General features: G+C 38.1%; 2 protein-coding genes and 2 pseudogenes across 2 annotated transcripts; all 4 read left to right on the forward strand.

The window, feature by feature from the left end:
• The first annotated feature begins 19,477 nt into the window (after positions 1–19,477).
• lqfR (clathrin interactor lqfR) lies at positions 19,478–73,625 on the forward strand. The gene is made up of 10 exons (XM_067108200.1): positions 19,478–19,686; positions 26,705–26,784; positions 36,959–37,223; positions 40,603–40,739; positions 40,862–40,952; positions 52,313–52,333; positions 62,748–62,857; positions 63,874–64,159; positions 66,131–66,374; positions 69,547–73,625. Exons 1-10 carry the CDS (start codon positions 19,646–19,648, stop codon positions 72,214–72,216), a joined length of 3,945 nt encoding a protein of 1,314 aa, XP_066964301.1. The 5' UTR covers positions 19,478–19,645; the 3' UTR covers positions 72,217–73,625.
• LOC136841335 (U6 spliceosomal RNA) lies at positions 47,565–47,665 on the forward strand (annotated as a pseudogene).
• LOC136841323 (5S ribosomal RNA) lies at positions 49,116–49,233 on the forward strand (annotated as a pseudogene).
• Positions 73,626–75,887: 2,262 nt separating the features above from the next.
• On the forward strand, positions 75,888–94,448 carry LOC136840890 (clathrin interactor 1-like). Its single transcript, XM_067107849.1, has 3 exons — positions 75,888–76,033; positions 84,770–84,908; positions 90,403–94,448. The coding sequence occupies exons 1-3, from the start codon at positions 75,965–75,967 to the stop codon at positions 90,642–90,644; spliced, it is 450 nt and encodes a 149-aa protein (XP_066963950.1). The 5' UTR covers positions 75,888–75,964; the 3' UTR covers positions 90,645–94,448.
• Positions 94,449–144,179: the final 49,731 nt, after the last annotated feature.

A 144,179-nucleotide genomic window follows, 5' to 3' on the forward strand; every position in this document is an offset into this window, starting at 1 on the left:
GCACCGAAGGGAGGAAGAAAAATTACTGGTGTGCAATAATTCCTCAGGCAAATCGTAAAAAATGAAAAAGGGGCCATCAGTGAGATTCAAGGAAGTTCCTCTCTCTCTCTCTCTTCTTCGCGTCACGCCAGAGCCTAGTGCGGAAATATTCCACGCCTAGTTGCACAAGAGGAAGGGAAAGATAAAAGCCAAACAGTCCATGGGTGTGCCACGGTTTGCGGGTGGGGGTGGGGGATAGGGGCCATTGGTTGGGAGCTGCCTCCTAATTTGCTATAAATAACTATAATTTTTTCTTGGGATGATCATGAATTGTTTAATTTTGTATGAATGCTGCATAGGATAACGAATATTTAAGTGCATGTTATTCTCGTTTTAAGAGGACTTCCTCTCATCGAACATAGGTTCATTTCTATCGTGCACTGAAGGCTAATTCAATAGGAATTACTCGTATGAGCAATTTTTTTTTTATCTAAGTGATTCAGTTATGGTTTGACTAGCAGGAGGTAAATATTTTGCTTGTTCAGAATTGTATATTACAGCAATTCCTTACCATCAACCTATGTGCACAGTAATGTCTGTTTCTCTCTTTATTTATTCGTTACTAGGCCATTTGCCTGACTGAGTAGTTGTACAAGTTTCCATTCAAGACTTGACTCAGTCAGAAAGAACAGCATTCTAAACTAATAGGGTAGAGATTCAGCTTTTCCTTTCACGCATTACTCTCCATACACACAAATACTTTCAGACTGAGTCCTAAAAGGGGACCGCTTGCTAGATATTTCCGGTCGCTTTATCAGAACTGTTTCCCCTCCTCTGTCGAATAATTATGTATCAAGTTCATCGTGAGTGAAAGGCAGATCACGGCCATTTTGAAAACTTGAGAGCGCATGCTTTCGCCAGTTGCATAGCAAAATAACAAAAAAATATCTTGCACACACATTCCAAAGATAGTTTTCAATGTCCAAGCAATACGACCTTGGCTCATACCTCAAGCATCTATACAAAGTCTTACTGAAATCCAACGATACCTTTTTAAGATCAAGCACGAGGAAAGGAATGGTAGAACAAGCAAATAAACTGCGAGCACACGAATGCATGCCTCCGTTCATTCTCACTGGCGAAGGCAGAAGAAGTAGGCCTATGCACTATGTAAGAATCAGGACCCACATTTTGCTTTCGGAGAAACATTATCGACGGAAGGCAATTGATTCTTTTATAACAACATTTCCCTTTGATTCTTATCTCATACTTCTAGTGAAGATAAAGCATTAGAAATGAAATCATAATCTGAAAAAAATAGTCCTTTGTCATTTCGTCGTTTCTGTTTGTATGTCTGAAAGTTGCCAGTTATTGATTTTAGGAGAATAAAACGTCTTTTACGTCATATCTTAACTTTGACAAAGGAAAAAATATCACTTATCATCGACATTGACGTACACTTGTTATCAATTTGATTATTATCGGTCTTCATTCATGAAACAATGACAACCCAGTGTTGATTTTCTCTCGCTGACAACCTTATATATTTTTATTTTAATCTACATTGTTTTATCTTTTTTTTTTAGCCCTGATAACAATAGTCGTCAACAAACTTTAATGATAAGCTCAGTTCCAATGTGCAATCTTTTACAGGTCAGCAAGAATTCATGTTCATAAATATTTTCTTATCCTTATATATATATATATATTGTTATGGTGGCCTCCTGTCTACCATAAATTATCAAAATTATTATGATCCCTGTAAAATTTTCAGATGAGCCTTAGACCAGCCATAGGGTATCCCCTTTTGCTACTAACATCCGTGTAAAAATAAAATTAATATACAGTACATACTTAGATCCAGGTTGTAAGGAATACCTGATTTCTTATGAAAAGGATTTATTTTTCTTAAACTCTTTCTTATAGGCAGATTTTAAAGAACCAATGACTCCCCAAAAAGGGCAGTTAAACCTACAGTTGTCAGGGGATCCTCAGCAAAACACTGTACACTCAAAGAGGAATAAGAAAAATCCTGAACTTTACTAAAATAACAATATTTATTATTGAAATAAAAGAAAGCCGTAAATGATGGTTGGGGCTAGAAACCGCATTCAACTACAAAAATCAAAACACAAGCATTCTATCTGCCTGTCGCTAACATATACTGGACAGGAGGGAGGGAAAGTCAGCAGAGGAGAAAGAAAAAAACAAAATGACGATGACGAAAAAAACACAAACATACGACAGAAGGCAAAGATAGAAAAAACTTAATTCTAATTATAACACTCAAAAATACCTTAACCTAACTTACAGCAGCATCAGTCTTTATCTGAATCACTATATAAAATTAAATATCCGCAGAATATACTTGATGATTCTGCTGATTACCATCAGCAGCCCAAAGCGTCTATAATTATCAGACTGCATCAAACGTCAATGACAAACTTTAAGATGCGTATGCGCTACCAGGTAAGTCTCCTACGACTCAATACAGATCACAAAGTTGATTTCGCCACCAACACCTCCCGTGTCTGCAGCACACGACAGCGCAACAGTCCTGCCACGAATACCGGCCAGACAATATACGCTTATGGAGATGTAAGTCCTCCTACGTGGACGCTGTAACGCCCACAACAGCGAAGAGGTTCGGAGAAAGCTGCAACAGAGGTGAACGCCGTGGTCAAAGCCAAACCATAGCGATGGTTGCACCCTCAACGCGGCACACAGGTCCAAAAGGCAGACACAGACGACGAATGCCATACCCACAGGAAACAGGAAGCAGCAAGCTGAACTGTTGTGAGACTTATGGACTCTGCCGCAAAGCAAACGAAAGGGGCAGGCAACGGCGACTCCAAAAAAAGAGCAGACCTCGCTCGACAATCAGCGAAACCCCAGAGACGAAGATCCTACATACACCCCACTTCCTGAATCACCTAACAACTCAAAAATATGAAAATAAAGAGAAAATTATCCCACATGGGTGTGTTACCAGTAACAAGCGAAATACCGGCGGTAAAAAAAACAGCCTGAAACCTTCATTTAACGGCAAACAAAATAAAAGTTGAAGGTTTAACAGTTACATTACTGGCTTAAAAAAAGACTTACGTTAACTTTTCATGAGATAATATATATAGTATATATATATATATATATATATATATATATATATATATATATATATATATATATATATATATTATTATGATTATGTAAGAATTGCTAGCAAATTGCCTCCCTCTCCTCTTTTGTTGTGGTTGGTTGTTGTTGTGTTTCATTTACTGCCAGCTGGCCGATCATAGACCATCCGTTCATGGACTTAAAACCCATGGGTTAAAAGATTAAAGGCGCTCCCATTTTGATAAAGATCTTCCCGAGGCAAAGTAATCTGGCTTGGGCGCTTCTCCCACAGGCTAAAACCTTCCCGCGCAGGCAATGAGTCAAAGCATCTGTGTTGGATATGCACTCACTGCCCCACAGGAGGATAAAAGGTGGCCCACGAGGTCTCGACACACACGCTGGCTGGAAGATATGGAGTGAACTTGTGAAGACGCCTCAACACCTGGCCCCATCGATGCTCCTGCATCCTAAACCACGCGGCTCCTTTCCCAGTATACTCTTTTCTCAAAAGCCTTTCGACCGTATTCTCCGAGCCTCCACACGCCATTGCTTGAGTTTCTGAGGAGTCCCCATCGCCTGCCCTTTACTGGCTCTTGCATCTCACCACGGGAAGAAACTCTGTCTCGAAATCGCAAAGTCATCCATGGACCGCTTTCACGCTACCGGAAAATCTGCTAAGGTAAAGTGCCCTGGAAGAGCCTTATTTCAGTCACGCTTTTGTCTCGTGAATATTTTCTTAAAGAGAAAGCCAGAAATCTCCCTTTGTTAATTGTCCGTGTGCCTCTTTGCACGGCAGTATTAATTTTATTACTCCTTTGGCACCTCAGTGCAGCCTCAATTCATTATTCTTTGTCTATTTTCATGATCACATAAAATGTGCATATCCTCATTTCAGAGGGATCATTTCGTGGAAGCCGACCAGTCTGGAATCCCCAGCTTCATCCAATCCTGCAGAATCCTTCAGATAGTAATCTACTTGAGTTCCTCTTCCTGTACTGATATCATTTATGGGGGGACACTCCCCTTTAAATTTGCCCACGTGTTTTACGTAATTTTCTCAGTAACAAGAGCCCTATGCTCATAATGAAATTCCTCCTTTGTTTTTCTCTTTACGTTTTCCCCACCCACGAAGTCAGAATCACATGCCAAATTAACTTAAAATTGTTGCTACCTGTCTCAGAGAGCATATTTCAAACTAAAACCACGGAAAAACGTAAAATGGCGACCTGGCCATAGATCTGTTTTGCAGTTGTAGTTCTAGTGTTGCTTTATTTATTTATAACTTGCTATGATCAGCTATTAGCAAAGCTTTTTGCGCTGGGTAATCTAGACAATTACGAACCTTTTGTGTAAAAACCAGCACACAGATCCAGAAAAATTTGGTGTAAGTAATGTGTTAATCTTTTAGCAAAACCTTTTTACAATCGTGACTGTTCCTGAGAATTAGAAATAGACGCATGTAATCACTCGAGAGAAAAGAACCGCCGACAGGGGATTCGTTAATGCATGCCTTTCAGTGATAGGTAGAAGTTAGGAAATAACCAGTGCTAACCATCTTGCTTCGGGGGAAGAAAGTGAAATTCCTCTGTGTTAAAAATCTTTGCCATATCTTTTGCTTCGGTGAATAGTGTGAAATTCCTGTGTTAAAATCTTGCCATATCCTTTGCTTCGAGTGAATAAAAAGAAATAAATTCTGTGATAAATTTTACTTCACATTCTGAATTAGTTTAACGGTTATTTAGGGCGCTAATAAATTCACTGTAACATGGTCAGCTTACTGCTGGGAAAATCTCTCAGTAGTTAGAATTCGAGTTAGAGGTTAGGAAAGTAAATTTAAACTCCGCTTTATAGGGAAAATTACATTAGGCCGTTGTACTGTTATCCTCTCAGACGACTGGGAAATTCTCCGAATCCCAGACGGTATATAAACATACTGTTCATTCACCCAGAATCTAAAAAATACCTCCGGTGTTGGCTAAACGACTGCACCCCCCACCCCCTGCCCATGCCGTGTGTGTAGCATTTTTTTTTTTCCCATTCATTTCCCAGCATACATTTTTCTTTGGGTTTCTGTTGTATTTCTAAGTCCTAAGGGACTAATCAGACTCCAAGTCCTATGACTCCTAAAAATCCCACGTCATTGTGGCAAGCAGAATTCCTCCAAATTCCACAAATTCCAAGTCCTATGTGACCTTGTTCCCACGTCGTGGACGTGGCGAGAATTCTCCAAATTCCAGTCCTCAGAGACCCTAAAATTCTACGTGCCGACGTGGCGAGAGTTCTCCAAATTTGTCCTCAGAGACTTTAAAATTCCACGTCAGACGTGTGGGAGAGAATTTCTCCAAATTCCAGTCCTTAGAGACTCCTAAAATTTCTACGCATGGCGAGAATTTCTCCAAATCCAGTCCTCAGAGACTTTAAAATCCTACTGCCGCACGTGGCGAGAATTTCTCCAAATTCCAGTCCTCAGAGACTCATGGCTAAAAATTCCTAATGCCTCACGTGGCGAGAATTTCATTCCCAAGGGAACCCAAAATTAAGTCCTTTTTGAGACATTATGTTCATGTAGTTCACAATCTACCCAGCTCCCACGGGACTGATCATTCTAGTTCCGTTAGAACAATCCCCAACTCTCACGCCTACAGCCGGCCAAGTCCGGAGGGCGGATAAAACCAACTACGCCTCCGAGACATATGAAAATTGCCGCTAAGAACAACCACTCTTCCAAGACATATCAAATTTTAAAAGTCTCCTCAGACTTTACTAATCACCATCGATTCAGACAGGTCCATTCGCCTGCAGTCTGAACAATTGAGTGTTTCAGGATTCCTGCACTGAGTCTTTTCAGACAACCTGAGTCTTCAGACATATCCTATACCCATTATTCAAGATGGCTACTACCAGATCAACAAAACGAGGATTTCAAATTTACATGTCCATGGGAAGGACATGGACTATCGGGGCAAGATCTGAGAGCATGGGTTCAAGAGCTTAGTGGACGATGCCAAGGCGGAGAGAGCAAGAGAACGTGAAAGAGAGAGAGAAGAGCTGCCCAAGAGCAACGAGAGGCAAAAGAACAGAGAGTGGGAGAGAGAACTGGAAGAAAAAGAGAGAGACAGAATTGCAAGAACAACGGGAGGATAAAGAACGCAGAGAGAGAGGGGCGGAATTGCACAAGAGCAGGAGAAGGGAAAAAGTGGTAGAGAGGAGAAGAAAGAATTGCCCAAGAACAACGAGATGAGAGAGAACGTGAGGAAAGAGAAGAACGTGCCCAAGAGCAGGAGAGAGAGAGAGAACGTGAGGAAAGAGAGAGAGAGAACGCAGGAGAGAGAGAGAGCCCATGAGCTCCAGGTGCTAGAACGACAGCCCGCCACCCCCGCCCCCTGCCGCGGGATGAGTGCCTCAGCCAAGCCTCACTCGTTCGCCAAAATGGACCGAGTCCGAACCCGAAGTATGGCTTTGAAAGGGTCAACGAGTCCTGGAGTGCCGCGATCTCTCCCCGCCGAATCCCTCCCCTTGTTCTCACTAAATTCCTGGGCGGAAAGGCCTCGTTGCCTACCACGCCTTCCCGCCGACATCGGGAAATTGGGAAGCCGTGACGCCGGCAGTTACTAAGGCGACGAGATTACCCCGAGCGTGTGGAGGAGACGTTTGGAGAGCAGCCCAGAGAAGCAGGCCAGACTGGTCCGGATTGGGCGACCTATCTCGAGCTGGGGTTTGACAAAATGGCCTGACGGCGATACCAACACCGCCGAGGTACGAGCGTTTAAATTCCGAGCATTTCGCGCTACGCCTCCTGCCCTCGCCACCCATAGTGAAATCAGCAACACTCACCGAGTGCCGTCGAATAGCAGATATGTGGGAAACTCACCACCTCAAGAAGGATCCATGGGGCGTGAAAGATAAATCCCCGCCCCTCCCGAGGTTCAAATTCTACAAAAATGGAATCGGGCAAGCCCTAACTTGCCATTATTGCAAGAAAACGGGCATTCCTCCTGAACAGCCGAACAAGAAACCGCTCTCCGAAAACCGACAACATCCTCGCCTGCGCTTCCACAGGGCAGCGCGAAAGATTTAGCCAGACCTTTTGCACGCGCGCAAGGTCTATGGCCATTCCGCATGGGCAAAATGCCCACGCAATAATAAAATCAAATACTCCCACCGCCGCCTTGGCCGTCACAGATCCTAACATCATTAGGGCCCTCCCGCCGGCGGGCCTGTGGCACGTGGCCCCTCCACGAGGTAGCTGAGCGCCACGAGTCACTGTTCGAGGACTCGGGCGCGACAAATCTCCCTCATCCGAAGGGACAGAGTTCCTATGGAGCTATCATCAATAGACGAAAAAACGTCACGATCGAGGGAATAAATCAATTTAAAATGATACTCCCTACGGTCCAACTGAGAGTCACAAGACCACCAATCCAAAATTTGCAATCTTGCAGTAGCAAGCCATCTCCCCGGAGGCTATGACGTCATCCTGGGACAGGACTTTCAGTCCCCACCGAAATCACGACACTCTCTAGGGGTCCCCATTCCCTCGAATCATCTTCCGCGGGCGAGTAATCCTCCCCGCTTCTCCCTCAGTCAAGACTGGCGCCCCTGGGTACCAGAAGGACGTGTCCCCACCAGTGCCACCTGAATACAATGTACAGTGGTCCCCTCGATCGGTTCCCGATCCACTCAGGTGTCCGGCCCTGCCTCACAGTGCCAGTGCCAGGGGTTCCCAATCAGATCTCCCTTCAGGAGCGCCAAATTCCTGCCGGTGCCACTTGCATGCCCCGAGCAGGGCTAAGCTTCGTCCGTCCTGACCGACGAGCCCAAGAAAACTCTGATAGCGCCTGACCTCTGCCCTAGTGCCAGCACCAGAGCGCTTACGCCGATCTCCATTCACGGGATCCAACTCAGGACCCCCTCTTCCCGGCCTGGCACCGCTACTCAGCGTCGGTCAGAGAGACGGTTCCTCCCGACCACCGCGCGTGAAGCTCACCGCAGGTGCGGCCTCGCAACCCGTGCCTGAGCTGGTCATCGTTACCTGCGAGCCGCTCACGCCACCCCGACCGCCTCCTCTCTGCCTCAGCCCGTCGCCGACGCGATTGCAAGTCAGATTCTGCCATATCTCACTTGGCCGATGAACTACAAGAGCCGCGACGGGATCATGGTAGAACCCAAGCATCGAACACTCTGGGCGTCAAAGGTCGCATCAGCAGGCCCAGGTGGTACCGTGCCGCCCTCCGGTCGCGGGCCTCCGCTTCCCGGCCGAGGACGACTGTCCCATTAAGAAAGACTCGAGGCGAAATTACCACGGGCGTGGGAATTTCCAGGTAGTTTACAAAGAGCTCTAGAGCTCCCCTGGCACCTGTGCCATTATTTCATTTTTCGAAGGTCTTGGCACCCCTAATCCAGAAGGGGATGTCAGGGCCTCCTATCTTCTTCCGTTCTCAGGAACTCCTATCTCTTATCACCTTCTATTTAGTCTTCCCTTAAATTACCCCACAAGAGGCAATTAAATACGGAATACCATTCTACACAATGTATAAATCATTAAGAATAACAGAGTGAGAGGTGGCAATGCCCTTGCGCTCATACCTTTGGCACTGGGTGCGTGTCAGCCCTCCTGAAGGAGTCACCTCGGGTGCACTTTCCTCGCCCTGGGACTGAAGTGATAGTCCGGTCGTAATTTATAGGCAAAGACGATAAATTCCCGCCTAACACAATAAAAACCTCACTCTTTTTCCTTTAGCTCTTCAAGCAATATCATTTACTTTCTTTAGTCATTTAGTTATCTTTATTTTAATGAATCGCGAGTCATAAACTCTTGCCCTTGTGATTTAAATGCCCCCTTTCGTAAGCTCTGAGGGACGTGTCCCGCCTTTCATATGCAATAAGTTTCATCTGAATGGTCTTGGTAATTTTCCTTGTTATTATTATCCCTTTTTCCCCTTCCATTTCCTTCCAAGATCTCTGTTTGTCCTACCCCCACATCTTTTTGTCTGCTCGCCCCGTCATAACATTGAGTGGCAGTGGACGCATAAAATTAGCGTAGTTTAAGGTTGTGGAATTAAAACTCGCGAATACTCTCGCCCGCATATATGGCTATCAAAATCCGGCTGAACGATGGCTGAGCAAAGTACGTAAAAACGAAGATATATTATCAATGCGAATATGTATAGTCATTACAGTATCGCGTAAAAGGGGATGTCATTTACAAAAATAAACGCTGTTTTTCCATTTACACAGCTCTTCAAGGCAGATTGTACTCAACTGGGCATGCATTTTATCTAAAATTAAGTAACCGTATTTTAATTCTTGAACAATAACCATTTCTTTTCATTTGTTGGCCATAGCCTCATATACTTTGGTCATTCTATAATTCACAATTGTTCGAGTACATTATAAAGCTGGGCTTCAGTGGGTAACCAAATCTAAAGTAATTATTCTTTTGTAGTGTTTAAAATCACTTTGCGTTCTGTTAACGAAAATTGTCCTAATGTGTTATTAAAAGTAACCAAGTTTCATAAAAACCCTTAGAGTAAAGTTCATTGCAAGGCAGAATGTGAGTAACGTAAAGCATTTGCCGCTCATTCTTGAATATCGATGTACACACCCGAAGGAGGTATGTACATCATCTTGTATGGGGAGGTATTATGATTAAAGAATTCGCTAGCAAATTGCCTCCCCTTCCCCTCCTCTTTGTTGTGGTTGGTTGTTGTTGTGTTTCATTTACTGCTAGCCGGGCCGATCGATAGACCATCTGTTCATCGACTTAAAACCAAGGGGGTTTAAAAGATTGTGTGCTGCGCTCCGCTGATAAAGATCTTTCTCTGAGGCAAAAGTAATCTGGTTTGGCACAGCTTCCCATATACAAACCCTCTGGCGTGGGGCAGCAGTACCGAGTCAAAGCATCTGTAAGCATGCACCTACCGCCCCCATAGGGAGGATAGTACTAAAAGCCCACGAGAACCCGGGACACACGCGGCTGGGAAGACAATGGAGGAACTTGTGAAGACGTCCCCAAACACCTGGCCCCATCGATGCCCTGCAGCATCTCAACCACGCGGGCTCCTTCCAAAGTATACTTTTCCTCGTGCCCTTCGACCGTATTCCTCGAGCCCACACGCCATTGCTTGGAGTTTCGAGGAGTCCCCATCGCCTTGCCCCTTTACGGAAGCCCTTGCATCTCACCACGTGGAAGAAACTCGTCCTCGGAAATCGCAAGTCATCCATGGACCGCCTTCTCGCGCCCTCGGAAAATCTGCTAAGGTAAAGTGCCCTGGAAGAGCCCCATTTCAGTCACGCTTTTGTCTCGTAATATTTTCTTAAAGAAAGCCAGAAATCTCCCTTGTCTAATGTCCGTGTGCCTCTTGCATCGGCAGTATTAATTCTTTATTACTCCTTTGGCACCCTCAGTGCAGCCTCGAATTCATTATTCTTTTGTCTATTTTCATGACTGGCATAAAATGTGCATATCTCTCATTTCAGAGGGATCCTATTTCGTGGAAGCTTCTCGGACGTGTCTGAATCCCCAGTTTCATTCAATCCCGTAGGAATCTCCTTCAGGATAGTAATTTACTCATTTTCCGCATTGATATCATTTATGTAAATACACTCCTTTAAATTTGCCCAATGTGTTTTACGTAATATTTCCTCAGTAACAAGAGCCCCATGCTCATAGAAATTCTCTCTCCTCCTTTGTTTTCCTCTTTTTTACGTTTTCCGTACCACCTGGGTCAGAAACCCAAATTGTTGCTACCTGTCTCACAGAGCATATTTCAAACTAAAACTACGTGAAAATTGTAATATATATATATATATGTATATATATATATATATATTATATATATATATATATATATATATATATATATATATAATTTAGTAAAATAGAATCAAACGAATTTCTCCGTTTTGTGACGAAGAAATCACCTAAAGCTATTTCCATATCTTTATCTTTACGCACTTGGTTTCAGCTGTTGGCGTTCCATCTCTGCTTACGAAATCAGTTCTAACTGATTTGCAAGTCAGTTAATTTCACTTTCCTCGTGTTTTACTCCTTTTCCCTATCTTTAGAATACTTCGGCATTTATCTTAAATAGATAAACTGATTGATAATGACTGATTACAGTTTTGAGCGATATTTTATGAAGGTGAGAATAACAATTAACATTTCTTTATACAACCTGTGGGAAAGAGCAGTGGTTAACTTCTCTTGCAAATGTCTTGATAAACACCCATAAACATGAAATTCAAAGTCCACGATTAAAAGTGCCATCAAAATTAATACATGACAGTTAGACTACTTAGAAAAATGTGTACATAAAAATTGGGAGGCCATGAAAATAGCGGAACATTTTTGCAAAATTGGTGATTTATAAAATATTACAGGAAAGGATGTGGAATCAAATGAGAGCAGTGGTGGAAGAAGGGTCTAACCTGTTTCCACAGTGGGAAGTCTTCAAGTTGCTTATCAGTCTGATTCTTGTCGGGGCCAACCCTCAAATTTTTATTGCCAGATAAACAGGTTATTTTAATCAACTGCCAACTCTCTCTCTCTCTCTCTCTCTCTCTCTCTCTCTCTCTCTCTCTCTCTTTCTTATCTTGGAAGTGATACAGAGTAGTAAGGCAATAATGCACGTGTCATTCCCGTCGACTCATCATACCTACCTAACAGTACTGTTTAAACCAGTAATCCTTTGTTTTAATGAGCAGTATTTCAAGTGCATTTATATCATGATAGGCTTGTTGTATCTGTTACCCGTTGCCGCACTTTAAAACCATTCCAGTCAACAGTCTGAGCAAGCCAGTCATCTTTATGATCTTTATCCCTGTGCTGGGTAGTGCCGTCATTGCACCTCATTGTATGGCGTTACCAAAGAGCGTCGTTGGTGAGTCGGTAAGAGTTCGGACTGTCACTCGATGGGCCGGAGTTCACTTCCGCCGGCCGGCAGATGAAGAGTTAGAGGAATTTATTTCTGGTGATAGAAATTCATTTCTCGCTATAATGTGGTTCGGATTCCACAATAAGCTGTAGGTCCCGTTGCTAAGTGACCAATTGGTTCTTAGCCACGTAAAATAAGTCTAATCCTTCGGGCCAGCCCTAGGAGAGCTGTTAATCAGCTCAGTGGTCTGGTAAAACTAAGGTATACTTAACTTAACCAAAGAGCGTCTGCAGCGTCCCTTCGGCCCATAACTGCACCCACGTTTCAGCCTTTAACTTACTTGCTTCGGTGGCTTCAGTTTTGCTGCCCAACTTCTTTATTACTCCCCAGTGCAACAACGGGGTTTTCTCCCAGTTCCACCTTTAGATTCTTGCACTTCATTCTCTGGATCTCTTTATCTTGCTGTCCAACCACTCCAACTTCCCCTTTTCACGTCTTAACGCTGAAATGACCGAAAGTGTCCCAGTGCTTGGCCCGACAGCCTAAATTTCATAAATCAATCATTTGGATTCTCAGCAACCCGACAGATGATTGCCTTTCCGTCTTCTGTTGGGTCTGTCCACTAGTGTTCTTTTGAGGCATTATTACACCCTTTGGGAGTTTGTGGAAATGAAGAAAAAATGAGCTGTTAAATGATAGTTATTCTGTTGTCTGCAAACTCACTATTATGAATCGTTTTCTGTGATCCTTCCTTTATATCAAAAACAGGTTCAGTTATTCTTCTTAATGGTGAGCTCTCAGAAGCTATCAGCTTTTGATCAGTCGATTGTGAAGAGACCAAATTTCATTTCCACATAATGATAGTAGTCTAACAACGCTGTTCTTGGTTTTCACTAAACTCTTACTGTCGTTTTCTTCACGATTTTAGACAAACTGTTGTAGCTACCCTTTTATCAATTTGAAGCTGTATCTTTTTCCCATCTGATTCGTGGATGCCAACGCGTCTCCTTAACAACTGAATTCACTGTATTTTCAGTATTTCCTAATTCCATTTATATTTAGATATTTTGGGTGAGAAATGTTCGCTCACCGAAGGGCCCAGAATCATAAGTCCTTGGGTCTTGTATCTGCTCATAAGAGATTTGGTCAATCCAACCTCCCTTTTCCTCTTCCAGCCAATTGATGCAACTCTTAACGCACCTACAATTTCTTCCCCTAAATGCAAGATAACGTTGCTACTAACCCTATCTGAGGTATGAGACTAATCCAACAAATTTACCAAGGCCATCGATTAGCCATTCTTGTACCATACTCCCACTCTACGGAGCACTTCATGTTGGTAACGCTATACTTGATAACTTTGAACATTTTTTTTTATATTTTGTATCACCTTGGACCCCAAGCTTTCATTTCACGGCGATTAGTGCATTCTCTAATGTTGTCATAACGCGAAACGTTGTTAATGAGGCCTCAGATCTCTCTTTTCAGCCATCATTGAAATATTGCGCTCCTTTGTAAGAAGAAGAAAAGATGTAAAATAATAGTTTGAATTCACTAATGGACGTTTCCGCTAACCTTGTCACCAGGCTGGGGATGTTTACCACTTAACACAGATATGTTTGTGTCGTGTATTTGTGGTTACATTCGCTACATTTCCCAGTAAGGGCAACTCACGCTATTGATAAGCCCCAAGATTATGCACGTATGTAAATTAGGCATATTTGCCATTGATCTCGTCTTCGTTATAATGAATAGCGTTAATTACTTTGCTGATTATATGAAACATTCAACTGTCACACTTTAAGTGGTCCAGTGTTGATACACGTATACATAACATGTGTATTAGAATCTTCTTCTTCGTTTTAACGTGCTTTTATACCCATTTTTATATGGGGTATCATTCATAAATATCTCAATACTGGTTTCATTAAAATTATAGAAGGTACTTTAGGGGTGGAGGTAGCGTCTAAATGAAAAGATGTTGATTGGGCGTTGTAATCCTACCAAAACCTAAGAAAAATACATATTGGCTAATGATAGAGAGGGAGAGAGAGAAATAAAAAACGCTCAGCAGCTTTACCACATTAGAAAATAAAAAACATGAACAAAAGCGCATAAGGTTCAAGTTAAGATGCCTGGCTTTATCGTTCCTATCGGTTTAAAAACGGGTTCTCTAAATACAGGTTACCTACCACATTCGTCTCCTGATCCTTTCTCTTTGCTGTAGGTCTCCATCTGTGAGGGAAAAGAAGAACAATTAAAGTTTTTCTCTCTCTTTATTTGTGAATGAATTATCTTTCTATGCATTTAAAATGTATTCAGTGTACATCTCCTCTAATGGCACTGTCAAACAGTCGAGGAATTTAACTCCTTCGGCAAACCGGTTTTCTTATGATTTAGTGATGGATTAAATTGTTGTTTAAGCTTCTCTTTTATAAGTGACGCAACGCTACCTTAGCTATGAAATGTAACTGAGATTCAAGACAAATTATACATCCACCGAGCGAGAGAGTGCCCCTAAGATAGGGTAATTCGATGCGCTGCTGATGAGCCTTCTGTGTGGGTCTATGAATTGGCAAGTGTTGTGGAAATTTTCTACTGAGAGTTCATCCATGATTCAGCAATTAAAGTATAAATGTGGCTGTATAATTATTTTCCTCTCATGAGTCACCATCGATTAAATTCAGCAACTTGCTTAATTTTGAAGCAATTCAAGCAACACTTTCTCTCTATCACTGGTCATTGGGTCTAGTCCGTACTTGACTGGGCGACCAAGAAAAGCCAGACGCAGACGGTACTTAAGCCCCTTGAATATGCCTGGGCAGGGCGTGGAGCTGGGTGAAGGCTCCAGCACCAGTAATGGGCAAAAGGCGCCTGCATTTCAGTCAACTTCCGTTTCACGCGACAGTTACAACCGTTTAAGAGGAGAGAGAAAGAAAATGGTTATATTACGTAATTTTCAAGCAGTCCACAACAGATGTACCATGTACAATCTTGAAGAAGTAACAGAACGACCATTCATAGTGACTATTATAGTGATTCGATCTTGATTTGACGTCTAGCTTGTAACAGAGACTTCTCTATGTACAACTATTCGTCATCTACAGAGTAGTGTGGTATTTGCTTTTTGGGTGTACTCATTTGTTTATTTTACTGGTGGCTCAAGTCTTATAAATATGATACTTCCTTTCAAATGCTGCACTATTATATGAAATTAAAGGTTTATACATATTTTGCGATTAACTATAAAATATTATGTAATACCCAATTTCCTCTCGTTTATTCTATCTAGAGAGAATTCGGAAAACAATTAAGTGAACCGACAGGGTGATACCGAGTCACTTACCTTGCAAGTTTTAAAATGTTCTCTTCTCATTCAGTTTCCAGTCAAGAATGAAACTTTCACAGAAAAAAAAATCAGAGCACTAACTCCATTGTGTGTAGGAAATCATAACTGGCATTACTCACAAAATCAGCATGATAGCTTGGCTTACGAATGACTGAGCATATGGTTCTTCTAATGTTCTCCCTCTTTGAGAGCTTCAAGTTTCGCATGCATTCAGCACGTCTTTTATGATTAATATTATCATAAACTGGGTTAACGAGAGTACTGAGTCAAATTTCTAGACTCTTATAAGGTTATCCCACAAGCATTGCTTAGAGATTGGAGCAGGGAAGAGTTAAAATGTTAGACAGCGAGGTAGGAAGAGGACGAAGAAAACGGATGAGTAAAAGTAAGAAAGCAACGCAGCAGGGAACAAAGTGATGCCACAAAGAACCTTGAGAACATTCTAGTGTTCTACACAAAGTATATGGCAAGTATAACGCAGCCGGCCGCCCCCCGAACTCCCGCCCCCCTCTCCATCAGCCTTGAGGCGTCCCTTTATTTTAATGTATAGTCCCATGTGGTGGTAAAACAATGCCCCCATCCAATCAAAGTCCGATGGAAATGTGGGATGGGGGTGGTGGGAGGTAAGAGCCGGTTTCGAAGGATGTAATGAAAGAGAAATATATATATATATATATATATATATATATATATATATATATATATATATAATGTGGATGTATATATATATATATATATTGTATATATATATATATATATATATATATAATATATATATATATATAATATATATATATATATATCGTTAATTTCAAATATGCCTAAATCCTGTAGGTTACATAGGTCTAGACCCAGACGAATTTGTTTAATGTACACCATATACTTCCTCCTTGAATTTGAGAACTTAGGAGTAACAGTCATTAAGAATAAATTTGTCTCATGATAACCGACACCCACAAACACACACATAAACCAAATCAATTATGGTATGCAAATTACCAATAAGAACAAGCAACAGAACTTCAAATGATTGGAAAAGCTAAACAAAAGAATTCTACGAAAATCAAAAGCTTGAACTTGTTTTTCTCCCAGAGTCCACGAAGAAATCTTTTGTTGACATAACAGGAATTGTGTCGCTTATCCTTTAATGAATTCTCTATCATGCGTTGCACGTCTATTGATAATCAATCTTTTATCATAACAGATTACGACACCCCTCTTTCTCTCTCTTTCTCTTAAATCACGAATATCCTTTCTGCTAGATATTTTTTTGTAGAACAAAGCAACGGAACTGAGTTACGGTTAATGTGATACAAAGAGAGGAAAAGAAAGTTGCATGCAGTTGTCACAAAATTAATGGCTACGTTTATTGTTAAGGTTCATCCGGTCCATACCACTATTGGCAGATAACCGCTGGATTAATCGTGTTGAATATGTATCAAAAGAAGTCATTTGAAGTAACAAGGGAATAGGACAATCTCGCGTAAGCATCAGTCCTATATTAATGTTTTTCAGGAAAGGTAAAAGTAAAATCTTTCCAAAACACGAGTAAATTTCATGCTGTAATACTGAAATAATACATCTCACACATACACATTTACAGCACGGAAGAAAGGCAACAATAAACTGGCAAATGGCAAGTTGATACAAACACTGAAGCTTTTATAACATCAAAACACCTTCCCTGCACTGTGATTATGATCAGATACAGCTTTCACAGTTGCCAGTGGTGATTGGGTAAAACCTTTCATAACAGATAAACATCTGCGTGCACCATGACCCTTGAAAGCATGTCAGTGACGCATAACACACCCGCACTTACACTTGCCGATCGAACGGAGCATTACCTAATGGCTATCAGGAATTGACGTATTGCCCTCGAGCACTGATTCGCTTCATATCTTTTCAGCCTCGTTTCTGCAAAGACAGACGAAGGTTCCGATGAATATTCATGAAAGTGATCAGTATTTGGTAAATTAAATTACGTAAATCTGTTGCGTAGCTTGAATTTGAATCTAATGTATAATGGTAAACACAATCCAGCGCTTATCCTATCAAAGTGGGTCAAGTTCGTGTAGCCTTACGGCGAGGACGAGTCGCACTACTCACTAGCAACGGAAAGTCACGCGAATCAGTTGACTTTGCTGCGAAACGGGTCGATAAGGCAAAATAGTCTTTAACTCAAAAGATGTTAAACTATGTCATCTCCAAAGAACTTATTCTCATGACCATTTTTATCGTATTACTTCGAAACACCAGGCCGACATTTATTACTGAATATTTATTGCTCTGTCTCTTCGTGCGACAAAGTTGGGCGTAGGTATGTGGAAACACCCATAACCAGTGATTACTGGAATATCACAAGTGTATGGGATACTGAACCCTACCTAGCTGATCATTACCCACAACAAAACTAATACTTCTAGTATTGTTTTTTAAAAATACTATTTGCTTATATGAAAACACGTTGGAAAACACTTTTTATTGTCACGACGTAGTAAATCCTGATTCAGAAGATTCTCTAATACTGTTCTCTTTCACAACTTAGCAAGATACGGGCATCGACCTTCGCTTACAAAATACGGGTCACATCTATCTCTCTCTCTGTCCGGTAACGGCCCTCTCTACGTCATTCCGTCCACTAGAGTTAAAGGCCTTCTAAAGAGCCATAGCTTTTAAACTATATGAGATAAAGACTTCGCTGCTGGCATGCATACGCCATAGTGAAGCAAATGTGCAGAATAAGGTCACTCTGAAGCTCATACTCAGAAGTCAAACACCAAACATGAATTTGCCACCGTCTGAATCAATGTGTTGCACGGACTTCTAATGTTTCTCACTGCAACCGTTTGAGTCGTTTCGTCTCTGATAAAAATAAACTGACATAATTAAGCCAATTTTTAGACGGGAGCAAAACTGAAAATTTTGGATTTGCACTCTAGTGAAAGAGGAAGGCACACTTATATTTCGATTGGCGAAAATGTAGAAGAAAATCAAATATTGACGTGATACGACAATCAGCAAGAAGTTATGTGCATGCTGCTAGTAATTTTAACAAATATACCCTCTGAGAGAGAGAGAGAGAGAGAGAGAGAGAGAGAGAGAGAGATCCCGTTGTATATCTGTACATTACCCTTACACGAACATATGATAAGCAAATATTTGTATTTACACAAATACACTTAAACACGTATATAATCATATATAATAAGCGAGCAACTGCTACAAGATGGTATACTGTAGTTGCGTGTCTGCATGACAGATGCATGTGTACCATCACAAGCAAGTAAATGTCTTCGTGCATATAATATTCTTTCATACAAAATGGTTTCCCATAATAAGATTGTGACTAGAAAAATGACACGTTACTGTATACACACACACACATATATATATATATATATATATATATATATATATATATATATATATATATATATATATATATATCAATACAGCACAGAGGACCCGTGCTTGAGAATATAAAATCCACGTCAGAAGGTGAGTGAAAACCGGGACTTTGAACAAGTACTTCGTAGTTTATTCTACAGATTAACAAACTGTAATTCCGGCCCCCCCCCCTCTAGTTTGTTGTATATAAAAGGCTCTGTCAGCTTCTTTTGTGTTAAGTGTGAACTTGAAAATGCAGAATAAACTACAAGAAGTTCTTGTTTCAAAGTTCTGTTTTCACTCACCTTCTGATATGGATTTTATAATATATATATATATATATATATATATATATATATATATATATATATATATATATATATATATATATATATATATATATATATATATATATATATATATATATATATATACATATACAGTATACAGAATGTGTGCGTGTGTGTGTATGTGTAAAACATTAGCATCTTAAAAAGAAAACGGAAATCAACTATGTTAAATAAGCTTTGGTAAATAACATAAAGTAAATAAACTGTTCCACTGGCAACTGTAATGACAGGTTAAGAAAGTCAAAGTCAAACTTCCCGCGTTTGCGATTGTATCTTGAGCAAATGTATTTCTGGATTAAAAATAATCCCACCAGATTGCTTTATAAAATAATAGAACATATCAGAGTTCATTCAGTTCATATAAAATTATACGTGAGGCTATCTAAAGTACAATTTCTTCGAAATAGTTTTATTTTTCCTAAAACCGAACACAAGTGACGTGTGTGTTGGTTAGCCATGTTGAGGTGAAAGTGTTGGTGTGTTGATTGATGCCGTTTTAGAGGGCTATACTACTGGAATCACCTTCCTTGAGGCCTCGCAGACAAAAGTGACAGTCTTTGTTGAGTTCCAAGTAAAAAGAGACCATGTTAAACATGTGGAAAGTTCGAGAATTGACAGAAAAAGTGTAAGTATGAAGAAGTGTCATCGCTCAACTCAGCTGATTGAAAAACATATAGCCTGACGATGGGGTGTCTGGGTTCGAGTTCAGTTTCAGGTTTTTTTTTATGCCGTACAAATTGATGAGAACAGCAGGACGTCGTCGTCCGTGAAGGGCGATTTTTCCTTTGTCCCGGTGGGATTGAAATTAGACCACAACGGAACGGAATAAATAGCAACAAAGACGGAAGTGTAAAAACTCTTGGTTGGAATCTTGTCAAAGGGGTGACTTTCTTAAAATTCTCGGAATGAATTCGGCTGGGGGGGAATTCCCACAGGTGTTACGAAAGAGGTGTATGTGTGCACCTCTCCACAGTCTACACTCCCAGGGCAAGGACGTCTGTGTGTGTCGAGATGATCGGAATTTTAATGAATTTCAAGCTATTGAATTGTTACCATCCAATAGACGAGAATAAACTAGGCTAACCTAGCAAAGTATCCCAGTACCATGGCACAGATGAGCTTCCTGTGTTGGTAGCCTAACCTAGGCCGAAGTGGGATCACCCTGAGCTTTCTTTTAGGTTACCATGATTGTTGTTCAAGATAGCCCAGGCCTAACTGGGTTTTTCATATTTATGATAGCCGTAATTTGAAGACTCAGACCGAGGCTAGCCAGTGGGGTTTGCCTGATTACCACTCTCCCCCTGTGGTTAGGTAGATATATTGCCAATGCTAGTATCGTTTGCTAATGGGGGAGGTCTAGGCAATTCCTAATTCAGATTAATAGGTTAGTGGGTAGGCGGATATCAATGCCATACATGCGAGGATGAAGTTATAAAAAAATGATTTGGGAGTCGTAGCCTAGCCTACCTGGATTTTTGTCTTGTCAACAATGCTTTCTAATATTCCAGGTCAAGATTTTGCCCATGCCTTAAGAAACACTGACCTTTGCCCAGTTTAGGTGGAAACATTTTTTGTGACCGTATGTGTAGCCTACTAGTTCAGTATCTTAAACTTTTCAATTATTTTACCTTTATCCATATCAAATTTTTATCTTTTATACAAAAATTGTAAGTAAAAAAAGACTTGGAAGTTAAGGAATGCAGTTCATTGGGTCTTGGTGACCTAATTTATAAATAATTCATCATAAAGTACTGTATTTAATTTGTAATATTAGGGGACTGTCTACTACAGATTTACAGCCCACTGTTACAGTGTGAGCAAGGAATCTTGAGTGAGAGAGCTCTACAAGGGAGACTTCAAGTCCTTTGTAGGTTAATTGATGTAAAATCTCAATAACTTGGAAAACAGTTTGGAAATCCCACCCTCAAAGTTTATGATAGCATTTTGGTGGTCCAGGACAACTAGGTACTGTACCCCCCAAAATGACCATCCATATTGTTTAGCCTAACCTGTGCTGGCAATTATGTATAAACTAGTGTAGGTTAGGTAGAATGATGTGGATGGGCAGTTTGAGGTACAGAGTATTTAATTTCCACTAGACTTTCATAGTGTTAACATTAATAATAACACTTCAGTGTTGCTAGCCTTACCTTAGATTCTTGATTCCAAATTTTATAAGTTAATTAGATGTTAAGCCAAAATAGACTACTTTGGTATTGAAGCCTCCCTTAGAGTGTTCTCTTACCCAGAGTCCTTAATAACACTGTAGTAGTGAGCTGTAAAGCTGTAGTAGGCAGTCTTTTTTAATATTACAAGTCAACTAGAATATTTCATGATAATTTATTACATAAATTAAGTGGATGAACTATTTCTTAGTCTTGGGGTAAAGAATAAAAGGTTAAAATTATAGGAAAGACTGTACAATAATAGCAAACATAGCATTGTATGTTATATACATCCTTTCTACAAATATAATGCTGCACCATTTAATGAATTGCTTCTGCTTTTTTATTTCAAACCTGACATGAGGTACATGCTTACTGTGCATGATTTTATTGCATAAAAGGTTTCCTTCTAAGGAAGTTGAAAAATTCTGTAGGATTTTATTGCATAAAATCATGCAGAAATTTTTCAACTTCTAAGGAAGCTGAAAAATTTCTGCATGATTTTATTGCATAAAATTCTTCCCTCTAAGGAGTTGAAAAATTTCCTTCTGCAAACAGTTTTCTTTTGATTTTACAGTAATGTTTTATCATTAAGCAACCTTGTTTGGATGTTACAGACTTTATTTTTACTGTAGCTACCAAAGGAAGCATTCCACTCTAGCTTGAAAATTCATTAGTGCTTGGACAATTTTGGCACAGTTGCAGTATGTTGGAATAGAGTTAGGCTATTTATCAACCAGAATTTAGTTTATAGTGTATCTGAAAAAAGGAAGACTCTAGTAATGAAAGAACTTGAATCCTAGAAAACATTCAAATCCCAGACAGTTCGATACAAACTGCTGTTCCTAAGATTAATATCACTGTCCAAGAGAAAGTGAATATCTGAAAGAAAACAAATTGCAATAAAAATAAAACTGTCAGTGGAGAGAGGCATTTACGTATATAATACAATTATACCCATCCAAAAGGTGTGGTCTTATTTATGATGTTTTATAGGTTTGGTGTACAGTCATTGCTTGCAGTTTTAAGCCACCTTCATTATTAAAGTTTTAATTTTTTTCAGATTGAAGGATAAACACAAAATTCTGCTTGATACAGTAACACCAAACAGTAGTACAGCTCCTTTGTTATTTTTATTTTACATATTTTTTTATGTTTATGGTAATATTTTAAAATAACACTGCTGAGACTGTTCTAGCACTTGTAAGTTGTCAAACTAAAATGATGAGTTTGGTGGTGTGTGAAAGCCAACTTGATTGCTTGATGGTGAAATGCCACTTTATATATAGCACATACTGAAGGCCAAAAGAAAATGCACAGCTTGTAAAATATGTGCAATAAAGTCGTATCTAGTAAAACGTGGTTGCTCTCATGTCAGTTACGAAATAAAAAAAAGGAAGTAGAAAAAGTAGTTAAACTGTTGTATTTGTGGATAGGATTTATCATACTGTATTATGTTTGCTGTTATGGTCTTACTAGTTGTAAACGTAGCCTACATACAGTATACAATTGTACTTGGTAAACAGCAGTGCAAACAAATGTTTTGCAGAATTTTTTTTTATGGATTGCCAATACAGTAACATCAACAGTTCATTAGATTTGTAACTGATGAAAAAAATGAGTACAGTAATGAGATGCAGTTTACAGTTACTATACTTATATTATTTTGAGGAGATTGTAGCAGTGTTAGTTTAAATACAGTGAACTATATCCTCTTCATAAAGCCTAAAGTACACTTATTTTCAAATTTTAGAGGAGTAATTTCCATACCTATATTCACAGACTTCATCTTGAAGTAGGCATTAAAAATTTTGTGTTTAAATTGATTGCTAGAATGGTTTCAGTATCAGTAGTTTAGGTATTTGGTGAAAGCACAGTAAGAACTGCGGCATTGTAGTTGCTTCATAAACATTTCACTGCAACCCTGTTTGCAGTGTGTGACCAAACTGGTTTTGTGAGCAAGTAATCTTGAAGCTGTTTAAATATGAGGCCAGAGATAATTTTCACCAAATTTTTTTTTTCTTTGGGAAGTCATAATTGTTACTTCATTATCAAAGAGAAGCATATCTAATAGATACTGTATTTGACTTTGGTATAAACTACATGTATTGGTAAGAATGGACTACTCTTGAAGGTGTGTGCATGTGTACCACAATATGCACATGGTTTACCTTATGTGTTCTTGGTTGTTCATGGAAAAGTCTTGTATAATAGAATAAAAGTTTTCATCGAACTGACAAAGTGTTACTGATTAAAAATAACTGTACGAACCAACACCCTCCCCTTTAGATAGGTCATTGGGAAGGGGGATGTTTAATTAGCAAAAGCTAGGGGATTGATAACCACTCCAAGTGAAGTTAGATCAGGTACGTTAGCATGTGTCCTTTTATACAAGGTTATGGGGTTCCAGTGGGAAAAGCCACTCCCTCTTTGTCAAAGAGGATTCATCTCCCTAGGGTGTGATGTACTCCTTTATGTAAGGGTTGAGGGAGTGAAGCTTCTCCTTTTTCTTATCGGGCCACGTAAGAGACAATGCCCCAAGTTACCTCAAGTTCAGGTATATCCTCAAAATGCAGGAGCGTATTTAGTGGTGATGTGTAAGGGGAAGGATGTTAAACTGATCCTTCCTCATAGATGTGATGTAATGAGCATACTCAAGTTTCTATATTTTACCTTCTTGAGTCAGTTATTTTAAATAAGCATTTCATTTTAGAGATTTTTTTTTCATAAATTAAGAATAAAGAGTACAGTATTGGAATCTTGCAAATATATTTGTTCCTATGGGATTACAAACACTATGCCTTTTGTGTATGGAGTATCCTTCCATGCATGCTCAGGAAATTTACTCCATATATGAAAGACTACGGTTTGTATACTTAGGAAAATATGAATTACTTGAAAAATTTACCATTTTTATTTACTGATTTTTAACATTTTAAAATGCACCTCTAGTTATACCCCCCAGTATTGAAGAGAGAGAGCCAAAGTTTGCATTCTGCAGAATTTAGTGGTAAAAGGACAAATGTGTAGCCTAATCCAAGGCCACTGAAATGTTCAGTCTCTATTTTATGAATTATGGAAATTATTCCGCACAACAAATAGTGTATAAAAAAAATTGTACCAATATGCATCAGCACATTTTACTATTGAGCATAGTTGTTTGTAAATGGCCAGATTACATCAAACCTGCAGGCTACAGTTCCAAAACCAGCAAGATTAATTGACCAAGCTTACACATACATTATTAGTTTATGTAGCTTGCGATAATACTGTAATAAGTGTTTCAAACTGCAGGCTAAGCCTCTACAATTAGCCAGTTTACATTCATTAAGTAAGACTGCCGTTGAATAGAAACTCAAATATAAGTTTGTTCTTGCAATTAAATAACATAGATTTGTCACCATATTGTAGAACAGCTTGACATCTGGCTAAAAAGATTTCTTCATCCAGCTGTAAAATTGCTAAAAATTGTAGATTGCTTATGTTGCCAGGTACTCAACAAAATTGGTGCTGCTTGTTGTAAGAAGTTGAAAATAAACTTGTTCTTGCTCAAAAGTGAAAAAGAATGTCTGAATAGTCTCGTTTCAGTCCAAAATTGAATGTTATAAAAAAAGTTAATTTTTGGCTTTTTCTGAAAATAAAAGTGGGTAGAAAAACAATTAAATGTAGGCTACTCAGGAAAATCTGGTAAAGGGTTAAACATCCTTTTATAAAGTTAATATCTGGTAAAGGGTTAAACATCCTTTTATAAAGTTAATATTTGGTAAAGGGTTAAACATCCTTTTATAAAGTTAATATGTTACGTTATAAAGGTCTGCTGATAGTGCTGGATTATGGGGCCAGTTTTCCAAGGCCCGCAAACAAAATGGGAACCCCCTAAACATAAAACTACAGTATCTTTAACCTTTTGATATTACCCAAACTAGAGCTTTAAAAATGATGATGGCAGGGGCTACAGCGCCAATAACAACAAAAAGTTAGTGTGTTGTCTCAGTTTGGCATTTATTTTCCAGAGACATAATTCATATTAAATGTTTAATGCTGGCATCGCTGTGGAATGATGATTGCTTAAATGGTAGATACTGTACTATACTGTATCATCAATATTTTATGTATGACTTATGATACCATTTTATACATTTTCTGGCTAAGTGTTAATGCTTTTTGTTGTAATTTGTAATCTGTTATTACAGTTTTATAATCTACCAGTAACCATTTAAGAAAGTTCTCCAAAAATGCCAGAAAGGTGGACATAAGCAGGAAAAATATACAGTACTGTACAGGAAAACTTGTATGGCTAAAATGTGGGAAAGGGAGCTTGCTGGAAAAACATATTCTAAAGAGATCAAAAGTATACTTGTGAATGCTGATACTTACAGGCCACAGATTATAAAAGAAAAAAAGGAAGAATAAAAAAAACAGTTTACCATGGGAAATAACTACTGTATAAATTTAAGATTAAAATATACAGCTGCCTTTGGCATTAACTGTAATTGAAGATGCTGCCTCTTGAATATACAAGAACTTCAGACAAATAAGCTGATGCAGTGATGTTAGATATCTATAAAAATGAAAATTTAGAGCAAATGAATAAGTATGTAAAATAGAAGCCTCACAAAAAATAAGAATAGTTGCCCTATATATACCAAATGAAATAACATTCAGTAATGAAACAAGACTCGTAAATATTTTTGATAATGAACTAAGAGAAAATTAATGTGAAGCTGTTGAATTGTGGATTGATGACTGAAAACAGAAGAATAAAAAACTATAAATATCTTTACTAATTTTAGCTTGATAAGCCTTGCAAATGGGTTATGGGGTTTCCAGAATTGATGGAGTGTCTTGCCTGCTCAGTAAGAATAGTTTTAATAATTCTCTAAATTTGTAAGAGGCCCCCCTCCCAAGGAAAGCCTACCCATGCCCCCCTCACTGATCTTAATCTGAAACTGCTGACTGTTTATGTAGTATGGCTTTGGTGGGGTAAATGTGTGTGTATGCGTGTGCGTGCGTGCGTGCGCTAAACTCATGGTTTAAGATTATTACAGTGTTCCAGTAATATGATTAGTACTGTAATGTCGTCACTACTTTGATGACAAGCCTGACTATCTGTAATTTATTATGATGACTGCCACTGTGATGGAAGTCTTGTGAAGTTTTGGTGTACTGGTTCCTAGTAAGGAAGTCTCTTACCCCTGTAGGGTTTTATGAGTTTCAATAAGCATGGATTTTTGAAGTGGTAATTTTATATAAGTGTAACATTCAAAATGATTTATATACAGTGTTAGTTCAAGTACAAGCAGGTGCTGATTTACATTAATTTATAAGTGATACATGACATCTATTGAAAATTGTTGTTTTTAAAACAGATGAAGTGGAAATAGTATGTTCTTATAAATATTGTACTGTACATCTTAAGAAAATCATTTCCGTCAGAATTCATTCATATGAATAATTTTTTTTTTTATTTATTTACAGCACTAATATGGTGATGAATTACACTGAAGTGGAAGCAAAAGTTCGAGAAGCTACAAACGATGAAGCATGGGGGCCAACAGGTAATGTTTTCTCAGGTGTTGTATATCATGTCTGAATCGTAATTATGATACCCAAGATCTGCATATGAGATTGGAGTACTGTACAGTATAGGCTAAAAAAAAAAAAAGTGTGAAATAGCTTGTCTACTTACTACTGTTACTTAGGTGTGTATTCCTTGCAAGTTTTTTTTTATTACAGTGCAATTTGAAACTATTTTAGAGCAATAGTAAATAGCTTTGGGGACTACATGTTGAATGATAAGGAATTAAAAAGTCCTTGAAAGTGCTAGAGCTTTCATAAAGCTTGTATCTAATTAGGCAGTAATTCTTAAATATGCATAATAATCCGTTGTTATAGAACATGAAAGACAGAAGTATGTCCTGTTTAACAATATCTTGTTATTAGGGTAAAATAGGGAAAATGGCTTCATATGTTTTGTACAATTTGTCTGATTCCTCTTTGCATATGAGATGAGCATCGTGAGTGATATTGTTTATCTTAATTTATTCAGGAATTTGCTTTCAGGAAATATAAATAAACCTGGTTTACATTTTTCATAAACGAGTTAAGAAACTCAAATGGATCAAACACATGACAAGTACAAGGAGGAAAGATTTTAATTGTGAATGTATTGCTAAGATTAATGTTCTGTTTCATGTAAGTAACTTACCAAGTAATTACATAGCTAAGGTTTCTACTCGTGTGGCAGCCTTCTTTAAAAATTTGCGGTAGCACTTTTTTTTTTTGTGTAGATGACAGGCTCCGCCCACTATTGGAGCACTCAGGGGAAACAACCAGCCGGTTAGTTCAATTGTGTTTTTGCCGCGGCTTATCATATACCAGCACCATTGCAGCAGCTTTTTTTGACTTTTCGGTTGTCTTTACTGGACTTCGGTGAAGTATTATCACTTTATTTTGGTAGCTCATTAATTTTTTTGGATCAGGATCCTAATTTTATAGAGTTATGTCAGATTCTAGCTCTTCTTAGTTTTCGCTATTGGAATAAGTTCAAAGGGATAGGAAGAGGAAAGCAGCTTCTAGAGCCGAGAAACAATCATTTAGCTTAGAAACCACTCCTAAACCTAGTTTAGAAGCTAGTCCTGCTATTCCTTCTACTCCTATTTCCACTTTTTCTCCTAATGCTGGCCCTCCTACTATTCATCCACCTACTCCAGTGCCTGGCTTCCTTGTTTCTGACCCTAATGCTATTGCCAGTCTTAAATCTAGGTTCAATAAGAAGGTAGGTCTTGTAGTTAGTACAATGGCAGAATTGGGAGAGTCACTGAAAGTGCTTATGGATAGTGTTCACAGAAAAGTTGATATGTGACAGTCTAGTGCAAGTGGAGGAGGTGGCTACTCGTCCTGTCGGTTCTAATAGACGAAGGTCCCTGTCATACTCCCCTGAACCTGGGAGAAGATATACTGGAAGCCCAAGGAAGGCCAATGGGGTTTGCAAATGGGTAGTCACCCACTAAGTCGAGCCTGTTGTGCAATCCCAGGTATCAACGGACAACCGTTGGAAAGGCGTCTCATTGGATGTCCACCAGTTGTCTTCAGTTCCAATGATTCCAGTGCGGACAGGAGGCACTGCAAGCGATTCCTAGATTTGTCACATCCTTTAAAGTGCCATTCAGGTGAAGTTGATCGCTGTTATGATCCGCTTCCTGTAAGCAGTCTTAGCCCACAGCCCACAGTTACACTGTGGACTCGTCTGTCTGTGCCTCAATCCATCATCCTTTCTTCCACATGGGACAGTCCAGAGGACTTCTCTGAGTGCCCAACCACTGACCCTCACTTGGCCCCTAAGCGCCCAGCGAACTCTCTCATGTGCCCCACGTCAGTGTCCAAAACGCCTGTCTCCTCTCAAGCGTTCGGCACCACTTTCTGAGCACCTGGCACCACCCGAGTGCCCAGCGCCAGCTCCTGAGCACCCGACACCAGTTCCCAAGCGCCCGGCACTAACTCTTCAGTACTCGTCACCTGCCTCTGAGCGCCAAGCACCCTCTCCCAAACGTATTGCTTCTCTTCAGTAAGCACATACGCCTGTGAGTTCAAGACAGACCTTCGTGGTTCCCATTAGCAGCATTTGGCTAAGATTATGGGCTTGCTGACTCACACTCTGCTTCAGAGGCTGTCTTGGGGCTACCCCCTGTCCCCTGGTCTCCTCAGCAGAGGAGGAAGGTGATCAAAAACCTGCTCTTCTGCACTATTTGTTGGCGAATTTTCCCTTGCACCTTGTTCAAAGTGGGTATTTGTCTTATGTCACTGGGGAAGCTCCTTCTCTGGGAGTTGCTGCCTCCTCCCAATGGAACTTCTCTGGTCTCATTGATTCTTCTCGATGTTCTGTGTTTTCGTTGGTGAAGATTATGTTTTCGTTTGCAGAACTAGACCACCTTGTCAAAGATGTGTTCAAGGTGTTTGAAGTATTTAATTTGCTCGACTGGACAGTGGGGGCACTGGCCAAGAAGATTGAAGACTGTCAAGTTTTTTGTCTTGATATCGCCTCGTACTGGCTGGGAGTCCTGTCCTGCGGGACAAGGCCATTAGGGATGGCTCTCAGAGCTTGCCTCTCTTTTTTCTCTTTGTGTCTTGAAGAAGAGGGAGGAGAGAGCTCTGGTGCTCCTTTACCACTAAAGGAGTCACTCAGACACAGAAGTTGGCCCTGTTGTTTAGAAGTTGGCCCTGTTGTTTTGCCTCTTGACCATCGCCACCTCTTCCCTCAGGACCCGGTTAGTCAGATTGCATCTGATTTGCAAAAGAAGTCCACGCGAGGAAATGTTGTCACAATTCTCCAAGTGTCCCAAGGATTCAACTTCTTTTGCTCCTAAGATGACATTTCCACTCCAGCAACAGCCCTTTCATGGAAGTAGGCCCAGATCTCAGTCTAGGACCTGCCCCTATGTCCGTTTCACGACCAGGTCCATCAAGAAGGGCACAGCCAAGACAGTGCCCAAAAAGTGAGATGGAAGTCCTTCCTAAAACGGTAGGGAGCCAGGCTTCACAGTTTTGGGAGAAATGGAGGATCAGAGGGAGTAGAGCGAAGGGTCATCAAGGCTGTAAAGAGAGCTATGTCCATTCCTGGAGAGAGCCCCCCATTAGTCAGCTCCTCCCATCATAATGTCGTGGGCTTATAAAGGCTTAGAGAGACATTCAGCCCCCTTTGGCGGAGGTGTCCCTCACTCATCTAAAAGAGGGCCATAGAGCAGAGTGGAGAACACCAATACAGAGGTTTCTACAACCATCTCTTTGTATGCCCAAAAGTCTTTTGGGGCTGGAGGCCAGTCCTAGATACAAGTGCCCTCAGTTGCTTTGTCTGGAAGACGAAATTCAAGATGGAGACGAACCATTCAGTTCTCTCATCCATTCACCTGGGCGACTGGATGATAACCTTGGATGTGCAGGGTACGTACTTGCACGTTCTAATCCACCCAGACTCCAGGGAGTATCGAAGGTTCGTTTCAGGACAAAGTATTTCAGTTTCCCCCCTTTTCAGCTTTTCTATGGCTCTCAGGTGTTCACTCGAGTCCCGCCTTACTCCTCAAGGAAATGGGTCCATCAAATAGGGATAAACGTTGGTCTGTATCTGGACGACCGGCTGCTTCGATCCCCATCAAAGGAATAGTATATGGAGGACATGCACAAGATTCTTCTCACCCAGGAACTGGGTCTTATCAATCTACAGAAGTCCCAGTTGACCCTGTCGCGAGAGATTCTGTATTTGGGGGTGACTTTCAACTCTGACTTTTCAGGCTTTTTCATCACCCAAGAGAATTTCCGGCTGCCTTCAGACGGTCCGCAGCTTTATAGCCTTCCTGTTCCTGCTCGGCTCAGCAATGGATGACCCTTCTGGGGACCCTAGCATCCATTGAGTCATTTGTCACGCTGGGTTGATTGCACATGAGAGTTCAATTCTTTCAAAAGGCCAATTGGGACAGGAAAACACAACCGGACTCCTACATGTTTCCGATCACCCTGGAGATCAAATCGGACCTGCAATTGTGGCTGTCCGAAGACTATATCAGAAGGGAAGTCCCTTCAGCCTCTGAACCCCGAACTAGACTTGTATTCAGACGCCTGGGGAGCCCTGCTGGGAAATCAGGAGGTATCCAGTACATGGATCCCAGAGCAACAAAGTCTACACATAAATATAAGAGAACTGAAGGCGGTTCATCTAGGCCTTCAGTACTTCTCGAACATGGTCCGGAACAAGACATTACTAGTGCATGTAGACAATACCATGGTCTTAGCCTATATCCAGAAACAAGGTGGCACTCACTCCTCTCTCTACCAGGCAGCAAGAGATCCACTCATGTGGATGGATCAAAATTGAGTGACACTGGTCACCCGGTTTATCCAGGGGAAATTAAATGTCTTGGCAGACGAGCTAAGCCATTAGAAAGCAGTTCCTTCCCACTGCCGAATGGACCCTGGATCCCCTGGTCTGTTTGGATCTTTGGAAACTTAAGGGCAGACCAACATTAGACCTGTTTGCCACCTCCAGAAACCATCAACCTCTCTCTCTTGCTCTCAGCCCCAGACCCTCTTGCATGGACAGACATCATGTTAAGACTGGTCCAATCTGGATCTTTTACACCTTCCCACCTTTCAGCATGGTCAGGAGGTGATAAACAAGTTTCAAACTCATCACAACGCAACTTCTGACCCTCATAGCCCTGTTTTGGCCCCTGAAGGAGTGGTTCCCGACCTTCTACGGTTATTGGTGGATTTCCCAAGACTTCTTTCCCAAAACTGCATTCTCAAACAGCCCCACTTGAGGAGACACCACCAAGGGCGGTCCACTCTTGCTCTGACAGGCTTCAGTCTGTCCACAAGCGTGTCAGAGCAAAAGGTTTTTCAAGGGGAGTTGCAGAGGTTATTGCACGATGCAGGCGTGAACTCTTCTAGCCTCATCTACCAGGCTAAGTGGGTAGTCTTTTGTCGATGGTGCATCAACCATAATGTGTCTTCTTCAGAGACATCTATAACTCAGATTGCTGATTTCCTCCCACATCTGAGGAGCTCTAGAAATTTGTCGTCTTCCACCATCAAGGGGTATTGAGCTATGCTTAGCTCAGTTTTTAAACACAGAGGCCTGGATCTTTCATCAAACTTGGATCTTAACAACTTCTTCAAGTCCCTTGAGGAAGGATGATCTGGTCTCTTGGAACCTGGACGTGGTATTAAAGTGGCTAACAGGTCCTACTTTTGAACCCCTTCATTCCACTTCTCTGAGGAATCTCACTCATAAGACACTATTCCTTGTTCCTTTAGCTACTTCTAAACATATCAGAGAGATTCAAGCCATCGATAAAAGGGTAGGTTTTTCCTTTACCCTAGGTTTTTTTAGGCCGTCCAAGCTCTGGCCTTGTTCTTTTACCATTAAGAATTTAATGGACATCCTAGGCTCCAAGGAAGAAGAGAGGGTACTTTGTCCTGTCAGAGCTCTGAGACATTACCTGAGCAGGATTGAAAAGCTCAGAGTTCCATCCTCTTACTAAGAATACATTATCGTTCTTCCTGAAGGACTTGATTTCTGAGGCACATTCATGGATTCAGGAGGACATTTTGCCTATTTTAAAGTGAAACTCTTGACGTCAGGGCAGTAACTACCTCTTTAGCTTTCAGGCACAATGTGTCCCTTTCTTCCATTCTCCAGTCGACCTACTGGAAATGCAAGTCTATTTTTGCATCACACTATTTAAAGGAGGTGGAAACTGTGTTTGATAATTGCATTACCTTGGGGCCATTATTAGTGGCTGGCATTCATAGGAAGCACTCTTTTTCTCCTACTATCCTTTTGCCTTGTTGTAGGGTTTCGAGTTGTTGGGGAGCCTGGTGGTACAGTGTACTTGGAGTACCCACCAGCCTTAGTTGATGGGTTGTGGTGTTTTCAGAGTAGGTGACAGCATTGTCTGGTTATTTTTAATTTGGTACTGTGCCCAGGGCAAGGGCACTTTTATATACTTTGCTGGCCATCAGGGCTATCCCCTGCTGCAAAGCTTCCACTGAAGTAGAGGCGACCCATGGCTCAACCTCCACACCACTACAGGTTAAGATGAGCACCAACTAGATTCAGTATTCACCTGAAGTACCTCTCTTACTACGTAAGGAAACTACAAGCATCGTATCAGTGCTGGCCAAATTTTCTATTTCAAAGTCATTACCATGCTTTAATGTTTTGGAGTAGAATATGTCCATGTATCCCACCTCCATTCAATGTGGAATTCAGCTATGTAAGTACTTGGTAAGTTACATGAAAATATTTTCATAATAAAATAAAGTTTCATGTATACTTACTAAGTAATTACAGAATTGGAGCTCACAATTGAACTAACCAGCCAGTTGTTTCCCCAAGTGCTCCAGTAGTGGGCGGAGCCTGTCACCTACACAAAAAACAATAGAAGCGCTACCACAAATTTTTAAAAAAGGCTGCTGCGTAAGTAGAAACCTTAGCTATGCAATTACTTGGTAAGTATATATGAAACTTAATTTTATTATGAAAATATCATTTTTGGGATAGAGTTTGGATGTTCATTTGCAGGGAGCACTCATGAAAAACAAAAAGAGGAAGTTGTTAAATTTTTCAAGCATTGTGTGAAGAAAGTAGAGAGGAAAAGAAATGTAAGGATTTGAGGAACACATTTTAAAGAGGTTGAAGTTGATTGGAAGGAGTTGGTTTTACTGTAAAATGGGAAATTGTACAGAAAATTATTTTACCAGCAATAAGTAGTAAAATGGGACTCAAGGAACAAAGAATTAATAAAATGGTGGAGTTTTTAAAATGAAGCCATAAAATAAATTTTTTATGATGCAAAAAGGGAAACGATACTTGAAGGTGGCTTATTATGATGCAAAAAAAGTAAAGGAACATTGCTTGAAGATAGCTGGTTCCTGTTTTTATTAGGATTCTTTTTATGTTTAGAAAGTGTAGACAGCATTGCAGGGATAGTCTGTGAACTTGTTTTTGTACATGTTTAGTGTAATTAAGAGTGTTGTTTTTAACCATTACATCACAAGACTGATAACTGCCATTTTTTATGTAATTCCAGTCTTCCCAAATTGTATAGGAATAATAAGCATATTTGCATTATCACAATAAATGTTCTACATGATTGGATTCATAAAAGAGGTCTTGGAATTGTTAATTTTCTTGTCTCTATTAGGCAGTTTTTATTATTTTCATTTTGATTAACCTAGTTGATAATGATAATGCAAGTGCTCTTATGTTCTCTTATACTTCAGTATTTAGTACTGTATTAGATATACTATACTGTGTCTATATGATTAGCTTATGTTTGTGAGTTTAGGTGATATTGTACGTTGTCTTATACGTATCATGTTGGTTTCCCAAAGGAAATGTGTTGTATTTATGAAGCTGTCTGTTGCGTCCGTAGACAGTGGTGTGCAGTATGACTGTGCATATTTTGAGGATGTTGTGGTTGGGGAAGGAGATGTTTTCAGCATTGTCGTGTCCTTGTCAGGTGACAAGAATGAAACGATTAAGTTTTGTTGCCTTAATTTGGTGTGTTTTGCATAAAGAGAATGGGTAAATATTAGCTCAGGTAGTTAAAAAGCCCAGAAAAGTAAAATGATTTAGTTGAGTGAAATAACGGTGTCTTATTTTTTACTTTTAATTATCATTTTGAGGAAGGACTTGAAATATTTTGATATATTTTAAATTTCATATGTGTTATCCTTTTTTTTTTGCTTGTAATGTCGAGTTATTTTTTTTGCTTGTAATATCGAGTCAGTAGTACTGTCTCACAGATTATGATTTGGACTAACCTTTGGATGTTAGGCTGTTATAACCGTCATGACCACAATCTACCAGTGACCTTCATATGCACAACAATTTCCTCTATAATCCAACTACCGGTCTATTAATTTCATATCATTACTGGCACTTTTGACTGAAAGCTACTTATGCTTGTACAGTTTATATACTTCTTGGATGAAATGTCCACTCAGTATTGTATTGTGGTAACATTATAATTACTTTAGGCTGGTTATGTATAGCTGATTTTACCTACGCACCCTTATTTGGACTTGAAATCTTGTATTTTAAGAAATAAAAGTCATTAGGAATCTTGTATTTTAAGAAATAAAAGTCATTAGGAATCTTGTATTTTAAGAAATAAAAGTCATTAGTAGATATGTAATGTATAATGAAATGTGCTTTTGGAGAATGTTAGCTCTTAAAAGTTCTTCATATTTAGAAGTATTCAGAAAATTCATATCATTGCAATTTGATGCAGATAAGTCGTTTTGATATGTTCATTCACTGATTGTGTAGATGTAGGGTTTAATTTTTTTCTATTAAGTAGCTTTGCTTTGGAAACAAAATTACTTTATACAGTACAATTCTTTTTTATTTTACAGATATTTGTGAACTGTGATTAGATTATTCTTTCACTGGTCGTGTTAAATAGAACAGTAACAGAATAATGGTAATGAAAAGTATATATTAGAGTATACACTGTACTTTATTTCATTTTTAAATTCTTGGTCTCATTCAAAGAGATAAAGATACAGGATATGCTAAGGTTAGATATCCTGTACTTAATGGTTGGGCTGTTAACATGCCAGCGTGATCATGGAGCAGGTATATATAGTTGTTGGAGACATATTCTGCATGTTCAGCAATTAAATGTAACCTTTACATGGGGAGTTTTTTGTGGATATATATGAACATTAACTGTGCTCTTTTGGGTATCTTTGTATGATCGAATGCCTTTGCAGTATTTCAGTTTAATTTAATACAGTCTGCAGAAGCAAGAATGCTTTATGTAAAATGAATTATCATACAGCAATAGGTCTGTCAGAGGTACAAATTAAGATGCTGAGGGCACTTGATATAGACTGGAAAGAACGTATACTGGAAAGGACATATACTGGAACAGTTGTGGGCAGTCTGGGAAGAGAAAGTAATGTCAGATGACTGGAATGAAACTCTGGTGGTAAATGTTTAAACTGAAGGTAGGTATTATGAAGTGTGGTAATTATAGTGGAATCAAGCTAACAGAAGTATGTTGAAGGCTTTAGAAAAAGTACTTGGTGAAAGGTTATGAGCAATTGTGAAAATTGGTGAGCAGCAGTACAATTTCATTAAAGGGATAGGTACAGGTGATGTCTTTACACTGTATTAAGACATATACAGGAAAAAGAAGCTGCAAGGTAATTGGAAGCTCTACTGTGCAATTATAGACCAGAAGAGTGCATTCTATAGCTTACTAAGGGAAATAGTGTTTTGGTGTTTTTTAAGATGAGGAAAGTGCCAGAAAAGTTGGTTAGGTTGGTTTAGTGATGTATAAAAGTGAACAAAGACAGCGGTGATCACAATCTGTGGCAAAACAGAAATGTTTGAAGTTAGGAGTTGGTTTGATTCAAAGATTGCCACTTAGCCTGTTTCTGTTTGTATTGGTTATGGATTTATTGGGTGAAGGAGTGAAAATCTTTGGGACTTGTTATATCCAGATGATATGGTGATTATGGCAGAGAGAGAAGAATTGCAAAGAGAGTTTAGATAGTGGTAGGAATTTCTGAATTGGGTGGTATGAAGCATTCTGTTCTGTGAAAACTTGCTGTGCAAGCTTATGCCATTTTAGGTATGATCCAGAAGAATATGAATCATTAACAATAATAAAAAATATGTACAGTACTGTACTTGTAGCATGTGTTTGTATATTTGCACAACAATCTTCAATCTTGTGTACAGAAATTTTAGAATTTGTTACTCATGTCTTATATTTGCACAACAATCTTCAATCTTGTGTACAGAAATTTTAGCATTTGTTACTCATGTCTTATTTTTTGCACAACAAATCTTCAATCTGTGTACAGAAATTTTAGAATTTGTTACTCATGTCTTATATTTGCACAACAATCTTCAATCTTGTGTACAGAAATTTTAGAATTTGTTACTCATGTCTTATATTTGCACAACAATCTTCAATCTTGTGTACAGAAATTTTAGAATTTGTTACTCTTGTCTTATATTTGCACAACAATCTTCAATCTTGTGTACAGAAATTTTAGAATTTGTTACTCATGTCTTAAGCTGTAGTGCTGTCAGATACTGTACTTGCAGATTGTGAGACTTACGGGAGAGTGAAATTGTTACTTTGTGGCATGCAGTACTTTTTAGATCATTGTATCATGTCTTGAAAGTTTCAGCAACAATGTTTATTTTTGCAGGCCCCCAAATGCAAGAATTAGCACAATCAACATTTTATTATGAACAATTCCCTGAGGTGATGGGAATGTTGTGGAAGCGTATGTTACAAGATAACCGTAATGCATGGCGCCGAACCTACAAGTCACTATTGCTGCTCAATTATTTAGTACGCAACGGTTCCGAAAGAGTGGTAACTTCAGCAAGGGAACATATATATGATTTAAGGACGTTAGAAAACTTCAAATTTATAGATGAGCATGGCAAAGATCAAGGACTTAATATAAGGTTGGTTGAGTGATGGTAAATTAATTTTTTTTCATGTTAGTTGGTAAGTAATTGAAATTCCAGTGATTTTTACTTTGCAAACAAAATATTTCCAGCAAAAATGTATACAAACCCAGTGGATGTCTAAAAGTGAGTGGTAATTCCTGGTGGAAGGTATGGCCTTTTGTTTCAAAACTATTATTATCTGTGGAAGTCAGATTTTATAAAAGTAGCGAGTGGGCAAAATCTATTTTATAAGAATATGTAATAATTTACATAATTTTCTTAGCATTCATATTAAGGCATATTAATTTCACTTGAACCCATCCGTCACTCATATACAGTCCTCAGTCACTGTTCAAATATCCTTAGACATGTTTGCAATAATCCTCACTGCATTCACTAGCCTTTTTCAGGACAAAAGGGCATCCACACAAAATCACAATAGTATATTGTTGATAAAATACTGAACTGTATGGATGGCTCAGGGTAGTGGGGAGTGATGACCGAATGTTCTACTGTATAGTTGGGAGGAAAAACTGTTTAAATAACCTCTATTTAGTCATGGAAATTGCTCAGTATTATGGGTATGCTGATCCCTTCATATGAATGTCAAATGCTGATTGACATAATAATGCTGATTAGTTTTAGGGTTAATAGTTAAAAGACTTTGGTGTGAGTTAATTGAAGTTCATACTCTTACATGCCCTCGGTCCTGGGGCCCTTTATGAGAAAGTGAACTCACTGAACTTTAGTGAAATGCAATGTTTAGTGTCTTTTATGGGTGTAAACTTGCTAGTTAGGGCTTGAGCTCTTATGTGAGGGTTTATTTTGTGCACTTACAGCACAGTTGCTTGTTAGATGACTGAAGTTAGTCTAATCTCTGAAGACCAAATGGTAATGTTGTGAGACAATTCAGGTGAAGGAAGGTGAAGCTGTAGTTGTATGTGAAAAATTTTTATATCAAGGTAGTAATAATATTGTTTTAGATATAGAGATATGAATGTTGTATGTTGCACTTATATTTTAGTTTGGTTTTAAACTTAAAGTTGTACAGTACATACTGAAGCAGATCTGATGTTAGAAATAATGTACAGTACAATGGCTCCCCTTACATAAATTCACACAGGCTCGTTTTAAACACTGCTTACTAGAGAAAATGGAAGGGGTAGACTAGTGTAGTGCAGTTACATATTTTGCAGGTGCATTTTCATGAGTCTGTTTTTATTGTTTTTATATTTGTTTACATGTACATAAGTTTTCATTGCATTTTATTGCCATATATACATTACAGTATATAGAGTACCTGTGAATCACACGTGTAATGCCATAACTTTTAACTGTGCATTGTGAGGGTCTCAGGTGTTCCTTAGGTTTATTCTCTTAATTTTACTTTGCAGTCTCTGCACCAAACATTGTACTTCACCGTTGTCTGTACCCCCTTTACACTTGAGAGTGAGGATAAAAGGGATGACATAGTATTTGTATGCCTTGTAGACAGAAGCAGCAGAGTAGATAAAAGAATAGATAAAGGCAAATTTGTTAGTAGGAAGAAAAATGGAAATCAGACAAAACTGAAAGTTATGGCTAGGTATGGCATTTAGCAACATGAATATGTTGTATTTCGTGAAAATTTTCATGAAAAACAAGTGTAGTAGTAATAGGGGATTTCCCAACACCAACCCTACGAACCGAAGTGTATAAAGAACACTTTGTCAGCACAATATATGTACTGTATTGTTACAATAACTTCTTGGAAATATACCATAGAAATTGACTGATGGCACCTTTCCCATCCCATACTGCACAATAGTACAAAATAAGGAGATCAGTCACTTTGGAACCTTTTTAAATTAACATAAAAATACATTTGCCCAAGGTCAGGCTGCTTCACCAAGTGAACCTGGAGATCAAAACAATCTTCTGACTACTGTTATTATTGTTTTTCAGCTAATTTCTTTAAAGTTTCACTCAATAGGCCTAGATACAACTTTGTTGTATGTGAAGAATCAAAGTTTGGTTTTTTTCAGTGGTAACAAAAATATAAATGATAAAACTTTATATTACGCAAACCAGTGACTTTCACTAAGACTTCTTTTATTTGTTGGATGGTCTACATAAAGGTCTTACAGTATACAGTATGTCATATATATAGAGCAATTAGTATAGGAGGGATGGGGACTCAATTTGTTTTTAATTAGAAGGGGGGAAAATCACAGGGTCTCATAAGGACTTTTATTGGCTAAAAAATAAATTCAGATTTTCCTTCCTAAATTGATCAGCCCTCTTAATCTTTGACTCCACTTTTACATAATTTCTTTTGTGTCTTTCCTCATGAAAGGTCCTTATTTTCCTGTAGGTACTATTTTGGATAATGTTTTGCCGAGGTCAAGAGGAAAGTTCCTCCTCCTATCAGGCGTTTTGAAACACCCATTAGGCTGCTGCTTTGCATGTTCTACATTTTCTAACTTATTTTGAGCATCATGTCTTATTTTCTTTGTGTTTAGGCCTCTTCCTTATCTTGGTTAATTTTTGTTTGGTCTAGAAAAAGCCATTTTTGATCATCTGTTTACAGTAAGTATTGGAAACTATAACACTTGCCTATGTTGAGTATTTTGTAGTGTGGTAATTGTAGACTGCCTCTTGACTTGAGTCTGTCTGCACTGAAAATAAAATATCAAGAAAATATTAGAAAAGTTGTATATTAACACCTTACAAGACAGAATAGATAATGCATGGGTAAAAAATATTAACCTGAAGTACTTAATAGGTTCTACTTTTATGTAGAACGTAACTTTGCAGATGAAATAAGAGTAGATATGCATAGTAGTATTGGAGGTCAGTGATTTATGTCAGTTCCAGATTACAACTGGTCATTGGAAGTGAAAGCTGGATTCTGTCATCTTATATGGATAACTGAAACTGACAGAAATTTGAAGCTAAACTGTTACCTAGTCTCTAATGGGTTCAAATTCATAGTGTATCCTGATGCTAACCAATTGGTAAAGGTGCTTGGGATATTCTAAGTAAGGGTCATTTGAATTTGTATGTGAGACCAGTGAACATTTAGAGTGATTGACAGCTATCTAATTGAGGTATAGAAATCAGTTCATTAATTTTATTTGTTAAATACATCACAAGGCTTTTGTTTTGATGTTTATTGCACACAAGATTGTTTATATAAATTTTATAATTTTCCATATACTGTAAACAGATGCATTCCATATTGTTTGCCATACCTTAATCTATGCAAAAGTCTTTGTTTCCCTATTATATGGGAGCTATGTAACCAAGATAGGTTCCAGGGCTTGGCCTTATGACTAAAACTGAAAACCAATCAGTCAAATCATACCTTAGTTTATATTTTAGTAAATAATTTACAATGTATTGTATATTTCAGGATGAAAGCAAAAGATCTTATAGACTTTATTCAGGATGACAACAGACTTCGAGAAGAACGAAAGAAAGCCAAGAAAAATAAAGATAAATACGTTGGTGTCTCTTCAGATTCCTTGGGTTTCCGTGGTTCAGGACAAAGTAAGGATTTTAATGTTTTATGGCATATCATAAACATTATCTACCATGCATATTATAAATTATAATTTTTTTCTTAATTTAAAGTGTAATTTGTTTGAATTATCAATTCTTTTCCTCAACAGGTGATTGGGAAGATTGGGGCAGCAGTCGAAGAAAACAAGATGACTTTGATGCTCAAGGAGGCAACCGTTTTGAGGATTCCCCAAGCGTTAGGTGTAGTATTATCATAATTTGAAACATTCTTTATTTGGTTTTATTTGTAACATTTATGAATTTTGTTGTAAATGTAAAATCTGGTGCAAACTTGTCGTTTCTTATTGAGCTTTAAAATAAGTCAAGGCAGTGTTATATTCTCATTCCAGAGAAAATTTAGTGGATGAATCGTGAGATTTTGACTGTGGAAATAATTGTTTCCATATTAAAGAACTGAGAGCACATTTGATTTTATCAAGTTATTCCAAAAGTGACCAACTAGGATAATTTACAGAGAAGTAGTGTGCAGTAATTCAGTCAGAGTATTCCAACATACCTTCTGATTTCATAAACTCTGGCTGAGATTACTGTGATGCATTAGCGTATATTTATTGGAATATTTGCTTTTTTTTTTAAGTTGGTTTGCTGAAATCATCGTCACATTTATAGACTCATTTGGGTTGCTGGAGGGATTTATTCTTGAATGAGAGGTGGAACTTGGAGCAAAGTAGAACTTGGAATGGATGAAAGGCAGGAGGCAGAAACAGTGCAACTAGGGCTGGAACAATGCTGCAAAGATTGTTCAGAACTCCGCAGTGTGCCACACAAGGCACACTGCATGTGGTACCCAATATTAGGTCTTAAAGTGGAAATGGGCTACTTGTGTTTTTTTTAATGAATTGTAGTTGGATGTTGTTACTGTATTTTTTTGTTTTTGTGCCTGACTTTTTAATAATCTTTTGTATTAGCCATATGTGCAGAATTTCACTAAGATTTTTTTCTTGGTATTGTAACATGCATGCCCATTAGTCATATCACGCATACATCCATGGTCTTTAATGTCCAGTGGCACATTGACTTTGTCTTCCAAACATAAAAGGAGCAACCATTCATGCATGCATCCTCAGGACTCGGCTACCTTTCTCGTAGTTTGTATAGGCTGGATGCCAAACAGTGTTAAAGTACTGACGTAGTCTTGCAGTCAGAAGAGGACAACTGTTCATGTATGGGTCCTAAGGACTCGACTACCCTTCTCATCGTTTGTGAAGGCTCTGTGGAAAACCGTGTGAAACAAGTGATGGGAATTGAGCGAACAATTGATGGGTTTTGTGAAAAAACTGGTTTTCTGTTTCATAAAGTGATTCATCACACCCCCATCAGTCACATCATGTGTGAATACTAATTTAGAAGGGAGATTTTAACTGTTAAGAATCCCATAATGGTTGTTTATTTGATATATCCAGAAAAGCACTTTGGGATTAAATGAGTTACAAGTCAAGGCTCATGTAATTGAAGGAATTTACTTTTTAGTAGTTGAAAGGTCATAGAATAAAACAAGGGAAGTAAAAATGTAGGCACTTTTGGCACTGTAGGTAGAGGAAGAATATGATGATTACAAGAATAGTGGAGTGTACTAGATAAAAGAAATTTTGACCGACAAGGCCTTGTTTGATAGCCTCCAGGTGGAAAGACAAAGCATGCTGGAGTTGCCGTGGAACCCCATGAAGTGTGCCTGCTTGAGAAGAGACTTCTAAGAAGGAAGACTCTTGAAACCGTTTGTTAGTGCTGAGAGAAGAATATGTAAGCAGTCCTGCTGTAACTCAAGTGGCTGGAAGTTGTGAGTTTGGTCAGAACTTGTCATATGAGGCCCAAGGGGTGAAATGCATAAATGTGCAGAATGTCCCATTAGTCCAGCATTGCATTTAGCTTACAGGTTGCTGGGTCCAGTTGAACTGAGCAATTAATTAAAACTTGAGGTTGAACTTAGCAAGCAGACCCACTCACTCTGTGCCCCAGTCACCGAAGTGCTTTGCAGACCTGTGGATCCAGCAACCTTTCTGCTGGTAGAACCTGCTTCTCACAGGTGTGATTGTTTTTTATAATATTGCACATTCTGGTATGGGTCCAACTTAATTGACCTGTGCAAACACAAAGATGTCGACTGCCTGGCAATACAAACTTAGACTATGTTCTTTCCTGGATTTTTATAAGGGCGATCATCGTTGAGCCTGTCATAACACCAGTCACTTTTATTCCGATGGCTGAGCAAATATTTAGTGGCTTAGTAGAGTGCTTCCAACAAGATAATGTATTGCTGCTTTTCCATTGCTCATTGCTTGCTTACGGAAAAGATACGCTCCCCCAACCATGACTGGAAGTGTCTATGAACAAGAAAACTTCAAAGAGGGAAGAATGGAAGGGACCCTACTAACAAGTGACTGGTGTCTGGCTGTTACTGAAGATCCCTCGGGACTTCTTCCAAGGCTACGACCAAGTGAAGATTTGGGAGAGAAGCAGCAGACCATGATTTCAAGAGCTAACTTGGTGACCCCATCTTGAAATGGTTGTGTGGAATCAACATCTCCATGGGTGTAAAATGACCGGTCAGCAACTGCCACAACTTTGCTGGAGGACTCTGTCAATGCTAGAACTGTTGAGTGATGGATAGTAATTTCATGATCTTGTTATCGGAAGGCCAAACTAAGGTGTTGGTTGTTTCAGTGTCTATATACAGATAGGTAGTCTTTGTTAAAGGAACCAGATCGAACTTCTCGTTGTTGATGTGAAATTCTAGGTACCCACACAACCTTCTCAGATGAATTAAATTTTGCAACTCGGTTGCTGTTGCCACCACTAGTAACCAATTCAAGAACCCACAAAGTTTTATGCCAGACTGACCTACCCAAGAGAGAGAGAGAGATGATAGGCTGTAATGTAACACTTGTACTTTTGGAAGTAGAAGAGACAAAAAAGTTATGATGAAAGTAAAGACTGAAGAAGAATGGATTTTATCACTTCCATTACTCGCTAATTAGTGAACATTGAAGGTAGTAGCTCTACACAGAGTAATTTTTTTCATCACATGTTTTGAATACATTATATTTGCTAAACCATTTTTAATTTTGCAAAACAATTTTTTAAGTATTTGTTCTTTACTAATATCTGTAGCTGTGCATAAAATATTTGTGATTGGGGTTAGGAAGACGAGTGAAGTCAGCTGAAAAAAAGAGAACTCCCCTTAGTCGATGGATGTTAATATGCACCTGAAAATCAAGGAAAGAAAAGAAGTTAAAAAGTAATAATGAACCGTTAATTTTGAAAATATGTGCATTTCATTGCTGACTTATGAACAGCCAATGTTTAAGTGCATCACTTTCTGAAATCTATCCTTGGTGTTAAAATATAGGATTACAGATAAGATTGCATTTTCTGCCCCCCCTTGACTTTTGGTATTTTGTGTATCACAGGCTAGCATTGTTAACACTTTTTTAACATTTTCACCCAAAAAGCAAAAACCAGTAATTTCTTGAGACTACACTTCATTAATAGTGTTTCTTGCCTTTGTGCTGACAAAATCCATGACTCATGGTCCATGTTGTGACTATTGTACAAGTCTTCATTGATATGATGTAGATACAGTAGTTAAGCGCTTGAAGTAAAAATTAAGACGTTAGCTAGGAACCTGTCCAAAAGCAAATATCTGTCAAATTATTTCTCAAAATATTCATTATTCATCCCATGCTGCTCTGACCTCTCCTTCAGATCCCTCCAGAGTCACTCACTTATTCTGAGTAACACATCATTTTGTTTGTGTAACATTTGCCCAGAAGGGCACTGTTCATGGACTTTTTTTTTTTTATGACAGACCCAGCATGTATATTTTGTTCTGTTAGTAGTATGAGAATTCTTGTCATCCTTGGGTAGTGGGATGATGAATTTTGTTTTTGAAATCCATTACCTCTACCAAACAGTCAAACTTTACTAAGCTCTTGCCCACATTTGTGTTTTTGCAAAAATGTCTCATCAGTTTGAACAAGTATATTGTCCCCACCATTTGCTAGATGCTTGTTGACCCAATCCAAAGCAACTTCAGCAAAAGTTACTCCAATCCACGCCGGTATGCTGTGACCAGTGGAGTTTTTATGGTTAGATGATTCCAAAACTTCTGAAACAGGGAAACATTTCATATCTTATGACTAAAAAAGTTGTTAGCCAATGTAGGAATGCATTGGTTCCTTCTAGGAAAATCATTTACAAACAAATGAACCTGTCTTCAAACAGATGTGTATGGTAACAAATGTGTGATTTCTTGCATGAAATATTTTGTTAAAAATTGGGAATTCCTCATTAAATTCATTTTTTAATTTGATTTAATTTTCTGAGTTGAGTTTAATATAAGCTATATGATTATGTTGTTCAAAGCCTTAGAACATATTTTGGTTAGAAGTGCAATACACAGTGTAGAATGAATTTCTATATGAAATGAGAGAGTGCTAGTACTGTACTGTACAACAGGACTTAGAAGGTGTGTGTTGCACTAAATTTGGAAACAATTTTTATCGAATAAGTTGTTAGTTTTGGTTATGAAATGATGAGACATTTTAGTGCTATTGAAGATAACATTAAAATACTGTACATAGGCTTGGGTTGAATAGATATCAATAGACAACTGAACAAATGTAATTGATATTACTGAAAAATAAAAATTTGAATTAATACTGAAAAAAGAAAGCTTGAAAAATATGAACAAATACTGTGTATGTAACAAACTAGAAATAATGTGACATCATCAATAATTTACATAGTTCATGAAAAAGCAGTGCAATACAATACCTGAATTATCCATAGGATCAAAATTAAAAGCTTAAAAAATTGTAGAGAGTAAGCTGGTGTTCCAGGTAGAACTGGTACAATTCTACCTGTAGTGACCTTTATACGTACACTCATGAGCTACAAAAAGGAGGAATTGCATGTAAAAAGTTGAAATAATATAAATATGTAAAATAAAATTTGACTGTAAATTATTTAAAATTGCTTAAGATTCCGAGCAAGGAAGCTAGTGAGATTCTGGTAGAGCTGTGTACAACACAACAGACACAAAAACTATGCTACTCTTCTCTCTGTGTTTAGGGACATACCAGTTTGTTCATGAGACCTACCTGCCAGATATATATAGCTGTATTCTCCATATCCAATAGAATTTCAAATTTCGCGGCACACGCAGTGGCTGGTCAGGGGTGGTTAGTACTCATTCCCCGCCGCTGAGGCGGTATCAGGAACCATTCCCATTTCTATTCAGATTTTCTCTGTCGCCGGACTGTCACCACCTGTTGTCCAGTTCCTCCGCGCTCTTGGATTTCAGGAAATTTGTTGTCACTTAAGAATTTTTAGTTTTTGGCATTCAACTGGATCTGTGACTTGGCATACGCCTTTGTGGACCGTTTTTGATTTTGCTTTGACTTTTCTTATACTAAGATGTCTTACCTCTAGCTATCGAGTCTGTAGCTTGGGTGAATGGCAGAGGCTATCGAAGACTTTGATAGTTCCTCACTCTTTATGTAATGATATGTAAGGGTGTTCAATGCTCTATGATAATCAGTAATGAATGTGTGGGATTTCTGAGGGTGAGTGGAAGAAATATGAAGCCTATATGCTAAATTGGAGTTGATAGGCTGGGAGGCTTCCTCCTAGAGTGCATCCTTAGTTGGACAGTCTGGTTTTCTCTACTAGTAACCCTGTAGTAATTTATTACTAACCCTGTAGTTTGTTGCTGCAGAAGGTAATTCCTGGCTCTAGTGTGGAGTCAATGCGTGCTCTTGAAACTAAAGTAATGCAATTCAAACGCATAGTGTTAGTGCTAGTGCCCTAGTGTTTTTGGAGGGGCGTCAGATCAGCCCTATAATGCCTCCCTGGCCTGGACCTCTGTCGAACTCCCAGGACCAGGGAGGCATGTCGAAGTCGCATGAGGTTACGGGGGCTTCCACCGATCTGGCGTCCCTTCGCAGGTCCTGATGACGCCACCCAGGCTGCCAGGGATCGTGCTCGAGCACGCATCCCTGAAGGATTGCTTCGCCCGACACGCCCTCCGCCTCGGGGTGGAGCTCTCAGTTGGACTCTCGCCCTCTTAAGAGAAGCGAGGAGAGGACGCCACGCCCTCTTCCTCTAGATCGCTTATACTCTTCCCCGAAAGTTGCGTGGATATTCCTCTGCAGAAGAGAACAGTGTTTTTCGAATGATCACTCTACTCGACCCCCTGTCGCGCTAAGGCAAGGGCTAGGAGCTTCTTCCCCTGTGGAAGGAAGTATACGCCTTCTCGCCCCTTTCCTTCTCTCAGGTTCAGCCCTTCTCCCAGAGAGTGGCTTCTCCAACGCTGTAAGATTTTTGTTGGGTTTGCAACAACAGCTGGATGCTCTCATGAACCTTTCTCAAGATTCGGATCTGCCTGTTAAGAGGTACAGACTTTCACGCTTCGTCTCCGCTTCAGAACGATACAGAGCGTCTGTCGACAGAGAGAGTGTTTAGTGGCTTCCTATTCGTCTTCCCCGAGTTGAGGTGTTGGCCTTTTCTCTTGTCTCGCGCCAGGGCGGCGTCTTGCTCTTCGTGCGCTTCACGCTTCACGCGCTCTCACCTTGGAGCCGTATCGCGCCTGACGCTGACGCGCGCGCCACGCTGTGACTCTCTTCTGAGTACTTGCCACGAGCCTCTCGCGCGTCACGCCATGACGCCCGGCGCCGCCTGGCTTCAGAGCGCTCGCTTCGCCGTATAAACCAAGTCTTGTGTTGGCACCTCCAGTTGTTCATCATGTCGCACAACTACCCGCTTCAACATTTGATGTCCTTCTTAATTTAGCCAGTACTTGCTTCGCAGTACATACTAATTGGAACGATACAGAGAAGATTAGCATGGCTCTTGCGCAAGGATGACACGCTAATCGTGAAGCGTTCCACATTTTTTATGTTTACTATATTTATTTCTTGGATTGACGACTTCTTAGTTTAAGGGAGTTCCCTACGTATCGACGAATCGGAACTACTTTCACCACTCACTCAGACCACTCCAGCTGCGGAAGAACATCCTCTTTCATCATACTTTGTATGAAGAGAAACTTCTTTCGTCTTCTTTCTTCCTCTGATTATCAGACTCTGGCTTTTTCTTAAGGATCTGTTTCCTGAGACTTTTCAACTTACGCCCTCTCTCCACCCTCGCAGTTGTCTTTGTCTTAAGGGGGAGCGCTTGACGAAAAATCGGAAATAAAATTTTCTGGGATATTTTATATATGGCATCATACATTTCCTGACTATCTTCCTCAGAAAGTTTTATTTAAAAGTTCACACAGTTAAGTTATAAAACAAACAGTAACCTATCATAGTCAAATTACATTTTCATATAATGTAATGATATTGTCAGTATATCGTGGTAATTTCCTTTAGCTTTGAAATAATATCTGTCGATCTCTGGCAAACCCTGTGGACATAGCACGATCATCGAAAGACAGGAATGCGCAGGGCAGTCAGTGGCAGTCAGTCAGTAGCAGCTCAGAGCGACACTAAGTAAAACGTGCAGCCAACCTCCAGCCGTGTTTGGACACTCGCTTCATTTAGCTTCATTTAGCGAAATTATATTACTTGCAGGTCTGTTTTTTTCATTATGTCATAAAAACATCAAACGTAACGGCAAGCAAATAAATACAGAAGAAGCAAAAAATATCGTTTTTCTCAAAACTAAAGTTATCGACATTCAAACTGTCTCCTTCATAACGCTTGCACCGATCTCAGATACAAAAAGTAAACGAAAGCTAAATGTTGCATAACAAGGCTTCCATAAAGCAACACGACCCGCACTAACTTGAGAGAAGTTTTTTTCCCGAATGTCACTTCCAAGAGAGGGCAAGTGACTCCCTTCATCTCAGACTCCCTTTGCAACCAGGCTTCATTTTGCACAAGCCTGGAAGAGAGTGGGGGGTGACGTTTGGTCCCCTCCTACTGTTAGAGAGAGGTTACTGATTCCCCTTCCTGTCCTCTTTTGTTTTTTGTTTCCAACTGCCTTCCTGTCAAACAGAAAATTGTTTGACCTGCTCGAACAGATGTTCGAGCGGAGAGCAGTGGAACAGATCTGGACTCGTGTTCCCGATTTTACTACAGATTGTTTCTTAGTCCCGAAACTTTCAGTAGGCTGGAGACCCGTCTTGGACGTCCAACAGGTCGAACAACTTGGTCCGGAAGGAAAAGTTCAAGATGGAGACCTACAGTAATACTAGGAGCCCTTCATCCCGGGAGGATTGGATGGCATCTTTGGATCTCCAAGATACTTATATCTTCACGCCCCAATTCATCCACGTTCGGTGAAGTATCTCAGGTTGTCTTGGGGACCAGACGTACCAGTTCAGGCCTCGCTTCGACTCTGCACAGCAGCCATACCACGTTGAAAACACCGCTTCTCGTCCGATCAGCCAAGTTAAGCAACGTTGGGTCTGGTCGTACTTGGATGGTTGACCGCCTGCAAACACCAGATGCTGTTGGCGTCACATTTTGCTCCGAGGGTGTTTGCACGTCTTTCCATGAAAAACGCAGCGGTGCAGTTGCATCTCCGTCGCACGCCAGGATCTCTCACTCTACGGACGACTGGTTGATTCAAAGGCGTCGTCGGGTATCTGGAGTGACCTTCAGTTGACTTGCAACCGTAAGTCCTGGGACTTCTGGTCTGTGGAGAAGTCACAGCTGATCCCCTCACTGTCCATTGTGTCTGGGAATTCAGATCTATTCAGCGGCTTTTATAGCGTCTCCGTCGCAAGAACGGCAACTTATGTACGAAAGCCCAGCCTTCTTGGAAAAGGAAACATGCTAGGTGAAGGAAGGAATGAGTCTGCTGGGGACCATTCCTCGCTGGAGAAGTTTGTTTTTCTGGGGAGTCTGCATCTCAGGCCCTTCTTCAGTTCTTTTTGTTGGAGAACTGACAAAGCAAGGAAGACTTGAAAGAGAATGAAATTCTTCCTTATATAAAAGAGGATCTGTGGTGGTGGCTCGATCCAACGCAGGAATTGCAGAAAGGGTCTCCCTCAGAGCTTTGAACCCCAACCTAGTGTTGTTTTTCCCGACAGGGCGTCAACAGGTTGAGGCAACATCAGAGGGAGAAAGTGTTAGGAACCTGGAGAGAGGGGAACAGGTGTCCTGCACATCGACTTCAAAGATTTGGGCGGCTATCTTTAGCTCGCCAATTCTTGAGGTCCAAGTTTGCAATCGTAGTTCTAGCAAAACTCGGACAATACTTGTTCCCTGTTCAGCCTTGCAAAAGAGAGATTATTCTTTGAGCCTATGCTCGCAACATTTCGATTCTCACAAGTTTTGTTGCAGAGGTGAAAATGTTCGAGCAGACCTGCTCTGTTTATGCCCATCAACTCCTGCCAAGGAATGGACCCTTCATCAGGAGGTTTTAAGCAAGATTTTGGAAATTTTAGGGGTCAGCCAACTTGTGGATATTTTCACGACCTCAAGAACAGCCGCAGGCCCTCTGTAAAACTCATCTGTACTCGACCCTGGGCAGTTGCGATAGTTGCTCTTCCTGGGATTGACGGGAATAGTGTTTCGCCTTTTTCCGTTCCAAATTTGGGAGAGAAGTCACACGCAAGTTCGCACCTCACAAGGGACCAGGATGACTCTCATCCCATGTTTTGGCTACAGCTTCAACCACTGGTTCTCGGGTTTCTCTTCTGGTTGGTAGATTCCGGGACCTTCCTATGAGAGCAGACCTGCTCATACAAACCCACTTCACGCAGATATCTTGAATCTCCCGCCTGAACCTGACTGCTTGTAGACTATCAGCAAACTTGGTCAGAGCTAAGGGGCTTTTTCTGGCCAGTGGCACGGGCCATCGCTAGAGCAAGTTACTTCATCTAAAGGATATATCTAGCTAGTGAGCAACCTTCAAGGTTGGTGTAGAAAGAAGGGCTTTTTCCCTCTTCCTCTATCTGAGACAGGTTGCGGATTTTCTCCTTTACTTAAAGAGAAAAAACCGATATAGCAGTTCACTATCAAGTGTTATCGAGCATGTTTTCGATTGTATTCAGACACAGAGGATTGGCTTTGTCTGACAATAAGGACTTCCACGATCTTACAGGCTCTTTCAAGACGTCCAAGGTTCCTCAGCTGATTTCTGCTGGAACGGACGTAATGCTCAAGTTTGATGTTTAGTTCTTGAGCCTCTCACACTGCATCTCTTAGGATGTTATCAACGGCATTCCTGAAGAGAGTGAGAGAAGTTCGAGGCCGTCATGTGGGCTTCAAGGAACACAATGTCTGTCTATTCTTTAAGCCCTAAGTTCTGGCTAAGAATGACAGGTCTTCAACCCTTGGCCTAGACACTGAAATTAAAGGTTTAGCAGACCTTATTGGACAGGAACCTGAGGGAGTCGGCAACCAGTTAGAGCTCTCAAGTACTGCACCAAAGAACACAGGACACTCGTGGTCCATTGGATGTTTTATGGTGTTCTGTTAGGCAACCAGTTAAACCTATGTCAAGAATGCACTGGCATTCTTCATTAGGACGCCATTAAGGACGCACACTCTAGTTGTGACGACTCCAACTTCGTTGTTGAAAGTTAACGCTCACGGTGAGGGTTACTTTACCTCCATGGCGTTCAAGAAAAAATGGTACTCAGTGACATTTTAAAGCCACATTTTGGCAGAAGTCAATTCGGTGTTGCCTCACACTCTTGGCAAGATGTTTAGGTAGCATACGAAATTGCTGTTCGCTGAGACCATACATTGCTGCTTCAGCAACCTTTGGGGCAAGGGGTAACTCAGATCCTATCCTTTTAATTGTGTGTTTTTATTGGTTGGGGTCGACTACTGGAGGCAGTCTTCCCAATCCTTTGCAAACTAACGCTTTAGGTGTTGGTTAGGTGGTTAGTAATGCTCTTGTCCTCTTTGTATGGGCTATGATCTAGTCACATTGTGGTCACGCCCCGTTGACAGATCATCTAGAAGTCACCAGCTATATAGGTCACTACTCCTCGCTTAGTCTCTAGTAAAGCAGAAGCAGACTAGAGTGACAGTAACCACTCAGTCAGCTACGCTATCAGATAAGGAACAAAATAATTTTACCAATAATTGGTTTTTCCTAATTCTTGGCTGTCTCTACCCCCAAAAGGTGGTATTCAGCTATATATATATCTGGCAGGTAAGTCTCATGAACAAAATGATATTTTAATGATAAAATAAAGCTTGTTCATACTTACCTGGCAGATATATATATTTATAATTGCCCTCCCTCCTCCTCAGGAGACAGTGGCGTTAGAAAATCTGAATAGAAAATGGGAATGGTTCCTGATACCCGCTCCCAGCGGCGGGAATGGTACTAACCACCTGACCGGCCACTGCGTGTGCCGCGAAATTTGAAATCTGTCGGACCTTCAGAGAATACAGCTATATATATCTGCCAGGTAAGTATGAACAAACTTTATTTTATCATTAAAATATCATATTGTGAATTAAGCTTCTATGGATTGATGATGCTGGGGTGAAATTTCTAGTTTTTATAATTTAGGATTTCTAAAAATTTTTGTGGGGACATTTTGTAATTGAAAACCATGCACTTAATTCCAGTGGAGATGAAATTGAGGAGCTGTAGTCTTAGATACTGTAATCAGTTGATGATGCTTGCCCCAAACATAATCCGAATTTCTAAACAAGTGGTTTATTCAAAGGGGTTCTGTCTAAAAATCCTCAAACCTAAAATGGTTGATCTTACTGCTAGTTCTGGTTACTTTTGGCAAAGAAATGTTTTAACATCTCAGGTAATCCTGGTCATTTCAATAATGAATATACGATTACTTGTAGATTAGATTTCAAATGTCAGTGTAATGCATTGATCAAAATTCTCTCCAGTGGAGGAATGTTTGTTCTTCTTGAAAGACTTTGTTGCTTTAAAGCAGTGCTTTCTGTTTGCTTTTTTTATTGTTATGTGTAAGTTTCTTTCTACTTGACTGCAAGTGAAGCTTTCTACTTGTGCTTTCTTTTCTAGTTGTTCTCATTTTCCTCTTTAGGTCTTGGTTCTTTTTCAATGCAGTGTAACTTTTCGGCAATTTGAGCTTTAATGTTAATTTTAGAGCGTATTAATTTTGATACTGTTGAAGGTTGCTGCAGAACTGGACTTGTGTTGATATTGAGCATTTCTGCCTCACTGTAAAACTTTGGTGTAAGTTTGATATAGAAAAATCTTGGAAAGGATTTTGCTTTCATGAAAGAGAGTTTAGGTGATTGCATTTTTACAGTCCTGTTCATGAAGTATTCTGTACCTTTTTATTTTGGCTGGATAAAAACTTCACAAGCAAAGGAAATATGGTTGTGATCTGTGAGAAATATTGATGTAATAAGAAAATACTAGAATTGCTTTGATCTTGTGTAATCAATACAGAAAGACCAAATTTGATTTCAGAGCAAGGCCTGAATGGTGATGGCAAAAAGGTCACTGGTGTACCTTTTGACAGGAAGGTTGCTCATCTGAAAGTGAAGGTAGGGCCTCCTTCAAATTCTGAAGCCCTTCTGTGATGTACAATAATCTGGTTTGGAAGATTTCAAATCATTAGTTTATTATGGTATAGATAAAATTGCCATAATGAATATTAATATAAACAAATTCTCTTGACCAGTCCTATGGGACGTAAATTAATTAACTCAGCAATCTGGAGAAACTTTTTAATAATGTTTCACTTTGCCGTTTGTGGATGTACTATTTTTGCTGTGATACTGGTATTGGTCTTGTTATAAAGCAGAATGCTTACAATTTATATTGGTGTGTCAAAAGGAAGGCAAAATGCACAAACACGGTCAAACAGAAGCGTTGAAAAGGAATGACAGGAAGTGTGTCCCAGTCCCAAGAGTGCCTGTAGTGTGTTTCAGCCGCCACCTATGATTGAAGTCCTGTCATTGCTTTGCTTTCTTTCCGTTCTCTTAGCCCTGGGCAGAATGCAGCTGAAAACTGCTGGTGTCATTTTTCTGAACAGGTGCATTCAATTTCAGACTGGAATTTGACAGTAGAATTTTGACAACTAGGTTTGTTTGAGTGTTCCAGGTCACCCCAGGGTGTACTGGCCCTCATCATTCTCTCCCCTGTGCTTTGCACCTGTGAGTCACCTGAAGCATCCTGGAGGAGGTGAGGATGTGTTAGGTTTGCATTTCAAGTACTACAGCAGTAAGTTCTGAAGAGCCATTGCCACCTGTAGAGTTTGTCTAACACCCTCATAGCATGTTTTGTCCTACAGTATACTAAAATAGATAATAATATTGGCAAGTCTTTTGTGATTACTCACCTGAAAGGGTATCAGAAGTAGTTTAAAGTTATGCTATGTAAGTTTGTTGCATTTTGACACAAGTTTGGGCATGAACTCATGTTGGTGTTTTGTAAAGAAAAACCTCAGCTGTCAAAAACTAATTGAGATTTGATGTAGTATATTTGCTGTTCTTAGCATATGAACCTTATAGACCCTTGAATGAGAGAGTTGTTTTGGAATACTTAAGGGGAGTGCACTCTTCGATTTTTGATGAATATTTTTTAAATAAAAAAAATGGTTAAATGGCCGTTATCACGTGACAAAAGCATTTTTTCAGAAATATTAAAATTGATGGGGTTTTGGACCTCCGACCCCTACGGTGAGTAGGGGCTGACATTTGGCTCTAATGACTATTGTCATTTTTTCCAGCTATTCGCCTAATTTATTAATATTTTTATTTTATATCACCTTATCTCCTACGTCTGGCAACAACAATTTTTGTTCCTTGGTAGATGTGTCGTCTAATTCGACACTGAGACCTCCAGACAGGGCATTGAGTCAGTCGCCCTGGTTGAAAGTGGGTTCTGGGAACTTTTAAATTGAGCAATTTTTTTATGAAACAACTGTTTTGCCTCATTTTTTTACAGGTACTTTAATAACTCTTAAAAATACAATCTATCAGCACTTTCACCTTCAAAAATACACTTTCACAGTTGATGATGACAATGAAAAATGATTGATATAAACACAAGTACTACTGATGACAAACTTCAAATATATCTAAGAACTCAGATTACCAATAGTTCTCTGTTCATTAGATGCAAGGTAAAAAATTGCAGGTTTAAATTCAACGGTCAAAGTCTCTGCCAATAGATGGGATCGACTGATATTTTAATGTAAAAGGCCAATCATGTAGAGGAGTTTGGACAGGGGCAGACTGTCCAATCCAGAACAAAAATATTCGAATTAGCAATGGAAAGATCTCAGCACCATCAATTGAGTGAAAGATAAATCATTGAAATTGAAACAACTTCACGCCTTAGAATTCAACTTCCTAAAAATCTGTTTGGCACAAGAGTGAAACTGCAGGAATTCTTCATTCGAGTACAAAAATGGCCCGCTGAAAATCAAACTCCAAAAGACCAAACAAGTGTTCTTCTTGTTTAGGTGAAAATGGTCAGGGTGTTTCAGCCTGGTAGCTACTAAACTTTTAGTTTCTTAGTTTCAAACCAGGCAACAATCAATTTTTTTTTTTTTTTTTTTTTTTTCACCTTTTACTAATTTTACTTTGTCTTTTTAAATATATTGGTGGCCTGGAGCCTGAAATTTTAGTCAAAATAAGTTTTCTAAGATGAGTTTTTTTATATGCCAAAAAACCCATTTGTTTTTAATCTTCACGGTCATTTTCTCTGAGTTTCACTTTTTGCATTTCAAACTAAATATTCTAAGATTTTTATTTTAGGCCAATTTTTAAGTTAAAATGCATACCATTGGAAACGAGGAAATCACGAATATTTGTTTGGGCTACACGTTTTTCTTGGTTGACAGAAGACCCGTGATAATCAAATTATACAAATTATATAAATCCCCCCTCGCCCCATCAAAAATATAAAAAGTAGAAAAATATTATTATTTTTTTCATGCTATGATATACTTTCTGTGTATAAGTCGCATTGCAATAGCTCTAAAAATGAAGAAGGTGTATCTTTTAATTTTTAAATTTTTTATAATAAAATATAAAATAATCATCGATCAATCTCCAATTTTTTTCTATATACATCACCTTATATAACATATAAATATTTCATAAAAATCAGGGCATTATTTCTAATATGGCCCAAATGCGCTCTCATAATAACTGGATGTTGTGCAATTAGAGCCTCAAATTTTCAGCAAATATACAATGCACAACTACCATATATAATAGTCACCTTCTTTGTATTTAATCATTTACTTATTCATGTTTTATCTAATTATTTATCAGCTGACTAAATTATCTTTTTTATATTTCTCATAACTGATCTCTTCTCTCTGTATTTCCTGTTACTGTATCTTTTGTAACTTCTTTCAAATGTAACACTGTAATGTTCTTTGGATATATATACAGGATTTCATGTCTACTGGCCCTTGTATGCATCCTGTTCAATTATAATTGTCTAATAAAATCGGCATTTATGTCCTGTGTTCACTTGTTTCCACTTAAGGGCTGAAAAGTATTGGTGCGTTTACATTAAAAGTTATGGGCACTAAAATCCCATCTTTTTTAGTTACCATCATCAGAATGGAACCCCGCTGTTAAAACTGGGATTTGCATCTCTTTATATATCTGTCTTCTGATTTTAATTAAATTGTTCATTTAGTTTTTATCCCAGAGATGAACAGTGTCATTAGGTTCTAATTTATCTTAAATTTCCAACAATATTCCTGTTCCATGCCTAATAGATCCTTGTGACCCTTCTTCCTCAAGTCCCTTTGAGATAATAATAATAATATTGAATAATAAAATATTTGCTGACTACTTGCAGTACTCTCCGAAACTTATCAGTATACAGATTAAACATTTGTCCTCTGAAAGGACATTACAAAAATGTTAAATAAGCTTGTTGAGGGGATAACCTTTCTTCATTAATGATGGATTGTAGTTAGAAAGACACTTTGTTTATCCCCAAGACAAAATTCACTGGACAAGAAAAGTAGAATACTTTCATAGATGGAGCATTTTCCAGGACATCATGCAAGGAGGTTCCACTGAAAAAGAAGAAAACAGGTTTGTTTAAGATCATGGTAGAGTCAGTTGGTCCTCTCTGCTCTCATTTCTGGGGAAGAGACTAGGATAATCTTGGTTCTCTTGTGACAGATTCTGTCAGTTTGAGTTCAAGACCCAACAGTTTTAAAACAAAAACATTTCTAGACTGTTACTCTTGCATAAGTGAAGGGAATTTTGAGTTGGAAAATCAGGTTGGACAAAAGATTTCATTAAGTCTGCATTGGTTAAGTTTCAGTTTGGAAAAATTAATTGAGACTTGTCCTTCATGACTGGAGTCTGTATGATGAAGTCAGTGAGATTATCTTTAGAATGAATGGTCCCACTGCCATAAGCCACATTTCATGCAGTAAGCAGTGCAGATATCAGCGATGAGCAAATATTGTCATGTGAAATTTCGCCACACTGGAACTGCTGGAAGACTCATTAACACATCAATTAGATGATTTCAGTGCAGACATGTCATCATATAGTAGATAAGATCACTATTGTATCTTGAAAACATTACCATGAAATTAGATGAAATAAGGCTGATGTCTGAACAGATTAGAATGGAGTCAAATTTCAAGTCGCTGACAGTTCTGTTAATGGTGAATTGACAAATTTTATGAATATTTGCATGTTCTTCAGGATTTTCGATTTATTGCTCAGCAAGTTTGAAGAGGCTGATATAAACCTGTAACAAACTTGAACTCATGGCTCCTGAAGGAAGATGCTTAGAGCAATGTGTTATATGTTTTTTTTTTTGTTACATGCTGCATTGTGCCTCATTCAATTTGTGAGTTTAGGAAGGTGTCAAAGTTGAATCCAGGTGGCCATCCTTACATTAGAATTGTTGATTCATAATTACAACTTTCCTTTCTGTTCACCTGGAGGTTCTTTTAGGTTCTAAAATGTTCCGTTTTAGAAACATGGGATTTTAAAAACATTTTTTCAGGGTGTGTCCTAAGTGTAGTTGGAACTCTTTCCATTTCTTCAGCCTTATACATTTATAAATGTACCATTTTAAACCTTATTGGCCAGAACTATGGTGAGTCAAGTTTTGTCAGTTTTCTGAAAGTGTTTGGATTTTACACCAAGTCCTTCTGAAGGATGCCAATCATAATTACAGGGGTTTACAAGGGAAATCTTTCCACCATCCATTATTTCCTGCTGATTAAGACACCTTATACACCAATGAGTTCATTTTTTCAGTGTCCTGTTTTACAATGATGACAACTGTCTTACATCTTTGTTCCTTCACAGCAGCTCCAGATTAGCATTTCAGCCAGCTTAATCAGTTGATTTCCTGGATGTCATCTAGATTTCTCACAATGATATTGGTTTTGCTTTTTCCACACTTTCAGCCTATCTCTTTGCTCTCCCTAAACTGTGAAATTCAGCAACTTTTAATAAATATTTAGCTAATTTTGTCGGATCTCTACTAATCTCTCCCACCATATCAATTCCGTTATCTCTCAAAACCATCTCTGTCAATTATTTGCATGCCAGTTAGGGTTTCTTAGATTGAAGCAGTAACTCAGTGTAATGAGACTGGGATCATAAACATGGTTTGCAGCATTTATAGAATCAGAACTGCAAATTGAATGTTAAATGTGGACAGTGATAAAAGAGGTCACGAGGGATTGATAAAATAGAAGAGCCAGGATAGAATGAATGATTGTTGGTGGAAGGTTCTTCCTAATAAAGTACGCATGGCAAGGTTACTGGTATGTTAGGTGATGGAAGATCGATTAGAAGATACCCTAAGGATTCTGGCTACTTTGTCAGTCATCTGATAATTTTCACTTGAGGAGAGTCTCATGGTGTCAGTATTGAGTAGTGTGTACTAAAGTGCACATATCTGTACCTTGTTGGACAAGATTAATATTGGATCTTTATTATAACCTCCTTTTACCATCAATCCACCGTTTATTAATTCATTACATCTTTGGGTCAGGATGTCCCACTGCTTTAATGAGAGGTGCTTAGCGCATTTTACCTTGTTTTTATATTTCTAGTCTTGCTTCCTGTTTCTTGTTATCTTACCTCATTATATATACTGTAAATCTTTACATTTTGTTGTTCCAACCTTGCTTTGCCCATTTCTTAGAGCTGACTTCTAATTTCAATTTTCTTGGAAATTCTTGCCCCTCTGTGCAGGCTACTAGCATTTGTCTGGTATCAAGGGTGCTATTCCATTTGGAGAATTTGTATAATTTTCTGTTGGACATAACTCCATCCCATGTATCTGGGGCTACAGCTAGTTATCAATTAGTCATTGTGATTTTGAGTTAAAATACACTTTAATGGGAAGTATATGAGGAGTGATGAAAATGTGGTATGTTCAGTGTTGGTAAATGAAAGGAAAGAATGTGTTGAGGAATATGCGGTGAACAAGTGGTATTTCTGGGGAATAGAACCATCTTACATAGGGAACCAAATTGATTTGAAGATCCCTCTTGCAACTTTTGCTCCATTGTCAGTATTTGTCCGTTATACCTGACTTCAAACGGTTGCATGACCTGTCATATTTGTCAAGTTTGTCGTTCTGTAATACATATTAAAGAAAGTGTGGTTTATATCCCTTAACTGAAGTTGCACACAATTCTTGTATTTATGACAGTAATTGTAGCTATGCTAACTCCCATTGCTCTAAAACTGCACTTGTTGTTAAGAATCACTTTCGTAGCATTTAGATTTTATCATGTGAGGTTTGTTTTGTATGGAGAAATAATTTAGCAATGGCAAGGTAAGTCTAGTGTTTATAATGTATAATTAAAGCATTTTGTTTTAAAAACAATAAATGCTGTAATTTGTAGTCATTAGTAAAGTAAGAAACTTTCAGGTCAGTGGTCAGTTACTTGATCATTGATAAGTGCGTAATGAATTTCAGTCCTATTAAACAAGTGATGCTCTATCCTGATTAAACCAAGTTCATACCAACAAATAAGTAACAGTTCCCGTATTTGGAACAGGTTCTAATTTTATTTCTTTGACACAAGAACAACAAAGTGTTACCTTACTGAACTAGTTCTTAACATTTTTAAAAATTAGCCAGCTCTAGGCAGTAACCAATCATTGCTGGTTGTCCAGTCAGTTATCTGTTTATGTTACAAGCCAGCTGTAACATCTGTAACACCTGCTGAGAGACTAAATTTCTTCCTGTAGCAATCCATTGATCAAAATTGTCCCTATCTTTCTTCAGGTAAGATCCATTTTCTTTATTGATTCTAATGTACACAAGCTGGTGTATGATAACCCCTCATTCAGCACAAAGCCAGTGCCCCAGTGAACTGAATATTCAGTCATTTTAAGCCTTCGGTTCTGTTAGGTGGTGGTGGTATAATCTGTCAAATATGGCTTGAGTTCTTTGGTGCTACCAACACGATCTCCTTTTCATTTAATGATATATGTCTGCAGCCACTAACACCCATGACTGAATGAATCTCATGAGATATTTTATTCAATAGTTATCAATATTTGCTTACTAAAATATTTATTTTTCAATAGGTGTGAATGCTTTCTACGGAGTGAGTGTCTTGCCATGGGCTACCTTTGTTGAATGAACCAGTTGATGATGTAATGCATTAATTTTTAATTTGTTGTCAAAGAAACATTTTTTGTTTCCTTCCTAAATAATGAGGCCAATTCTTCTGCTAAGAATGTAATTTATTTCACTAAAAAGCAAAGTTTGAATTTTAATGAAATGAAGGTAAATTAACTGTTGCAAGACTTTTTGTAGAAACTTTTTGTCCCAAGTGTTTTAATTTGCTAAAATCTGAGACATGTAATCTTGCTGAAACTTTGTCTTTTATTTCAGAACCATTTAAAATGTTGAATACATAAATTTATGAAACTTACATTTATTAGATGAGTCTTTTGAAATTAATTTTATGATTTTCTTGACTTAAATGCTTTTTATTAACAGTGCTTTATTTCTCCCAAAGTTAACTGTTTTGAGGGTACAAATGGTGATTTTCTTCAGCCTGGTTCCCAGTTCTGAGGTATCCTCCAGTACAGACATATAATGGTGAAAACTTAATTCCCTTCCACGTTGGTATCTGTTATAGACAAGAGGAAATTTCCTTCCAAAACAATGGTAAAATCATGTTTTGTTCATGACACTTACCTGACAGATATATATATAGCTGTATTCTCCGAAAGGGACCGACAGAAATTCAAAAACTTACGGCACACGCCAGATGGGCCAGGTGGTTGGTACCATTCCCACGCCGCTGGGAGGCGGGTATCAGGAACCATTCCCATTTCTATTCAGATTTTCTCTGTCGCGGTATTGTCAACACTGTTGTCAATACCTCCACTGATTTCGTAAACTTTTCACTAAGTATTCTGATTGTCTTTTGGTTTTTTGACTTTGGCTTTGTGGATAGGCATACGCTTCTTTGGACTGTTTTGATTTTGGTTTGGCTTTTCCTTGAACAAGATGTCTGGATCTAGTTCTCTTGCTAGTTTCAGGTGTGTGTGGAGGAGTGTAAGGTGAGGCTACCAGCTTCGGTAGACCCTCACACAGTTTGCATGAGATGTGAGGGCATGTCTGTATGTTGGATGATCGCTGCAAGGAATGTGAATCGTTGCCTGATTCTGATTGGAAGGCGTACGATTCTTACGTTCGCAAGCTAGAGCGTGATCGCGCAGTGAGGTCTTCACTCAGGGTGTGTCGGTAGGTGGGGAGTCAGGGTATTATTTATCTCTGTTAACCCTACTAATGCTTCCTTTCCCCTGTAGAGTCGCCTAACCTCAGGTTGCGTCTGCAGGAAGGTAATGCTTCTTGCGCAATTTTGAACTCCATTCGTACCTTGAGTCTAAGGTGTTGGCGATCGAAAGTGCAGTGAAGGTAGTGATCCCCAGTGTTGTGGGAGGGGGCGCGATCCGGCCCTATAATGCCTCTAGGCTCTGACCTCTGCCGAACTCCCAGGACTTGAGGGAATGGGTATGTCGAAAGCCGCAAAGAAGAGGTTACGGGGACCCCACCGATCTGGCGTCCCCTTCCGCAGGCCTTGCTGACGTCTCCCAGGCTGCCAAGATCGTGCTGTGACGGATCATTATGATTGCTTTCGTCCTCGGGAGGCGTCCTCTCACTTAAGGGTCACGTTCTCGGTTGGACTCGTCCTTTCAAGAGAGCCGCGTTGAAGGGACGCTTCTTCTCCTCTTTCTCGTGCCTTGAATCTTCTCCCGACTGGCTGCTAGAGATTTGCCGCAGAAGAGGACTCAGGATTTCTTCGAGGAGGGGCGTTGCTGAACGCCCCAGCCGCACCAAGAAGAGAGCCCCTGTCGCTCTTAGTAGAAGGAGGAGGACGTCTCCTTCCCCTCTTCTTCTCATAGCAGAGCAGCCCTTCTCTGAGGGCTTCCTCCTTCAAGCGTCTTATACAAGATATGCAGCTGCAGTTGGCTTCCCCTTCGCTGCTAGGAGAAGGAACTCGTGAAGCGCCGCCATGATTTGTCGCTGCTCCAGTTAAAAAAGATCTAAGAGGTCTCCTCTCTCCTTCTCTTCGTTCGTCTCTCTCCCCTGCGGCTTCTCGTAGTCACCCTCATCGTTCTGCGGATCATCAGCTCTCCTTGCCCCTCGTGACTCGCTGGTTGATCAGGACGCTCTCTTGCAGCTCGACTTGCCGCTAGTAAGAGTTCCCCGCAAAGACGGCTTTTCTTGCCTCTCCTCCTGCTTCGCTCGTTTTGGCGCTGGGCAGGGCGCCCCCAGGACGCCGCGTTTTCCGATCCCTGCATGATGCCGAGGACTCATCAAGAAGCTGCGTGACTCGCTCGTCCGGGACTCTCGCCAGGGCGCCGCAGCTTGTAAGACAGGGCGGCTCTTCAGGGCGCCGGCCGTTTATGAAGCAGGGCGCTCGTCAGGACGCTCATCAGGACGCGTCAGGACGCTCCTCAGGACGCTCATCAGACGCGGCAGGGCGGCTCACTGTACGAGTTGTTCGGATTTTTCTGCTTCTTCCCACGCAGAAGAGGTCTTCTGAGACAATTGGACCCAAAGGTCTTTGTTTCTCTCTAGCCCCGAAGACTCTCCTGTCGCTCCTGTCAAGGCTGATTTGTCTCAGGAGTCGGACTCTGCAGAACAAGAACAGCCTCTTTCGTCTTTCTCCGACTACAGGGTTTTGGCTAGTATGCTGAAGGAGCTTTTTCTGATAAATTTCAGCCTTCTGCTCCTCTTTCCCCTCCTTCATGATTAGCTTCTTCAAGGTGAGGAAATAAGCCTGCTTCCTTCAAATGAAGACTTCTTTGGCTACAAGAAAAGCTCTCAAGAGGGTCAATGTGGATGGAAGATAGGAAGTCTCAAAGGGAAATCTTCCTTCGCTCCCCCTTCTGGATTTGTGCAAAGGGAAAAGCTGGAATGTGGTATGAGACGGAGAGGAAATTGGCTCTAGAGTTCCTTCTTCCTCTCAAGGTGATTTCTTGAGCCACCGTGGATGCGTCCAGGAGGTCTCTTCTTTCTTCATTTCAGGTGTCTGGACTCTTTCTGAGACCGACCACCATCTGAAAGGACTTTTCAAGTCTATGGAGGTTTTTAACTTTCTGGACTGTGCTTGGGGGCCTTGGACTTAAGGACTGCGTAGTCGGATTCTATTTCTCTGGGGAGCTGTCCAGTGTACTGTCGTGCATGGACAAGGCCACGAGGATGGCGCTTGATGAACTGGTTTTCATTTTGGTACAACCTCCTAAAGAAGAGGCTTTGTACTGCCAATTTCGCTACCAAGTCAGTTTTCTCCTGTTCAGAGGGCTGAGTTACTTTTGCCCCTCTTTCTAGCCATCTCTTCCCCAGCCGCTTGTCAAGGATCTCGCCTCCAGCCTTGGGGAGAAGGCTACTCAGGATCTCCTTGCTCAATCTTCCCAGACGCCTAGTGTCCCTTCTACGTCTTCGTAAGGACTTCCGAAGAGACAGAAGCCCTTTCGTGGAGATCTTCCTCCTCTCTAGACCTTTTCACGAGGAAGAGGTCTTTCCAGAGGCGGAGCCCTTTCCCAAAGGGGCAAGAAGTGACTCTCACCTCCAGACACCAGTAGGAGCCAGGCTTCTCCTGTTTTTGAAGCCTGGAAAGTAAGAGGGGCAGTTCCCTGGTCCTCAATGTAATCAAAAAAGGTTACAGATCCACGTTCTCTAAAACCCCCCTGTCACTTCCCAGAGATCTGTCGCTTTCTTACCGTCTTCAAACCAACAGATCCTTTAGATCTGCTGGAAGAAATGATCCAGAAGAGGGCAATAGAGCGAGTCCTGGATCTGGAGTCTCAGGTTTTACAATCGTCTCTTCCTGGTTTCCAAAACAGTCAAGGGGTGGAGACCATTCCTGGACGCCAGCAGAGACTGGAACAACTTTGTCGTCAAAGAGAAGTTCAAAATGGAGACGCCCAGTGCGGTTATCAATGCACTGCGACCAGGCGATTGGATGGTCTCTCGGACCTTCAGGGCGCGTATTTCATGTCCCCATTCATCCTCAGTCGAGAAAGTTTTTGAGGTTTGTCCTGAAGGAAGAGTGTACCAATTCAGAGCTCTGTTTTCGGTCTGAGTACAGCTCCTATGGTGTTCACAGTCCTGATGAGAACGCGTTGCCCGTGGCTTCATCTTGCCGGGCATAAGGATATCAGCTCTATTTAGACGACTGGCTCATCTGAGCCTCATCGGAACAAAGGTGTCTGGAGGACTTGTCAACTTTGAAACTGACAGTCCCTGGGACTTCTTGGTGAATTTAGAGAAGTCACATCTGATCCCCTCTCAGTCCATTCTTTATCTGATTCGGATGGGATTCAGCGGGTTTTCGAGCCTTTCCATCCAGGACCGTCAGCAGCACTGCTTAGTAAAAGTTTCGGCCTCCTGGGAAAGAAACATGCTCGGTGAGGGGGAATGGATGAGTCTGCTGGGGACCATTTCATCACTGGAGAAGTTTGTTTCCCTGGGAGGTTGCATCTCAGACCCCTACAGTTCTTTCTGCGACAACTGGAAGAACAAGGAGGGACTTAGACAGGTCTCTCCAGGATCTCTCTCTCTGTCAGGACCACCTTCGGTGGTGGCTCGATCCTTAAAGGGCAGAAGGGGTCTCTCTCTATCTTCAGAGCCCGACCCTAGTGTTGTTTTCCGGCACCCCATGTCGGGATGGGGAGTAACACTAGGGGTGGAAAGTGTCAGGCACCTGGAAAGGGGAACAGGTGATCCTGGCATAACTCTCAAAGAACTGGAAAGCCGATTTTCCTGGCTCTTCAGTTCTTCAAGGATCAAGTTGCAGGTCGGGCATTCAAGTCAACTCCGACAACACCACGGCCCTGGCGTGCCTCAAGAAACAGGGAGGTACTCGTTCCGGTCCCTGTTCTTGATCGCCAAGGAGATCCTGCATGGGCACATATTCTCACCGGGTGACGATTCTCACTCGTTTTGTTGCAGGGTCGAGAATGTTCGCCAACCTTCTCAGTCGATAACATCAGCTTCTGCCAACAGAATGGACTCTGAACGCAGAAGTGTCAGGATCTTTGAAACTTTTGGGGACGTCCCCTGGTGGACGTTTTCGACTTCAAGGACCACAAGGCTGCCCCTTTACTGCTCTCCAGTTCTCGACCGAGCCCTAGCATAGATGCCTTTCTCTGGGACTGGAAGGGTCTGAATCTGTACGCCTTTTCCCATTCAAGATTCTGAAGTCGTCCAGAAAGTTTAGCCTCAGAGGCGAGAATGACAACTGTCGCTCCTTTTTGGCCTTCAGCAGAATGGTTCCCCAGAGGTCATGTCTCTCGTGGTAGACTGTCAAGAACGCAACTTTGAGAACAGATCTTCTCAAACAACCCCACTTCGAGAGGTACACAAAAACTTCCCCGCTCTGGAGTCTAACTGCATACAGACTATCAGTTGCTCAGAGCGAGAGGTTTTTCTAGACCAGTGGCTAAGGCGATCGCTAACGCCAGGAGAGCCTCTTCCAGCGCAGTGTACCAGTCAAGTGGATCATTTTCTCAGGAGGTGGTGTAAACTTAAGGAATTTCTCCACCATGACCTCTCTTTCCCAGATAGCGGACTTCCTTTTTATCTGAGAAAGGATTTGAACCTGGCAGTCCCTACCATCAAAGGCTATAGGGTATGCTGTCAACGGTCTTCAGGCATAGAGAGGCCTGAACTTATCGGACAATAAAGACCTTCATGATCTTCTTAGGTCTTTTGAGACGTCTAAGGTAGCTCCCTAAGTTACCTTCAGGAACTTAGATGTAGTTCTAAAATTCCTGATGTCAAAGAGGTTTTGAACCTTTAAATTCTGCTTCCTTCAGAGATGTAACAAAGAAAGCTATTTTCCTAACTGCTCTGGCTGCACGGCGAAGAGAGTTAGTGAACTTCAAGCGTTCAGCAAGATTATAGGTTTCAGAGGCCCTGATGCTGTCTGTTCTCTGAGCCCCATTTTTCTTGCTAAGAATGAGAACCCGTCTTCCCTTGGCCCAGGTCCTTCAAATTAAGGGCTTGTGGAACATCACTGGACAAGAACCTGAGAGGAACCCTGTGTCCTGTCAGGCTCTAAAATTTTATTTGCAGAGGACCCAGAATTGTAGAGGTCCTTCTAGCAATCTCTGGTGCTCAGCAGAGCCTGATATACCTCTCGAAAAATGCCCTGGCATTCTTTCTACGAAGCACCATCATAGACGCCCATTCCAGTGTGCTGTGATGAAGATTTGAGAACTTTGAAGGTTAAGGCTCAGTGAGAGCCTATTGCTACCTCAGTGGCCTTCCAGAAAAAACCAGTCTCTCAATGACATTCTGGGTGCCACTTTTTGGCGAAGCAATTCGATCTTTGCTTCTCATTATCTCCCAGAAGTGAAGACGTCCTATGAGAATTGCTGTGCGCTGGGACCTTACGTTTCATAAATACGATCTTGGGAAACAGAGCAGACTCTCATCCTCTCCTCTTAGTTTGTTTTGGTGTGTTTTTAATATTTTTGTGTTGTTTTTTGTGTTGGAGTCTCACCAGTGGGGTGGTCGCTGATCCTTAGTTATGTTAATCTTTTTAACGTAACTAGGCTTGGTCAGGTGGTTGTTAGTTTGTCGTTTCCCTCAAAGTAAGGTCATATGGTCTAGTCACATTGTGGGTCTCGCCCCGTTGACAGATCATCTGATTCCACCAGCTCTATAGATCTCTACCTCGCTGGAGTTTTCTAGTAAAGCAGAAGCAGGCTTGGGTGACAGTAATCACTAAGTCAGCAATGCTAACAGGTAGGAACAGGCCAATCGCCTACATAGTTTTGTTTCCTAAATCTATTCTGTCTCTTCCCACCTCCAATGTGGATTCAGCTACATATATATCTGTCAGGTGTCATAATAAATGATATTTATGATATGTAATAAAGTTTGTTCATACTTACTCTGGCAGATATATATAATCATAGTACCCGCCCTCCCCTCAGAGACAGTAGTTCTAGTTTCTAGAAAAATCTAATAGAAAATGGGAATGAGCTCCTGATACTACTTCCCAGCGCATGGAATACACTAACCACCTGGCCCATTCAAGTGTTTTAAGTTTTGAATTTGTCGGTCCCTTTCGGAGAATGCTGGCTATATATATATCTGCCAGGTAAGTATGAACAAACTTTATTTTATCATAAAAACACGCTTTATGTACAGTAATATAATAGGTGGCTCCTTTTTCTTTATTGTTTTTGAATATTTATATGCTGTACAAGTGCATATTTGTTGTACTCCAAACCCATTGCTTGTATATGGACAACATCAGTGGTGGTCAAGTGACCCAGACCTTACAGTCTTTTGTCTAAATATGAGATTTGGTGATGGTGTTGCTTGGTTATTGTAGCTAGTTTGCAGAAAACTGGTTTGGGACAAAGTGGTGCAAAAGCTGAGCATATGTGGGAAACTATCACTAATGCCACTTTCAGCAATGACTCCCTTTAACTTGAACCTCCCACTCTTGCAGTCCTATGGTTAAGGCTTACAGTATTCCTTGGTCAGTGCTCTGTACCTTAAAAGAGATTACTGTATCATCATGCCATTTGCCCCAGCTGTATTGCATTCTGCCTTTTATTTTTCTTAAGGTTTCTTTGGTTTCTTTGCAACAAGCTATCCAGCTCGTATAACTATAGCTTCTGGGCAAGCCATATTAGAGTCTAAGAGATAAGACAGTGGTTTTATTTAATGAATTTATGATATGAATTGGTTACCCAAGAGTTGCAGATGATTGTGGTGTTCCTGTCTAGGCTGTTTTGCATTTTAATCGTATTTTGAATTCCATTATTGATGGTCAGCCTGTAGTTAGTAAACCGGTGTATTTTAGGAAGCCCACATTAAAGACCTACAGTAGGTATTCCTGCCAAATGGAAGTAGGTTTATCAGGGTTTTAAGGCTCCAGTGGAGGCTGCTGCCGTTGAAGGGGTGTCCATTGAGACTGATGTCAATTTTTTCAAAGTGACTCAGGAACAGCCCAGGTCTCACATGTGAGGTAAGGGCCTGTGTCACCTACTGTAGGCTATTTTTTACCCCAACATATAATAATGTTTAGCACTAAACAACTTTGGCGGCATTATTGCAGTATTATTATACATCACTAATTACTGTAAAAAAGTTGTGTAAACAAAGTACCATTTACGTTCATCAGTGAGAGCTTATCCATCATACTTTACTATGCCTCAGCACACTATTAGTAATGAGCTGGAAACTGCAAAGGAAAGAGACATACATACCTGAAACTGGAAGGAGATAATTGATAACACAACATTAAGGAGGCCTTAAAACATGACCTCATCAGATGAAGTGGGAGGCATGGGTGCATTTCCATGTGACGAGTGGGTTCAGTAGCGGAGTGTTTTGTTCAGTTGTACTGCTAGCTTGCTTTTTAGCTTATATGCAGTAGTTTTTCTGCTATACTTTAGGTGCTTTTGTATTGATTTATGCAGTAGGTAATCGTTCAGTGATGTAGTGCTAGCTTGTTTTAAATATTTTGTGCTTACATACACTAAAAACTTTTTCTTGACTATTTCCTGCTGACATGGGGCTGTGTTTAATATGACTATGCTGTCAAATATAGTATATTGAAAAAAATAAACTTAGTAAACCTAGTATGCCCATAACCATATAGTCAGGGCCATATATGTTTGCTGCCCAACTACCAAAATTTTGCCAAGTACCACCCACTTAGTGTTTCTTGCCTGTTTGTACAGATTGATGTACTGAATTGAAACACTAGGGATAGGAAATTCATTAGTGCTTGCAGGTTTACTTAGTAATGTGACAGATTGCAGAGAAATCCTACAAATATACATTATGAAACTAGCCTGAAGACTTTTCTAGGAAGTTATCTTGTCTTCAGTGCTTGTTAGGTATTGTATATCTATTTTCCAAGTGTTTGGGTATAATGCATGTGGTATTTTGATAAAATGAGATGGCATGACTTGCTAATGACTATGTGGTCAAATACATTGCAATTTAGAGGAGGCCTATGTGCATGTTATCCATTTTTTATTGCTGTCATGGTAATGGTACATTTTAAGTCATTTCTTCAACATGAGTAAATTGTTTTCCATTTGTTATTGTACAGATAAGTGTAGGCGGGAACTGGTATGTTATTTCCACTATGGGTGCTCAATGACCTGAACTGTAGGGGAGAATGGGTAGATGAAAGTGGTTTTATGTTTTTTGTAAGTCATGTCCTTCATACAATAATGCTGTCATTTTAGGAGCAGACATGATGACGAAAGCACTGCATACGGGACAGAGATGATTGCTGTACCTGTTTTTGTTTGATAAAAATTCTAGTAGTAGTTGTGAGTGAAATATGCAAGTGTTTAAATTGAGTTGAAAATTTGTTCTTAATTTGTGTAGAATATAGTGTGAATTAAGTGGAAAAAACAGTGTTGTTCAATTTTCAGCTGCAAGGGGAGATGTTGATGAGCCTGAAAGAAGAATGCACACAAACGATAGAGATGATGAAAAGGAAAGTAAAACAGAAGTGAATCGGAAGCCACAGGGCTCAGATGTAGCATCGCTTTTAGCTGAACAGAAGAGGCTCCTCAAGATATTGGAAATGGAGCTCACCAAAGGTCCACCTAATGTTAAGTTGGTTAGATCAACACTGGAAAGCATGCTTTTTTGGCTTCCTGGGGAATTCACTCCACAGAAATATGCTGGAGTAGACAGTGCAAATGAAGGCGCTGCAGTGTTTTTCCAGTACACATACGGGCAAGTACTTGAGGTACTTGTGAAAAATTTTATCAGTGATGGTATATTAAGGAAAGATTTTCTGTGTAAAAAGTTTGTTTTTGATTTTCTTGAAAATGGATATCTGGAAGAAAGTATTAATTGTTTGATAAGTGTTGCATGTAAAGCAGAGGTGAATAAAATGAAACTCATTGTTCAACTTTTAGAAAAATTGCTTAAATCCACCTGTTTAATTAGTTTTTTAATGAGATATTGTTCACAAACTGTGGATGTGAAGGGAGAAAAAACTTTATTCGATGAAACAGTACGACTGTACGTGTCTTTGCCTGACAGAATAGCCAACAGACTTGAGAGAGATTGTCCAGACTTTCTAATTCCACAGATGTTTTGCAAGATAACCTCATACCACCTTTTACAGGCGATATACTTTATAGCTAGTGGCCTTCATAATGAAGTATCTGGAAATGCTGAACCCATTGCAAAGCTGTTTGGACGACTGTGTCTTGTCAGTGACACAGAAGCAGTTTTAACAACGATGGTTCGGTGGTTAAAAATATGGGGAATGGGTGATATGATAATTCAAAGAGTTGTCCACAAAATGTTTACCCATGTTCCTGATGTTGCATGTGAGAGAGTAATCACAACATTATTGAAGATGGAGGTTGATGATATGACCTTATATATGCTTTTGGGTGACTGTGGTATAAAGAATTTAAAATTGAAGTATCTTTTTACACAGAAACTCCTCATCACTAGGCATTTACCATATGCTTCATCAGTTCCTACTATAATAGGATACTTAGGAAGAGCACAGAGTAGCCATGAGGTTCTTAGAATTGTCTTTCAACAGTTGTTAGATACTTGGAGTGATAAGAGCATCATGGCGCACAATTCATTTGAACACCACGTTTACATCACTAGAGGCCTTTTAACATGTATGGTTGTCTTTACAAATGCAGATGTAGAACACTGTAAGAATGAAGCCATTCAGTTGCTGTTGCATGGAGTTGGAAATCACTTGGATGTCCCCAATCACCAGTCAAAGCTCATAGGGATGATCACAGCAGAGGAATTGACGAAAGTATTTAATGCTGGTGGTCCTGTTTTGAAGTTTGATTATGAAGAATGTGAACTTACCTTGGAGTTAAAGAAATTAGTGAAACTGTCAGAAAGCAATAAACCTACCTGTAAGGATAATATTGAAGTGAAATTCAACAATGAATGGATTGGAGATTTTGAAAGTGAATTGGTTAATATAGGTATTTTAAAAGTTGACACTGATTCTAAAGAAATAAAATCAGTTCAGAATAAAGATTTGGTTCCTTTGGATGGGAATTCAGGGAGTCATGCTAAGGATGATGAATTTATAAATATTTCTGCCAACACTTTTCCTGAACAAGATAATGATTCTGATGATCTCGACAGTGATGATGATGAATTTCAGCCTTATGACATGTCAGATGATACAAAACAAATCAAAGTAAAAGAACCTTCTTATCCTCAGGAGATTCTAGATTACTTGATAGAGGGAGAAGCAGATAAAGTAGAAGCTGCATTAAGGGTTTCTGAGAAAATTATTCGTCGAGAAATCAGGAAGCAAGATTCAGACTTGGCAGTTGAAATGGCTAAAGTTGTATTACATTTAGAAAACAAATATGATATTGAAGGCTTTGAGGACAATAGACTGAACTCTTTGGTAGCTCTTACTTCATCTCATCCAATGCAGTGTGCTCTTTATTTAGGTAGAGAATTTTATGAAAGGAATTATAATATACGTCAGAGATTGGACATGCTTCATGCTTTAAGCAAATCAGCTGTTGAACTCTCTGGGTTTGGTGCAGGCAGGTCTTCTGACTTGACTCCTAGTAAAAGCAAAAAGAAGGAAGTTTTAAACAAAAAAAATGAAATGAAAGAAGTTGCAGGCTCTTTTTTCTATCCCCTCATGCATGGATTGTCATTTGTACAGCCACATCTTGATTTGCTCGGCTGTGATCGTTTTCTTTTGTGTGATCTCCTTAAAACTCTTGGCCTTATTGTAAGTGTTACTGGTCAGTGTGAACTCAGTCTCAAGATGGCTGGATGTCTTTTGGAGTTAACATGGCCTCTTCGCACTCATGAAGATGCTGATGTACGTGCTGCTTGCCTGGAAGCTTTGTTTTCAGGTTTAGAAGTCGTTCCAGATTCTGTGCTTTTGGCATTAGTTCCAGGGGAAGTGGTCGAGTTACGTCAGTGGTTAGGAATTACTTTAGAGAAAGAGGAAGATAAGAAATGCCAGCTCTTAGCAGCGAAGTTGGCATTGAAATTAGATAAGTGTTTCAAAGAGCAGATTGGTATTCATTAATAATTTCCCTTATGTTATTGGGGGTTGTTTGAAGAAGACTACAACAAACAATTTTATGATGAACCTATAAAACACTGGTATAAAAAACAGCTTACAATGTGAAGTAGTGTTTTTAGGTACCTTGAATTGTGTAAAATGATAAGAGTTCACTAGATATTATCTGGCTAATGGATCCCAGAGGAGTGGATAAAATCTCTAAATAATTTTGTCCATCCCATTTGCAGATAAAAAAAAACTGTAAATATATAGGTTACTGAGCCATTCACAGCTGCTCATTATTTAATGTGCAAAAATTGTATTTGATTTTTTGTCTCACAAAACAGTGTTATGCCTTTTATAAATAATGAACTATTTTAAAATTCTTACTGCAGTGAGTGTAATTACCTAGTCTCTTTTTAACTCGATAATTAGGAAGAGTAAAATAGTAAGACAGTTTGCATTGCTGAATAAATTACTAAATGCATATTAATTTGCACAGTGTTATGCAAATACAGGTTGAAAATTTTAAAGTAAAGAGTATGAGGCATCTATCTGTGGTAATGCTCTTGGCATTGGAGTAGAGTAAATTTAAAATAAGTTTATTTACTGTAAAGTATGGCCAACAGTTGGAACAAGACAGGTTATTTCAGACATGTTTATTTAGTGTAAAATGTTCGAGTGTATTGTATTAGCTATAGTGATATTTGAGAACAGTGAGGCTTCTTAGTACTTTTCTTTCCTTTCTGCATTGCTGTTACATGTGCCCACTTAGAGAACCACCAAAAAAGTCATCAACTGACTTCACAGACACACCAAGTTAGTGATAGCACACTCAAGTCATGCATTAGCTGTGTAATTACTGTAGCTGAGCAGTGGATATATTTATGTATTCTTTTTTTTTTTTATTGTTCGTAGTGTGATTGAAGCTGCTCTTGGATTGAAATTTGTCCTGAATGACTTAATTCTTCATCTATTCTAATGCACTGAAGTATTTGGCATTGTCAGAGCAGAGTTTCAAGAACTTGAAAATTTCCAGTTTGCCCTCCATATATAAATCATTTATGATGTGAAAGACCACATAAAAATCACTATTTTTTTTTTCTTACAAAATTTGCATAAAACTGTTCAGGGTAAAAAATTTTCACAAGTTGCATACATTTGTTTTTAAGGTTCATTTTGTCCACCTCAGTAAATTAGATATATTGGGGTTTAGATTTAAAGTTGGAGCAAGTAAAGCAGTATTTTCTTTGTAAAACTATAGTGTTATATACTTGCACACACCCTTAAACTACTTTTAATCTATGTAGATAATCATGTATTTCTTTATCAAATTTTCTGTATGTATATAGTTTATATTTTGTATACTGTGAATATGATTATAGTGAATACCTTGAATATGAAAGTATAAAATAAAAGTTGTAATACTTTGATACCTTGTTTTCTTGCCATTGATAATTTGTTACAGGTGAAAGTTGTTTTATAGCACAGTAAAAAGAAACTATTTCTTTGGGTGGGGGGATGGGGTGTCACCGCCTACAGTATACTGTGTACATTATGCTGTAGCTGGTAGAGAAATGTTCTTTTCTGTGTGCCTTTGGCCCCAGCTGCATTTCTTTGTCCTTTTTTTTTATCCATTTGTCTCAACCCACTTATTACTATACAATTTTAACCCTATCGTGCTTCTTTTTACACCAGGTCCTTCCCAGCCTAGAAGTTTGATGATGCTTTAGTTTTATTAGGCGTTTGATATTATTGGCAAACATGATTTATTTTTCCTCTTCATATTAATACTGTGGGGCTCATGGCCACACAAAATGTGATGTATTTTGTATCCTACAGTAAAATAATGTAGAAATTGGTTCTTGAAGCTTTCCATATGCTTCAAACCCCAAACTCACATGTACAGTATTGGAAGAAGTCAGTTTTTCCATCTGTTTTGTATTGGAAGGCATTACAGTATTTACTGTTACTAAATTTATATTTGTCAATTGGTGTTACATTAATTTCTTAGATTTTTGTGGGAGGGGGTGGATTTTTATGCAGCTGCCTTTACTCTCACCACTTCCAGAGAGTGGTGACAGTAGTAAAGGTACTCATTGTGGTCTATGGGAAGCTTTAAGTTTTCAGACTAGTAGGGATGGCCTAAAGAATTAATCTTTGAATTAGAAATGAAAAGTGGACACCTTAAGAGAAAAGAGAAAAGTAGAAGGTGCAAACTGTTGTATATTGGAGCTGAAAGGTGGTTTTGATGATACTTTAGTATATCACTGTTTACATTGTGCTATGCTGGGAACATAATATAAGTATCTCTCTACTTTATATGGAATAGCTCACCAAATATTGTCTTAACTCCCAGGAGTTCTTGAAAATTTCTTGGAAACTGCCATCTTTGGTAGTTTCCAAGAAATTTTCAAGAACTCCTGGGAGTTAAGACAATATTTGGTCAGCTATTCTATATAAAGTATGTGATCTGTAATTGTACAAACAAGAAGAAAACAGCACCAAATTTTCTTTATGTATTTGGTAAAATATTACTAATTTTCAAGGAATTATTGATTTTTCATACTTTTTACTGTTAATCTATATTGTATGACTTGGTGATCTGGCTATAATATTTAATAATAATTGTATGACTCGCTTTGTATGCATCTGTTCAACTTCTGCAAGTACCACTTTACTCTGCTTTAGTAATTCTACTGAGGTTTAAAAAACTGCAAGCCAGTTTGTTGGTATTTATTAAAGTTGGATATGAAAAAATGCAGTACAGTGCTTGGTTAGAGTAGTCTTTGTTTTTTTTTTGTGTATTTGCTATTACTGTGATAAGGAGTTTCCATTTTAGGTAATAGTTCTTAACAGTTTTATTTTATACACATATAACTCTTAATGAAAGGGGGTAACAGTTATACAGTAATACACATGCTGGGCACGATACTCAAGAGGTCAAATTATAGTACGTATATATGTAGAAAACATACTATATTTCATTTACGAGTTTTATTATTCAAAACAGAATTTCATATCAGTATACAGGCAGTGCCCAGTTATCGGCAGGGGTTCCGTTCTGACAGCATGACAATACGTGAAAATCATCGATTTTTGGTTATCACCGCCAGTACTGTACACGATTATCGGCACCAATAAGTGGAAATCAGCACATATCGGCACCAAAAATTGCAGATTTTTGTCACTAGACAAGCGCCGAAAAACCGGATCACCAATAAGCAAGCCTGCCGATAACCGGGGACTGCCAGTACTCGCTCAGTAATTTCATAATTCAAGATTCCTGAGAAAATTTTTTGAAAAATAAGCTTGGTGTTTATATGAAAGCTTTCCATTGCTTAGCCCAAGATGACTTGAAAAAAAATACAGTAGTACAGTCTTTTTTGAAAGTAAAAATTTTTTGAGTCACAGACCCTGTTACAGTGAATTCATGTGATTTGTGAAGAGTTTTGTTTCAAAATATTAATAACGATTGTGCAGTGCTTTAAGACTTTTCATCATTTTAGAAATTATTTTAGTCAGTCTTATGGCAATTCAAACTTATTGGGGGACTTGTGCCTTTCACAAGAGCACTTTTTTGTTAGTCATGTCAATTACTTTAACTGTGGTTGTTTTAAAATTGGCTTAGTAAGCAGGATTATTTGTTCTCTGTAAAGCGATCTCTATTGCTTTTACAGAAACTATTTGTTTGAAAGTAACCATTATCTTTAAGAAGCTAAGATACCTTGGTAGTAATACTGTACACTATCTTTGTGTTATTTTTGCAGGTATGATGATGCAACCGAATCCCATGTCTCTGCCAAACAACCCTTCACTTGGAATGCCTGCAAATCAGCAAGTAAGTAGTTACTTTATTGTTAGACATGACTAAATGTATTCATATGAAATGCAAACTATTGGTGTATGGATGTCTTCACTTTGAAAATAATTGAAGGGTGACATGTACCTTAAATCTTTTTTACACTTTACCGCAATTTAATCTTTTGTTTCTGATGATTGTGAACTTCATGTCCTTTTATGAACTTTGTCCTCTCTTATAGTTGAGTTTTCCTGTAGTGTTTGTAAGTTCTCGTTTCCACCCATTTGTATTATGCCAGAGTTCTCGCTTGGCCTTCTTCCCTCTTGTGTCATTAGTGCTAGTGCATATAATGTTCTGTGTTTGACAGGTGATATTTGGGGAAAGCTAAGTGACAGTGGAGAAAGGAAGAAATGAGTACCAATCAAGGAACAGAATAGTTAGACAGTCAAAAACAGAAATTAGATATATATTCAGGCTATTGTGTTACGACAGCGATACGTTCCTAATGACATGTCGTAACCCGATTTTCGATGTAAGTCAGAACACACCTACATAAGTACCTTTGTTACCACCATAATCTAGGGCATCAAAACACAACATGTCTATGACATACTCTATATGGACTAGGAAAAAGACTTCAAGGACATAAATGTAAAGCACAGTGCAGTTATGTGAGTTAATGTAAATAATGAAATGAAACTAACAAAAAGAGCAAGTTATTTAATAATTTATGGGGACCGCATTGTAACCACGAAGTGTCGTAGGCCGAGACCCGTTGTAACTGGGATCGCCTGTAGAAGGGAAAATTTCAGTAGAATTGCCAAATCTATTACAAAAAATACCCTTACTGAAGTAAATGAAAATGAAGAGCAGATAAGCAGATTTGATGTAAAAAGAGCTCCAAAAGACTCTGAAGCTCACGGAACAGCAATGCATATGAACAGGATAATGTAACAGGTAAACTACTGAAAATTTGAATATAACTTAATCATATTCATGGTGTAAGGGGGGAAAAAGCTGGAGTATAGGAAATTGGTATCATCATAATGGTATCTTAAAAGGCATTGAATTTGTGGTCCACCAACTATCAACGAGTGACACTATACTCCCAAACTGCTTTTATATTTTGTTTAGGATTACTAAGTGCAGTTAAATTTTCACAAGTTGAGGTGAATCCCCATTGGTAGCCAGAAGGCAGTGGAGAGAGTTGTTCCCATATTTAATCCAGTAAAAGGAATTTATGTTTAAAATTAATGATATTGCACAAAAATATTAAGGCCTGTCCTATACTGCTTTGATTGTAAAAGAAATAGTTATTTCCATGATTGTATATGAGATATTAATGCAAGATATACCTTACAGTGATAGCATATTATAAAGAGAAAAAGTTCAAGATCAGTCAGAGAAATTGATGATTTTATAAGAAATTCTGGAAAATCACATTAGACAGGAAAACATGAATTGCAAGAAGACCATGTAAATGAAAATGTAAGTAGCTCAAATGTTTATACATTGCCAATTCACAACAATCTGAAAATAAAATTTAAGTTAACTTAAGTGACTCTGTCATTGCAGATTGCCTATCAAATTTCTCATAATTGTGGGCATGTAGTTTTTAAAAGATCTTTGAATTGGCTTATCTTTTGCTAAGCATATAAGACATGAAGGTGATTCACAGCTAAATTGCAAATCTATACCTGATTAGATTACCCAATACTGGAAGTTGCATTTATAATTGTTGAAGCAAGAACTGTACCAGCACAAACATGACCATTACTCTTATTAATATATAATTAATATTAATAAGTGAAAAAATTTCAGTAATGCAGAAAAGGCCTTCTGTAAACTAGAATGGAGTACCAACGCTGCAGCCAGAGACAGATACAGAATAGGTGTTTTTCTTTCCATAGTGAACAATAGTTGAAATCCATGAAATTTTCAAGTGTTAAGTATGTTAATTCACTGTTTAAAAATTTTGTAATTTAAGTAATATAGGCACAGTTTACAGTATTAATGGGTGTTGTAACTAGAATGTGTGTATAGTAGCTTTTCATTTTACACAAGGTGTGTTCTGAATAAAAGTGTGTAGTGTAAATTTCACCTCACAGTACTGTATTTTTTATTACATAAAAAATAATAAATTTTATATACTGTGCAGTATATAGCACATGCAGAATGGTTCCTGGACCTGCCGTCTCTGCTGTCAGAAGTTCCGAGAGAGTTACCTCCCTGGCACAATATACTTTGTCAACCTCATGTGGAGAGGTACCATCAGTCGCTACAGTCCCTATCTCTTCAGGGGTGGAGACTATCGAGTATCTCCTGCGAGCGAGAGGCTTTTCTCAATGAGCAGCGTCTCAGATGTCAGGATATATCAGGAAGTCGTCAACATCCGTGTACTAGGGAAAATGGTCTGTTTGTGATTGGTGCTGTAGACAGGGTTCTTCTGATTTTCTACTCTTTCTCAGAGCAGAAAAACATCTTTCTGTGTCTGCCATAAAGGGCTTTAAAGGGCTGCTCTAGCGCTAGTTCTGTGTATGAAAGACGTAGAAACATTTAAATCTTGGGAAATATCTATGTTGATTAGGAGCTTCAAGCGGTCTTGTTCCCCCAGAGAACTCAAACTTCCTAGTTGGGATTTGGCTTTGGTTTTAACTAGTCTTACTCGAGCCCCCAGTAAACCGTTGTGATTGGCCACAGATAGAAACTTGACCCTCAAGGCGTTCTTCTTGTTGGCCCTAGCATCGCAAAAGGGTAGGCGAACTGCATGGTCTGTCTTATGATGTCAAACACACCAAGGGTTGGAAGTCTTTAGCTTTTGAAATTATTCAAGAATTTATTGCGAAGACTTAAAATCCTTCAGTCCACGATGAAAGATTTGTCTCCTTTTCTATACCTTCTTTGGGAGACTTGGTTCATAATGACCCTGATGAAATGTTGTTGTGCCCTGTCAGGGCACTGCGTGCTTATCTAAAAAGGACTCAACATCTCAGACCAGGCTGTTGCAGACTTTTTGTTAGCACAGGCCGGGTCAAGAAAGAAGTGTCCAAGAATACAATCTCATTTTGGCTACGAGAAACGATCATGAATCCCTATTCCCCTGCATCAGGAGCTTCAGACAATGTCACGCAGGCAAGAGCGCATGACGTTAGAGGTCTAAGCTCCTCATTGGCATTTAAGAAGAATATGTCTGTTCATAGAATTCCAAAAGCTGGTGCGTGGAGTTGCCAAACCACTTTCACTTCTACTTGAATGACATTGCCCATAGGTCCTTGGACACTTTTTCCTTGGGTCTGGTGGTGGCTGCTCAACAGGTTGTGTAGCTCACCCAGTGCCCCTGGCGGGTCAGTTTGTATCTAGTCTAAGATGATGTATGAAAGTGAAATGAATAATTTACTGGTCTCTTGTCTTGTCTTCTTTCTTTCTTCTTTACCTGCGGGCAGTAAGAAGAGGGTTCTGTCATGAGCTGGAAGTGGCATGATACAGGTGAATGCAGCGGCCATACTGTTAGAGTAATCGTTAATGTAAGGTTCCTTTCAGTAGCAATTCATTCCTCTCTTTAGCAAGGAGAGAGAGGAATTATAACAAACCTACATAAGTGGTTACGTTGGTTTGTTATAAGAACAGATAGCCTCTTGTCTTCCGCATATGCAATGAACTGTGACGTATTGAAACCCAGAAGTCTGAACCCAAGATATACTTATATATGAGGTTCAGAAATAAAGGTCATGTTTCTTAGAATTCTTTTGTTCAAAGAATGACCGGGTGTGGCAAACCTTCAGTCAATTAATTTACTTACCTTCCACGAAGAGTAAGTCTGTCCTAATGTTAAGACGGAGGGTTTGTTTCATATATGAACAAATGACAAATTTATTAAATTCATTTGTGCTTTTCATAACTAACAAACCTGAGATCTTAACATTTGAGGCCCACCTCTAACCACTGCTCTGACAGCTTAACCTGGGCTGGAAGAATAACTGATGAGGTCACGGAGTATTAAAGCAGGTAATCCTATAGTCATGAGTCATGTGTGACTTATGACTAAGGACAGATGCCACAAGTCCCTTGCATATACAATTTTATTGATTTTACTGGATTCCAGCTGGTGCTAGAAGTTTATCCTAATGCTAAGACCTCAGGTTTGTTTATTATGAAAAATACAAATTAATTTAATAAATTTGTCATTTCGGTTTACTACTAATTCACATTTGTTTCATTATAAACCCTTCAAAAAAATTCACTTGTTTTCTTACAACCCCTTCAATAAAAATTCAATTGCTTTATAACAAACCCTTCAATCATGTAGTCATGACAAACCCATCTCCCACATACATCCTCTTTCATGATCTAAATATCCTCAGACATGTACATCTGTATGTCATATTCTGAAGCATTTGATCTAAAAGCAGATTTTCACTCATGCATTCCTTGTATCTGTACTATCCCCTTCATTGTTTTTTTTGTCCCATGTTTGCAGCACTACATCAGGAGGCTCCCCAGCTTTGCTTTCAGCACTTGAAAGTTTTCATTACAGGCAGTCCCCGATTTATGATGGGGGTTCTGTTCCTACGCCGCGTCATAAGCCGAAAATCGTCGTGAGCTGAAAAATTGTTGAAAGTTGTCAAAAATCCTAAGAAAACCTTATTTTTAATGCTTTGGGTGTATTGAAAATGACGTAAACTGCATTTTTATTGAGTTTTTTTGTCAAAAAAACCTCCAAATTTTTATTATTCTGCCGTTCTGTAGCCATATTTCTTCCGTCGGATCAGCATCATAAGTGTTGTAATCCTGGAACATGCATCATAAACTGGGAAATAATTTCTGATGAATATATTTGAAAAGTGTTTTAACCCTGGAACGTCGTAAGCTGGACCCATTGTAACCCAGGGACTGTCTGTATTTACATATACTGTATGTACTATACATATTTGTCCCTGTGTTTGCAGCACTACATCAGGAGGCTCCCCAGCTTTGCTTCAGCACTTGAAATAAGTTTTCATTATTTACATATAACAGTACTGTACATATATCAGTTCAATTTTTATCCCAGTTTGTCACACTTCACCTTTTTTGCAAAATAATATAATTGCTATTTGAATATTTATTCTGTGTTGGTTTCCTGTAAGTGCATTTGGTTAAATGTCATTGTTGCGCAAGCATGTGAAATCCACTTTTTAATTTTTATATGTTGAGTAATTTTACACTTTATTAACATATAGGGCTTATACCGTATAATTTTGTTGTGGTCTTCATTAATTGTGAAGTTTTGTCTGCCCATAATTAGTGCTGTATCCCTATTTATATTTTATGTTAACATATGCCACATGTAAACCACTTTGTGTTATAGCTTCATTTGTGTACTAAGTATGTTAAGTAAACTGACCCTGTTTTAAGGCATGATGTGCCCTGTCTTTCTGCCACTAGGGATAAACCCACACCTTCGGGCACCACCTGTCAAGTCCAGTGCTGCTTCCTGCTTTTGCCTAAAGTAAATTTATCACTTCTTCAGCCTTGGGTTGACTTTAGAATTTTACTAGTTCAAGTTAGGAGGATCAGTCTTCCACTGATCTGCTACTGCTTGGTACTGGAATACTGCTATTCTGTACCTGCACAGTTTGCCCAGTGGCTGGATCATTATGCACTTGCCATTGTGTGATGCCTAGTTGTTCTCTTGATGCTTGCCAACTCTGCTGTAGCTGCCTGATGAATGGACAGCTCCCATTCCTGTTTTGCCAAGTGATGGGATGCTCACTTGAAATTGGTCAATAACTGGATAGTATCTCAATACTTGTTGCCACCTCAGCATCTGCTCTCACCATTATAGCTAAGTCTGCCACTAGCCAGACTTCTGTTTACAGGTATTTGACATCTATTCACAGCTATAGGACAACATCCTTCCTATATTCTGTGTCTTCCAGACCCCTTTTGCTAGTTCATTGATGTCAACTTAGTGTCTTATGACCTGCAAGAATACCTACTGTTCTTGCGAAGCCTGCTGCTCCTACTCCTGCTTCTGTGCTTATTGCTTCCACCTTGTCTGCGATGTTTCCATTTTTAGTTGCTCAAGAAGTGCTGCTCTTCCCACTGTCCCAGCTGTTTTGATGGCTGGCCCTGCTTTGCTGGCCATTGCCACTATTTTTTTTTTCTTTTCTACATGCAGTGTTTCTCGAGGTCATGCATATTAGATACATGTATATGATATTGCATTGGCTCTTTGTACTTGGATTTCTGTTCAGGTTGTTGCTAGACTGCTGTGTCCCTGAGGTTATCAAGATTGCTATGCCAGCTGCTGCTGCTATATCTGTTGTACCTACTGCAATGGCTGCTGCTGCTGTGCCTCCTGTACCTGTTGGGCCAGCAGTGATACTCTTAATACACCCGTGCCTGCTGTGCTGCTACTGCTGTTTCCACCCATACTACTGTGACTACTGTTTTTAACACACCTGCTGCATTAAGCAGTAGCTGCACCTGTTGTGCTTCCTGTGGCTGCTGTTCCTGCATAACTTGCTATATCTGCAGTTGCTGCAACTGCCATTTCTTCTCCTTTTGTTGTTCCAGCAGCTCCTACTTTACCCGTGATGTTTGCTCTGCCAGCCACTCCAGTCTTGCTTTTCTCTTGGCTGTTATCTCTGTTATCTGACTGTTTCTATGACAGCTTGTTCAGTTTTGCCAGCTGAAGCCAGAAATCTAGAATCTGCACTGCTGCCTCTCTTCTCTGTCTTGTTGTGATATCTGTCAGTACAGAGGTTTTGTTTGGTATGTTATTCACCACTACCTGTTGAGAGGACAAGACACTGAAGAAGTATGGCTCCTGATTTTTCATGCCTATAAATCAGTGAAGTAAACGTGTCAAGTATCCCATATCCTTCCTGCTGATGCAGTTCATCCTTCAAGCATACGTGAAGGTTGCAGAAAACAAGGCAAGTCAGCTACTTTTAATACTATACTTGGAGATAGGTTGCTACTTTGGATATATCACCAAGTGGAAACTTCTTGGCTTACTTGCAGGATGTTCCACCTTGGGACACCTGGTTCCTGATCTATAAGGTCTCCAGGTACTCCAGTGGATCCTGTGGACTTGCAGTGCACTGCTTGACCAATTGCTTAAATTACAATTTAAAATCTTTTGGTTAATGGGTTTGTTATGAAACAAATGAAGGTTTTATAACAGAACATTTTCTTACAAATCCATCAATCATATTGCAAAGTGCCCAACTCCCATCCCATTGTTCTTGCTTAGTCATATCCAATATATACAGTACAAGAAATAATAAAGAGGATTATTACCTACCAGTGGATTGAAGGAGCACATGTGTGAACAGTTACTTCAAGCTGTTTTGCAGTTTCTGTGTACAAGACAAGAATACACTTGTCTTAGGACATTGGACCATGAATGCAGGCTCTGTATAATTTATGTTTTTGTGTGAAAAATATGTTTTGTTTTAAAAACTTAAAACACATTTGCATTAGGTTACAATACAAATCAGCATACTCACATCAGGGTACACACTGGATGGATGATGCATGTGCCTTTAGTGACCAGTGCCAGTTATTGGCAAGTAACTTAAAATGTTGGAAGGTTTTAAAACTGCCACAGACACCTCTTAAGTACAAACTTTTCCTTTTTTTGTGTAAGCCATGATTACCTCCAGAACTAAATCTCACCAATATTTTATGAAGTTCTAAAGAACTAACAATAGTAGAGATGCCTGTAAAGTAACAAAAATAACAATAAAGGTAAATATAAAAATGATGGTAACTCATTCACTCTCAGCATGATTGATTTTAGTATCTTAACATTCTTATGTGCAGTATTATAGTGATTTATATATAATAGTTTATGACTGCTCCACGAGGAAAGTTAAAAGGGGATAATGTGTGGGATGTCAGGTTTCTTAGTGTCACTAGAATTAAAATAAATGAAAACTGCCAAATTACCATTAGAGAAAAGTTCAAGGATGGTGTGGGAACAGGATTTCACTAACAGATTGAGTGGATCACTTGGACTGATACTTAAAATTATTCAAGGATGGTGTGGGAACAGGATTTCACTAATGGATTGAGTGAATCACTTGGACTGATATTTAAAATTATCTGAAGTTCTAAGTTGAACACCTATGTTTGCATGGCTTTTTGAAATAAGTGTACATTGTGCTTTTACTTTAGATTTAGCAAATCTTGGGCACATCTTGAGAAATTACTTTAGAATATTAAAAACAATTGCAGGTATTGAACTGAAAGATTTTGTTTGCCTTACAGGAGATCATTTGACCCTGTTGAAGGTGGAGATAAATGTAAATGTTTGTTAGAAACATCTAAATGAGTTGATAGAAAAAGGTAGGGTATTAAAACATACCCTTGTGAGACATTGCTTTGTAAGGCAAAAAGTGTATTGTGCATGTGTCTGTGAGACTGCACAGAATTTGGCCAATTGGGCTGCCTGCCAAACCTTGTCAAATATGTTAAAGAGGTCAGATTGCACAAGGTTCATGCAAGTTCTTGGCAAAATAATATATTGTCCAAAAATCAATAGTATTCTCTTCTTTGTAGATTGATATTTGTAGGGGAGGTGTAATTACTGTATGTTTGGCCTCAGATAATAAAGGTACCCAGGGTTCAGAGTAGAATTAAATCTAACAGCAATACTGTATTGTGTGTGGATTGCATGACTTAACTGAAGTTTGAGATACTGCTAGTACAGTACATAAAATGCAGTAAGAGATAGCTTTTCCACTTTAGTTTTCAGTTTTTTCTCATGGGTTTATTTCCAAATAGGTTAAAAGCACGTGGGCCAATAGTGGTGTAGACATCAACTTGGACAACTTGAGTATAGGCGGCGTTAAAAAACCACCTGCCCCATCAATGAACCAGCTGCAGACTACCATGCCCACGGTGGCAGCCCAGCCTCATCCAGGTTAGTTCACAAAGAATTTTTCTAATTTTAGTGTTTTCTATACATATAGATAATTAAGGATACAGTTCTGACATTGTTGAATTGAGGTATAACAGTTTTATTGATTTCATATTTTAGGGGTTGGCTCTTGTAACACTGCAGTTATGAAGAGAATAGGGCCATTCAGATATATTCAGTAGTAAAGAAGTTTGTATATTAACCACGTGTTGTTTGATACTTTTTACATAGAATTTTATCTTGGTAAAAGAAAAAAAATCATATACAATAGTCTCATTTGTTTCAATTTATAAAAGAAAAAAAATCATACACAGTAAAGTCTCCTTTGTTTCAATTTATCAAAAAATCTTAAAGCAACTTGTATTTTGACAGATAAAAATGAAATTGTTTTGTAAGAATATTTAAATATAGTATTCAACCAGTTACCGTATGTTTTCGTGTATAAGATGACCTTTAGATAAGACGAGGTAGAAAATTATGATATATTTTCATGTATTTAGCTCATATCTGTAGCATAAGACGACTGCTGAAGTCCAAAACCATCTGTGTATGGGCTAGCTTTTGCAACAACAGGTATCTTATGAAATATTGGTTATGTAAAGATATCACAAATGCTGTTTTACTTACTGTATCCTTAGAAATTCAAAATACCGTATATACTCGCGTATCATGCGACTTTTGAAGACCTAATTTTGAAGCTAATTTTAAGGGGGTTGCATCATACACGAAATATAAAATTAGTGTATGTAATATTCACGTAGTATGGTATTATAAAATACAAACATAATGAATATGCATCTTTTCCATGGATCTTTTAACAAGTTATGCTTTACTGTATCCAGTAATATTGTATGTATTCACGTATTACTAAATGTATCGTAAAATACAAACATAGCGATCATGCGCCATTTGCATTGTTTAGTTTTTCGTGAATTTTTGTTTTGGCTTCAATTCAATTTCTGTTTAAAGATAACCATTGGGGAAGGTTTCATCCCATTTGCCATACACGTTAAAACAACAGTAAAATATGTTCTTTCATGCCCAGTAGTTTAGATTAAAATACTTTTCTCTCCAATATTATTTACGGTCGAGTTTGATGGCATATTGAAGTTTGGGAGTTTCGTCCATGTTGCCGATGCACAATGATTTATAGTCATTAGCGCTTGAACATAGTTTGTTTTCTCAGCTTTAGCTACAACTTGCAGCTTAAATTTAGCAGTATATTTCCTTGCGATCTTTTCTCCATAGTGAATAAGGGTATAATGTAAAATAAATATCAGTCTTGTTCTGTTAAAATCATTTGTAACATAACCACAGTAATTGTTTACTATCGTACAATGGTTGAAATGCAAGCAAAGAGCTGTTGTTATCTGATTCGTTTGTTACTTGGACACGCCCAGACCGTTCATAGCAAAACAGTTGTTTCTCAGGTTGTTTCTCCGTTTGCTTAATGAGTTAACATAACTTGATACTTTCATCATTCGCTTTTGCTTTTTAGTATTTAACTAGAAGATGGGGTAAAAGTGGAGTAAAAGAAGTCCATAATGGTTCCTCAACAAAGGAACTTGCATGATACATGATAAAATAATTTTTATGGGTGAAAATTTAGGGCTGTTTTTAGAGATTGCATCGATAATCCAATGGAAATGAAATAAGGTCGATTCTATATCATGTTTTTCCTGCACGCATGGCCTAAAAGAAACATTATTTTGTTTACATTTCATTGGCAATCATAAGCAACCCCTAACAACAAGATGATAAAGTATGATAATTATCGTACATAATTATTGTTCGTGTGGCTGAATTGTTCTAAACAGCCTGAATTTTTAATGAAAAATAAATATTACATTATCCTAAATGTTATTACTACCGTAATTACACTGTTACCGAACGATAAAGGTTGCTGTGAGCACAACCATAGCTTGATATTTAGGCTACATTTTGTCAGCTGGCCTCGTATATATAAAAGTTGATTTCATTCATATGGAATTATTCCTTGAATAGGCTATTTATTATGAAGATATGCAATAATATATAAGGTAGAAATGGTTTTATTACCCTTATTATCAGTTTATTTCATAATGTGAATATTTTCATGTATGTCAGTGGTTATTGCACCGAGGCTGAGGCTAGCCTACCGATAAACTTCACTTAGAATTCAAGGTTAGATATTTGGAATGGTAGTATAAGATGACCCCCAATTTTTAGGGGTGAATTTTATGATTTAAAGGTCGTCTTACATGCAAAAATATATGGTAGTTATGATTTTTACCACTGTCTCTGCTTTTCATGTGTTTTTCCCTAGTTATCCAGTAAATTAAGTATGCTATTTTTTCTAAAGAAAAGTTTTCTGATATGCTGACTAGCATATCTTTGGTTAAAGAGCTTTAAAAATTTGTCAGATTTTATTAGCAAAAAAGTTTGTTATATAAAATTTATATAATTCTTCAGCTTTATTTCGTAATCTGAAATTTTGTTATTTTTGCAGTACTTGGATTAAAAATATTGTATTAAAAGATGTTTATGCTGCCTGTCGAGTTGGCCTCGTATGAGTGATTGATTGGGCAGGTGGTCATTCTCTCTCTCTAGCCTGTAATTATTTTCTTATGATCTTTAGTTTTTCATTTAAAATACTCTTCACTTTTTATATTAAATAATTTTATTTTGTTTTGAATGAAAATACAGTATACTGTACTGTACTTTACTTTGTGTATACACAGGTACAGTTATGTATTACCCATATATGTATATACAGTATATCTCTCTCTCTCTCTCTCTTTCACTTTTTATTTCATTACCACTTATTCTGTTAACCACATGGAAGTGTCAAGTTGAGATAAACAAAAAATATTGTTAGCAAATCAGCCTTCTTTGAAGGAGTTTCTAAATAAAATTATTAAGGGTATTGCATGCGAGCAATGGTGATTTTAGGAGAAAAAAAGTCCAGTCAAGACTGTAGTGTGGATATAGGAAGTGCAGTTAAACATAATAAGTTACAAGGTGAAATTTATAAATAGTTCATATATGGATGACTTTGCAATAATTTACACTGCTTAAAAAAAGAAATGTACATTTCCAGCCCATTAAAATAAGGTGGACAAAGCAGTAAGTACCTGGGCCTTGTCAGCAGGGTTTTAATTTTCATCAGAAAAACAAATGTAGCCAAGTTTTATAAAGATATTAGATAAAAAGGAATTATGACACTAAACTAGACATGAGAAACAATCAGATACCAGTGAGCCAAAGTTTAAAATTCTTAGGTTTAATTTTTGATATGCATGTGGATTGGAAAGCACACATTTTTGCTTACATAAAAGCCAAAGGTAAAATTTATTAAATTTGTTACAAAACTAACACTTACCATTTTGGGAACTGACATAACAACCATGATGTTATACAGAGTAGTTGTTCTGTCAATTGCAGATTAATCCCTCTTCATTACTACATATAACTGTGCAAAGTGCAATAAAGATTCAGTCAAGTGACCCACCAAAAGCTTTTCAGGCAGAGATTTTCATAATTATTCATCCACCATCATTCTCAGTTAGAGCCAACAAAATTTTTGGGTCAATAAATGTCAACACAAGGCACACATTAGGCAAATTATACTAATGGGCCAAAATCTTTATCTGGTCTAGGATTCACTGCAGTATTGTCTAATGCAACAAGCTGCGACTCTTTAGCCAGTAATGCTTCCATTTTCTCAGCAGAACTCTATGCAGCTTAGATTGATAATAAACTAAAAATTTGTCATTTTCTGGGATGGTAGGAGTGCTTCAAAAGCCCTTCTAGATTAACCCTTACAGGCTGGTGTAAAATATATATTAAGAACACCCCTAGACTGGGCAAACTTTAAGATTGGCCAGTTTAAAAAAAAGCACATCAGTAGAAAGAGGAAGATATGCAAATGCACATGGTATAAGAAAAAAAATTTAAAAATTTTTCTGTACCTTCCACACACTTGTATAAGATAAAAATTCTGACAAATTTTCTGTACCTTACCGTGGAAAGTTGAAACTGAATATTTCGAACCCTGTGTGGGGTATGTTTTCCAAGACATAAAAATACGCCAATTTTACAAAGTTATATATGTATTTTCTAATATTTTTTAAAAATTTATTTTGAAAAATTACACTTACAGCTCATGCAATATCATAACAGAAACTAAAATCAGTAACAAATTCTGAGTAGATTTATGGTTGGTAACATTTTTACATGATGTACTGAGTTGGGAAGAAGCAGTACATTTTAGTGTGTTACATATGCTTTTTCTAATATCCCTTTTTGCTTTAGTTTGCAAATTTACAATTATAGCTGACATACTATCATAAAATATAAGAATTAAAACCAACAGCAATCCCTGGATATGTTTATGAGCAAATATATACGTAAAAGACATCATGGGATGGGGAGTTGCAGTACATTCCCCCATGAAATCTCAAGTCACACTGATTTCCCTCTAGTATCTTGTACTGAGGTATTAGTGTTGTCGTAAGAGTTACTATGTCATTTATGGACCATTGAAGTGATTTGAACATTATTCCCACAAAATTCACTTAAACTGTATAGCATGAAATATTGATTCTCACCTGAGGCAAATCAGATCGAACATCTAGGGCTATTATTATGCCTCACATGATCATGTCCAGCCAGTAAGGGTTAAAAAAAAAAAAAAAATTTTGTCCAGCATATTATTGTCATTTCATAAATAATATGAATTTAGTGTAACTGCTGAAATATGTTATATGCTTTGCTAATGTAGACATTAAAGGAAAATGAAAATGCTGATAAAGCAGCCAAAAGCTGCAGCTACTACGGCTACATCAAGTGACAATCCAGCATCTCTAAAATCCATAATTTTTAGTAAATGGCAGGCTTTTTGGAAGTAATGAATATTATGAAAACAAATTAAAGCAGAGTGAACCCAGTTTTGGATTGCAGTGTTATTTATTAAAAAAAAGAACACCCTTAGGAAATATCAGTGAATATCTCACACTTATTTGACATGTGGATGTTTGCTGAATAAGCCACAAGACCCAATCCCTGAATGCGTAGGATGGAGAGCAACATTTTAAAATTCAGCATATTTTATGGTTGTCCAATTTGCAGCCAACATTAAATATCAAGTATTGGAAATAAAGCCTTGAAAAAATTTTTGTCAGACTAACTTTTTAGTTCATCCAGTTGTTACATTTTTAAAAGTTATAAATTATATAATCAAATTAATGTCTTGACTAGGAGAAACCCATAGTCATCCCTATGAGGGTTAAGAATGCTAACCAATGGTGTGGTTAAAACTATTAATAATAGTAATGTAAGGAAAAGTTTTGGCCACCTCTTCTCCCTGGTATACCATTGTGTAATGGTTCCTCAAATTTTTGTGAAACAGCCTTCCCAAATGTGATAGTCTAATCTCCCTCCCCCTATTACCACAGGAGTGTGTATGTGTATAAACTCATGAAGACATAAAAGAATAACAATTTTGGGGCATTTTCAGGATTGATGATGAACTCTCCCATGATGCAAGGGATGATGATGCCACCTCAGCAAACCCAGGCTACAATGAATGGAAATGTCATGTCTCCAAACATGGTGCCCGGAATGCTTTCACCGCCGGTTCGACCAAACGGCGGAATGCCAATGGCTATGTCTGGTGCTATGATGGGAAATATGATACCTATGATGGGACAAATGCAACCAGCTGGTCCAGTATCGATGCCCAATAATCTTGGTTTGTAACATAAAGCTGCTATTAACTGAATATGTGTTGTGGAATATGTAGATAGATTACATTGGTGAATTCTGTGTTGATAATTGGAAAATTACAGAAGGTGAATAACAACAAATACTGGAAATATATGACCAAATAGAAGTAATTTAGGTTAGTCATGTTGAAATTTAAAATTTTATGATTAATACTGCAGGAACAGTATTTTAAGGGGTTTCAGGTGATCGAAGGTTTTTTGTTTTGTTTCCATGGTATTTATTGATTTATAAAAAAAAATTCTAATATTTTGTAAGTGCGTCACTCCCTTAATGATTTTACTAAATGATCTGATTAATCCAGGCTTGAACACATGCTAAAATCAAGATGAATGTTATTCAGAATAAGATGAAAAATTGCAGGGCATATACTATATTTTATCACTTGTTAGATGGGGCATATATTTTATTAGATGTAATTATTTTATTCACTGTATATGATTGGTATTTATCAGGCCCTCACTCCTTTGATACGAGTATTTTTATGATATGGCTCTTAAATAATTCTAACTACTATTCAACTCACATACATATAGTTAAGTAGCACTGTATGAACTTATTTCTATGAAAACTGATATCTGATTTCATTATATTTAACAACAAACACAACCTGCATTTTTTTTTATCTAATTTTTGTTAAGGTTTGTTACAGTCTGTATTAGGATAGAAAAGTTCCTTTGTACTTCCTCTAATTTCTTTTTTTTTAATGGAAAAATAACCACAGTAACATAAGATATACTAACAAAATTGTTAATTAAAGTTTTGTAAATTTAATGTTCAATAAAACTTGCTCAACTCTCAGATTAAAACTGGTATCTCATTACATAGTAACTTAGTCTTTTCTGTCCTTTTGCTGTCTTTAAATCTCTTTATATTAATGAATTTTAGTTTTTTTCATAATCCTTTTGGTGTCCTTAAATTCAGCTATCTTCCCAGACCTCTGTATGTATATTTCTTCCAAAATATTTTTATAATTTGGTATATGACAGATTTTTCAAGAAAAAGTATAATATTTCTGATGGTTATCATGAGGTTCCTATGATTGTTAATGACTTTTGTCTGCATTATTTATAATGATGATGATTAGAAATATTCATTTTAACAGAAAGTAACACAGTTTTAAGATTTTATTAATTTAATTTTTAGTTTGGAAATGGAATAGAATAAGTTTCATTTGAAGTGAAGGCAGCTAAAACATAAAACATTTTGTTTGTTACTCCTACATATTTCAAAGAAAATGAAGCACATCAATTTAAGGACTGATGTATTTGGATTTGTTTATTCTGCCCCCAAAATATGCATTTAAAAAAAAAAAGCTTTCAAGTAATTAGTTTGCATGGAATAAGTACACAAAGGAACAAGTTAAATATAATTTTTTAAAACCTTTGGAGCGTTTAGAACACATTGTCATACAGTGAAACACGGCCCCCTTTGTAACATTGTTAAAATCTTTCCAAGAAGAATTCTCTAAATGTCATTCAGTAATGTCTTTGGATTTTTATAATTTATTGGTCTTCCCATATCCTGATTACTACATATCCTCTGATATTTTGTTGCGAACATCATAGCTCTGGACTTCTACTACATTTCAGAAGCTACATGCCCTGGAGAACCTGAGTAGTGTGATAATGTGATGTATGCAAATCAGTATGGTAGGAGAGTAATACTAATTTCAAAAGATATTTTCTACAGATACTGTGTAATTAAATAGATAAGGGAAATATACATACTGTATGATGTATATCAAAGAAGATAATGGTTCAAACACTGTGAGGAAGTAGATTTTTTGTTTCTGGTGAAGATGAACCACCATATACTAAGAATTTTTTATTTTTTTTTAAGACGGTGTATTTTTGAGTAGTTAGTTGATTCATTTTGATTAAGCCGTAATTCATATTGAGAAGATATTCATAATTTTAATTTTTCTTACACTATCTTGCCAAAGAACTGCACTTTTTTTTTGCTACACATAGATGCTTTACATGTTAAAGTGTAGATGTTCTTGCAATCTCAACTGATTTTAATATTCTTGTGCCTGAAAAACCGAGTGTGGTACAGTATCTGAGAGTACCATATGCAATACTACCACTGCAGATACATATTTTGTGTTACTGATTTTAAAATCATATAGTTCTTGTCTGGAGAAATAAGGTTACGGTACTGACATTTTGTATATCAGCGCTCCATAATACTTTTTCTATGAGAATATTTTACTTGTAACCAACACAAAACTCATTAATTCTTACATTATCTTTTGTAAAACTAATAATATAAACTTTCATTCTGGTTTTTTCCAATGTTTGTGAGCTCATTGCAGTTTAAGGTGTCCCAGCTTTATATTTTTTTCAAGCTCACTGCCATGGTTGTACATAAGTAGAATTTACAGGTTGGTAAGTTTTGTATATTTTATAAAAGTAAAATCAAAGCATATTTAGAAGAAGGTTATTGTGGAGTTGCATTATCAATTATCTCAGTGATTTTCAAATAGAACTTTACAGTGCTTTTAATAACCACCACCTAGATTTTGTTACTGAATACCATTTTGTAGTTTTACTATATAATAGGTACTGTATAAATATATATTTTGTTAAAATGTTTATAGATCAGGTAGGTCATTACACAGCCCACACCTGTTATTTTAAATTTTGGGCTAATCTGTTATACCAATGAATTATTATTATGTTTGACTATATTATGAGCCTTTAATATGGGAATTCTGTATTTCCACATATACTATCATCTTGCAAGGCCATCCATGTACATTTGTCAGGTGTAAATAGTTTTTTATGAGATCTTCTGGATGGTTTCATTTATTACTAATAATAAAAATAGAGTATATGAAATAGGTACAGATTTTGTACTCATACTAAAGGCCACACTTTACTGATGGCAGTTTTGTTCATATATGCAACTTAGTTATGTACATCATATAATTTACAGTATGTGAATCATATAATTTTCATTTATATCATTTAATGGCTATCATAGAAGTAGAGATCTAGATGATAATTTTTTTGTAGTTTTCTTAAAATTACAACTGGTTATGTGATCTTGCTTTAATGCTTATATAATCTTGACTTTGTCTGCAATATGTATTTATAGCTCTGTTAGAGCAACCAGCCCAGAATTTCATAGTAATCATGCCTTAAATTTTTCATATACCACAAGTGATGAATGATCCAATGACTTTGTTTCAAATGATAGGTGCTATACCACTGAGCTTCTGGGGAGCTCAAGAGATCTGAAGATGTGGGAAGTTTCATGTCATAAGAAAAGCACATATACCTCTTTAACACCAGAATTTAGCAGAGTCCATGAAGTTCATAATCTTATCTCTATTGAACCCTGGTAGCTTAGTTAGCCATACGGAGCAAAGACGTTTGGTTCAGATCTCACAAGTGGCAGACAGAAGAATAAAGCTGGATTTAAATACAACTAGGTTTTGGTTGCTTTAATATTTATTATTTTAGATTATGTGCATTATTTTATAGGTATTTGTTATGGTTCATTACTGTTTTTTTTTTATTTTACATAGAGGAAAGCATAGAGAAATCACTGCACTTTTTGTTTAGCCTAACTATTATTATATTGACAACTTTATTTTTGGTTTTTTTTCTTGTACAGTTTATTTTTTTTCCATGTACAGTTTGGCATACATACCCTGGATTCATGCTTTACATTTGCAACATCTTGGTGAACTGGGGCTAATTTTGAATCAATACACTTCAACCAAAAGATAAGACTTTTTCATAATAAAAATGGGTTCAGAGTTTATAGAAATGAAAACCTATATAGTAGTATTACTAAAAAAAAAAAAATTACTACAGTGCTACATAGATGGTCCTTAGTTCTCCTGTCCCCTTCTGTGTTAAAACCTAGCTTCTCTAGATATTTCCAATATGTCAACAGCAGTTTTGTAGCAGGTGAAGCTGTCATAATGTAACAGGAAAGAATAACATTTATTTCTTGTTATACACGCACATTAAAATGGCAGACTCTCCCTTCCACTATACTGTATACATTAATGGAACAGAGTCTTTGTTTTTAGAATTATAAAAAAAAACTGAAATAGCAAAAAGTACAACTACAACCTAACTATAAGCCGGAGAAATGGGCAAAACAAGGGTCAAATACTAATAGTACCTAGAAGCATATAACAGAAATAGAATTAGAATAACTGACTAAAGATTAAAAGAGACTTGACTTCCCATTGCATTTTGTGAACATTATACAGCAATTTAGTTGCCATTCCCTGCCCAAAAATCGAGACAAAAAATTACCAGTAAAGCCAGGTTTCATGAGTAACACACCACCATGAAGCATGGCATCAGATCTTGTATACTGGAGATCATTTTTACCTCTGGACATTTGTAAGAAATATTTTATGCATAATATACTGTATTGTGAATACTTTTGCAAAATCAGTTAAGGAGCCTGTGTAAGGTATTTTTTTAGTTTATACTTAGCTTATCTGGCTTGAGCTTACCCTTAGCTTTTCGGGCAACTCGTGTTATTAAGAATTGTCTTTTGGTTATCTGAAAAAGGTACTGTCTAGGAATAAGGACATATGGCCACAATATGTTACCATGACTGAGTGCTTTGCTGGAAAGTCAATTATCTTGTTAAACATGATTAATGATCACAAGTAGTAGCTTATATTCCAACCAGTTGCATTACAAGATAATGGTGATGCACAACTGTCACTATTTGGATCTGCTTTCGAATGTTAATGTTCATTATGTGAAATGCAGTTAATTCTTGTAATGCTACTAGAAGCAATAGAAAGTTTTTCCTGTCACAATTTTGTTAGAGACTAGGGAACTTGCAGTAACCTTTGGATGCACGAATGTCCTTTTCCACTTATGATACTATATTGAAAGTGAAAGATGCTGTATACCATGTATAATTGTTGTACATCAGTTACTAACCATAATAGTAGCCACTACTAATGCTACTATTTAATATATCTGGACCTAACATTTGAAAAAAGCTAAATTTGTCAGATTACAAATGTGGGCTAGTTGTACAGAAATTTGATGGAAGCTCTATGGTTTGATCTTGCTTTATGGCATGATGGTATGTGTACCAAATCAGTGTTTTTCTGGTGCAGCTGTTCACGCTAATTTTGAAGTTTTTTGCTACTCAAAGCATACAATAATTTTCCCATTTTTCTTTTAAGTCTTTGATTATTTTAGAAAAGAGGTTAGTAAAATATATTGTATGCTTTAATGACTAAACAGACTGAACAGAAGGAAACATACTTTCTTCATTTGCTGGTAAAGTCATGAATTTTGTTTAAACAACATTTTTATTTACCTTAATTTATCAGTTCAAGTGAAGATATCTCTAATAGTTCAGTTCACCAAGGTATATCTACCAGATATTTCCTGTACTGAAAGGGAAATTGAGTAGTTGAACTAAGGTTGAAAGCAGTACGTGTTACAGATCATTCTATTTGGAGTTTAAAGGTAGTTCTTTTATACTGTAAACAAAATTCTGCAATTGCAATGATAAAATTGCAACAGATGTTTTTCTATAGCGCAGTGTTAGTGAGAACACTTTTGTAGTGTGGCTTATATTTGAAAACTGGAAGATTTGAAGTGGTATAATCTAAAAAATTTTTTTAACCAAGCACTGTTCTCTATACTCGTACATTTTGTTGTCAGACAAATAGCTCATTTTGTAGTGAGATTTTTAAATGGAAAATGACTAGATTTGTATTGTATACAATGAAGTCATCTGTTGTGAGAATTCTTTTGTGATTCCTATTTCCCTGTACATAGCAAATTTTCCCTGTAATATACAGTAATTATAAAATATTTTTATTCTGGCCACTGTCACTGTCCTTGCCTTCCTGTTTGGCAAATATGTATTTTTGATGTTGCTCAGATTTTATTTTATTTTTAATAGAATATCAAATGAGATCCTTAGATTGTGGTATGTAATTTTTTTACTGCAAGGTGTTTAGAATAATGTCCAAAATTTTTAGCTGTTGAGTGTTTTTATACATTACATAAATTTCACATATTTTGGTTGTAGTAATGGTAATCATAAGAACTCGAGTCAAAATAAATTAGGATATTGGATAGGTTAGCTGAAGTACGGCACATTCATATTTGATGATTTATAGAATTATGAGAGTTCTTAAGAATGCTTTATTGCTACTATAAATATGTAGATGACTCAATCATTTTGACAATATTTTTTCAGTCATATCACAAATGAAGGAAAGGTCAGTGAGATGTAGAACTTTTCGTTTTGGTAATACTATAACTGTGGTGTGAGGGTGTAAAGAATTCTTAAATGCTGCAGATAAGGAGATATATCTTTTCTACCAAGCCAATAAAATGAATTTGTCAGATTTTATTTTATTTATTCCTTCACCTTGTAGGTAGTTACAAGGCTCTTTGGCTTAGACTCCCCTAGAAAAATTTTACATATATTTTGGAAGGTCTCTTGGTTTAGCCAATCCTACTTTTAAAGTTGTCCTGGTGTTAAGGTTATTTAAAGACCCCTCCAGAAAAGTTTGTCATTTTCAGTGTTTCTAGAAGTACCCTTGAAACTTGAAAATTACTGTCCCAAAAAATCTCTCGTATATCTGATTAAACACTTCTTTCATAAATTGAACAAACTATGCTGGGCCTTTGCCCATGTGGCTGTTAAGGCAATGAAAATGCACATTAGGATTTGTGGAATGACAAACAATAAAGCAGGTGAAACCCACAGTAGAGTCGGAGCAGTCATTAATACAAAAAGACAAATGTCTAAATGGGATTAACAAGTCTTAACACTGGACACACCCATTTAGAATGAAGTTGGATAACAGTCTCCCATAGGAGGGTACAGCCATTAGTGCACCTCATGCAGTGCATTGTAGGCAATACTTAAGGTTCTTTGCAATGTCCCTTTGGCCCCTAGCTGCAATCCCTTTGGTTCCTTTTGCTGTACCTCCATTCATATTATCTTTCTTCCATTGTACTTTCCACCCTCCTAATGATTGTTTCATAGTGCAACTGCAAGGTTTTCCTCCTGTTACGCCTTTGAAACCCTTTTACTCTAGGTTTCCCTTTTGGTACTGAATGACCTCATAGGTCCCAGTGCTTGGCCTTTATAAAAATTCAAATTCAAATACATAATAGTTGCCCTCATGTCTCTGTTGAGAATCCAATAAAATATTAAAAAAATACTTTTACGTGATGTCAAAGTTTCAACTGACAGTAAATGAAAGGTTCCAGATGCAAAATCCTTTCAAGAAATTTTGCCCGTTTACCAAACAAACGTTTTTACACAAAAGTTATGAAGCTCCAACATATATTTAGCAAATTTTACTCCTTTTATAAGATCAAATCCTGGCCAGGACAGTGAGTTTCTAGGTCAGTTTATTTAAACTTTTTTTCATTACTACTTAGAAGTAATTTAGAAAGGAAGTTTGAAATAGTTTCTTGCAGTGTACACTATTCTGGCTGACATCTTGAAGATGAATAAGCTATCTGCAAAATGAATGCCATGAATATTGAACACCCAAGACAAAACGCACAACTGTTCCACACTCCCAGGAGGTCATGCCTTTCAGGATGCTGATAAGGTACTGTACTAGTTTGCTATTTCCAAGAAATGACCTGTTTTCATGGAGATTAGACTTGACATTGCCTGGATTGGGTGGCAGGCTTTGTCGACTTCCAAGGAAACAAGCTTTAGCCTGTCAATGGAAACCCAGTCCTTTTTTCTGTGGAACTGAAGCTTGAACGCTTTTTTTTTTTTTTTTTTGTTCAACGACAAGGTAGAGGCCCTGTACAGGGCTGCTAGCAGAGGCGTGTGGGTGTTGTGAAGGAATACAGATAAAGAGGCACATATGAAGGCTTCTCAGTGAGTACTACTTTTAAGTCTCCCCTGTAGATTTGCCAGCAAGAGTGGTACCTTTCAACAACCCTGCACATTCTTGAGAGCTATCCTCAGATTGGAAGCTGGATTCAGGGAGGAAGGACTCGCCTGGAACACAGTTTTACTGAATGCCATTTTGGCAGAAGAAACAGTCTCAGCTGCTGCAACTGGCAATAAGGGTGGCCTTGAGGGAGCAGTGGCTTTTTTATTTGCTGTGCCTATTGGCAGCAGGGTTGTAGTTGGTGGAGTCTTGAACCCATTAATTTGGTCAGGGTAGTCCCTATCCTGGAAAAGAAGGCTGGTCCTTGATCGGAGGATTTACTGTCAAGTATGCCAGAGGGCTGCTTAGCAGCTAAGGAGTGCTTTGGTGCAGGTGTGTGAGGTTGCTTCTGACATCTGCGTTACTTCTGGTCACTGTGTGGAGTGTTCCATAACTATGAAGGTTCACCTGGAGTCATTGGATAGGGTGTGTAGGGGGCCCACTATGTTGGCATGGAACTGAGTGAAATAAAGTCTGGGTTGTGGAAATTTGCTTATACCAGTTTCTGTGTTGTGAGTTATTTTACTTTTGGCACTTAATTCCTTGAAAAGGAAACTTGAAGGAATTACTAAGCCTCAGTGTGTGGTGGAACAAATTGGCATTATCTATCTTTGAGTCATGCTCGTCTTCCATTCCACCACTACTGACAGATGGTGGTAGGTTGGTTACTGGCTATAGGGAAAAGGCTGTACTGTTTCATCGAGCATGACTGACAATCAGCTGAGGATGTCCTCTCTGACACTTGTCATCTTGTACAAAATTTGCATGCTCTAAGATGTTGAGAAAATTCTTACATTAATCTTGATAGCTGGTGGAGAAAGATCCTGTGGTTTCTTCCTTTGTTTTTCAAAAAAAGTTTCTAGTGTGTTGTCTTTAAGATTAGTAGATTCTATAGATTTTTTGTCAAAGTAGTATCTTTGTGGAAGACCGCAAGCTTAGTAATACAGTGCCTGTTCCACAGAATGGCATGTCTGCAGACTGCAGTAACTACAAGCCAATTTCTATTCTCCCTGTGCTCTCCAAAATTGCAGGAAATTTTATTTTTACCTCCTACTCTGTAGCTGTGTATGTGGTATACAAGTTGTTAGCTGATAGTCAGTATGCATATCGGAAGCAGTGAGTTGCTGTTGGTGGGATCTTTAGCAAACCAAGATCCATTGTGTCTGGAGTTCCACAGGGTAGTGTTCTTGATCCACTGTTATTTTTAGTGTATACAACTGATAAAGTTGTTGGCCTGGAAAACAAGATTGTTCAGTATGCCGATGATGCAACACTTGTGGTGTGGCCAAAGTTTTCAATTAAATGAAGCTGCCCTCAGGCTACCATCAGGACATGGATCGGATCAGTGAAGGAGTGTGAGTCGTTGAAGTTGAGGCTGAACATCCAGTGAAACAGAAAACACTTGATCAGCAGTTCTCACACAGATTTTCCACCCCATCCTCTCCTTCAGGTGGATGGGACTGTGCTGAATGAGTCTGAAGCTTTAACTATTCTAGGTGTAACTTTTGATTGACATCTTACTTTCGAGAAAATCTAATTAAAGTTTCAGCAAATGAAGAACGAAAGTTAGGTACTGTTTGCAAGGCCTCATATATTTATAGCAATGATAAAATCAATGCAACCTGTTTTAGTAACTTATTTCTTCCTTTACTAGTTTGTCAATTTTTCGCATTCACAACTGATCCATGATCGCCTTTTCCTGCCGAGAGCAACGTGCAGTAAATGTGCCTCACTCTCAAACTTCTCAGTTCAGAGGTCCTTTATTCCTCACAATGTTGGGCTGTGGAACAGCCTCCCTAAGGATGTTGTGTGATTGGAACCTCAGAAGTTCAAGCAAGGATACAACGCATTACTACTCTAATATTGTATTTATTAATTTACTTACATTTTTATTTATTTATTTTTTATTTATCTTTTTTCTAATAACTGATCTCCTTTGTCTGTATTTCCCATTATCTTCTGTTACTTCTTTCAAATGACTATCCTTTGAAAGTTTTGAACATCAAGCCAAAGGGCCCTGTGGCTTGTTCCATATGAATAGGGTTCATCTTCTGAATAATAATAATAATTATTATTTAGGTATTATTTGGCCCACATTTTCATATCCCTTTTAGCTGTGTGTTAAATGAATTTTTATTTACCCAGTTTGGTTTATGTGTCCATGGAAGAATTGGGGATTTGTTGTGGGAAAAGACCGAATTCGGCCCTTTGAGTAATGCTGACAGAGGCAAAGGGCGGCCTGTGCTAGTGTCATTGACTACTATCACCAAATTACATCCTGTTTTGTTGGGAAGGGCTTTCTTAACACTAAAGTTTTATTATGGAAGTGTGCAAGGCTTTGGTTTCATGGTCTTGGAGGTGAGCACTGGTGAACTCATTGTAACTTTTAGCCACTTTGACTCCACTGATACCTGTTCTGGATAGTGCAGTCTGCTACTGGATTTTTCCTCCTAGGAATATGTTGTGCATTGCTCCTGAATTAAGCAATAGCCAAGAGCTGGTGCTGCTGGCAGGCAGAATATACATCTAAGTGTTTGGTAGTGGTGTGGAAGAGCAGTTTGGTCTATTAGGATGGTAAAAGATGTGCCTTCAAATAGGTGCCTGATGCGTCAGGTTATTAGGTACACTGTAAGACATTTCCTGTTGAAGGTGCTATACTGCCTCTCAGCTGGCTTTAGTTTTCTCCTGAAGAGGCTAAGGGGTTAGGGTTTTCCATTAACTGTTTGTCTATTATGGGGCCTGTAGCAACACTGCTAGCATCCATTGTTAGTGTGAGATTGGCCCACGGATTAGGGAATGACAAAGTAGTGGCAATTACCAGGGTGTTCTTGGTGGCTTTGAAGGCTTGCTGGGGGGTGGTGTGGGGCTCCAGGTTAGGATGTTGGGATTTCTGCTAAGGGTGTCATGGAAGGGGGCATGATTTGTGTGTACTCAGCAGGAACTGGTGGTAGTAGTTTACCATTCCTGTAGATTCCGTGGAGGTCTTTTACGGTGACTGGAGTTGGGTATTTCCTGATGGCTAATACCTTAGAGGACAGGGTGGATGCCATTTGCAGAGATTTGATGAACCAGGAATTTGACTGTGGTGGCCCTGAATATATTTTCTTTATGAACTACCAATCCATTGTTGCAGAGTAGGGAATGGATGGCTTTGATGTGATTCTGGTGACCTGGGTTTCTGGAGAGGATGAGGATGTAGACACAGAAGGGGAGGACACCAAGAATGTTTTCCATCAGTCTCTGGAATGGGGCCTGTGAGTTAAAGAGGTTGAAGGTGTAGGTCCTGAAGGGTGTGTGATTGCTGTTTGCAGGATGTTGTCTTGGAGGACTGGAACCTGGAAGTACTTCTTCATCAGGTTGAACTTTGATAAGATTCTTGCTCTGTGGAGGGTGGAGGTGATGTCTACCATGTTGGGGAGTGGGTACTGGCCAGACTCTGTTTGTAGGTCAAGCCACCTGCAGTCTCTGCAAGGGCTCAAGGGCCAGGATCAATTTTTTTTTTTTTCACCATTTAGAATCAGCAAACCAGCCCACTACAAAGAATGTGCTTTTTAAAAGAAATAAAATTTTATCATGTGTTTTGATCTGAGATTGAGAAAGGCTCAAGGGCTGTAGACTTCTGGCAAAGGCCCATGAGTTCCACTTCCTTTAATCAAAAGTTTTCATCACAGTGATAAGTTTTTCAAGGAACTGATGGTGGAATTTTGAATGGATAGAGTACCCTATTTTGCATACTAGCACTATAACTCCACAACTTTCTTGGATTCTGCTAATCTACTCGAGTTCTGGCCTGAAGATGTCTGTAAACTCCTGCAGGAGGGTGTGGAGGCCTGTGGGACCCACCAAAGAGATGAACAACTGTTTGGGGCCAGTGGTATTTGCTGTCGTCTGGAAGGAGGCTAGGTCCAACAGGCAGCAGCGAGCAACACACACCAGCAGGTCAAAGTGTCCAAGGAAGTTAGCATGAAGCATGGGCATCTGGACATTGTTGAAAATGAACTCCCACTGGTATTTTTTCCATAGCAGGTGGAAGGTGAGAGTTAGGAGGGCATATGATGGTATGTGGCTGCATTTGTCAGCCACTAAGTGGGGGAACTTCCATGTTTAATTGGCTTGTGTCTGTATCGTTATCTGTCCGAGCGGGAGGATTGATTTGAAGGCACAACTAGTATTGATCGGGTGCTTCCTTTCGAGGAGCAGTCAGCGATGTAGAACCTGGTGGAGCAGGCATTTGTTGGTATTGTAGCAGCCATTTTTACTTTCTTGGGTGGCTGTTACAGCTAGAGATGTGTTTCTTGGCAGCTTTTCTGAACATGATGGTACTATATATACAGATTATGGCTGAGTGGGTACGCCCTTTTTGTCATAGCTTTTAAGGACACTTCTCACAGTGTTGGCTTCATTTTGTTGTCTTGGTCTTGGTCATTCTTGGTTTGACAGAAGCTGTGAGTGGCATGTTAGAAGGTCTTGGAGGCCTCTAGCAACTCGGCCATCTTCTTGAGATTTCCATTATTGATGTTCCAATTGCACTGGGGAGGGTGGCCTTCTCCCATGCAGTTTGTGCACTCTCTATCATTTCTTCCTTATAAAGAAGCTCTATACTAAAGCTGTGCAATGACTCCAAAGCATGTTAGAAGTATTTCTTGTGTGTGCTTGGCAAGCCAAAGTTCCGTGATGTGACTACTTTAGGTGAAAAGGTGAATGTGTTATGTACTACTGGGATTGAAGAGAAATCTCTGCTGAAATTGCTAGGAAATCGAAGAAGAATGAATCTTTGAGTCACAATCTTCAAGCATGGGAAATGCATTTGCATAAAGTTTACTATCAGTAAAAATGGACAACGTATTAAGTGTGTGGATAGAAAACATGACATAGAAGAGAGTCCCTGTTGAAAGAAACATCCTATGGCTTATCCTTGTGTAAGCAATTCAATGATCAGTTGATATTAAAGCAGGAGCTAAGCCATTTTCAGCCTGTAGGAAATGGTTAAAAGATTCAAACATTAATTTAACCTGAATATAAAAATTACAGGATACAAAAAGTACACTAGAAGCAGCATCTGCCAACAAAAAAGGCCAACAAAACGATTCATGTGGAGTTCAAAAAAAATAATCAGACAGAGGCTACAATCCCAGGCAGGTTTTCAGCTGTGAGAAACTGGACTATTCTGGAAGAAAATGTCTGGCAGAACCTCTTATCTTCCAAACTGTGAAGCAGGGGCCTGGGTTCAAAAGTACGGAAGGACAGGCTGACTCTGGTGCTCAGTGGCAACACAGCTGGCACAAGCCTGGAGTTGTGTAATGAGTGAAAAATCCTTGCATGTGAAGAACAAAAGGTTTGTTTACTGGCAACGCCAGACAAAGGCAAGGAACACTGTGATACTGTTTACACAGTGGTTCCATGAATGCTTTATCTCTGAAGGCTTGCCTTACAAGTCCTCTTACCTGATGATGCTTTTCGCTTTCCTTAACCCATCACCATCCTCTTCCCTTGGCTTTCCTCCAAGCTCTTAGGATGAGTCTGATAACCCTTCTGACATTTCATCAGGTCAATAGTTTGAAAGTAGTGCCTATGCCAAAATTCATCTCCATTTTATCAAGTAGGCACTGTATATATCATTGTCACCATCATGGCACTGTAACAAAAAGGAGGAAGAAATCAGTGTGAATACCCAGGTAGCTTGGGATGCATTGCAACTTTATCATCACCATGATGGCGCTAAAGTACTGAGATTAAAAGATTGGGAGACTGACTGGATCGGAATGGATTATAAAGCTATGAGGTCATTCAATGCTGAAAGGAAAATTAGAGTAAAAATGTATCATGGATGTAACAGGAGGAATACCTCACAGTTGCACTATAAAACAATCATTAGGCCTAGAGAGGGTGGAAAGCAAGATGAAAGAAAGAGAATAGGAACGGAAGTACAGTAAACAAATGAAAGGAGTTACAGCTAGGGCCCCAAGGGACGATGCAAAAAACTTCAAGCAATGAATACAGTACACCAAGTGAGGTGCACTGACGACATTACCCTCCTACTGGGTGGCATATGACTGGCAATTTCTCTAAAGACTTGCCGAGAAACCGGAAGGCTGTTCTCTTTTTCGTGCCATCCCTTCATAAAGGAAAGTGGGCTAAGGAAAAAAAAATATATAAATGTTAAAATTACTTCTATATTACAAATATGCTTGGGGTTTTCTGTCGAAACTCTATATCTAAGTGACTCATGGTAGTTTTCATAATAAAGGGAAATTCTTACAATTCAGAAGTAATCTCACGATATAGATTACAGACCGACAAAGAATCAAAGTTCAACCAAAGACTGAAGAGAACTGCAAAATAAAACTTTGATAATGATGGACAGTATAGTAAAAATGCCTTAGCAATGGTAGTGATTTTAAAGTTACCTGAAATAGAAAGAGAGAGAGGGAGTAAAATTATCCATATTTAGTGATACAATGGCTTCAACATCAGTATACAATGATAAATAGGGGGAGCAAATTGCAGGGGAGCAGCCGCATTTTAGTGACCTGTGCTTCAACAATTAGTATGTAAATAAAATTGATCACCAAAATTCGCCGATTTAAAAACAAAACGTATTTTCAAGAGGAACTACTTAAAAAATGGGCACTTACTGAAGTATTAATAAACCAACAGAGAAAAATAAAAATAAGACTGAAAGCACTCCAGCCACAAAACTATATTGACAGAAGCAGTTTACAGATGGTAGCATGATATGTATGTAATTGTATTTCGCAACAAGTACAAGAACTGCCACAGCGCACTACAACTCTATTTTGAGATATGATCAGGAAACGGCTCTATATGTGTTGTTGTTCTATGGTCAGGCTATCCTAGGTATTCGTTTGAGTCTTCTTCGAAATCATTAACTGATGCAGCTCAGACTATCAATGTGACAATTCGTTTTCCCTATTTCTGAGATCTCTTGCTTAGTAAATGACTTACATGCCTAACAACACAAAAACCACTTCCTAGACAAGACAAAAACATTTGTTCAAGTGTAGCCTTGACATAATACCAGCAGCGAAAAGGTTCAATTTGGGCACCAAAGCTTCTTGGCAATAAAATGTCGAGAAGCAGGCTATCACAGCAGTTTGAAAATGCGTACATAAAGATTTATGGGTCACAGTTGAGACCCTGAATTAAGTGGATTACCCACTTCAGGGTCAAACACAATTATTTACAGGGTAATCTTCATATGAATCTCAACCACAGCCAACCTATAAAGATACGAATCAAAACTATATAATTTTGTGCTCTTCCTAAGAAACCTGAACAAACGGTATGTCACACAAACTGTGGCAGAGACAAATTAGGTGAATTAAAGAAAATATATACCGATTAACTTACTATTTCCTCTTTCATTTCATTTTTCTAATATAATGTAATTATATTATAAATGTAATTGAAATAAAAATGGGTTGGTTTGTTTAAATTAAGCCGGCATTATAACACCGCGGCCGTGCTCTAAGCCAAGTGTGGCAAGGGGTAAAAAAAGAAAGTAGGAGGCCTGAAATATTTAAAAAACAAAACTAACAAAACTTAAAACTGCTTTGGATAGAGTTATAAATCTGAAATGAAATACCTCTAAAAAAAACATCAAAGGCAGAGAAAAAATTTCAGTAAAAATCCTTAATTTTCAGTAAATATAAAATGAAACTAAACTGAAGTTTATCTCGGAATAAAGACCAAGTTATAAAGTCGCAACTCACCGAAGCAGGATCCATTCGACAGCGGGGTCCAATGTTAAACAAAGCCCAAACAATCACAGGTGCAAATTCAAACCGACAGACTTCCAAGAAAAGAGAACACTTCACGGGGTATTAGCTTTGCCTAAATATAAACAACAACACTTCTAATCAGGAGATCTCGAGAGAATTAACAATAAACAATACCGCAAGCCAATTATAAGATTTAAAAGCTATACATAAACAACATGGTCGTTCTAATTATACGATTTGAAAAGTTCCGAATCAAGACGAACTAAAAAAAGACTCTGGTGAGTTTGGCATTACATCAAACCGGATTGATAAACACATAAAAACAAAGAGAAATGGAGATAAAACACGGAGAAATGGAGATGAAAAACAAAGAGAAATATACGCGATAAAGACAAAGAGGATATTATATGAACCCGCATAAGAAGGGGCAAGGAATTACTTTCTGGGAGAGTGGACCACAAAGAACTGTGTATATAATCATATAATTGTATCTGTGCTTGTTTATAAGAAATCTTTTTATAGTATAAGAACGTGCAGGAATGTTTGCGAAGGCAAATGCCTCTTGCTGGGGTAACAAAGGAAACATTCCCTTAGTATTGTAAGAGAGAAAGATGAGGAAAAACGAAATCTAGACATATTTAGCTCATGGTGATTTCTAACTCTTGAAAGATGAATGGACAAGACTATCCATTCTTGAGCCGCTTCCGATATAAGCCCCTCCATCCCTTTTGCAGAACTAAATAAAGAAATCCTGGTCAGATATGGCCCTTAAAATACCTCTGTAATAATGGAGCTCTTATCATAATGGGGGATAGCGGTCAGACACCATAAAATGTCTGAGTGACTTATGCATTTATATATAATAGATATCCAACTTCATAACAAGGAGCATTATTCATATATGTATATATATATATATATATATATATATATATATATATATATATATATATATATACTCATATATATATATATATATATATATATATATATATATAATATATATATATATAAGTGATTCATAATAAATAAATAAAAGCAAAAGGAAAATTACAAAATAAAAAACCAGAGATAAACAAAAATCAAATCAAATATCTACAGTAAAATGGTCCAAGAGAAAAGTTTGTAATACAACGCAAGGACCAAAATTAACCACCAGTGTTTCAACCAACACACTCACATGCAGGTACTGAATATAATGAAATCTACTTAATTTCCCACAGAATGACTGGGAATTCAATTTACTAGTCTTTAATAGGAATGTATTTTAATTCAAGTGACGCAGAGAATGGGATTCAAGTATATCCCAACTACAGGCTTCTTGCGTGCAATACGAATATGCACAACTACAGCGAATTTGCGTTAAAGCAATAATGTAGGTCTTACAAAATTACTAAATCACCAAAGGGTTATTTAATGCTGGACAATTTACGTTACTTATTACATCGTATGAACTTTGAACAAAGCTACCTGTGTTTGCTGTACGTTACACTCTCCATCGTCAACTTAATGCAACAATGAACTGCACCTCTATTACGACAATAAAGCAATTTATCAAGCAAGCTATAATTCTCGATTATACTTATCATGCATGTCCAGAATTTAAGTTAAACCAAGCATGCCGCCATTCACTTCAGGCACATCCTTTAACCCATGCAATGCATGGAAACCATTTAACTTGACTCACAAAAATATGTTAACTCTTGAGTCCCACAGTTTACTATGGGGTACTCTGTCTCAAGGGTTCTGTAAGGAAGCAATTTCACTTCTCACTACTAATTCTGAATTATGCTGGTTACCCTCAGAACTGCAATACATCTAATAATCTACTATAGAATAACACATGAACAATGTTACAGACATGGGAAATCTCCATTACAGTGTGACATTGCACATAATATTCAGTATTTTGTAGTTTTGAGAAAAAATATTTCACATACTTTTTCACGAGCACTTACATGGACTCTATTCACATCTCTAATACAATGCTTAAATCAGCATTATTTCTGTTACAAAACAAACAGTCGTTTTATGAAAAACGCTTTCAACGACATCGGAATTATCATAACAGTGATTAAGATTCCAATAACAGTTCCTCAAACAGAATTTACTTCCTTTTATATTAAACTGCCTTACTTTATCACTTCCCCCTTTCTTGACCCTATGACTCTTTAGTTCCTTTTTATTCTGCCTTGCCCCGATCTTTCTCAGTTCAGGTACTTGACCTTCTGACTTGTGCGATTTTGGGGTTTCTCTTGGCACCTCTTCACTGTGCAGGCATTGAATGTCCAAGTCCAGAGATGGTGCTGGGACAAGTCAGGTTCGGTGGAAGGAGAACAGTGTGCTGGGTTAAGGGTGCTCTTCTTCGTGCCCGACTGGGATTCTTCAGTGTGTCACACTGAAATCACTATCATTCGCCCTTCACACATATGACTGTTACCCAGTTTTCTTGTGACTTCTGTTTCTAGTAGTTTTCTCTGGCCAACTCAAAGCTTATGAGAGGATACTCGGAGGGCCTTAGGAGAACAAGACTGCCAATAATCGAATTTCAAATTTCAGGCGGGTAGGCTTGTAGTTGATTTGAGTGTTTCATTGGTCAAGACGTCAAGTATATCCCCTAAAAAAAAGCCTCCAGGTAATGCTTCTCCTTGCTTCTTTGTTGTGACCCCCGGGCATCAGTAGTGGGGTAAATGGGGGTATCGAGACCAACTAATGGACGTTCCCAGGTGACAGCTGCTTAATGCAGTGACATCTTTCTAACCTCTTCGGCACCTCATTATTTTTGTGGGAAACAAGCTTCCTTTATTTTCCTTCATAGTGGAGAAAGTGTGAGAGGCCAGAAAAGGGTAGGAAAACTGGGAAAGCTTATAAAGCCAATCAGCGAGAATCTCTCTCTTCCAGTCTGACTGAGTAGCAAGCAAGTACATACAAGGTGCAATAAAAGCTACACCCTGCGTAACAAATCGCTGAATCTGAAAAGGCTACAGCCCTGAAATAATTCGACGCTCTAATGACTTTAATGAGGACTGGTTAAAAGATTTTTGGTTGTTAACGCAACTGGATTCCTATGGGGGGAACTGTCTAGTGCCCCGGGACTGCGTAATCAGAAGACTCTTGCATATGGCAGAATGGCAGTTAACGTCTAAGCTATTTTGGTTCACAAGGCAGGGGGCAGACTGCTCGAAGAACCAGATAACAGGATTCTTATTCTTTCTGTGCACTGAGATCGTTGCAAAGGACGAATTTCGGCCGCAGGAGTCTCACGATCCGTGCCAACCTAAAGAGAAAAAGGGCCGCACCAACTTGAAGCTTTGGCGTTCTGTGACGGAGTACGTGTGAGCGGCCAGGTCACGGGGCGTCTCATTCGATTTTTTTCGGGTTGGGCACAGGACATCTTCGATCTGAGAGCAGTCAACAGCCAGCCAAAGGTCGTAGCGAGATAGGTCTTATAGCTACGTCTTTAAGGGTCAGCATAGTAGCCCACTTACGACCCTGACTGGTCTTTTTGTCCCTAACGGCTATCTAACCCCCCACATCGTACGATGCTGGGGCTAAGAGGTCGGTATGTTTTCTCCCAAATCAGCTCACCCATTTAATGGCGTCTCCTCCAGCCGCCATTAAATTTTATTTTCTAGCTAACGGGCTGAAGGGACAAATGGAATGTATATAAAAATATATATATATATATATATATATATATATATATATATATATATATATATCTATTTATATATATATATATATATACCTATATATCATAATGGTGCAAACAAAAATTTCAAAGATTAATCAAAGACTACAGATTGTGCTTATAAAACGTTTTATAACCAGAAATATTAATGTGAAGGAACGGAAATAATCTCAAGTTACTCTTCCCTATTTATTTTTTATTACAGTTTTGGTTACTTCTAACTTTGCGCCTTATGAAAACTAGAAAGGCTCATTTGTAGGCGAAAGAAAGTAATTTTCTTTTTCTTCTCGCAAAAGAAAGACCCCATTTGATGAAAGCGCTGCTAATAAGACATCTGTTGACACTTCTCCAGATTTCTTTTGATTTAGCCCTCAATTGAAAATGTCTCTACTGCCGCTGTCAGACACTCAGTTTTAACCCTAAATCCGACAACTTTTTGCCACATTTAGTAGCATGTCTTAACAATACGAGACAACGAACGACGATGGGGGGTGGGTGGGAAATGACAGGTCTTAAAAATGAGAAAATACAAAATTGTGGTTGCAGCTACCATCTAAACTAGTTAATAATTACTTTATAATTCGTTTCCTTTGAATTCCAGTGTTTAATGCATGATAATAATTTCATTACCAAAGATTAACGTATGGATAAAACACACCAGTGAAAAATAACAATCGGATAATGAACATTGAACTAGATTTTTAAACAACTTCAAACCACTGGTCGCAGAATGTTTTGGAAACTATCGTGTGACACAGTGACGTCAGCGAACGACGTACTTCAACTGCAATATCACTTTACCAGATTTACAGACATATTATATATCCTCTTTAATAAGTTTTGTAAAAGGATAAAGTTAAGTTAAACAAACTGACCTTATCTACTGACAACAACTGCGAGATCTTATCTGTTTACCTGTACTGTATCTAACTATCTCTCTCTACCTAGAATCGAATTGTGTAAAAAGCTATGTAGCCTACATGCATCAGTGTTGCACACGTTACATAGTAATATACCATATAAACAGGGTACATAAAAATGTACCTACAGACATATTTAGAACCAATGGACCTGGAACGAGGAAAATTGAATGCGTTGAACTGATACTAGTTTCAAAATCAAACTTTACTTCCCGGGTTTCATCCTAAAGAAATTGATTCATATCAATTTTTTTTTTTTTTCAAATAATTTAGACCCCCACAACAAGACTATTGACAAAGATGTTAGACTAACTAATCGAAAAGATGATATATGAAATAATGAAAATTAGTCGAGCGATAAAGACTCGATCTTGTCTTACACAGATGGAAAAATGTCCCGAAAAGCGAATAAGCGAATGAGGCAACAAAAAGAGAAAACCCAACAGTCACGGTACCACATCCACCTTACGCAGTTTTATCTGGCGCGAAAATGTCTCGGCCATAAAGAAAAACACGTAAAGCAAACAAACAGAACTAAGAGTAAAACAACACGAGGACTGGCGTGACATATTCCTTATTAAACTTTTGACGAGGTATTAATGTTCGCAAATAAACATCTGAAGTTTCCATCTCCACTGCAGCCGGGCAAGACCACTTAACCCGGACCACACAAAAGCCAAGAAGAGCTGAATAGTAAAGGGTAAGCAAAATAATTCTTCACCAATTAGTTCTAAATGAAAATAAAGTTCGCTAGGCAAAGCAACACATCTCTACACATAAAATATGATCGAACAAGGGTTTCGTTCATTAAGCCTCCTCGTAATTCTCGTAATATAGACGATCAGCCTCTTTGAATATCATAATCATTAAGGTAAGGCGATATTTCAAGCATGCGCCTACGCAACTCGGACCTTTTATTAGAGGCTTAGAGGCTTCTTCCATGAAAGACCTCGAGAGAGAGAGAGAGAGAGAGAGAGAGAGAGAGAGAGTTAATAAAATTTCTTAGAGAGAGAAAATGGGTGCAAAAGAAGGGGGCTTCATACCAAAACTTGAGAGAGAAAGAGTCCATTTCTTTCGTACACAGAAGCTAGAGTCGCCCTTAAGTGGATAATGGTTAGCATTTACACGCTCGCGTCGTTGGCAGTTTCTCAGCTGTGCCAGAGATTAATGGATGATGTCACTCTGAGGTCCCATTAGCTGATGACGTAGTCATACAAACAAGGAATTACACTAACGGTACATTTGCGTACACAACGCACAGTCAAAATATGAAAGAAAAAGTGGGGCTTAAACAGCTTGTGTCTTTTCTGCTCTTTGTCTCTCACGATTTATGAGTCTTGGTTAATCAACCAAGCGTTCGCAAGAGCATCAAATCTCTTTTAATATTTCATTGCTGCAACGTATTAATTTTTTTTAATCGGCTCGAAAATTCTGGGTAATATTAGTCTTTGTCATGCGTTGACGATACATCAGAAAAAAATTCAGTACCATTTTCAAGATACACTGCTATTTCCGTTTGTTAGCTAACGCTGTACTTTTCTCTGTTCAAGAAAACACAAAGTTTTCAGCGGCTCATCGTTTCCTAATTTAATCTCCTAATTTTTTTCAAAGAGGTCAGGTACCTATCATTCATAACCCCTCCTCTATATCCCTCTCTCACTGTACCCATGAAAGTGCTACAAGTAACTGTAGCATAACACCAAAAAAATTGTTGTCACTTATTATTAGCTACGTTTGCAGTCTAGTTAGAAAAGCAGACTGCTCCAGTGACAAAGGCCTCAGTAAGGAAAGCAGGCCAGTACGGGAAAATAAATAAGGAAGCACTGAAGAAGCCTTATAAGAAAAATAAAAACGACAAACAAACAAGATCAGACATATAAACTATGAAACCAGACGCTTGAAACTATTCAGCATGAATGCATCCGCACCCAATCTGAACTGAACTTATAAAGATTCAGTTTCGTGACTAGGATGTCCACTCTGTGAATGGCTACAGCTGGAACAAAACTTCAAAAAAACCAAGATGGTGAATCTCAGAAAAGTAAAAGAAAAGGTAAGAATTTTAGCATCAACTATATAACGATGGTAGCAGAAATAAACACTAAGATCTGGAATAAGAAACTGAACAATCTGAGAGGAAAGTCAGCTGCTGAAGACCACCCAGGCCTCCAAAATTTAGCAAAACTTCAATACATAGTGTTTTGTATCAAAAGTGAATTTGCAATCAAGAATAATGCTTGCAATTCTGAATGAGTTGGGTGTAAAGAAACACTCAATAAAAAGACCTACTAACAGTCCTAGACCTACTAACAGTCATCCTCTGAGTTTTAATAAGGTTTACCTTCATCCCCCCATAATTTGTACCATGCACGAAAGTTGTCTTTTAAACTGCAGATGGGATAGATAAAAATGAGAGGAGCACCAAATGCACGGGCAACAAGCTTGTGTTCTGAGAGAAGGAGAGAGAAAAATGGAAGGGCCAAAGCATGAGGGAGAGAGAAAATACTATGTTTGTATGTTCCATGCACGTGTAATGCATGGACGTGTAATATGTAGAGTGCCGATAAGACTACCAGAGGAACATCAGAAATTGCAATCCTGGAGTCACTATAGTGTTAATCCACAACTATTCTTTTCAATGCAATGGACAATAATTCAACAGTAATATTAAAAATAATGCTCCCCTAAACTACCATGTCTAAGTTTGAAAACAAGGGCTTCACTATTACTACGATTAAAAGCAGAAATAAATTCAATATCAATCTAGTATTTTCTTTACTACACTGGATACTGAAAGGAGTGCGTCACTAGCATCCGGCCCTTGCGAAAGCCGAACTGGAAACCAGGGGACAGATGACTTCTTTCAGTTTATACATCCAGAGGTTTTGCCAACAGGCATTCAAAAACTGTAGATAAATGTAATAGGCAGGGATGGGCTACAACTCTCACTTCTCAGGGGAAGCAGAGAATGCACTTACAATAACAAGAGTTTCGATATAGAATCATATAAAATTATTTACAAATGCAATACGCAGGCAAGAGAAAGTAAAACAAAACTAATACTGAGGATCACATCATGGCCCCCACCACCACATGAAAAGCAAGGTTAATTTTCAGAGAATGGCAGGTCACACGAATCACGGAACCTCATGAAATCTAATATAATAATATCTGCTTATGAAAGAGCAAACTAACTGGTTCATTGTTATTCACAGACTGAATAAATTCTCACAAAATAACCCCACAACCTACGAGATTGCGGATCAAGTTTCCACGGCATAGAATACCCCTACGTAAAAATAAAGAGGGAAACGAGCAAAAGAGAAAGGAGTGAGATCCAATACATGAAATAAATATAAATTAATATCCATAGGACTGCAAACCCCATGCACCTGGCCATTTGGCGACTTTCACACTACAGCAAGGGACAAGAATATTTGCTTACCCACTATTCCATTGGAGTGAAGGCATGTTTATCACTGGCCTAAGGAGAAATGGCTCATTTAGAGGATACTTCCTCCCACCAAGGTGTCCATAGTCCTTTACTAGGCACTCCTCGTCCCTGAAATATATCATATCTGCATCCCAAACTATAAGCAATGTCCAAGTACAACTTGGACACCATTGCAGCAGCAGTACCCAGTTAATTCACTGCACTGACATATCTGTTTGCTGGATGCCTAAAGAGAAATATGCTCATCTTCTATATAGAGGGCAGTTTTTCATACAAGGGGTCCACAACCTTCGATTATACACTTTTCCACCTTGGGATGCAGCTCAATAGAATCCCAAGTCACTGCCACTTCCTAGGGCTGCAGTGTTCACTTACTATCAGTTACTACTACTCAAGTAGCTTTTAGTCTTTAAGCCGCTGACATAACTTCTGTTTAAGTGTCTAAAATAGCTTATGTTATTGAAGTTTTATGCACAGGGGTTTTATTCAAGATTCCACAATTCAAATACGAATGTGGTGGTGGCGACTGCAGATTTTTTTTCTTTACTCACCTACTCCTAGGGAAAACGGTTTATTATTATTGAGATATATATATATATATATATATATATATATATATATATATATATATATATATATCTATATTATATATATACATACAGCATACATATTACATACATATTCCTTTCCTTGCAGTACAGTTTCCAGTGAGTCTACGATGCTACGTAAGTTTCCTGATACTCATATATATATATATATATAATATATATATATACATACATATATATATATATATATATATATATATATATATATATATATATATATATATATATATATATATATATATATAAATATATAATATATAGGGTGTGGGGAATCTTTTACGTGGCATCGTGGAGACTAAAATCATACTAGTTTGGAAAGAATCTAACTGCCTTCGAAGCAGATATCTCAGCAATACAAGAGCCCGAATTTGGTTGAAATATAAGCCTGTAATACCAAATAAAATGTAGGTCATACCTTGCTTCCACCGGCAGACACCTCCTTAATCTGACAGATAATCATAGAAATAATAAAAGATAGATAGGCTAACTGGAGAATGTAAATTATAACAGAATTTTACTACTCGTATGTGCATATTGTTCCCCATTCATATAACAATCCGTCGCCCTGAATAAGGAAATAAACATCTCTTTGAGCTAGAAGAGCATAAAATCAGTGAATAGGTCAACCACCTTCTTTTCAACTGTACGTCATTTGCTCTCTCTCTCTCTCTCTCTCTCTCTCTCTCTCTCTCTCTCTCTCTCTCTCTCTCTCTCTCTCACTTGTACTGCAAACTGGATTTGTGTTCTCTCTCACAGAGAAGGCTAGCCCTCTTCTATTCGCATTTCCATAAAAACAAGTAGGTCTGCCTAATTTTTTGGTGTACTTGCATTTTCTCCTTCCCCTCCTTAATTCGTAGGCTGGTGTCCCCCTGCCACCGAGCCAAGAAACTGGCCCTAATTTACCTCCTCTTATTCCAAACAAGTGGATCTGCCTCATAATTCTATTGCACCTTATTTTCTGTTTTCATATTTTTTTGTAGACTGGTGCACATTTCTAAACCAACCACGAATAACAACTCAGTTTTTGGTTTCAGTTCAACCAGTGACCTCAGAGAATGCATAAGGCGTACCCTATGTCATGTGAGTTAAGTTCACTACCTGAGCCAATATGAAAAGTGCTGAAGATGATCAGAAGACCAAGTCTTGTCACAGTGTTGCCTAAGATGCCTAGAAAACAAGTCTTGTCAACAGAATTACCTAAGATACTTAGAAGAACAAATCTTGTCAACAGGATTACCTAAGATGCCCAAGACTTGTCAACAGGATTGCATATGATACCAAAGTCTTGTCAACACGATTACCTAAGATGCCCAGATGAACAAATCTTGTCACCAGCCTCGTCAACAGGATTACCAAAGAGGTTCAGAGGATCACGCTCTTGTTAACAGGATTTCTGGAGATGCTCAGATAAAGAAGTCTCGTCAACAGGATTGTCTCAGATACCCAGATGAACAAGTCTTATCAACAGGATTGCCTAAGATACCCAGATCAACAAATCTCGTCAACAGGATTGCCTAAAATGCCCAGATAAACAATCTAGTCAACATTTTGCCTAAGATACCCATATAAACAAGCCTTGTCAACAGAATTATCTAAGATGCCCAGATGAACAAATGTCGTCAACAGGATTGCCTAAGGGGCACAGATAAACAAGCCTAGTCAACAGGATTATCTAAGATGCCCAGACGAACCAATCTCGTCAACAGGACTGCCTAGGAGGCACAGATAAACAAACCTTGTCAACAGGATTATCTACGATGCCCAACAAATCTCGTCAACATGATTGCCTAAGAGGTACAGATAAACAAGCCTTGTCAACAGGATTACCAAAGAGGCACAGATGAACAAATCTCGTCAACAGGATTGCCTAAGATGCCCAGATGAACGTCTTGTCAACGAGACTACCTAAGATGCTCAGATTACCAAGCCTTGCCAGCATGGTTGCCTAACTCGCTCTGGTAAATAATGAATGGATTTGATCAATGAGTGAAGACTATTGGTTGATTCTCGGCATTAATCAAACACTGTGAAAAACCTGTTGCAATACACAAGAGATTAGTGTTTCGACATTCCAAGGAAGCGACGTAAACCACATGACGATAACCTATGTACAACTGACATTGCCTTGTTTTGACTTCTTATTAGGCTGGTAAAATATACTTAGGCAATTAATCGTCTTTATAACTGTTCTAAAAATTTCTATTTAAAAAGGTACCTAATCAAATTTTAATAGTTTTTTTTTCCTTTTTCTTACAATAAATAATTATAAGTCGTTCTTACAAGCTATTCTGCATTAGACTATAATCATCAGTTATTTCAGATGCTAAAAAGTCGAATTGCTTACGATACCTTATTTTTGGTATTTCTGGTTTAATGTATGTTAAGACGGATTGCTAAATACAGTACACTGGTTGGCAACTAAGACAAAACCTCAAAATGATGTATTATACACAAAGGTACACTGAAAATATCTAGTTCACAGGGGCCCCCTGAAGATGGCAGAATACTAATCATGGTAAATCTCGATTCTTACTCACTACAGACCTTTCGACATGTGGCTACAACATTGTTAGAAAAAGGGGTAAAATATGTTCGTTTTTGCAAGGCCTTCAGATTTTATGTGAAGAACCAGACATAATAATAAAAAGATATTCTCCCACAAATTAAATATCAAAATGTTAATGTTATTTTCAGTTCATATTCAGCTGACATGTTGCTAAGAAAATAACGATCCGAAAAATGAGACATAACAACAATGCAACTTAGTCTAGTCATAACGGGATGAGCAGATGACGCGTCTTCTCGCGTGTGCGCGCGTAGTGACCAAGATCTCTGTATGAATCTTGGTTATGAGGTTGCGTAAAAGAGCGCCCAGCAGAGTAGACTCATCACAGGGATAACAAGGGAAAGCTTTTCGTCATACAAAATCCACTAGGACCTCGTTAAAATAGCAGAATTACTGATGCCTCGTGACACAAAAGAAGCTTCTGCATTACACCAGTCGCTAAAAATCAAAATGAGTAAGCACTAATTGTTTTAGAGATTGAGATCCAGTTTAAACTTTCATGAATGGATTCCTGTCTATTCAATCCTTGTACAATCCTGCATGTTAAAACGCTTAACAGATATGAGTCTCAGTAATATTTTAAATAGTTATAATAAAAAATCCTGTCGATCACTGAAAGCAGTCTAAAATCTCATCAATTATTTAAAAATGAAACTACATTGTCCGCCCAGTTTTTGAGAATGCCATCTTTAACTTTTTTGGTAAAAATGCTTATTCTACTGATCCTGTAAACAGGTAATCAGACTATAATTTCTTTAAAACCAGGAATAAAAGATTCAAAGAGTAAAATGAATAACGTAGTGACTATCACTTTTCTCAAGCGCCATCCTCTCTTAGATGAAATGACTCTGGCAGAAAAAGTGGGGAAGGGGAGGATAAATAAATAGAGTAACAGCCAAAGCAATGAGGAAGTATTAGAAGGGTTCCCAATAATAATATATACAAGTTTCTCAAGCCATTTAGAAATTAATGGCTCTGAACGAATGTTACAAGTATTTTTTAATAAGTAATTCGACGGTTAGTATCACATTCACCTCTCACCTATAAATGGGCCTCGTGTGTAAAAAAGTTCACCTTACATACCCAAAATATTTCAAACTACTGCTGACTCATTCTAACGTGCTCTCTTCTGACGCTGGGCAAAATTTCGAAAAATAAAGCGCTGTCTAGTCTCAAAAGACAGCGTGCATTCCTGGAACTGTCCTTTCAATACCTTTCTCTTGAAGACTGACGTCACGGACTAAAAATAGATTTTCCTCTTCAATATACCATCGCTTTCATTACTGGAGAGAGAGAGAGAGAGAGAGAGAGAGAGAGAGAGAGAGAGAGAGAGAGGGAGAGACGGAGAGAGAGAGAGAGAGAGAGAGAGAGAGAGAGAGAGAGAGAGAGAGAGAGAGAGAGAGAATCCTACAATTAGAGAGCTTTTAACCCTCTGCGGTCAAGGATACGTAACATGAGACCTGTATTTCACCAGGACGTTCCGATTAAATCTTTCAATTGTCAATGGTGTGGTTTCTTCAAGTTGTTGGGGCAACAGGAAATGGATGTGTGGCGTTTCTCATTAGCGTTTCTTTCCTTCATATCTCTGGTACCCGCCATCAACGTGCAATACGGATTAAGGATAAAAAATTTACTTTTCCCATCTTTCTAAACTCTCACTGGTAGAGTATAATAGCACTGTGAAAAGAAATGAGATATCAAGGAGGAATTGGGTCGAGAATGTTTTTGCACACAAGTATTCTAATCTAATATAAAATACGATACACGAGGTAATTCCTACCTTCTCTGCGCGAAATGTAGATTACTTTGTTTTTACTCTATTTTAATTTAATGTAAACCTATTTGTCTTGGGATACTCTCGAGTAAGGGAGCGGAATTTTAACAATGCTACCCTCACATTCAAAGCAGGTTCGGTTACCTAAGGAATTGAAAAGTTATTTCTTTAGAGCAACATGAAATTCCACAAAATTTCTACGGAAAATTACCGGATATTCCTATTTTGATGTTACAACCCTCATAAAAACGGGGAACTCATTTTTTCCCCCTAAATCCTCAGAAACAAGATACAAAATAAATACTTCGACCCTGAATTTCTCAAATATTTAGAGGAATTCGAACCCGAACTCTTTGTGATAAATATATACAGTGTTTCGACCCTGGATTCCCCAGACATGATACTCTTTAGTTGCCAAAGTCCCCATCAGGGAGAGCTTTTTCCCCTGAGCTCATAGACATGAGGAACAACCTGTAGCAACACCACAAAGGATCAATTATGAACGCTAACTGACGTGAGAGTCTCGATGCCCCTTACGAAACGTATTGTTTTGGTCAACAACATCGTGTGTTCGTAAGGAGCGCGTATCACGTGATCTCTTGGAAAGAACAATAGACAATGCGCGTAAGGATAATCAAACAAGAAATCAATCCGGTCGAGAGAGAGAGAGAGAGAGAGAGAGAGAGAGAGAGAGAGAGAGGAGAGAAGTGGGAAGATGCTTGAAAGAGGATCCTTGTTCAGTACGAGCGCCTTGCGGTATGCTACTTCTGCCAATGATGCTACCTCGCTTGGGCCGTTTCGCCGAATTTGCTTCCTTTTGACGATGGGGCGGTAGACATCTGACACTTTTACACCCAGAAAAGACTGGACGCTTCACGAACAAGTTACAATTATCGTCATCTTTAGGCTCTTTAATGCTTCAAAGCAGACTGCAAGAGAACCGAAAATTACTTCGACGCAAAAGCTACAGCTCACATCAAAGCTAATTTGTCATTACAAATGTGACAAATTCGCAAAGGTGTACATAACTATCACCAAAGTCCAGAGTTATGAAATGAAAATGAAAATCATCTTGTTTGGTTACTGGCCGGTGGTGACTGCAGAAACTCCGTAGGAAAGTGTGGGGGCGGGGGGGGGGGAGGGCAACATGCGCAATTAATCAAGCTTTCAAAGCATCAAATAACTCTAAACAAGTGAATCAACGAACTTCAGAGCCATCACTTCAGAGATGATACGTACCGACAACACAAAGCCTAAATTAGGATATTAAATCAGCTAGGCTGGTCAGTCTGGAAATTTACCAGACTGCATAGGTGACACTGATACAAGACTGAAGTATGCCCAATAACTAACAACGGTAAAACAGGGAGTCAAGATTGATTTTTATAAGGTACAAAGATGACACCCACATACTACATTTCGTACCGATGTTATAAAGAACACAAGAAATTCACTACACCTGTTTTAGTACCGGAAACGAAAAAAGAAAAAACTGAACAACTAAAAAGAAAATCTCACCAAAAAACGAAACCAATGACAAGTGTAGGAAAAATGAAAAAATCTAGAAAAAAAAATTTTACTCTAAAATTCAGACAATGAACCATGAAATATAAAAAAATATATATATATATATATATATATATATATATATATATATATATATATATATTTTTTTATATATATATATATACATATAACTGTATATATATATATACAGTATATATATAATATATATATAACACTATAATGACTAATTACAAGAAAATATCACTTGGGCCAATCCTCCTGAAAGAAAAGTTCATTAAAAAAAACATTCGCTTGAAACAAAAAAGCACACTTGAAAATAAAAGTATTCTTTGGAACTAGTAGCTAAAAAATCTCACCCGAAGTACAAAACTCAATAAAGTCCACATAAAGAAAGAAAAAAAACACACTATTGAAACAAACACCCCATTGAAAAAAACTTCTTGAAACAGGACACGAAATGAAAACAAAGCCAGCTTGAGACCAAGCCACTTACAAACAAAGGGCCTACATATATAAAAAAAAATATATAAATATATACAAAAACATATAATAAATAGATAAAAAAAAACACAATACGACTAATTGCAAGAAAATATCACTTGAGCCAAGCCTCCTGGAAAGAAAGTTCATTAAAAAAAAATAAACTTTCGCTTGATACAGAAAAGAATACTTGTAAATAAAGGTATTCTTTTGAACTAGTAGCTAAAAAATCTCAATTGAAGTACAAAACTCAGTACAGTCCTTAAAAAAAAAAAAAAAAAAAAAACTCCTGAAACAAACACCCCATTGAAAAACCTTCTTGAAATAGGACACGAAATGAAAACAACGCCAGCTTGAGACCAAGTCGCTTGAAAACAAAGGGCCTATCTTTTGCATTTCCTTCTCTGAAGTGTCAAACACCCACTACAGATATTGGCTTTGAGGCAGACGTGCTGGCTATTTCATTAGCCGTGACGTAGGGCTTATCATGTTCGCTTTTCAAACATTATTCACCCGAGCCATCGTGTCTCTGAGAGAGAGAGAGAGAGAGAGAGAGAGAGAGAGAGAGAGAGAGAGAGAGAGAGAGAGAGAGAGAAACTTAAGATGAAGCAAAGAGAACTATACTCAAAAGATCTCAGAGAGAGAGAGAGAGAGAGAGAGAGAGAGAGAGAGAAACTTAAGATGAAGCAAAGAGAACTATACTCAAAAGATCTGAGAGAGAGAGAGAGAGAGAGAGAGAGAGAGGAGAGAGAGAGAGAGAGAGAGAGAGAGAGAGAGAGAGAGACTTAACGCGAACTGGAGAGAACTTTACTCAGAAGATTTGAGAGAGAGAGAGAGAGAGAGAGAGAGAGAGAGAGAGAGAGAGAGAGAGAGAGAGAGAGAGAGAGAGAGAGAGAGAGTTTCTTTGAATCCTCACGAAGTTTTCACTTGAATATTTAAATTTTTTTTTTTTTATTTGAGCTCGGTTCTCCGAGAATAACCTTACAAAACACTTACATTTTCGTCATATCCTTGTAATGACAAGTGAGCTAATTATCGCTTTACTTTTCCTAATACTTCTTTCAACAAAACTGGCTCTATGAAGCAGAGGAATGCTCAATTATAATCATACACGGTCTTCTACTCAACGCTGCATTCCTATTCAATTCTGAACGTGAAGGATTTAGAATTAAGTCCATAGTTCATTTTAGGTTAATATAATAAACTTTAGAAACATGTAAGTATCTAAGATTTGAGCGTGTGTCGTACTGTGTAATGTAAAACGCACAAATGGACAATTTACAACACGAGCAACTGTGATTGTGGTTACCATATCAGCTGCAGTGCAATCATTAGCATAATGATGCGAAACTAAATTCGTCAGTCCCGCATAGTTTTCTTTAAAATTACTCTTTTGAAGGTCATGCTGGAAGGATGCAAAATAGTAAAACAGACAAATCATATACGAAAATACTCAACTTAATAAAGTCGCATAAGGGACTTTACAGGAAAAAAATATTAGATAAAAATACTTCAACACGTCTCATAACCCATGATTAAAATCAATTAAGCTGTACACTACAATTATGAACTTTGTCTCATATGAATATGAAAATGAATTTAAAGGTCACGATCAAAGCGGACGGAAAATTATATACACACAACTGAGAATCAACACTTAATTCAGTGAAGGAGTCAATTTACACTTCTTAAACCAATGGTCAAATCTTCTTCAGCAACATTGTAGTAAACTGAGAGGACGCAGCAGAAATAAATAAATGCCATCCCCTTTATTAAACTCTGCACAGTAATGGAAAATGCCACATATAACGATGAATAATATGAGAACTAATTTAACAATGACACGCTCACCAGACAGCAATATTATTACGAACTTACAGCAACTACGTCTCTCATTTGACATTTGACTTTTTTTTTTTTACTTTTACCCACATGCGATTGTTTTTGCGCATGTATATTTATATGAATATATATATATATATATATATATATATATACATATATATATATATAGTATATATATATGTGTATATACAATCTACTGCAATGGGTCTTAACCTGGGGAGCGCCAGCAACTTCTAGGGGAGGCGCGAGCCCTGGGGAAAAATTAAAATTTCTCTAATTGTTCGTTATTCTTTTAACAAGAGTGAAGATCTAATATTCAGAAGGTTATGAAAAAATGCAAAGTTTCCTATATAGTCTACTACCATGGTTAGACTAGTTGGGCTTACCACGTTTTGCAGTTATTTACCTCCCTAACTATCCCTCGAAACACCTTCTGTTTCTCTTTTTCTTTTCTCTTTAAATCTGGTGGGAATTTTACTCATAGTTGGAGTGGGGGGGAGGGAAGGACCAATTCTTAGAGGGGGTGTGGTAATAAAAAGGTTAACAGCCAATGATCTACTGGTTATTTTTTTTTACTAGATACGCATGAAATTGTAATAACCACAGTGTCCTCTTAACTTCTCGAATTGTTCGCACTTTTAGGATTCGCCTGTCGCTACGAAGCCTTTGGATCAAAATCCAAGAATGTGACGTAACTCTGATGTCCGTAGCGGGATCTGAATCCGCATCCCGGGCATCAGAACGAGTTATTATACGACATATATACAGTGTATATATACATATATATATATATATATATATATATATATATATATATATATATATATATATATATACACACACACACACACACACACAGTAACCCCTCTCCTACCCGCACTAATACATCTTAGGAGGGTACAAATATGTCCAAAGGCAGACAAATCAATAGTGATTAGACTAGCCTACACTATGCTACCTCTAGGCTACCTGAAAGTCGTATCGTAACCTTCGCTATCATCTGAAGATATAAAAAGCCTTTAAAAAATCTTTAAATTCAAAGAAATATGATGTTGTCTTTGATAAAATGTGAATATTAAACACAAAATTTTAAAAAATGGTGATTTTTAACAAGGAATATGTGCCATTCACGAACTTTTCACAATATCACTAGCCTGCGCAAACGACACTCTCATGGTTAAGTAACTACTATGAAACAACACAAGGCATCAGAAAGTATTGTATCGTACGTTAAGTATACAACTGCATTACGAATGCTATAGCGTACTCTCAAACAATCTCATTTGGAGGTAAGGGCCCAACTCCACTTTCTCTTTCCCACAGGAACAGAGTACCACGTAATGGATACTTAAGAGGTATTCCCTTCAGCCTTTACAAGTCAAGCAAGTGCAAAAATTACCCGTTTGATATTATCTGTGTTTTCGTCACTGACAAATGCAATATTATAACTCAATTTCAATACGCAAAATTTCAGTGCCCACTGATTGAGACGTGTTTAGCTGTCTATGGACTGTTAAACTACGGTATTTCGATGTCGTTTATGGCTAGGTACAAAAACTTTAAAATCCTTAAAATTGAGGTAATAAAAATTCTCGCACATAGAATATAAATCTCTCCTTTGTATTCCCCTTTCACTTTTACTTGCATATAGCACTGATAATAAAAGGCTTTTATTTTCATAATTACGAGTCTCCATTCCCCATTCTTTTGAGCTTTAAGTTTCTAAAGCTTCAAGCACATGATTATTTTTTCTGCTAAAATTCCAACACTCTTGAATGTAACGTAAATTACTAACGCCTTGGACCATGCGAGTGTCATTTCTGCACTTTTCTTACCGTCTCTTCTTTCCGCTACTTGCTGAGATATGCTTTCCTCAATTTTTCTTTTTCCATTTTAATAAGCCTATCCGATTTTTGTTCTTTTACTTTCCCTTTTCCATTTTAATGAAGTAATTTTCGTTTTCCTCACCCTCAGTACGAGCTTAATGACAGTTACCCTCCATATCCTTTCTCTCTTTTATACATCATATTGATATTTATGCTTTTTTGTGCTCTATTGTTTTTCCCTTTTTTATAGATCAAGTTATACCGTTTTTGCATATCATTCAATCTGATTATTCTTCTCCATACGGGGATTAATCCCTTTATGATAACAGTGTATGCCACCTGAGAAAGCAATCAAGCAAGCTGCGTGCTCGCTGCATGCCCTATAGAACACAATCGCAACACCATTAAACTAAGAGGCAAAAACTGAACCTACACCTATCCCTACCACTAAAGTATACCCAGACCTGCTTTCTACTGGTGAACACAACATTCTGTCTAAAATATTTTGAAGAAAGCAATATGGTAAGTTTTTGCAATGCAAAGTTTGGGGGGGGGGAGTTAGTGGAAACACCCCTTGCCATTTAGGGACTGGATTCCTAGGCTAGGTCTAGTCAGGGTAGGTTAAACATATATCTATGGTGACCTACGCCACGTTAGCCTGGGGGTTCAAGAAACCCAAAAGTCACACTCCAACCTACCCTAGGTTAGTTTAGGCAAGTACAAAACCCTGTATTTCATTTTATAACGTATACTGCTATTGGCCAGGTTAGACTGGAAGAGTCCGGGGTGGGCGAGAGGAGCCTGCCAAGTAGGACCTAGCACCTACATTAGGTTAGGTTAGGATACATTCCTGTATATCACTCCATATAATTTATAACGAGGGGGCAACCAGGTGGCCTACATTCTTCATGCATTATAGTTATGAGTTAAATTATTACTGATTACCTACATGAACCATATTAGGTTTCTGGGTGCTAATCTTGTGCCTTATGCATTTTCCACAATTCATGTTACGACAATTCACTTGTTTTTGTATCCCCCCTCCAAGAAATTCCAATTTCTCAATGAGGTTCCCCATAATTGTGAGATATAGGAGCAGATGTCAAAACACATAAAACATACGACAATCAGTTGGAAAAATATATGCCTTATGTATCTAGGATGAAAATAATGAAGCATAACACATAACTGCCTATTTAGTTTTTGTTTCTTTACATTGTTTAACATAACCGTTATGAAGCATTTATGTTGCATTTAGCATAATCTGCAAGCATCTGTCCACGTCTTTCATAATCACAATGGTTACCAGATATATGAATCATTTTATGTTTTGGCCGAAACTATGGTTTTGTGGTAAAGAGCAAAATTATTTCTTTTGAAACAAATTAAAATGAATCAGTAAAGGCATAACTCAGCACTGTGAACCATCAAGGTGCTAAAGTAAATATTTACTGGTGGTTGAGGTGGGTTGCAACCAGTTAGGAGAATGGCATGGGGCTAGCAATGCCATCCCAAAAAGACCTAAGGATAACCAATTGTTAACGCCTGGCATTCAACCCTTCGTATGGCGGATATGGAACTGATATACGTGTGTGTGTATATATGTATATTTATATGTATGTATGTATACACACACCACACATTATATATATAATCTTTCTATCTAGTTATAAGGCTAATATCACATCCAAATGCCAAATTTAGCAATTGGGTTTTCCTTGACTTCGGCCTCAAAGAACCTTTCCACATGGACTAAACTTGTTCCTTTCGTACCAGAAGACTTTCATGCTTGGTTCTCCTGATCACATAACGTGAAATACCTAAAACTCCTGATCACATAATGTGAAATACCTAAAAATCCAATACAAATCCTATAGTCTGTTATTAGTTTATGAATGAAAACTACTCACAAGAAACACTATGGCAACTGCATTCAATCCTTTATTCCACCCTCCTTTCAAGCCTTCCTTATTTCCACGTAAACTGATGTGCCTTTACAAATGTGCTCACCGAGGAACTTTCATTTATGTTAAAATGTCTTTTCCAATACATTTATGTTTTAGCCGAGTCTGAGTGAATTTTCAGTTTTATCCTTCACTTAAGAGAACTGGCACTTGAACAAACACTGGTTTCGTTTTACTTTCATTCTCGTGTGAGGTGTGATGCTCATTTGACATCGATTCTTTTAAGGCTTTTATCGTCTCAACATCAAAGAGAGAGAGAGAGAGAGAGAGAGAGAGAGAGAGAGAGAGAGAGTTTTAATACAAGATACGAACTGCCTAATTCTTTTCTTTGCGAATCAAGTAACAAATGACAATAGTTTTTCTTTCATATAGAGACTGACTCAGTACATAATCTAGTGTTACGGATGGTACTCACTTTATTCTCCTGAAATCTAGCATCTCGCCTGGTGCAAAGTCCTCGTAATTGTTCCAACGAGTTGCTGAGTTCACTTCACCACAAACAGCTGGTAAAGCTGGCGAGTTCGAACTTCAGCTTCTCCAGTTATACCTACTGCGTTGTGTTTGTGTTCACCAACTGGCTGGGCAGCTGGTACGAGAAAGATGATCACTTTAAATTACAATAAATAATTATTTATATATCCTAATGGAAGACTGTCTTAAACTCACAACGATTATGTTGTTTGATACACTTGCAGTTTATTTGTCACACAAAAGAGTAATTATTACACACCAATTTTGTCTCATATAATAGAGTTCGCCTAACCACAATCAATATAACAGACAATTATTCTTGTTTCCAGATTAACTTGTCCTGCAGACCCATCCAACAAGAGAGACAGATAGCAAATAACGAAAGCTTGATGGCAAGGCAGAGGCAAGGATCGTAAATGACGGACAGGCCACTGAAATAAAAGTATATGAAATCTGAGGTATTTTTATTCTAAAATTAATGCTTACTTATATTTTCCTATATGAAATCCGAGGTATTTTTACTCTAAAATTAACGCTTACTTATATTTTCCTATATGAAATCTGAGGTTTTTTTTATTGTAAAATTAACGCTTACTGATATTTCATAAATACTGAAAAAAAACAGCCTTGGTAAACTTCACCAGACTTTCCTTACCACGAACCGAACACTAAAGAAGTTTCGAATATGAATGAAGTTCAGGCAAGCAAAGCTACTATCCTTTAGCATCTGTATCTGTGAGCACGTGTATATGAGTGGTTGTTTGGTATCGAGATATTTGTTCCGGGAAATTTTAGCTTCTGCTGCATCAATTCCAACAAAGTGCGATGAATTTAATTTATTCATATCTGTTGGATCTCACATCGTGAGTTTGTAGCTATGGAGGATGGGCCACAACACATCAGATATGGACCTTGTTCTGTTTTCTTTTTTTTTTTTTTTTAGTTGAAGCTGGTATTATGCAAGTACAAGACTACCTTGTTCGTATAGCAACGGGTCACAATAAACCCATTCAGTAGTTCCCGCACTGAGCTTCCTCGTGGACCCCAGCAAGTAAAATAGATAAATAATAATTTCCATCTGCTTTACGAGCAGACCAAGAGAATGGGCAACTCCTTCTGCCTTGTCTAGGCGAGGCTTGAAGGAAATCTGAGAAGGCACTACCCTAAAAGGATATACTTGCCCCTTGAAAGATGAAAGATGATAAGTTTGGAGAAACAAAAGATGGAAGATTCCAAAGTTTGGTTGACAGCAGAGATAAAACACACAACTATACTATCCAAAGACTGCCGATTTCCACAGTGTAAATGCAGGAAGAAGCTACTTCATGATTACTTTTACGAGATCGCCCTTAGGGAGTTGGGACTCTCTCCTTGCGGTATAACGACACCGTCGAAATAGTCCAAGTGCCTGCTGAAAAGACACAAAACCCTCTTTCAGCAGAAAGAGGTGAGGGTGGGGTCAGTGATGAGATGATTTGCCTTTGAATCAAGTCTGTCCAATACGAGAGCAATTTTCCAAGCATGGTTGGAAAAGGCCAGCATAAAACTTGAATTAGCAGACTCAAGCAAAGACACAAAATAGACTTTTTTTCTCTCTCTCAGAATCAGATGCAACACTAAGAGACAGGATAATTCTTAATTATAAGAGGACCCAAAATAAAATAACTTCATACGACACAAGACAGAAAATAAGTAGCCGTCTGCAACTATTCGTGAAATTTTGAATAAGGTTGACTGCAATATTCGCTTGATTAAACGTCTTACAAAAATGTAAGTTTCATTCAAGCCACCAGGTCATTAAATTTAAATTCGTCATTTTTTCCTGTACGTTCACTCCTAATTAACGAACTTTATATCTTGCTTTAAAAGGACATTAAAAATCAGAAGGAAACAGTATGCTGAAAGGAACCTAAGAGTTGTATTACACCCAAATAAACACTGCTACTACTAAGAGGTAATATGGAAAAATAGCAGCACAAAACTTCCCCCCACACCAAATTCCCTCATTTCCAGGAAATTATGTCAAAATTATTATTAACCAGGTCACTGTTTGTCAGTAATGTAATTCTTTACCACAAGATGTAAGAAAATCAATTACTACTATTAGCACCCCCTCATAACAAAGCCCATAATTACAACAATAGCACTATCTTTCACAAGGATGTTTAAGTGTTTTCAAGTTTGATATGGAAATATAGTTTTTTTACAATATAAAATAGGTCAGATTCCGCCTGGAGTTGTCATCTGGAGCCTCACGAGAACCGACAAAAAGACGGTGGGTGAATTTACCAGATTGTGAAAAAAAAAAAATCTACGCTAACCCACAATTACTTGGAAACAGTGCCATAGAAAGTGGTCCTCTTAGACTTAAAGGTAAGTAAAAATTACGAATAATTGCTACTCCTTTCATTCTCTGAAAAGAAGAAGAAGAAGAAGAAGAAGAAGAGAGAGAGAGAGAGAGAGAGAGAGAGAGAGAGAGAGAGAGAGAGAGAGAGAGAAGAAGAAGAAGAAGAAGAAGAAGAAGAAGAAGAAGAAGAAGAAGAGAGAGAGGAGAGAGAGAGAGAGAGAGAGAGAGAGAGAGAGAGAGAGAGAGAGAGAGAGACAATGCCTGCTGAACATCTGATTCTTGCAGTGGAACACTATATCATATCTTGCGTTTTGAATTCCTCATAAGCGAAGTCTCGTACGAAGAAATAGAAGGGAAAAAATAATAAAAGACTAATCTTAATCCCTCAGGGCGAGCAGAAGTTAGCAGATCGTAACACCGAGTGACGTTAACGTGGGGTGGGTGTGGTGGGGCGGGGGGTCAGCTTCTATTCACCCTGTCTCCATGCGTCACGAAATCATGTTAATTCAGTTCAGCAACCGCCACAATGCTATCATAAACAAGATTACTATGAAGGCGTCTGAAAAAAAAATACAAACAGGGGTCATTCAGCAGCAATTATAAACACAGGCCACAGATAAGATCCTGTGTATTTAGTTATTTTTATCTTTTACTACGCTAATACTATGAGATATAAACAATAAAATGAAGGTCAAGTAAGTTCTTGTTTGTGCAGTGGTTTTTAAAATTGTTGTCAATTTTATTTTTATCTTTATTAACAATACTTACGTCATGTAATTTGATATTCATCAATTGTCTGTTGCTACTAATTTTGATTTTACCTGGGTTCTGATATTTCTTGGCATTCTAAAGATTTCCCGAATCACGGACGAGGACAGATGTCATCTTTCATTAAATTCTCAACCTAAATGAATTTATGGCGTTCGACATAATTTCTGAATCTTTCAAAGGACACTGACACAATGTCCTTTTAAATTACAGTATTAAGTATTATACAAAAGGCAAATTTTCACAAATCGTAACAGTTAAGGTCGTTGGAATTACGAAAGCTCCAATCATACAATAGGTTTCTAGACTGTATAATAAAGATTCTAGAGTTAGTAATGAGGTCAATGAAATATTCTCAACGATCATTTGCACTTTGTCACCCATAAAAGATGCTCAAATTAGAAACAATTATGAGCTACAAATCGGAGATGAATGAAAAGATGAATACAAGTGCAATTCCTTTAACTGACAGAGATTAACAAAAACAAATAAAATAATGGTTAAAACTAAAGGCACTCACCATCTGTTGGCATCTTGCAAACAGACATTAAGTTCTGAACCATCCCTAATAAAATTAAGCACCTGAAGCTTCATTGGTCTAGGTCTTAACATGTGCTCTTCTCAATTTTATGCTCTCTGCCGACCGGATCCTAACGTTCCGCTTTACCATTGTTACAACATTAACTGTGATTACTTTCACAGAGCTTTCTTCACTGCGGATCTCATTTCCCCAGGGATTCTTTGCACCTCTTGCCTATTTAGAGGCCATTGGGTAATGGGGCCATTTTCTTTAAAGAGTTAATTTACTGCGCATGTGTCCTTTCATGAGTTCTGTGTGCTCTCACTGATGAACTCAACTCCCTGCCCTTCAATTTATTCTGGGCCTCGGATCAACTTTTCAAGGGTCAGTAACTAACTCATTCCAAGTTTCTATTTTTGATCTAATAAGCAGAGGTTTCCCTTCACCTGAACACTGAAAAAAGTACGCGAAAAACTAAAGATTTATGGTTGACTTGCAGGATGTTCGGCATTGCCAAGACTGAAAAGTATCTATGAACGGCCAAGCACTGTTTTTAGATTACGCCTATTAAGCTTAATAAATCTCTGTTGGATCCTTTGTAAAATTAAACGGTTTTCCACTCTGCTTACAGCAGCAGCCTTGTATCTAATGCACTGAGATACAAGGACACGCTGAGTATGAACAGTTTATCCAATAATTTAACTATGAGCGCCCAAAGGCTAATTAATGCATATTAGATAAGAACACATGATTAAGTGAAAGTGAAAACAGGTTTACTTCTTTTAAAATTACGTTCGTCCACGGTAGTGATATTTTGACTCTCGTGACCTTTTAAAATAATTTTAAAAATAACTGGAAACAGCAAAATTTATTGCCCTGGCTCCTGTTGTAAATGGCCAATCAATGCCAAATTTTAGGAGTTTGTTTTTACAAGAAATGCAGTATCTGTCAAAGTTCCCACTAAAAAATTGGTTTTAAAAATGTTAAGTGTTACGGACACAAAACCTAGAAGAAAAGATCAGACACGTGGTTTATATGGGGTTGGTTTTCCTGTATGCAGGCATATTTTTTCATGCAGTTCTGAAGTCTATGGTAACAGCCATTCTAACTTCACAGATTCAGAGTCGAAAAATGAGGGTCAGATTATTATTATATTGATATTCAAGCATGGAAGGGAACGAACTTACAAACTGTAATGCATCACACCAGCGTTTCCCAAACTGGGACGCTAGCACCCCCTGGGGGTGCTGAAATCAATTATAGGGGGTGCTGGGAAGCAATACATACATGGCGGTATGTGGGAAACTTTCCTTTCCTGGCTGAAAAACTGGGAGACAGGCAATCAAGCCAATGCTTGTAGAAAATATTGTTGCTCACCTCTCGCTCCTAGAGACCACTATATGGCACAATCCTACCCCATGGATCATACATTTCCAGATTGGATACAACAGCCTTTTTGGCAGATATGGATGATAATGATAACCTAGAAGAGGAGCTAATTGATCTGCAGGTGAACCAGGGTTGTCAGACAAAATTCCGCACACTACCACTGTCAGGTTTCTGGTGTGATCAGTTGGCAGCTTACCCTGGACTAGAGCATTGGAAATGATCATCCCATTTCCAGCTACCTACCTCTGTGAGAAGGCATTCTCCACCATGCTCCAAATCAAAACAGCTGCCCGGAACCGCCTTCAAATTAGGTGTGATATGAGGGTGGCTCTGACCAACACGAGGCCTCGAATTGAGAAACCAGTTGCTTATAAGCAACAACAAAAGCACACCGATATGACTGATCACCCAGCAGTGCATATTTGAGTTTGTCCATGGTATTTTCTTTTTCTCGGGTTTTCTTATCTCTTCTATGACCAATAATGGCACTTTGTTTCAGTTTTAAGAAATCAACAAAATAAAACCTAATGATCAAGCAGTACAATTCACTTTCTCTTATCCTAGTAATAATATATTAGTTAGGGAGTGCTAGACTGGCTTGACCTAACTAGATGGGTGCCGTTTGGAAGAAGTAGGACTCACTAATACACAAATGTGCACATATATACACTAATTTCAAGTCTATACAATTGTAATTACACCAAGTCAATTAGTTTAACTTGAAGAAAAACTTTTGTGGAACTTGAATGAGAACAGCTTTGGGATGAGCAGAGAAATGTTTGAGAATCTGTAGGGGAATGTTTGCGAAGGGAAAGGATTATGAAACAAAGAGGGGGAATGTTTGTGTAATGAAGGAAATTTGGAGAACGGGAATAGGAAAGCTTGTGATACGAATGGCGAAGCAACTGAGTAAACCTTTCGGAATGGACAGGGTATAACTTGTGGAATGGCAGGGGAATGACTGAGTAAACATTATGGAACATGCAGAGTAAACTTGAGGATGCTTGCTGAATGGACAGAGGGACAGTAATGGAAAGGGATGGAACACAAGTGAATGGATACTTTAGGATGATGAAGAAAAAGTCTCCTGAAACACAAATGGAATGCTTGGGGAATGGGAAAAGCTTTTGGAAAATACAAGACAATGCTAGTGGAATGGGTATCAAAATGCGTTTGGAACAAGGTAATGAACAATCATGTAGATGAATGCCGTAAGAACAAGGTCTATAATATTTGTGGAGCAGGCAGGGAATATTTGTTGATTAGGCAGGGGAACACTTAGTATTCAGAGGGAGTATCTTTCTGAAACATGGAAAGGAACGCTATTCAAACACATAAAAGTCAGGCAAAGAGGCAGGGAGATCATGTGAACAGAAAAGACCGTATGAGACAGAGCTAGGGAATGGAAACAAGAATGCTTGTGGCATAACCAAAGGAACACTTGTGGAATGGTCAAGTGAATGACTGTAAAATTCGTATCAAAATACCCGTAAGGCAAGCAGGGAAGAAATAAATAAAAGTCAGGAAAAACAGGCAGGGAGGTCACGTGAATAGAAAAGAACGGACGAGATTTAGTTAGGGAATGGAAACAAGAATGCTTGTGGCATGACCAATGAAACACTCGAGGAATGGTCAAGTGAATGACTATAAAACTCGCATCAAAACACTCATAAGGCAAGCAGGGAAGGTTTCGTGGAAAGGGAAGGGGAACACTTGAGGAAATGAAGCAGAACATTGGTGAAGAGGACAAGAATCCGTTTAGAAACATGCAGGGGAAACTCTTCATGGAACGGCAATGGCCATCTATTTGGGGCGATTACGTGTGAGGGATATTGTGTCTGCAGCCCGTGTGTGCGCGTGAGGTGGATCTCTCTCTCTCTCTCTCTCTCTCTCTCATGAAATACGATGTTTGAATGCGTTAGTCATCCTCTCCATCTGAAAGTCTGGGAGGAGAGAAAAGGAGATGATGGCTGTGCTTGCAGACGAGGGTGAGCAAGACCAAAATGGTTCGAGAGGTGGGTTCACTACTTTTTAGGTTCTCCCCCCCCCAACCTCTCTCTCTCTCTCTCTCTCTCATTCCTTTCATTTATATACTGTTCAAATTATACGATGCGTTCCTATCTGCTATTTACTTCCGCATCAATTTTAATGAGAACGGGATAAAAAGCATATTGATAAACGTATAAAAAAGAAAAGTTACTGGTATAACAGTGATACACCAGAGAGAGAGAGAGAGAGAGAGAGAGAGAGAGAGAGAGAGAGAGAGAGAGAGAGAGATTGTAGAAGATTATAATTAAAGAGCAAAATTTGTGAGAGAAGCATAATAGCAGAGAAAGCTACAAATTACAACCGAGGGCTTAAAGGAATGTGTGTACGTGCGAGAGAGAGAGAGAGAGAGAGAGAGAGAGAGAGAGAGAGAGAGAGAGAGAGAGAGAGAGAGAGAGAGAACTTTGAGGGTTTTGAGGGGCATGAATTCTATTGCCCTATTGTTACCATTCCATTCTTCGTAAAAATATAAGCGACTCTTCAGTACAATACGATATTCTATATTTAAAACCCGATGCAATTCTACGCTTTTGCGTAAGAGACGCCACAATGCCCGCAGGCTGGGAGGCATCTCTTCAATTCCTTTATACATCAGGATCCATTTCATCTCGAGAGTTCGTCGCATAGTCTGAATGACCAGCATTATCGTGTCACTTCAGAGAGAACGTGAAATTATGACCCACGTCTGGACTCTGCAGCTTGATGGATATATGACAGAGCCAGGGCGGATACTCGTCACTCACCCTTTTCTTGATACAAAGATGATCTTTTGTCATTCGTCTGCAAAGAATTTTATTATTATTATTATTATTATTATTATTATTATTATTATTATTATTATTCATTACGTCACCCAAACGCCGTTAACTTGACTGGTAAACTTTCGCAGAGCTGAAATTACATAGCTCATGATTTCTGAAGGAGAATTGCATACATAAAACTGATAAGTAAGAAAAAAAAAAAGTTTTTTTGGGGGGGACCATTTTCAAGGTCTGCATAGAGATTCTATTACATTAGATAGTAAGAGTGTGTCTTGAAAGGTCTACATTGTTTGCACTGCTTTTGGAAGGCGATGATAAATTAAGTCCTTCTTTGTGTAAATGTGTATGCTTGTGTGTGTGAGAGAGAGAGAGAGAGAGAGAGAGAGAGAGAGAGAGAGAGAGAGAGAGAGAGAGAGACTTTTGGGAAGGCGATGATAAATTAAGTCTCTCCTTGTGTAAATGTATATGCTTGTTTGTGAGAGAGAGAGAGAGAGAGAGAGAGAGAGAGAGAGAGAGAGAGAGAGAGAGAGAGAGAGACCACACACACGATTAGCCATTCAAACAACTCCAAACCAAAGATAAAAAGTGACCACGAAATAAGCCTTGCCAATAAACAAGTCTAGTATAAAGCCTCGCCAAATCTTTTCCCATTAAGAATAGGTCGCCTATTTCTCAAGGAAACGAGTGGAATCAATTCGAAGGAGGTAAAGGCTGAAACAGCCGTCGGCACTTATCTCTCAAACCATTTGCCAAATGCGAACTGTCTCTATCACTGCTAAAAGATAACTGCTATAATGCATGATAAAATAAGCACTTCAGTAACTTCTGAACGATGTCTATAATGCAGTTACATTTTATATTATCAAATACAAAAGCGTACAAAATGTATAAACATATATTTAGCATGCTTTCCTGTTGCAAATTCGGTAGTCTATAGTACTTTTTATTTTTTTAAAAGGTTGTTCGTGTTTGTGGTGTTTGTAATGGTGGGGGTGGGGGTGGGGAAGATGGAGAAGGGAAGTGGGAGGGGGACAATCTCCGGATGAGGACTTGGAGAGGAAGGGCACCTGGGGCTTGCATTCTCATGCCTCTTATTAAATGAGTTAAACAGACAGCTTAATTTTTCTTGGTGAATATATACCTATATACATATATATATATATATATATATATATATATATATATATATATATATATATATGTGTGTGTGTGTGTGTGTGTGTGTGTATCGGAAATAATATATTTTCATATATGTTACCCGAATGAGAATTTTTTAGTTGATAAGTTCGTCGTCTCGTGGGCTCTAACCACAGAAGAACAAGAACTCAGGACTACAATGAAGCCTTAAACCACACAGCCACAAGCCCACGAGACGACGAACTTATTATCAACTAAAAAAATTCCCCTCAGGATATATGTATATATACAGTATATATATATATATATATATATATATATATATATATATATATATATATATATATATATATATATATATATATATATATAATATATATATACACACATACGTAAAATACATACATAAAGTTCTCGAACGGATTATTTTCAACCTGAATAAAGATACTACACTAAACGTTCTGACCAACAAAAGATCCATAAATCGCATACCAGGGACATCATCTGTCGCGCAGTACTCATTTCAAACACTTCCGCATTCCCTCAACTTAATTTCCTTCTCTCTCATTCTTTTCTTTTTAACTTTTTTCATCTCAATATTCTTTTTGCACTGTCATATAGTATTAATAATACTAATCCTCCACCCCATTTTTTTTTTTTTTAATGTCAGCAGTTGTAGCTTTAGTAGCAGTCGGCGGGATTAGCTAAACGCTGCTGCTCTGCTGAATGGCGAAGGCTTGAGATGTTAATGAAAAATGTTCCAAATCAGAATATCTCTGCTAAATGGAAGCCGAATCTCTTATTTGCCAAATTTTCCTGTTCTACATTTCCGAAGCATTGCATCAATCACAATATTCATTATCGGTGAATATTCACTTTATAATATCTTGGATTCTAATACTATTTAAAGATGTGATAAAGTTGCCGTGTTATAATAAAGCATATTTTTAATAAATTCTTCTGAATACTTTTTCTGGACGGACCAAGAAGAGCCTTTGCCAATTAAAATAATAAAAAATTAAACCGTGTTTATTTTGCTCTGTTAGATAAGCTCCCTCGGTTGATTGTACGAGGGAGTTGATTGTACAACTTCATGAACTGATAATGTCAAAAGCTCAGTTACTATTGACCTCAAGACTTCATCAGATGTTCCGACGAAACTGTTTTTTACCAGCGAAGCCATGGAGATAATGAATAATAGGACATCTTCGTAGCAAAATGTTAGCATCCTTTTTTATTCCTTAAATAGGATTCTTTTCAAGCTTTATTTTTCCGTAAAACCAAATAAATGTACTAAATTAAAGTCGGTCTGAGGGGAAAATAAAGGAGGGGGTGGGGGTGGGGAGGGGGAGAAACATGGGCTTAAAACAGAAGGGAGCAAGGACTCCATTCTAGTTTCCATAAAACCACCGCGCAACACCCCCTTTTTTTTTTTTTACTTCTCACCTAATTCACTGAATTAGTAGGCCACACATACTTAATCATAATTAATGGGATTACAGCAACTTATACATCTAGGCCTCTCTTTCATGTAGATTATATTTTTCGTTCCTTAAACCTACTTTTACAGTTCCTTACAATGCCAAGAGATGAATATAACATGACATTCACAATTGATTTGCAAACCACGCAACATGTCAAGAGCTGTTAGAAGTTCCCATGATGGCCGAGTCTTCAGACTGACAAGAAAGTAAAAAAAAGGAAAAAGAAGAAAAAAATGACCAGAAGACACCAAAGAGCCTCTGATCCTCAAGAGAGCCACGAGGAGAATTATCTAATAACGCTGGCCTTGACCCTAACGCTGATTCAAATATTTCAGGAATGAGTAGCATCGCCCACGACCCCTCTTCTAAGTCCTTAAGAAGTTTCGACGTCTTAGAGTCAACAGACCCGATATTGCTTCGGCTGTGTTGTGTCTATAAGGGACTCACTGGAGAAAGGTCAACTCTTTTAAAGTCTCGGCTAATGGAGGGGGAGGGGGGGGGGAGGGACAGATGGTGAAGATAAAATACAGTATTAGCATTAAGATGGGCAAGGCATGAATCTACGTGACACTAATGAATTTAACAGAGCAGATATAAATAAATAAATAAAAAAATAATAATAATAATGATATTTAAACATCCAGTAGCTCGAGTCTTGAAATGGAGAAGCAAATCCACAGTTATGTATGGGTAGAAATGTTTATTTTTAAATACATTTGTACCCTTATATAAATGTAGATTTGTTCTCAAATAATAATAATAATAATAATAATAATAATAATAATAATAATAATAATAATAATAATAATAATACTGTATTTCTCTTCACCAAAGTATGAGCACATTTTTACTATTGATATATGAACATTTGCCAATTATTGTCCAATATTAACGTAGAAGAGGTAGGAATTATAAGGAAAACTGAGAATACTCAATAAATAATTAACTCATATTGATGCAGCCATCCTATTTGATAGAACTTAATAATAATAATAATAATAATAATAATAATAATAATAATAATAATAATAATAATAATAATAATACGCTTGGGCTGAAGCACAAATGAAAATAAAAAAAATTAAACCAACTGAGCTGACGAAAGGAAAAGTAATAAATGAAGATAAACAAGGGAACCCAATTATAAAAGAAATTACTAACGCTAATGAACTGCAAACGAATAAATATGAATAAAATTTGGCTAGAGTATAAAAGAAATTAAAATACGAAAGAGACGACTACAGCAAACTGAAGAGCTAATGCATAATAGCGATAAATTAATAGGAATAAGACAATGCAGAAAGTAACTCAAAGTGTAATATTGTTCGGTAATCTTCTGGACTTCATTAAGATGCGGTTACAGGACAAGTTTATTCGAAGAGTGTTACAGGGACAATCTCCGACGTATTAGGAAGTAGCATTTGCAAATTTTCATCCACTTTCTCATTTTTATGGGTCATAATTTATGCACTTCAAGGGTACAGCCTGATAAAATGTAGTATTCGGAAGTATGACACAGCTGGTGTTGGTCAGGTTTTTTTTTTTGTTTGTTTGTTTCATGAGTATACACATAGATTCGGACATGAGGACGCTTACACAGACACACTTACACCCTTATTATATAAATATATATATATATATATATATATATATATATATATATATATATATATACTATATATATATATATCATTACTGACACTATCATAGTAATGGTGGAATTTATACATTTAATAATAATAATAATAATAATAATAATAATAATAATAATAATAATAATAATAATAATAATAATAATAAAAGTAACGTAACGTACAACGTCAATACCAAATAGATTACTTCAGACACATAACGACGAAGGAACCCTCGCCATCATCTCTAAATAAAGAAATCAAGGTCAGACAATGCACTAAACCCCATTGTAACGACTTGAGCGAGCAAAACTTCATTTCGAATTCAGGTCTCCCAGAAGTCAAATTAATTCCACGACCAACGTCGTTTCCTTGAGTAACAGATTTGTCACTGATGACTTCAACAGTCTCTTAATGACTCTAAAAAAATCTAAAATAAAAACATACTATGGTTGGACCAAAACAGATTCTGCTAACGAGATTCTTGACAGCCAGAAGACTGAATGACAGACTGGCCTCGCTTTCTGCAGCTTCTGGCCAGCTAACAAAATTTCATTCCGGGCTGAAAGCCACTGGGGCACGAAAACTATTTTACATTTAAAATGTTCAACAGAGTTCAATCACTGGGCAGCTAGATGCCCTTAAATTTCTTTCTCTTTAGAGGTTAGCTATCAATGGGTTAGAAATCCTAAAAGGGATAAACGTTTCCGCTATTATACACAATAAAGAGCCAAGGAGTCTAATGACTGACTGATTATATGAAAAGAACTCTTGATATAATTTACCTTCAGACGACAAAAACAATACAATTGCTGACTGTGAAAAACTGCACTCAGCAGAATAATGAAAGTCAGATATATATATATATATATATATATATATATATATATATATATATATATATATATATATATATATATATATATATATAAACAAGTGAAAATTAAAATACCGACGATTTTAAACAAATACTGGCTTTGAAGGAGCCCACTTGACTTTAAAGCAGGTTCCTCTACACAGACACTGGGAAAATAATAGTTGGTATGCTCACCCCAGAGCTCAAGAAAGATTACACACCTCAATAAAGGCAAAAAGGTTTACCTCTTTCTAGAGAATTCTTAGCTTTAGTTTTAACTGATGAGCTCCAGATGGGCTAAGAGTTTATGCCAAGGTTAAAGTTTTAGCACTTCAAGATACAGGAGTTCAAGGTTAGTTCTTATAGATGACCTCTTAAATGCTGAGGAACTCACAACGGGACTTACCAACAGTTTCGTAAGTGGCAGACGTTTTGATACCCACAAGTTACCCCTTAGGAGAATTCCTAATAGGCCTGAAAGCTCTGTTCTCAATACGAAGTTCTTAAAGGATTATTTGTGACCTCTTTATTGGCTAAGTATTGGAAAGTCTAAGCTTTTAATGATCAGCTAGCAGTACAACAGGGGCTGAAAACTTTACTTCAAAAAAGCAGACTCTACAAGAGCCAGGAGATACGAAAAAGGCCAAGTTATTTTTAGATTATTTCAAGCCGGCCTTGTGCAGGCACGGGATCTTGCTCTAAGATTACTAAGAGGTCAAAAGTGCTAGCTTTAAAAATTAAAAAACTAGCAGCCTTTAGCGATAGCAAGACTGGATAAAATTGGAAACCTCCAGCACTCGCTAACATGCTAGCATTCAAGGACTTGGGTAACGGCGGTAAGCGATCTCTCCCCCTTCCCTCTTTCTCTCCCCACAACACGCAGATGTTAGAATGATGAGGTGAAAGAGATAGTTGTAAAAAATAGGTGTTCGGGCCATGGGACGTTACAAGAGAGTAACATGAGCCTGGAGCTGCAAATGTGGAAAACAGATTATAGAAGGAAAACATCAAACTATAGAGGGTTAAAAAAATATTATAAAAATATGTAAAAGAAAAGGGAGATTTCATGAAAAAACAGCATAGGTGGTACACACACAACCAAATGTATATAATATATATGTGTGTATGTATATATATATATATATATATATATATATATATATATATATATATATATATATATATATATATATATATATATATATATACATATACACAAACACATATGTATATATATATATAATAATAAAGTCCTTCAAAAGAAGGCATCGTGCTTACCCCATACAAATGGAAAAAAACACGTTAAAAGAAGAAGAATAATAATAATAAACAAAGCCTAGCTAATGATTTACGACCAAAAAACGAAGAACGAAATCTATGCAGAGAACATTTTATGAATGTTCTGAATATCTCATATATGGTTTCGTTCCAGTAGGAAAAGGATCACTTCGTGGAGGACCTCCGTTTGATTGTTCGCATTTTGAAGGACCAACAAACGCTCATGTCTAGCTACAACCAACAACAGTCGACTCACAACTAGGTATAAGTCCCTGCTTAGGCCAACAAAGGCCAACTGGATTTGTCTCTCCTCGTCCGGTTCGAAAATCGAACGCGGGTTCCTCAGTTTGTGAGCTGGGCACTTAGCACATCGCCACGAGAGAGAGAGAGAGAGAACTTCGTTGTCAGTAACAGGTGGCGCGCTGGCAAGTTAGAATGCCTTTTGATAAGTGAGTAACACCAACATACGAGTAGAAAGAAAGAAGAAAAAACATTATCTCTAAACAGCTGTAATGACAACAGAAGCGGGGCACATCCATCAGCGTGTGATCATATGGGAATGTCAATCATGAGATCATCGTAATGTTTTGAAGAGAATGGCTGGAAAAAAGATAAATTTAAAGAATGCCACATAATTAGAAGCAAATATGATTCTGAGAGAAAATGTATACGGCATTAGTATCCAACCCTCTAAGACAAACTTATATACATTCTTCATTAAAAGATAAAACTAAGGAAAAAAGGCTTACAGATGCAACAAAAAGGATGAAACCTTTCTCTAAAGGTAGACAGATTTTTTCTAGCTTTACAGTGAAAAACTTCTTATTTAATCATTGGTTTTACTTTCGCTTCTTCTAAAGGTTAATTACCGAGACCAAATCTCTCTCTCTCTCTCTCTCTCTCTCTTATTCTACCTCTTGTGGAATAAGTCTTACCGGGACCTTTTCTCGCTGATGAGTTAAACACCAACAGGTAAAATGAGCTTCATCCATTAAATCCCAAGCACAATCTCCACCAGGTGTTGTATATTAGTAAAGCCCCCACTATAATACCTGCACGAATGGTTATGTGAAGGCGTAGAAAGCAAATAAATAGACGAATGTTTTTTTTTTTTTGTAAGTGGTTCTTCACGCTTGAACATGTCTTCTGACTGTTTAATGCGACGAAAAAACTGAGGGGTAGGCAAATATTACTCCTATATGTATATCTTACTTTGATGTTTTTAGAGTATACGAGTACACACACACACACACATATATATATATATATATATATATATATATATATATATATATATATATATATATATATATATATGGGTGTGTGTGTGTGTGCGTGTATTATATATCTATTGTATTAATTTTCTTGGTTGCCTATCTGTCCTTGTGCGTGTGTGTGTGTGTGTATGTGTGTGTCCCTCCCCTCACCCTCCCCCTTCCCCCTCCCCTCTCTCCCTTCCTTCCCACTAATGATGGCAGACGATCCCTTAGCTCATCTCCATCCCGAAAGAAAACACCTCAATAAAGAGGACATAAGGACAAAATCTATCGATGGGCTAGCAGACATAATAGAAAGTCTGCGGAAAGACTCAACACAAGTAGGAAGTTTACTGGAAAGACTGGCTGATGTAAGAAAATTCGAGGACGACAGCGAGAATCTAATGATTCAAACCAAACCTCAAATGCAGTAGCTCAAGCAGAGCGTTTAAGAAGAAGGATGCTGATCAAGAAACAGAATCTCGATGGAAACATCAGAGTCATCTGTCGAGTGAGACCAGTTCTTCCAAAATCCAAATGATGAGAAGATGGGAAAAAACGGTGCTGAATCCAGCATGATGAAGCTCCTGGCTGGCGATAAGATCGAAGTCACCTTCTGTCACAGAGGGAGGAACAAGACGGACAGCTTCTCCTTTGACAAAGTCTTCAGGCCCACTCATTCACAGCAAGACGTTTTCGCAGAGTTTGCCGTCTCTCGACTGCCTTCTCGGGGGGGTTACACTTTATGCTTTTTCCTGAACAGGCAGACTGGATCCGATAAGACCTTCACACTAGTGAAATCTACGACAACAAGGTCTTGGATCTGCTCAACCACCCAAAAATCAAGGATGAAAAAGTGGGCCTGAAGTTGGGGCACGCCAACGACCTACTAAGTCAATCTCACCTGTTTGGAAGTCTGCGAAGCGGAGGAGGCACTTCAGGCATTCAGAGGAGCTTTGAAACACTGAGCAAACTGTCACATAGAAGTAAACGAGACTTCTTCTAGGTCACACTTCGTCTTCAAACTGAACCTCAGATTACTCGACGAATCCGGAAGGCCTTTCGAGGCGGCTCTCAGCTCCTGGAAGGACGAGAGAAATACCATCCGCACATGTGCCGAACCCCAAAGTCTCCAGGAACAATCTCCGATATTCTTCATATTGTCTTGAGGCCTTCAGAGAGAGCAAGTGTCATATTTGAAAAGTTGGGTAAGAGAAAGCAAAGAGTATGGTGAAGGGACTTGGATATC

This window comes from Macrobrachium rosenbergii, chromosome 8 (genome assembly GCF_040412425.1).
Source record: "Macrobrachium rosenbergii isolate ZJJX-2024 chromosome 8, ASM4041242v1, whole genome shotgun sequence".
NCBI classification, from domain to species: domain Eukaryota; kingdom Metazoa; phylum Arthropoda; class Malacostraca; order Decapoda; family Palaemonidae; genus Macrobrachium; species Macrobrachium rosenbergii.

Coding starts and splice junctions, on each gene's coding strand:
- LOC136840890 (XM_067107849.1), top strand. CDS start 75,965: ATGATGATGCAACCGAATCCCATGTCTCTGCCAAACAACCCTTCACTT. Junction 76,034..84,769: donor GAATGCCTGCAAATCAGCAA/GTAAGTAGTTAC, acceptor ATTTCCAAATAG/GTTAAAAGCACGTGGGCCAA. Junction 84,909..90,402: donor GGCAGCCCAGCCTCATCCAG/GTTAGTTCACAA, acceptor GGGCATTTTCAG/GATTGATGATGAACTCTCCC.
- lqfR (XM_067108200.1), top strand. CDS start 19,646: ATGTTAAACATGTGGAAAGTTCGAGAATTGACAGAAAAAGT. Junction 37,224..40,602: donor GATCAAGGACTTAATATAAG/GTTGGTTGAGTG, acceptor TGTATATTTCAG/GATGAAAGCAAAAGATCTTA. Junction 66,375..69,546: donor GACGCCCATTCCAGTGTGCT/GTGATGAAGATT, acceptor TGTAGAATATAG/TGTGAATTAAGTGGAAAAAA.